At 37.7% G+C, this 144179-nt stretch overlaps 7 protein-coding genes across 10 annotated transcripts; 1 reads left to right on the forward strand and 6 right to left on the reverse strand.

Moving 5' to 3' along the window:
• Positions 1-402: 402 nt before the first annotated feature.
• On the reverse strand, positions 403-9116 carry LOC134302777 (RNA-binding protein MEX3B). The gene is made up of 3 exons (XM_062987983.1): positions 8813-9116; positions 7269-7776; positions 403-4823 (listed from the first exon to the last, which is right to left on the reverse strand). The coding sequence occupies exons 2-3, from the start codon at positions 7729-7731 to the stop codon at positions 3445-3447; spliced, it is 1842 nt and encodes a 613-aa protein (XP_062844053.1). The 5' UTR covers positions 7732-7776; positions 8813-9116; the 3' UTR covers positions 403-3444.
• A 2127-nt stretch (positions 9117-11243) lies between these two features.
• On the reverse strand, positions 11244-19063 carry mbd3a (methyl-CpG binding domain protein 3a). 2 transcript variants are annotated; one of them, XM_062987493.1, is made up of 7 exons: positions 18966-19063; positions 17393-17552; positions 16993-17130; positions 16794-16884; positions 16508-16685; positions 13664-13816; positions 11244-13329 (listed from the first exon to the last, which is right to left on the reverse strand). In XM_062987493.1, the coding sequence occupies exons 1-6, from the start codon at positions 18977-18979 to the stop codon at positions 13669-13671; spliced, it is 729 nt and encodes a 242-aa protein (XP_062843563.1). In that variant the 5' UTR covers positions 18980-19063; the 3' UTR covers positions 11244-13329; positions 13664-13668. The 2 variants fall into 2 exon arrangements, with proteins under 2 accessions (XP_062843563.1, XP_062843562.1); XM_062987492.1 differs by having other exon boundaries at positions 18870-19063.
• A 1446-nt stretch (positions 19064-20509) lies between these two features.
• Positions 20510-22876, reverse strand: LOC134302563 (cytochrome b-c1 complex subunit 10). Its single transcript, XM_062987704.1, has 3 exons — positions 22768-22876; positions 21307-21442; positions 20510-20905 (listed from the first exon to the last, which is right to left on the reverse strand). The coding sequence occupies exons 1-2, from the start codon at positions 22815-22817 to the stop codon at positions 21322-21324; spliced, it is 171 nt and encodes a 56-aa protein (XP_062843774.1). The 5' UTR covers positions 22818-22876; the 3' UTR covers positions 20510-20905; positions 21307-21321.
• A 2339-nt stretch (positions 22877-25215) lies between these two features.
• tcf3a (transcription factor 3a) lies at positions 25216-58033 on the reverse strand. 3 transcript variants are annotated; one of them, XM_062987613.1, is made up of 18 exons: positions 57657-58033; positions 51544-51652; positions 51306-51390; positions 44658-44728; positions 44177-44252; positions 42769-42806; positions 41767-41845; positions 41493-41542; positions 38371-38470; positions 37280-37474; positions 37076-37134; positions 35518-35596; positions 35277-35350; positions 34067-34349; positions 32600-32735; positions 31522-31769; positions 27821-27964; positions 25216-27236 (listed from the first exon to the last, which is right to left on the reverse strand). In XM_062987613.1, exons 2-17 carry the CDS (start codon positions 51610-51612, stop codon positions 27828-27830), a joined length of 1779 nt encoding a protein of 592 aa, XP_062843683.1. In that variant the 5' UTR covers positions 51613-51652; positions 57657-58033; the 3' UTR covers positions 25216-27236; positions 27821-27827. The 3 variants fall into 3 exon arrangements, with proteins under 3 accessions (XP_062843683.1, XP_062843682.1, XP_062843681.1); XM_062987612.1 differs by having other exon boundaries at positions 34067-34346; positions 41722-41845; XM_062987611.1 differs by having other exon boundaries at positions 41722-41845.
• An 11891-nt stretch (positions 58034-69924) lies between these two features.
• On the reverse strand, positions 69925-76022 carry map2k2b (mitogen-activated protein kinase kinase 2b). The gene is made up of 11 exons (XM_062987371.1): positions 75615-76022; positions 75234-75444; positions 74564-74710; positions 74002-74079; positions 73500-73551; positions 73251-73375; positions 72860-73064; positions 72063-72115; positions 71899-71960; positions 71754-71799; positions 69925-71185 (listed from the first exon to the last, which is right to left on the reverse strand). Exons 1-11 carry the CDS (start codon positions 75701-75703, stop codon positions 71075-71077), a joined length of 1179 nt encoding a protein of 392 aa, XP_062843441.1. The 5' UTR covers positions 75704-76022; the 3' UTR covers positions 69925-71074.
• A 1338-nt stretch (positions 76023-77360) lies between these two features.
• On the reverse strand, positions 77361-83379 carry pias4b (protein inhibitor of activated STAT, 4b). Its single transcript, XM_062987937.1, has 11 exons — positions 83276-83379; positions 81758-82115; positions 81352-81436; positions 80834-80875; positions 80623-80713; positions 80271-80396; positions 80074-80179; positions 79761-79834; positions 79240-79400; positions 78043-78173; positions 77361-77645 (listed from the first exon to the last, which is right to left on the reverse strand). The coding sequence occupies exons 1-11, from the start codon at positions 83300-83302 to the stop codon at positions 77497-77499; spliced, it is 1350 nt and encodes a 449-aa protein (XP_062844007.1). The 5' UTR covers positions 83303-83379; the 3' UTR covers positions 77361-77496.
• Positions 83380-108885: 25506 nt separating this feature from the next.
• On the forward strand, positions 108886-136268 carry onecut3b (one cut homeobox 3b). Its single transcript, XM_062987850.1, has 2 exons — positions 108886-109939; positions 135976-136268. The coding sequence occupies exons 1-2, from the start codon at positions 108886-108888 to the stop codon at positions 136266-136268; spliced, it is 1347 nt and encodes a 448-aa protein (XP_062843920.1).
• The last annotated feature ends 7911 nt before the right edge of the window (positions 136269-144179 follow it).

Consider the following 144179-nt stretch of genomic DNA (forward strand, 5'->3'; position numbering starts at 1 on the left):
CTATGTCAAGTGGCAACTTTTAGAGTTAAGTTACACTCTAGCGGATAATACTGATACTTACAGTCTGTACTTTCCCGTTTTTGTTAATAAATGACACAGTACTGTTACTAATACTCATTATAAAATCATTAGCTCTTTTATTGGGTTTAATACACCAATAAAATTCACATTAGATAATTGTGTTCTTTGGACTTTCACTCCCTCCCACTGAAACCATAACAGATGACAATCCTAAACACTGCAGTGACTCTAAACAATAAAAATAGGTGTGTGTGTAGTTTTAATCCTCTAAATAGAGCAATCATCCGACTACAGCAGCACCCTCTGGTCCCTAATGGATTGTGTATTAAATATGTTTGTATTCTCCATAAGTGAGCTAAATAAAGAGCAGACACACACATGTTTATTGTTTTACAGTAAAAAAATGAAAACAAAACGAGATTTTATTAAAGAAGCATAAAAAATAAAACTCTTGATACATTTCTTATAACTGACAAGTCAGTTCAAATTATAACATGTATACAATTGTTCCGACTCGCAGCTAAAAGGTCCATAGACTTTCAAATAAAATATATTTCAATTTTAAATTTCTTCAATAATTTTTTTTCATTTTGCTATAAATTGCCTATATGTTGTACACAGGAAACAAAAATATGGAAAATAAACATTAAATTTGCAGTAATAAAAGGGTCACATTATAATCTGGGATATTTAGGTCAAGGTAAGCAAATAAATTGTAAAAATAAAATGTGTAAAAAGTTTTGTTGTTAATTGCTTTTTTTAGCTTTAGAAAATTATTAGCTAACGCCTGATGGCTTCAAGACATGCAGATACTTAACTTACAAATAATGATAATGTTTTTAAAAACTACATAAACCTTATCAGTACTGGAAAACAAATCCCAATGATTGTATCTCAGGATATTTACAGTCAGGCCTGAAACCTTGTTATTGAAACGATTTTGGTTCTGCATATAAAACAATTAAAGCAAAAATCAACAAAGGCTAGAAAGGAGAGCAGAGTTACAGGGCTAAGTAATCCATGGAAGCTTGGCAGATTGGTGCCAGTCCAATGCGTAACTGTGCCCGAGATCAGGTCTCCTCTAAGAGCTTTCCTCAGTAAACCCTGTTTATAAACCTTAGGAGGGTAAATGGGGAACAATAGTAACACACTTCCTAATATCCGTCTGGACTGCGTGCTGTCGGCTAGTTTGGGTTTGGAGTGACGTTTGTGGAGGAGTTTTGTCCTCACTAGGCTGATGTTTCACAGAGATGCCCAGAACACTGACAGCACACCCTCAGAGGGATTTACATACAGTAAACTACAGAGAAAATGGAGCAAACATTTGTACCTTTTAAACCTGTTATGCTACTGTACAAACAAACCTGTTTCAAAAAAAAATATTCCTTACTAAGAACACCTAACCTCAATGGACAGTCTCCCGAAAAGCTGAGATTTAAAAAATGATCCAAAGCTGAGACATACTGTGTCATACTGAACAAATACTTTAAAAAGTCGCATTAATAAATCATTCTGCGTTTGAAGTAACAGCAGGGAGGAAAAAAGTAAAAGCATGAAGTGTGGATCCCTGGTACGATTCACCAACAGACTTGAACCAACACAAAATCGATCTCTCTATAAACAGGGAATCCACGAATTAAACTGAACTTCAGCAACGATCTGGACCACCAAGGCACCGAACTCAAACATCTGCGGTGGCACTACTGAGCAACATTCCACATCTGTAATTAAAAGCCAGAAGAAATATGGGCCAACGATGAGGATTTGTTCAGAAACGGATGATACACAGGGTTCATGCAACAAGAACTATTAATAAGAAGCCTCGAACTTTTAACAAATCATAAAATCTACAAGGATGTGGCTTATAGCTACTTCAACCCTAAACCTGACCTCGTATCTGCGGCTCTTGGTCGTGTAGTACAAAGTGAATGGAAGCCCTGGGTGAACATAGCTGCCAGGTTCTGATTGATTGGTTCTCAATCCTGGTTATTGTAAGTAAAGGAGACCTGAATAGCACTCAGAGGAAGCCCTTGTAAACGGTATGGTGTCATGGCTTGTCGAACGCTGCTTCTGAGGGCTTACCGGTGTGACAGCTAACCAAAATGTGCAGTCTAGGAGGCAGTCTGGGGTGAAGAAGAATCTCAAGAGCGCTAGTGTGATAGGAACGATAGAGCTTTTAAAATCAGAGCGAGAGCTCGAGAAGGGCGGAAGACCGACGTTTCGTAACGCCCGTTTGGCCTGATGCAGCCTCGAACCAAAAGGAGACTGAAAGAACATTGCAATGTGTCGCAGTGCACAAAGTGGGATGGATCTACAACAGTCATCTAAATTCGAGAAGAAAAATCCCATTGTTGAACTTTTTCTCCTCTGTAATGCACACACACACACACACACACACACACACACTTGTTTAATCACTCATACACAAACACACTGGTCGAGAGTAAGAAGAAACATTCTTGTAATTATGACTATCCTATTGAGCAAATTCAGAAAAATGTAGTTGCTTGGTGAAGAGCAGGGCGTGACCTTTCACCAAGCAGATGCTAATCTTAAAATAATCTCTCTATATAAGAACAATAAAAGTGTAACAGACAAGGTCATGGAGTAAAAATCGACTTCACTATATTCGTAAAATAAACAAAGCATAGCAGTAAATACAGAACTGTAATTAAGTGTATATGTAAAAAAGCTCCACAGGACGAAGCATTTGAAGGGTCTGACCGCACCCCCTGTACTGTAGTATGAGTGTTGTAAGGTAATAAGCAAAACACCGATCTCTTAACATTGTAATTATTCCTTATGCAACGTTAACTATTTCATCTACCTACATTATATTAAACATTAACCATTATGGATATTGATTCTTAACATGAATAAATATTAAGTGTTTCATTCTTCATTGATAAAAAAAAAAAAAACTGTAATATTTTGGTCTGACGAGTGTGCAGGCTCCACAACATGTTCCCATCTCAAAAGTTCTCAAAATGAACCATTAGAAAAAAGTGCAGACCTATGCAGCTTAAATCGAAAAATATCTGCAAGTAGAAAAAAGTCTCAAGCAAAAAAATAACCTGCGGGTAACCAGGCCGAGCTCGAAAGCCAGAATGGCGAGGACGGGCAAATAATACGTGGACAGATTCATCGGTGGTACTAATTAATGCCTAAACGAAGATAAGACACTGGTTTCCGTCCTCCTCACAACCTGCTGATTCCACAGCCTGCGATAAGTACATGAGTCAGTAATAGTTATAATAGACATTACCATAGTTATTATTATTAATAATAATAATAATAATAGATCAACATCAGTATAGTGTCATATTTAATAAGTAAATATTGTCAATCCTATGTAGGCAGGTATCTTTGTAGACTTTCTAAATAGCAGGATATATTGATGTTTGGGGGAAGGAGTAACGCTACCTAGGAGAAGATGCGGATGCACTGCGTGGCAGGGGTGTGGCACACCGGGCATTCAGGCTCTTGAGACTGGCAGATTTGACCAGCACAGTCCATGCAGAACAGGTTGTGACCACAGGGAACCAGCGCTGCCGTCACCTCGCTCTCGAAGCACACAAAACAGTCCCTGTTGCCACTTCCGGGCACCATGCTGCTTAAGGTGCCTGCCTTTAGACGGCTCAGCATGCCGGCGCTAGCTCCCACGCTGCCGCCACCCTCCGAGTCGGTTGGTGAGCCACCGGGCAGCGAGGACGCTGAGCAGGACGAGTATCCGGTGGTGCTGCCGCCACTGCTGCTGCTGCTGCCGCCTGAGAACGAGGAGCCTGTGTGCAACCAGGAAAGTGCACTTAACGGATCGCTCTGTGCCCGCCTCGCCAGCGGGTGCTCCAGCGTTGAGCTGTCGCCTGGTAGTGTCGGTGAAAGGCGAGGTGTGACTGTGCCCCCGCTCAGGCCACTGCTGTTGCGTCGGAGAGGCTGCGTCTGCTTGGTCCCGTTAGCCAGTGGTGCCCAGATGTTGCTGCTGCCAAATTCGAAGCTGAGCTCTTCAGAAGCAGGAGCTGCTAAGCCGGGTGCAGAATCGCCACTAAACGTGAAGGTGCCACTGGCACTACCCGTGCTGAAGGGGCTAGTGGGACTGGCACTATCAGTGGGTCTGCGCCCGTTTGGGTAGGCATCTGATCCCAGACTTCCATTGTGATAAGAGGCTGCGGAGAGCTTGCGGTCGGAGTGGTGGATGGACGGAGGTATCTGAGATGATGTGGCAGGGGGTGCTGTATGGTGCCCAGTGGTGGCCCCACGTGACCACAGGGCACCGCCAAGCCCGAGCGAGCTGAGACCTTCCAGGCTGACATCGGTGCCGTTGGTGTGAAAGTCATTGTGACCCTGCAAATCAACAAAGGCGCCCGTGCGCAGAGTGATGTGCGTCTCGATCTCCTCCCGGGCCCGGTCCACGTTCTCAGGCATGCCGGTCACTTCAAACACTGGATCCTTCTCACGACTCGGCGTCACAATGTACGTGTGAGTCTGCTGCTGAATGCGCTTGATCGTGGCTCCTTTAGGTCCCACCACCAGCCCCACGACACGGTACGGCACCCGGACCTGAATGGTAGTCTGGCCCGGTAGGTGTGGCGGACCGGGCAGGGAACCTCCGCCTCCTCCGGCTGCTCCGGCTTTGCAGCGTGACGCACGGATCATGGAGAAGTGCTCGGCTGCAGAGATGATCTCACGCTTGGCCATTTCAACATCCTCACGCCTGCCTGTTACAATGAACACAGGTTCCTCGCCTCTCACCGGTGTTTTGATGTAAGTGTTGGTCTTTGCTCGCAGGGCTTTGATCTTACAACCTACAAACAAAAACATACACAAAACATTTAAACAGACAGAAAATTTTAAAACAGAACTTCATTTCCAAACTTAAAATTCTTAAAATGTTTGTTATATTAATTTTATCATCCCATTTACTGCTTTGGTTAATTTTGCTTATAAAGCTAATAAATATGATACAAAATCAAAGGCTAGAATGTATTTTTTGAGCCTTGTGGACAGCTTTGCATGTGAAGGAAACTTCAGTACCCCAAAATAATGTATGCAGACATGAGAGGAACATGCTAAATTCCTTTCAGACAGTGGTGTGTTGTATGTGGAGACAGGGAAGGATTCCTGAACCCACTCTGACCTGTAGGTACCATCAACTTTTGTATATATTGCTGCTATTTATATTGTATTATAAATTATATTTAAGTTATTTGGTTCATTGTTTTTACGATGATAATATTTATTAGCATTAAGTGATACCCATTGCATAGCCAGCTTGTTTTCTGCTTCAATATTTTGGAATACTGTTCACCAATCTAAACATGACCAATCCTTTGTGTCTTCTTTTAAACATATATGACTAAAAATTATTAAGATGCGTCTGTGATGTAAACACAGAGGTTTTTGGTGCATTAGAGGTACTGAGCTGAGCAACATGTTTAGTATAAAGCTAAATATATGGATATAGTTTTTAAAAAGTACATTTTATACTGTAGTCTAATAAATATTATAAAAATAAATCCAAAAATGTGTTTTTATTCGTTTTAATCATGTCTATTATAGGCACTGGGCTGCAGATAAAGTTTTGTTTATTTGTTTGTTTATTAGGATTTTAACGTCATGTTTTACACTTTGGTTACATTCATGACAGAAACGGTAGTTACTCATTACACACAAGGTTCATCAGTTCACAAGGTTATATCAAACACAGTCATGGACAATTTATTGTCTCCAATTCACCTCACTTGCATGTCTTTGGACTGTGGGAGGAAACCGGAGCACCCGGAGGAAACCCACGCAGACACGGGGAGAACATGCAAACTCCACACAGAAAGGACCCGGACCGCCCCACCTGGGGATCGAACCCAGGACCTTCAGGTAAAGTGAATTAAAGTTAATTCATTTGAGGATTTTATACAGTATATTAAGGTTAAATTTATTTATTCACTGTTTTGTGTTTTCATTAAAATCAGAGCCGCTGCTGCTGTTGTGATTGATTTATGTTGTACTGTAGCTTTAAGTGCGGCTGCCCTCTCAGCCAATCAGAAGCGCGCTGTGTGATGTCACCGGCGGAGCAGAAAGCATGGCACTTTCAAACAAAGAGAACAAAGCGCCGCGCTGCTACACGTGTTACAGAGCTGCTTTCTGCTCCGATTATATATCAAAAATAAATATAAACTAATAATACATGCTCGGTTATAGTTATCGTAACGTTTCTGAGAGGCTCGTGTTCAGAACGGAGCGCAAAAAGCAGATAACCGCCCACCCAGCCCAGCCCGGTGCGCGCCCGGCCCTGTTTAGCATACACAAGAAAAACAACAAAACTGTTTCACTACAAACCCGCACATAGTGCAAACTAATTCACTTTATAATAATAAATAAGACTCTATACGGTTAGAGACACGTGGTCTTGACCGACCGAGTGCCTTAACAGAGCCGGTCGAAGCATTTCTTTTGTTTGTTCTTAGCCAGCACGTCTCGCAGTCTGTCCCCCATCTGCTGCTTTGTCTGACCCCATCTACCCACCCATCCCCCCCTAAACCGCCTCCGTCAACCCAGACAATACAAAAAACTATACTGATCGAATCTGATCCATGTCTGGGGTAAACAATACATTGTTCTCAAGTATAAATACACTAGTGGCTGTGTACAGTAGAATGGTATGCATGCTATTAAAACATGTTCAGACTTTGTGTTACAATCCTGCAACTGTTACAAACAAAACAAAGTGTGTGTGTGTGTGCACAATATACTTTAAAGTAAATAATTATACCAGCAAAACGTAATTTAGATCTTGTTATTTTTACTACAATAACAGACTAAATTGTCCCTTATATGTATATATTGTTCCCTAAACCTTACAGATATGCAATAATCTGGTTTTGTCTAACATACAAATAAGAACAAAACATCTTTGTGGTTCTCTAATCACATTCAAGCTAAGGACGCTCGTGTTAGTCAAACATTTGTACAGTAGTAAGACAGGTAAATAATTACATGGGAACATGTTTCAAAACGAGATGCATGTCAAATTTGGTAATCAGTTTTCTCACTATTTTCCTTTTTTACTTACTGTCGTCTACTTGATTGATCACTAAATACGTGCACTCCCATTATTTTAAGACATCTTACTCAACAACATACATGACAAAGTAACAAATTCTCCATTTAATGTACTATAAATATATTCACACTGCATTATATAAAGTACACATAACTACTAAAATAAGTACTTCCATCTGGATTGAAATTACCTTGTCTGCCGACAATCTCAGCCACATGCTCGGAGCTGGGCACGGGCACACATTCGGTCATGTTAACACTCCTTTTTCGGTTGCACATGACACTCTGCTCGTTCAGTACTGAGTGCGAGTGCGAAGAAGCCATGTGGTATCCACCCGTGCCATAGTACTCTGGAGACGGAGAGCAGGAGGTGGGCGAGCCCCGGGATCCACCCGTATGCTCAAGCATCAGATCAACATAGCCACTTCCACCGTTGCAGTTTTCAGACACGGTGCCCGGCGGTGTCCCATCCAGGGAATCGACTTTCTCCAGAGCCATGAGCGAGAGCTGATCGAGAGCGAAGCGCAGCACCTCATGGTGCTCCTCATCCCGGGTCTCCGGTTCTGGTTCGCCAGGTAACGCGACTCCGGTCTGCTGGCTGCTCACTACCGAGTCGTGCTCCATGATTTCAGGGTGAAACAGGGGGCTAGGCATGGTGCCCTCGGATGAGCATCAGACAAAGTTGCAAACTTTGGTTTTCTGTATGTGAAAAAGCACATTGATTTGTAGTAAGCATTTGTAACACTGAATAATAATGTATTGCACAAGGAGGACCCAATATCAAGTCATTCCCCAAAAACGCTGGACACTCTTGCTTTGTCCTCATTGTTGTTCACTGACTCAAGCTAGTATTGTGTGGTTACTTGCATGATAAACATGTCAGTCAATGTAGTATCCTATTTAGACCCAACCACATCTTTCTGGATAATTACACACGGACTGACAGAGCAACAAACTCTGGACTCTTTGTATGTAAAAAGCAAATGGTGTGTCCATATAAGCCTTTACATTAAAAACAATAATTGCAGGTGGGACTCCATAACAATTGACACTGCAAATACACCACTGATTAATCAGAATTAATCAGTTTCCCTGATTTATTGTTTCTTTGTCAGTTGTTAGAAAGCATAAGCGTCATGATGCCAAAGTGCCCACCAAAACATTAGTGACTCCTTCATGCTTTGTCCTCCTGTTTTCACTGACAATAAGCTTGGCATACAAGTGGCAAATTATAGTTTCGTGTATATAAAAACGTCTAATGATATAAAACGCATACATAAAAAGCCAATGCTGTTATTAAAACGCACAAAAGTGCCACAATGTCAGTTTACAACCCAGAAAACCTGTAGTGACTCCCACTTGCTTTGTCCTCTTTATTGTTTCAGTTGTTAGCAAGTTAGCTTAGCATAACCAGCATGAGTTGGTAACTTGGACGTGAAAACAAAAACAAATGTTCCCAACACATATCAGCGGTTTCGCAAAACAGTCAATACACGCCGTTTACAGACGTGTGTGTGTGTGTTTTTCAAGACAATTACAGTGTGGCACAAAACGGAATCATAAACACGGCATGCATTCTGTTGTTAGCATATTAGCTTTAGCCGGTTAGCACGGTCAAGTCACGTTGTCCGCTGCCTTTGTTTGTGGGCAACAGTCTAACCAGCAGCACTGAACAAAGTAGAACCAGCAAAACTCTACAGAAATAACACATGCACACAAACAACACGATCCTTACCTCTTCAGATCGCTCTCGGCTTGTAGATCCGTCCTAAAATCCAGGAGGAACAATAATGAGCCGGTGGCCACCAGTTTGGCTAAACAGATTAGCAGACTTGGCTAACTTGGAGGGCGGTTAGAAAGAAAATTACAGAAACAAAGTAATGAAAGCAGTTCGCGGTCAAATACACCGGATTGTCTACTCTCTCATGCCTGGAGCTGGTGCTCACATGTCCGTGATGGTGTCGGTGGTGTAGAGTATAGTGTGAGCAGCAGTAGTGTTAGTGTCTCTGTGTGTTTCTCTCTCTCTCTCTCTCTCTCTCTCTTTGTCTCGGCTGTGGCAGCAGTGGCAGCAGCAGCAGCGGCAGCAGTGGCAGCAGCAGCAGCAGCAGCAGCAACACGCGACGCCGCTCCGCCAGCCTCTCGCGCACAAGTCGCTGACGTCACCCGCGACACAACAATGAAGTTCAAAGGCCACGCGATAAACGGCGCATCGCCACCGAAAAGCGCGCGCGCGTCCCAACCGTGCGGTGTAAACAACGTCCAGGAAATACATCCATATCATTCATATCACCATTTATATCATTCATATCACATCTCTAATACTGCTGAATTACTTCTGTTATTCACGCCCAGTCAGCTTCACATCAGTACTGCTATACTACTACAACTACTATTAATATTATTATTATTACTATTATGTTTATTAGTAATATTTAATCTACACCCAGTCAGCTTTACATCAGTACTGCTATACTACTACTGTTATTATTATTACTATTATGTTTATTAGTAATATTTAATCTACACCCAGTCAGGTTTACATCAGTACTGCTATACTACTACTGTTATTATTATTACTATTATGTTTATTAGTAATATTTAATCTACACCCAATCAGGTTTACATCAGTACTGCTAAACTACTACTGTTATTATTATTACTATTATGTTTATTAGTACTATTTAATCTACACCCAGTCAGCTTTACATCAGTACTGCTATACTACTACTGTTATTATTATTACTATTATGTTTATTAGTAATATTTAATCTACACCCAGTCAGCTTTACATCAGTACTGCTAAACTACTACTGTTATTATAATGATTACTATTAATTCTATTAGTAATATTTAATCTACACTCAGTCAGGTTCACTTTAGTACTGCTATACTACTACTGTTATTATTATTATTACTATTATTTCTATTAGTAATATTTAATCTACACCGTCAGGTTTACTTTAGTACTACTATACTACTACTATTATTACTATTATTATTATTATTATTTTTATGTTTATTAGTACTATTTAATCTACACCCAGTCTAGTTTACATCACCAGCACTGCTTATTTATTATTATTATTATTATTATTATTATTATGTTTATTATTATGTTTATTAGTACTATTTAATCTACAGTACACCCAGTCTAGTTTACATCACCAGCACTGCTTATTTATTATTATTATTATTATTATTATTATTATTATTATTATTATGTTTATTAGTACTATTTAATCTACACCCAGTCTTGTTTACATCAACAGCACTGCTAATTTATTATAATAATAATAATAATTATTATTATTATTATGTTTATTAGTACTATTTAATCTACACCCAGTCTAGTTTACATCACCAGCACTGCTTATTTATTATTATTATTATGTTTATTATTATGTTTATTAGTACTATTTAATCTACACCCAGTCTAGTTTACATCACCAGCACTGCTTATTTATTATTATTATTATTATTATGTTTATTATTATGTTTATTAGTACTATTTAATCTACACCCAGTCTAGTTTACATCAACAGCACTGCTAATTTATAATAATAATAATAATAATTATTATTATTATTATGTTTATTAGTACTATTTAATCTACACCCAGTCTAGTTTACATCACCAGCACTGCTAATTTATTATTATTATTATTATTATTGAATCTACACCCAATCAGGTTTACACCATCAGTACTGCTATACTACTACTACTACTATTAGTATTATTCTGTTTACACACAATCAGGTTCACATCATCATTACTGATGTACTATTACAATTATTATTGCTATTTAATCAACACCGTCAGGTTCACATCAGTACTGCTATACTACTACTATTATTATAATTATTACTATTATTTTTATAAGTACTATTTATTCTATACCCAGTCAGGTTCACATCAGTACTGCTATACTACTACTACTACACTATTATTACTATTACTACTACTATTTACTACTACTATTCTGCACCTTTTGCATTACAAATAACAGAGTATTCTGAGAAGGTAAAGATAGTTACCTATTAAGGTGCAATCATTTAAGATTCTGTATTAACTGTATTAAGCAAGTTTAATAACCAAACATGAACATTTGGGAAGTGAAAGTCAAACAATTTGTTTTAAGAGTTTATTATACTTTTATTAATTCATGTACAAAATGAAGTCAATTTGCAATTATGCACCCAAAACTGTATAAAATTTTCTCTTCTGTAAACTGTATTTATTACAAATAAAAACACACAATAAGACAATTCATCCTCTTGGCAAAATACAAAATATGGTTTACAGCATAAATGTAATGTAACTGTACTCCCAAACAAAAGGTAAAAATACACAGTCGAAAATGTGTAGAGGTGTCACTAGTTTTATTAGATGTATATTCTATGCTGAAGTTAATTATGTGGTTTAAGTTTTATTATAAATATTTAATAAAAAAATCATTTACAAAGGCAGTTCAGCACTCTTAACAGAGCTTTACACATTTGGCCACACAAGTAGAAACATATATTCATATTACATTTTATCTTTAGCTCTGTTTAGAAAAACGGTTCTGTTAAACACCAGCAATTATTTGATTTCAGCTTGGCCAAAAATGTACAGGCCTACAATGATATTGCTTAGCAATGCTAAATTTAGCTTTTTAGACACAACTGTTACACATTCATTTTGTTTATAATGATACACCTGCAGTGGAGTGTGCATTTCAAAAAAGTAATTCGTTTTCTGATGGTATTTATGGTATTTCTGTTACACACAAACAAAACAAAGTGAAGTTTGGCAGTTAGATCGTGAACACAGAGCAAAAGCCTCATCTATATTTTTTGTGCAACATTATATTAATATTAAATCCAAAAGAAAAAGTATTGGAGAGTATGATGACTTGAAAGTTCCACAAAACACATTAATACAGTTTATATAAATGAAAGGGAATGGAATTTAACCGAATTGCAAAAATACAAATTCTTTGATTGGTTGACCGAGGAACAAGAAAGCCAAATAGTCAATAACATCCAAATAAAATAAGCACCATATTTAATTAAACATTGTTTATTAATCACAGGAAAAGGAAATGATTCATAATTTTAAGTTTAATGTAAAACACGCATCTCCAATTCACCTCACTTGCATGTCTTTGGACTGTGGAAGAGAAACCAGAGCTTCTGGAGGAAACCCACGCTGACATGAGGAGAACATGCAAACTCCACTCAGAAAGGGACAGGATCGCTCCACCTGGGAAACAAACCCAGGACCTATTTGCTAAATTATTTTGGGCTGTGATAAATACAGCACTAAAAGCATTCAACCAAAGTTTATCAAATTTTATTGCTGGTCTTTATAAGTGCAACAATTATAAGAACTATTGTAATAACAGTCTTATCACTAAAAAGGCAATATAATCTGTCCACTGAATAAGAAATGGCTTTAAATCATTTTAGAGCTTGCAGAGCTTTTTTCTTAATGGTTGTTTGACTGTAAGTGTTTAAAAATATTTCTACAACAATAATACAAATTGTGTTCATGTTAACTACTGTATAATAACTGTATAAGTGTAAACTCTTATCACTGAAACAAAGCTGCCAGTGATGCACAATAACTGCCTACATAGTCATAATCTAGCTAAAGCACCAGTAATTCAAAAGGTCCGTTATAGAAATGTCGAGCTTTAACAGTTTGACTGCCTCAATCACCTCTTTAATTTAAGCCTGAAGTTGCCTATACTCCTATACTCCCTAGCTTCTAGCTACCTAGATTCGTCAAAAAGCACTCGAGAAAATCAACTTGAACATACTTAACAGAAAGCCCATGTACAAAATTGTAAATCCTCATATATGCACCAGATGTGGCAAGATACCAATATTAAACACGCCTGAAAGACAACCAATGCTGAAAATTGTTCTTATTTTGTCCATATTTGGTTTGCTAGTCTTAACTGGTTTAGACTGATTTAGCTCATTGGGTATAGCTGGCTATCTCTCCTGCAGCCTAACCAGTCTGACCAACTATAAGCAGTCTAACCAAATGTGTCTGGTTACCAGATAAAACCTTTTCAACCAAGTTGTTTTATAGCAGGGCAGGTGAACTGTAAAGATGTTCAAGATATTACATTTAAAAGGATCAGAAAAAGTGTAGTAAAATGTTACTGTTCAATTGTGAGAAAACCAAAGGAATCAAGTTCTGGTGAATATTCTGTGTGGAGCGAAAGTATGAGGATCCATGATGCTGCTCCCTCCAGCCTCACTGAACACAGAAAAATCAATAATCAGAAAGTGTAATACAATAAAACTGTAAACATGGCAACTATACCGGATTTAGAGACTTTAAAATACCTACAGTTAAAACAGACAGTTTAAATGATGTTATATAATATCTTTTCATTCGTAAACAATTGTGTTCTCATTTATTTTTAAATAAACATTTCATCATTCTACACTGGTTCCTTGAATATGACTAAGTAACGGTTTCAATGTTTACATTCAAGCCACACAAAAGAGGCTGTTTTAGGAGAGGTGGGCAAAAAACTCCAGCAATAAAAACAACAACAAAACAAGAAATCATACCCAATATATCTTACCCAAACTATACAGTCTCCATCTCTTCACTGCTGTTGGTCTCGTCCTTTGGAGACTTGGCATCAATTGGCAAGTCTTCTACTTGAGCTAGCATGTCTGCCATAAGAGCGTCTTCCAGCCTCTTTCTCACGCTGTACACCAGGTCCTCCTGCTTTCTGTCACAAAGACAGAGTGGCACTTACTACAGGACTGTGCTGTGTGCAGATGAACTAAAACTGTACAAAAGAAAGTGTACTCCTCTGCATACTTTGGAGGTAGTGCACACACATTTGGTAGAGAATTACGACATATAAATATGTACTAATTAATAATAATATTAATATATATTATATATGAATATCAATACATGAGTCAATAAAGTATTTAGGCTTTTTATAAGGCTAAGAACTGGTTAACAATAAATGGTTTTCCATTTATTATTATTATTATTATTCCTTTATTAAAAGGTAAATAAGTAATAAGTGGGTTAATGTAGACACACCCACGTTTAATCACGGACAGCCTTCTTGAATCCAAAAATCACTCGAATAAAATAAATGTAAAGCAGACAAACAATCTCAACAATCTATTCAGAAGTAACTGGCCAACCAAAACCTATGGAAGTAAATCTGTCTCATCAGATTTTGAAATTTAAAAGCCTTTGAATTTTGATTACTGAACTTTAAGCCTTTGAATTTTGATTACTGAACTTTTTTTGCCTTAGAATTCAACCCACACATTTTACAATAACTCATTTTCACTTTCATTTTTCGATGTTAACAAATTCAAAATCAAAAATTCAAGTTTATAAAATTCAAATAATATATTCAGGTTGCTCAAATTCGATAGGTCAAATTCAGATCACAAAATTCAGATTAAAAAATTCAGACTAAACATCCGGGACACGCAGGATGAGCAATCGATTCCAGAGCCGTAGAGAGAACAGATGCAATTATATGTTATTTTCTATATATAATATTAATATAGTTGTAATTTTGTTTCACTTTTATAATTTGTCTTATTTTTAATATTCTGATTATTATTATTATTTTTATACTTGCTGCAATTATCTTAATAAAATACTTTCTGCTGCACAATCTGAAGTTAATCTGTAGAATAAATGTATTATTTTATCTATGAGGATGTGAAAGGAGAAGAAAACGGGAAATAAATGGTATCGTAGTGTTTTGGGGGCAATTCTGGCCCAGCTGCGCCGGAAGTGGGCCACAATTACAAGGCTAGCTGGGATGGGACAAGCAGCAGTGAATGAAATATTAAACGCTAAATAATAAACATTTGTACAATTTCTGGGTATTTTCAAGTACCTTTACATTTACTGCATCTGCTTTAATGTCAGTTTGGTATATGAAGTGGAAGATTGATGTATAATGACGTGTTATTAGGTCGTTCTTGTTAACACAGTACATTATATTAGCATACATTACATAATGCCATATCATTAAGTAGTAGAGACAATATACAGTACAGAGATTTTATTTATTTTTTTTTTTTTTTTGCATAAACTATAATCTCCCTTCACTTTCCTGAGGATTCATAATAATAATAATCATTTTGGTTAAACACTAAGCCATGTGGCTGGATTCATAAGGTTTTTACCTGCACTGAATGAACAGATTCATAAACACACTACCGTATCTTTAACATTATAGTGCAGGTACATGACATAGCTTCATTCATGTCTTATTTCATGAGTGATTAATAATTAATTCCTACATGTAATACATTAATGAATTCATTATGAATATGCACAAGTTCATTTTGTCTAATGTAAGTGGTGGACAAAGTACACAAACCATGTAGGTCAGTTAAAGTAGAGATAGCCAAGGTAAAATATTACTCCAGTAAAAGTAGTAGTAAAAGTAAAATACTCTTTACCTCCACTTCACTGAGTACAAGTACTAAAGTATTTACCTTCAAATGTACTTAAGTATGAAAGTAAAAATATAATGATTTATTATGGCTCTGATGTTTTATGATCATTTCTGTAACAAGACTCTTGATTAATCAACTCATTTAAGGTGAAAAGACTCTAGTGTCATTAATTTAGCTTAACTGACTAAGCTAAATTCAGTTATACCTATTAATTAAGATAAACATGTAACATTTAGTGCTGAGCAAATGCTAAACAATAACAGGATTAAGTATATTAATGACATCAAATTCATTATTTTTTTAAAACAAAGCAACATACAGCTGAAAAAGCTGCTCAGTAGTGGAAATGAACAGAGCTCCACCCGGAGCTGTGCAGAGAAATACACAGCGGCTCTCTATGGGAGTGTCGCTGCTCTGTTCTCTCTACGGCTCTGGAATCGATTGCTCATCCTGCGTGTCCCGGATGTTTAGTCTGAATTTTTTAATCTGAATTTTGTGATCTGAATTTGACCTATCGAATTTGAGCAACCTGAATATATTATTTGAATTTTATAAACTTGAATTTTTGATTTTGAATTTGTTAACATCGAAAAATGAAAGTGAAAATGAGTTATTGTAAAATGTGTGGGTTGAATTCTAAGGCAAAAAAAGTTCAGTAATCAAAATTCAAAGGCTTAAAGTTCAGTAATCAAAATTCAAAGGCTTTTAAATTTCAAAATCTGATGAGACAGATTTACTTCCATAAAAACCCTTCCAACCATCATTGATGGGCCAACCTTTATTCTTTAATAAATGAAATAATTTAAGAACTGTATTGTGTGTTTACTCAGCCTGTCATCTTGAATACTGTTGTACAATTAAAAAATGTGTGTGACAAATATACAGACATAAAGAATCAGGTTAGAGGTTGAAATACAGTAAGCCTACCAATAAACTAATTCCGTAACCCACATGTTGGGTTTAAGTTTTTATACCTGATGTCTTCATCTGTAACCATAAAGGCTTTGCAGAGGGGCTGTGTAGTGTTGAGCCAAACCCCAGGGTTTTTCTCCACAGCAGCAGACATCTGACCCGTGATGGGGGCGCTGCTGGTGTGCAGAGCGCTGGCAATGGCAGACAGGAGTGTTTTATCTGTGTAGCCTGGTCCAACCCCTACAAATTGAAGCAAGAAACGTATTTGAAAGCCATGTTTATTACTTTTCACTATGTTGGCCCTAAAATTCTATTCTATCATTGGTCTGATGCCAGTCAGCTACTTACCTTGAAGGCCTTTAGGAAAATCCATACTCTTCAACAGCTCATCAGCTATATCATACGCACACAGTCCACTAAGCTTCTTTTCCCAAAAAAGCTTTAGCAAAATTATAAACATGTTAACAGTTATTATTCTAATTTAGACTTAAAACAATTTTGTAATTAGTTTACTATGCGTGTAAGGAACTGGACTCTGTATGGCTACCTGTCTTGGCTGCTCAACAGCTTTTTGCAGATCTGTCTTTACTTTGTTATTTGGATGGTTCGTGACTTTTGTAACAGGCTGTTTAAAGATGGATGCCGTCTGCCGGACTGGTAGGGAAGTGTTCAAATCTGGCTTACCCTAAATAGACAAAACCATAAACACAGAAACATTTAATGAAGACATTTATAAACTTGATAAAATTAGTGTCAGTATAAAGACTTCTTTTAAATGTTTATTTGATTATTTATGGTGATAAAACCTTGTACAAACTGGTGTAGAATTTTATACTGCGATCTGTTCATGCAATTACAACCGTATAAGAGTTTCACACATAATAAAATACATACTTTTAAGCGTCGTCACATACACATATATTCCAACGTATGCGTCCACAACCCACCTTGTTCTGACCGCTCTGGTCATACCGTAACCGCTGCCTGTTCTTGTTTAATTTGCTCATAATCATTTTTCCAGTTCGAAAATCAAAAGAGCTCAGATCCATGGATTTACCAAGATAACGAGCCAGCTGTGGTTTACTTCTGAATTTTTTTCCTGTGGGGCTGTGAAGGCAAAAGAGAGGTGGTCAAACAAGAGCCCGTATTATAAATGCAATCATAAAATTGTACTACTAGAACTAAAACGTAAAGATTTGAGATTAGAATTTTTTTTTATATTTGTGGTTGTTAGGACAGTTTAATAAAGCTAACACAATCCCAAACTTATAGGACAACAATGAACCGAACCGTATCATATGAGCATAAAAACAATGTCTAACTTTTGAACATGCAGTGCACAGCATATAATTTCCATGTCAAAAAAGACTTCATTTATACATATTTCACCTGAACAGGATAAGAATTTGTGATTTAAAATTATTATATTAATTAGATCGTCACTGTTTCCAGACAACAGTGTGGAAATTTGAATTAATTCAGCAAATGTTCCTTTTCTGTGACTGAATGAGTGAAACACTTTGTTAATTTTTTAATTAGTTTATTAGATTATTGTGTGGTGCTGTAACAAGTTCTACAATGTTATGCAATATATACATAACTATATTTTATTATTATAGAATATATTACAGCATATATTCTTTCTGAGGGGAATCAGGAGATGAAGCTGCTCATTCTTTTTTTGCATTGCACGTTTAAAATGTAAAGGTAACAGACAAAATGTTATATCAGTTAGTCATTGAACTAATCAATTCAGAGCAATATTGACAGTTCTTATAAGCATTTATACAGCAAAATAATCTATTTATACTTTGGTTGCATGATCAAATGTTATTAAAGTGACATTATTCAAAAGTTCTATTAAATCTCTGTAAACAATCTATACTGGCAAGTTGATAGGACGTATAAAGGACTTTTATTGCCATGTTTAGTCTGATTGGAGAGCTGTGTGAATGAAATCTTACTCTCCTGTCATGAGCCCTTATTTCTTGTGCAAAAACTTACAAACTGCTTTGAACACTGAATTAGAAATGAAGCGAGTTCATGAATCGAGTTATTTAAACTTTAAATATCGCGATATAATCAGAAGAGCAAGTTATAATCTATCAACAGCAAGTTATAAAGCTCTTAAAACTACTTTACATCAGAAACTATCGGAACAGAAGACAGCGTTAGCAACAATGCTAACAACAGTGGGTCGGTTGGCAGCTAGCTAAGTTAGCTAACAATGTGTGCTGAGTAACAACAGTATCAGATGCGCCGGACCAAAAAGTCCCAAGTAACTTAAAGCGTAAATAAAAGTAGATTCACTCTCTGAGACTGTCCGATAATTCACAATTACACTTATTAACAAGTTAGTTTGTGTTTAGTGTCTGATCTAAGCTAGCACGCGTCTCTCCACACTGGCTAATCCATTAACAGTACCTAAAATAATAGACATCGCATTTCCCCGCGGACAAGCCCGACTTTCTGGTCACTTCTTCCCTTTTCCAACCATTTGGGAGAGCCGAGCACTCCCACCTTTTCTTCTCCATGCTTCTTCCAGAACTTGTGCTCGAAGAACTGGACCGAAAACGAATTTAGAAGAGGATGTTGGTTTATCACCCCTTCAGTATAGTTTCACACTCCGCTCCGCTCACCTTCTGACCTCCTACCAGCTTTTCACTCTGAGCTCCGAGCGCCCGGAGTCGGTTCCTAGTTCACTGATTCGGCACACCAAATTGAACTAAACCAAATTGAGTCATTTAGTCCTCGCCTTGAGAATTGTCAGTTTGAGTTTTCTCCAGGTGCTCTGGTTTCCTACATCCCAAACATGCCAGTACTACTCTTAAGCCGTAGCCTAGTGGTTAAGGCACAGGACTAGTAATCCAAAGGTTGCTGGTTCAAGCCCCACCACTGCTAGGTTGCTGCTGTTGGGCCCTCGAGCAAGGCCCTTAACCCTCAGTTGCTCAGACTGTATACTGTAACTGTAATGTAAGTCGCTTTGAATAAAGGCGTCTGCTAAATGCTGAAAATGTACTCTTAATTAGGTGTAAATGGAAAAGGCCTGACCCAAGACAGCTACAAAAAAATCTACAAAACCATCTTCAGTAACATGTATATCCTTATCAGGCTTGTGCTGTTCACACCTATGGATAATATAGTGTATATTAAGTACTTCAATTTTAAGTAAACCTGATAGTTGCCACCATTTTTTTTTCATTTAGAGTAAAAAAGGGGATGCTCTTGGGAGATGTGAGGAAATTTGAGTACTTAAAGCAGCAGATAAATATTAGATCGTAGAAAATCCTTTTAAGCTGGAATTTCCCACGGCTGTGGTCCACTCTAAAGTGATCATCTCTATGTAAGGCACTTTGGATTGGAATCACTCGCAGCATCCATTTGTAGAATTGTTTTTAAAGTTTACATGTTTCCTCAACATGACCATTAGAATGAGTCTTTCTTGAATCTAATATACAGTTTTTTTACTTTAAACAAATGTTGTTCGATCTGGTACATTTGCAAGGATTTGTAATGTGATGCTATAGCACACTTTGCCACAACTAGTTTCTTCTTTAATTTGTTGGCACAATACAATGGAACAGTTGAGTGTTCATAAGATAAAGCCACAAAAACAATATTTAAGAAAACCAACAGGGAGATAAAGAGATTTTAAAAATAGTAGAAAACTTTCACTGCAACATTTCCTATTCCCATTTGTTTTGCATGAAGGTTGGAGTGACAAATCGATAAAGAGAGCCGAAACTGGACCATCAATTATATTACTCTTTAAATAAAAGAAATATAAACATTACTAGCACATTACTAGCTCTAATACTGCTACTACCTCTAGTTATTGAAAAAAAGCTTTAAACAGATGACAGTGATTCAAATTGGCAAGTTTCAGAGCAATGGCCATGCATAACAGAATTATTTTTATTATTATGAACGTTATCAGCTGTGCTTTATTTTGCTCATAGTAAATATTTTTATTTATGATTACTGAGCCCCTTCGATTCATGAAAGTTTTTCAGATATTCATAATAAACTACTCAGCAGTTCACCACTTAACACTCCAGTCCAAGTTTTGTTCTTTAAGTTTATTAACAAGCACCATCAGTCAACCTGCAAGCAAGCAGGTGACATGGTGGTGGGCAGTTAAACAAAAACAAATCCAGAACAAAGTAAATACTCCATTCACTGAAGGAATTGCACCTTTTCGGCAAGAAACAAACCCATTAACAATTCACACCGACATGTCTGTAGTAATTCATGGTGGATTGGAATTAATCATCACATGGGAAACAGCTTGGTTTTAAATTCCGAATTAAAAATAAATATAAAATTAGCACTGAAACAGTAGATGACACGATGATTCACTAGTCCATTTTATGCAGCAGAGCTGTGGTCATGTCTCTTCAGGTAACATTGACTGTGACAACCATCTCAATTATCCCCAAACCATTCCCAGTATGTTGGATCTGCAAGAAATAAGTCATGTACAAATGTCAGTTTCCACTCAGGACCACCAAAGAAATGACATGACCATCGTAAGTTATGCAGAAAAAACTAAGCAAACCAAAAAATAAACATGGTCAGATATCCATATTATTTTTACCATATAGTATATTTAATCTTAAACATAAAGTAAATTAAAAAGAACTTTTTAGACTTGAAAACGATGCTGAAAGCATGTAACAAATAGCTGTCTGATTCAAACGAATCAATTCAAACTTCAGGATCTGAATACTCAAACTGATTACAAATTTTATTTGGTAATTTAATGAGCGCTGGTTCCAAAACCTAAAAAGAACCCCAACTTATTCACAAACACCACTATTTTGCTCACCACTGGAAAGGTCAAAACACAATTGAAACGTACCGAGTTCACACTAATCTAATCGTTTTTCTTGAATTTGCCGTTGATGTAGGGCACATAATCCAGGATCAATCGCCAGTCTGTAAAGTGGACCAGTGCAACACCTCCAACACCTCCCCATACAGCCAGTGTGGGAATCCTGCAGGGAAGTGACAGAGTGAATCTACAGAGAAGCTGGAACTGCCATTTTGAAAGGTAGAAACTGTTCTAACTGAATTAAGAATTATGTAAACACACACAGTTATCAGTCTTTACGTTGACTTTTATATGTTAACAGTATATCAAACATTAAACTATTTGGAAGAAAAGTAATTCCCTTGGCGTGTAATCATGTATGTATCTTGTCAAGAAAATTTCTTAGTAAATATCTAATGTTTTAGACTTTACATGCAGTTGGACAACAGCAATTTAAAACGACATTATTAAACCTCAAACACTAAGCTTTCCTATAGTGTTCAAGAGTCTTAGAACAGTTAAAGCAATAGCATCAAGGACCAGGTTTTACCTCGAAATATGCCTGTGTAAAAAGAAAGCATAAATATTCTTCTCAAACGGTCACTTACTGCTGTGTGAGTCATTTCATTTGACTATACTAATGCTAATAATAAATTTAAGAATATTACACACAATATTCATGTTCTATAAGTTAGTAAGTTACTTTTTGGTGATGGGACTTCATGCACACAAATATAGGTGCACTTTTTATGAGTTATACCTTTAATTTGCAAAAAAGTATTTATTTTCTATACTGTTCAACCTGTAATAATACAGCCCTATTTTCATCTGTATTAAATACTCACTGCATTAAACAAATATCTTTCTTTATCCCCACCAACACTTACTGTTTCAGATTCATTTGGCTGTTTTTTTACTCTGTACAAAATGAAAAACATCCCCTTTGCTTTAAAAACATTTTTAATTATTTATTGACGTTTAATTATAAAGGATGATTCTCGTCTGAGTGGTACAAATTAAGTACATAGATGAAATAGTATTTATTTTATATATATATATATATATATATATATATATATATATATATATAAATAACGTATAATAAATACTAGTAGCCCGAGATAGTAAGAGTGTGCGGAACACTGTGAGCTTGCATTATTAATATACTAGCTGTAATGTGGATTTGAACACAGCCACTTTACTGAACCAGCTTCTACAGTAAAGCATTCAATGGTTTTGTGATCAGTTAGATGCAATAAAAGTTCACGAATAACTATAGAAAATAACTATATAATGTCAGGCTGATATATAAATGTATTTAGTTTATAATGTACACGCATATTTATCTTTAATCTTCATCGTTTCTGTCCTGTGTGACCCAAACACACTGCTAACGGCTAACAGGTCAACCAGGACATGACTGTATTACGCACGCACTGAATTTCCCTCAAACTCTAAGTATCTCATCTAAATGTGTATAAAACGTTTATAAAATCTGTTAAGTCTTACCAGGCTTTACCCATGGAGACGTACTTCTGTCCGACTATTTTGGAGAGCATTTCTGAGCTTTCTCTGCTAAACCTCACAGCAAATCTGCTACAGAGGAACCAATATGGCGCTGAGAGTGACGGTTAAATATACGCGACCCAACCGGAACGCAAACTTCACTTTAATAATAAAAGTTTGTCATAAAAAAGGGTGTCAATAAAACTACAGTTATAAAAACAATCTAAACATGTTAAATAAAATCATTTTAAACCAACATTTTGTTATGTAGACTATATTGGTGTATGTGCAGTAGACAGTTTAAGTGCCTAGTAGACTGACTATAGCTAACTATGCTAACTGTACTATTAAGTTCATCTTATTGGTGGCAAATATTTTTGCTTATGTATTCGTTTATTTGTTTACTTTGTTATTTATAGTTGTTATTGTTCTCAAATATTCTATTCTTTTAAATGTTATGCCCTCATTTTGTATATGATATTTCCTTTTCTTTTATTATCCCTGAGCAGGATTAAACAGTAAGTGAAAATGTGAGAAAAAAATGAGGCTTATTACTTTTAGAAAGGCTTTTTCAAGTAGGAGACTTTTTGGCAATAATGTAATTAATTAAGTTTTCAGTTGTGCAACTATTCAGGGCTTACAGTGCAATACTATTTACATAAAATAAACAGGAGACTGGTCCGCACTGCAGACAGACCAGTCTAGCACCCACACACTCTCTGTATAATATATAGCTTTAATATTGTATCATGTACAGAATGTGGCTTGGGGTTGTCATGATAAAACTAGCATGAAGGTCCAGTTAATTAGGGGGGATCATGCGTGACGTTTCTGGACATCACATGATTCTCACTGTTCATAGTAGTCTTACCTTGCACTTCTGGACACAACAAACAATGGTAAGTAACAATGGTTTGTCAAAGTATTCTCAATCATTAATGATGTGATATCCATCACAGAAGCTCAGCAAACAAATTGATATATTGATTATTAATTGATTATATAGATTTTTATCAAAATCTTTTACAGTCTGTATACAAAGCTCAGTTGGAAAAAAAGATTTTTTTAATTGTAGAAGGAATCAATATTTTTAATGAAAACAAATTATGAATGTTGGCCTGTTATGGAAAAATGCATTGATTTTTTTTGTGCACGTTATAAAAAGTACATAAAAAATTCTAAATTAATATTAAAATGACTCCTTCTGTTTTATGTACACAAGTTCTGAATAGCTACTTTTTATTTACAATAGGAAAGTGGAGACATTTAGAATTCAAGACAATTTTGCAAATAAATATAAAACAGGATTTCAGCCAAATGTCCCACCCAAGTAAATAAGTGCACATTACACGTGACTTCAAAGCCAGTTACAGCCTAAAACTATACTAGATTTGATGCACTATTATTAACGTGCATGCATGTTTAATGGTTTGAACATTCGAGAGGAACCAGTAAGATTGAGCACCAGTAAGAGCAGCAAAAATCATCGGTGCTCCTTTGCCTACCCTCCAGGACTTATACACAACAAGGACCAGAAACCGGGCAGAAAAAATTATCACAGACTCTGCACACCCTGGACACGAACTCTTTAACCTCCTACCCTCTGGCAGGCGCTACAGAGCCCTGAACACTAAATCAAACAGACACTGTAACAGTTTCTTTCCAAATGCCATCAAACTCATTAATAACAAAAACTGAACTACTGTTTACTGTTGTTTACATGCCACACTGCACTTTATACATGCTGTATAATACCGTAACTGCATCTTACCTTACTCAACTATTTATCTTACACTATTTTTATATTTTCTGTACATATGCAAATTCTGCTGAACATGTAAATTTGTACATTGTCTACATAGTCTTGTCTGTATATTGTATTGTTGTAAATTGTAGAGAGCTAACAACAGCCGGAAACAAATTACTTGTGTGTGTAAACATACTTGGCGAATAAAGCTGATTCTGATTCTGATTAAAAGTGGTTTGATTCCGTAACTTTTAAAACTGTAAAATTCTAAATGACTTTTCCAACATCATTGATTAAACTAGCGTGTTTGTCAGTCATGTTAGCTTATCTAGCTTGTTTATCAAGTCATGATTAACATCCCTACCAAAATTACTCTGTATTTCACAAAACATAAAAATCAAAATGTCCATTGAAACATTCTGCAATAATTAACCTGTGATAACCGACTTCTAACCTTATAACCTCCACTAGCCAAAACATCCGTATGAAATCTTGCAGGCTGTGGACTGATTTAAACTGGTTAAAAAAATAAAGTTTGATCAATGTTACTAAACTATCTTTGTACAATAAATGTTAAAATGTATCTGACGTGGGTTTTCAAAATAAAAATGAAAACTAAAAACAGGTGAATTTAGATTTTATACCTCGTAACAAAGCTAAGCAACACAAAGCTTTAACCACAAAAAAAAAAGACAGAACACACATTTACAAAGAAAGTACTTTATTTGCTCAAAAGAGCAAAAGTTTATGTAAGATCCACTAAAAATCCCCCATGCCCCCCTCTTCATGTGAATTTATAAAATATTTAATTAGAGCCACTAAAACATGTGACATTTCAATTAAAACCTGACTTCAGGATTGAAATGAAAACAATATGCAGGCACTAGTACGGTTTCACTCTCCTAGAATGACATGGATGTCATCGAGAAGAACGAAGAAGGCCACCCTAATCGCTCCTTTACACACTTGCTCCTCCATCACAATCCAGCTTCAAAATACACAAACCAATACAGAGTATGTACTGATTGAAAGAAAAACACTGTTCAAATGACAAATCAATACTGTGTTTCCTTTCAGTTAACCCAAAACACAGCTTTTATGAAAAGAGTTTATAACAGTGGTGAAACCACAATACTACAATGACTTTTTTGATTCTGAGAGGGCAATAAAACATTTCATCCCTTTAGACAAAGACGCAACAAGGACAGGGAATAAGTTTTTCATAAAAATGAAAGAACAGGCATTCATAACCATCTTTTTATAAAGAAAGAATGCTGGTTATCATTCAATGCCCAGCAATTAAAATACAAAATTGAAAAAAATTAAAGAAATATGAATTACATTTGTTCCTGGCATTACTGAACGCTAGGTTTATCATACTTAAAATAGTAAAACATTAAAAACAAAGAACATTTAGAACATTTTATATAAAAAACAGAAACAAAATGTAAAGTCATCAGTCCAATATGATCTTTTCTTACAGACACAAATTAATTGATCAACTTAGTTTATTTTCAGTCTTTTTTTAAAGAAAAGAATTGTCCCGATTTGGCAGCAGACGCAGTTTTAGTTTGACACGATGCCATCAATGCACAAACATCCCAGTCATGATTTAAGCTTTAAACCACTGACCTCACACAAGCCTTCATTTTCTATCCTTTTTTCACTTTAGACAGGTGTTCAATGTAATGATCATTTAAAAAATAGATATCTGCTCTTCAAATTTGCAGTAGTCCTATCTGGACCCTGATTCTTAATCTGGACCTGGACTTTCTAATTGCTGGTAGTTAACTGGACAGTTCACATAACTGGTTGTCATCACACAAATCTCCAGGGTACACACAGGACTCTCTTACATTTCATCAAGCCCAGCAGGAAGAAGAATCCAGGATCAAAGATGTGGCAGAATATTGAAATGCTGAAACCTTGATGAGACTAAAATAATCCTATTCATGTGGATACCAAGGATATCAAGGAGGTGATGCATTGCTCCTTACAACAAACAAATCAAGTAAATAAAAAAGTTGATGCCCTGGCTGGGTGGCAGATTTACAACAATTCCAGTCAGACAGGAAATCGAGATCGGACTCTCGATATTAATGCAATTAAAACAAACTGAATCTGCCGTGTTCAGCAGTTGTTCTTCTCGCTTCTGCATTGATAGTATGAAACAGTGATAATCCAAAGGGTCGTTTCAGTTCCCTTATATGAGCCCTTTCTGCCCGGAGGATATTTATTCATGTGCTATTGTACTAGCACAATATCTGATTAACAAATTAACAGTGTAGTTTGTAATCAACATGAGCCTGTCTGTACTAGGAGTACACATTTAATAAAGGCCGTACATCGTGAGGACTCCTTCACTGCTTATGAACACAGACAGAGTGTTTGGGAATGTTCATCAGTCCTGAAGAAAACGTAGCTCCAAACTGTCATTGCTCCCGAGAATTGATATAAAAAAGCATAATAATCCTTGTTCGTTGTGCTCATAGTAAGTCTCTCTCTCTCTCTCTCTCTCTCATCAGTGTTCCGTAGAAGGCTTCAATGGTCCATGAGTATATCAATGCAAAGTGTGGCAGCATTCACCCAAATAGGCGTGTGCACATCTGCACAAGTTCTATCTATTCAAACGATTGCTCACAAAGTCAGGATGCGTGTGTGTGTGTGTGCACACTGAGTCGGTAGACAGAATAAGGCCACATCTAAACTGAAAAGCACTCAGAATCTGTGGGGAGGAAACAGAAATAAATAATCTGTTAATGAGGAAAAAGGATGGATGTAAAACACCATACATGTTCATACATCTTGTTCATAGCCATGTCCCCCCAGTTACTGGTAGTTACTGGTTACACAAGATTCATCAGTTCAAGTTTAAGGTCAAACACAGTCATGGACAATCTTGTATCTCCAATTCACCTGACTGCATGTCTTTGTATCGTGGAAGGAAACCGGAGCTCCCAGAGGAAACCCACACAGACGCAGAGAACATGCAAACTCCACACAGAAGAGACCCGGACTGCTCCACCTGGGAATCGAACCCAGGACCTCCTCGCTGCGAGGCGACAGTGCTACCCACCGAGCCACCAGGTCAAATAAAATGAATCGAATTAATTTACAGAACTAAGCTCGCTATTAAATGTTTTGAATACATTAACATATACCTAATTCCAAGTATGGTAGACACAGTGATGACAAACAGAATTGCAGAATTATGAAATACATACAAGCACAGAATCTGGAGACTTGGTCGAGGTGTGTTTTTCTTTTAGTGCCCGCTATTTCATATATACATGACAGTACAAAACTTACATAAATATTACATATGACTGTGCCCATCACTTCCCAGCCCGGGGTGGCCTCCGCCCAGCTGCATCTGTGGATCTCCTCCGATGCCCGTCGCCTTCTCCTCCTCTCTCCTTTTCAGACATGCAGCCTTTGGGTTCAGGTTACGCTCTACACAAAGTAAATCACATTAGTGACCGCTATGGCATTACAATTCACACTTGAACCAACACACATTACCAGGGACAAAAAAGGAAGATATAGATTGCAACACATTGGCAGTAGGTGCAGGTATTATGGGTTTGATTGAATGAAGGGAGAGAAGCTGCAGTTTAGAGTTATTGATTTAAAAAAAAAAGCACAGGGGAATGGCATGGCACAGACAGAGTGGACAGAAAAGAAAGGCAAGTCCAGTTTTTAATAAAGCGCAACCAAGCGCCTAATGGCAGCAGTAACTGTGGAAGTTCTTTTCCAGGAAAGCTGGTTTTGGACCCACATGAGGCGCAGGAGCGAGGGATGAACATGGACGTGGAACCCTACCTCGCACCTGCCTCTGAAGGCTCAGGATGACCTGCACGGCCTGCTGTAGGATGATCAGTTTGGTCTGTGCCTTGTCGCTCTTCAGGTGCAGCTGGCACATGCGCCCGAGCTCGCGGAAGGCCTCGTTGATGTCGCGGACACGAACTCGCTCGCGAGCGTTGTTGGCCAGGCGGCGCTCTTTGTCATGCAGCTCCTTCTCCTCCACGGTCAAGCACTCCTCTGATATGCTGCTGCCGAGGGCAACCGGGCACTCGTTAATCACCGTGTTAAGCAATCTACCTCTTCATTGATTAGCGTTTAACAGTCAGACAAGTACGGCATGAGTCAAGACCAAACAATTAGGTTGCCCTCGTACTGCACTATGCACAAATGACTATACAGGTGTGCAAACTGCCTTGCACCTACCTGACAGCTTATCCTTGATGATGTTGGCTATAGAACCACCAAATCTCTGATTAGATCAATTGGATCCTAATTAGATCCTACTTTACAGTCGCCTTTTACATGGTTATCACATATTACACAAACAAAGACTCACTAATGTACTGAATTACTAATGTAGGGCTGCGATCTTGCACAAATGTGTAACACCAGCTTTACAAATTGAAACCCGGTTCTGATCTGGATTCATTCATGAGGGTGAAGGGCATCCGAAGACGAGATCAATGGCAGAGCATAGAGAAAGAGCAACTTGACTGGTGTGCTTGGCCTTCACTTCCTTTTTCACTGATCAGATTTTCAGAGAATCCTCATTTCTTCTTATCACAACAAACTGTCAGTTTGTCCATCCAAAAAAACACCCGAAACATTTGTACCAAATGATCACTGCCTGTTTTCTGTGCCAGTGGAGAATAGGGGTCTGTGGGGTTGCTGCCATGGAGCAAAGAATGAAAGGGAGTGAAAGGGAGGTGTATTTAATAAACCAAATAAAAAGGAAAAGAGCACTGCATCTACTGCCAAGGGCTGCACAAACACACACACAGCGATTGTAAAAGCTAACAGAATAGCAGTAGCAAAAAAGAGCTGCCCGACACCTCATCTTAAACCCATCCCACTGCACAGAGATGTGTTTATTGGTGACTGGACAGTGACCTGCTGTAGTCTGTGAGAAGGGGAGAAAGGAAGAGAAGCATGAACAGAGATGACTGGGGAAAGAAAAAAAACAAAACAAAAAAAAAAACAGAATGGCAACCTGGCAAAAAGGGGGGTTAACCATGACAGATCAGAATGTGCAAAGAAACACTGCAAACAGAAACATTATAAAGCATGTTAATATAACAGAGAGTGGAAGCAGGACAAAATGGACCAGACGTTATGCAGTAAACTCATGTATGCTGTAAGGTCAGTTCATTCGAACTGCTTGACAGAATACAGTAAAAAAGCAAAGCAATAAAGAGCGGGATAGTAAAAATTAGACATCAATATAACAGCAGGCTTATACGAAAAAGCACAAGGTGGAGGTGTAGAGATTGTTCAGATATCCTCAGGTAAACTAGGAGTATTATGACACACTAATTTTAGAATAAAAAGTAATTTTGAATGATTGTAAGTTTGGGACCACAAGTGTGACCTTAATAAGAATGCAAGAATGTAAAGGTAAATAAATACTGGGCGATTTTTAAACCACAGAACTGCAGGGTTTCTCTGGAGAATGCACTGAAAGAACGTCAGTGTAAGTCATTTCGTTCATTTTTTTATATTTTTTGTATTTTTTACCCACTTTTCCCCCCAATATTTCTCCCCTAATCTAGTCGTGTCCAATTACCCTGACTGCGTCCTCTATACTGATTCGACCCTTCACCACTGACTGAGGACGCCTCTCAACTGACGTATGCCCCCTCCAGCACGTACAGTCAGTACAGACTGCATTTTTCACCTGCACGAGTCGAGTTCATACACTTGACAGGCACTAAGCACGGAGGGACACACCCCCATCAGCATTATTGTGCAGGCGCCATCAGTCAGCCAGCAGGGGCCGCAGTCACACCAGTTATGAGGACCTATGATCCGACTTTTTTACCCTCTAACCCTTGTTCATGCTGCCGCCCAGCCCAGTCGGAAAGGCAGAGCTGAGATTCGATACGATGTATTCAAAACCCCAACTCTGGTGCGCTAGCATACTTTACCGCTGCGCCACCTGAGCGGCCATTTTGTTCATTTGTTCACACTCAGACTAGTGGGTATTTTGTTTTTCATTTTAAACTACATATTATATGTATTTCCTCTGGCAAGCAAGAATTATACATTTCAAGTTCTAACTTCAAACATGTATCATTAGCTGCACAAGGGTGAAAACTGTGAATTAAGTTTGTGTTTGGCTACTAAGCAGCATCATGCAGAAGTGTGTAAAACTTGCACGATTTAATCCCAAAGCTCAAATCCAATTAGGAACTCCTGGTCCATTTACCAGTTCAGTTATAAGTTTTAATGATTTAGAATTATCAGCATTGTCAGTACATTGGTCAGACACACAGTCGCCGCCAAACATCTACAGGAAACCTGCAGGACACAATAAACTAAACACATGTGCTGACTAAACACCAGATCCAGAAGCAGAGAAGTGACAAGAAAATGAAATGCGTGAACGAAGGGCAAAGAAACAAATGAATGAAATAAATGAAAATGCACGAATAAAATAAAGAGAGAGAGAGAGAGTGAGAGCCATGCAGGAGATCCCAAACATATGAAGAGATACAGCAGAAAGCATCATGCTGTCAGCTACCAGTCCCACTTTGAGCAGCAAAGTCAGCTTGTGTATTTTAATAAATTAGCAGATGGTTACATTTATGTGAAAACATCTGCAGAAACTAAAACCTTGATCATGTATGCAGCTGTTAGGAGTTCTGCATTGTTTTTTTGTTTTTTTATAAACCAAAACAGAATCTAATAAATCTGCCAATTTTTTTTAAATTCATGAGTTACCAGTGGAGTGACTAATCAGACCCCACAAAACCGAAGTGGAAACATCAGGATTACTTTCACTCTACTGCTTGAGTACAATAAATACTTTTCTATGTAGAAAAAAAAGCTGTTTCTGGTAATCAGAAGATGCATGGCTGTAGATAAGGTCATTGTATAAAAACCAAGCTGGACATTTCATTTCTAAGCAGGACTGGCAGCCCACCCCACAGCTACATCTCCACTGTGTGTGTCAGGTCTGGTTTAGCAGACATGGAGGCCCCACTGACCTCGCACTTGCTGTTCCAGGCTGAGAATAACGTTAACGGCCTGGTGCAGGATCAGCAGTTTGGTCTGAGGTTTCTCATTGTTCATATGAAGCTGGCACATGCGGCCAAGCTCCTTGAAGGCCTCGTTGATGTCGCGTACGCGCAGACGCTCTCGCGCGTTATTGGCCACGCGCCGCTCTTTCTCCCGCTCTGCCTTCATCTCCGGCGGCAAGTCCTCATCATCCTCATCATCATCATCATCATCGAGGCTTTAAAGACAATCGGTGAGGGGACAGAAGGGGGTTAAGAGGGGTTTACAGACATAATATACAGTAGGCTCATGATGTAGGTCAAGATGTAAAGCTGAAAGGACCGGTGTGGGGTTATGGCTTTTTGGTGTTGCCCGATACTCTGGTATGAACGTGTGATTGTTAACGTGCGATTATCTATCATCTCAGACTCTAAACTTAGACAGTTTTACTTGGCAAATGGTTTTATTTCCATCATACAAAGCTGTATTGCTTTGTGTTTGAATAGTCCTAGATAACACAGGGGCTTCTTCCCCATGAGTTTCCCCTAAATCAGACTAATACAGCCAAACAGGAAACTACAAAAATGACAACAACATACAACTGTGACCACATATAATGAATGCAACTGAGGATTAAGGGCCTTGCTCAGGGGCCAAAGAGTGGCAACTGCGCTTTTAAACTGTGACCTTCTGATCAATAGTCCAGTAACATAATCACTGAGCTCTGCCCACCATCGACCACCAAAAAAATTCTGTAAAATATTATTCTGCAGTATGTGGTTCTGTCTATACAAAAGCTACACACACATCTATGTTGCTGTGCTATACATGCTGAAATAGCTTCTTTATAAACTAGACAGCAGCAAAAACTTCTCATAACTTACTTATTTCATTTTCTCCACCACAAAACCACAAGCACCAAACCTCTTAAAGTAAAGAATTGCTGTTCATTAATGAAATGCTTTGATCTCAGATGTAAAGAAACTATAGTATCAACCTAGACCGTCTAAAATAGTAAATCCCCCCACTGGCCGATTGACCACACTGTGTGTATGAGCAGACAGGTACCTCGTCCTTGTGCGGCTCATTTTGCCGTCCTTCTTATCGTCCTCCGACTTGTCATTGACCAAACTGTTCTCATCGTCTTCCTTCTCCTCACGCTTTATATCAACACTGGAAGAGCGGGTCAGACTGCCAGGTAGACCTGAAAGGGTTAAAAGGTTTAGAAAGGTCTACCGTGGAGTACATAATTTTTTTTTTTTTTTTTTTTTATTAAATAAATTTGTACCCCTTTTTCTCCCCTTTTTTTAGCGCATCCAATTGTTCAATTAGCATCGTGCTTCCTCTCTGTCTATGCCGAACCCTGCCCTGACGGAGGTGATTGAAGCTAACCCGTATCCCCTCCGAAACACGAGCAGCAGCCAGATGCATCTTTGCCACCCACACATTGACGAGTTTGGCGCCACCTAGCGTTGCATGCGGAGAGACACACCCTAAGGGCACCCTCTCCCATCTCTGTGTAAGCGCCTCCAATCAGCCGGCAGAGAACGCAATCGCATTCTGACAGAGAGAGACCCACATCCGGTTCTTTGTCCCACCCCCCACATGAGCAACCGGCCAATCGTTGCTCATATAGCCACTCAGCTTCGAACCGGTAAAGCAAGGCTGGATTCGATACCACGCTCTTAGAATCCAGCCCTGGTTGCAGCGCGTTTCTTTTTACCGCTGCGCCACCTGAGCGGCCTGAGTACATAACTTTTTACACACAAACAGAAATGTCTATTCTGTACTAAAAACTGAACATAATACTGTTTGTTTTTACAATGCCATAACGTTTAAAGTTTAAAGAAACAGGGATGAGTACCCACGTTTTAAAAGAAAATCTAAATGACACTGTGTAATGCTTTCTACATTATTAGACTAATATATTAATAAACAATAATAATAATGTGACCACATGTGAACATTGGTTTACATTTAAATACTTTTCTTAAGTACAGAATTTACATTTTGTTTGTTTATTAGGATTTTAACATAATGTTTTACACTTTGGTCACATTCATGACAGTAATGGTAATTACTCATTACACAATATTCATCAGTTCACAAGGTTATATCGAACACAGTCTTGGTATCTCTAATTCACCTCACTTGCATGTCTGGACTGTGGGAGGAAACCGGAGCCCAGGAGGAAACCCACGCAGACACAGGGAGAACATGCAAACTCCACATAGAAAGGACCCGGACCGCCCCACCTGGGAATCGAACCCAGGACCTTCTTGCTGTGAGGCGACAGTGCTACCCATCTAGCCACCATGCCACCCCTTACATTTTGTTCCCAAGTTATGTAAAACTTTGCCATCGCAATAAAAGTTTTTTTTATAGGTTGGTAAACAAACATTAAAAGATCTTGTGTTAATTTGCCAGTTTGTGAAATAAGCACAATAGTTTTAGGTTCTGCCCAAGACTCAACATTAACACTGATTTTAAGCAGCTGTCTGAGTTCTTGTTGCAGTGCTGAAACATGTAACTCACTGGTAAAAGCCTCAGGCTGTGAGCTGGCAGGTGCCTGTGATGAGGTGTGGTGCCCTTGCAGAAGGGCATTCGGGCTTGTCCCGCTTGCAGATTCCTCGTGGTGGTTGGGCACCATGCTGGATGGTCGACCGTGCAGAGAAAAACTCTGGCTGAGGGCACCCAGGCCTGCAGCTCCTCCGGCAGCGTTCAGCAAGCTGTGTATGTCCGTGTTCAGGCCCGAGCCCACGGCGTGGTTCCGTAACACACGCAGAGCTTCACCCAGACAGTCCTCCATCTTATTCTGCTGTGAAATTAAAACATTCAGAGCACAGCAGGAGTTCACAGGTTATTCCGAGCTTACAGAAACATCAGCAAAATTCAAAGTGAATGAATTCTATAAAGAGAACTTCACACTGCAAACTTTAATTCTAATACCCTGCAACCTCTGGCATCTAGAACTTTTCAAGTATCTACCGTGTTTAAACATCTGCACTAGTCACTTATTTTAAAGCATACGTTTACATATGGATGTTCTATCAATAGAACAATAAATATTTGTCAGGAGGTGTCAGAATACCAGGCCTCTATTACAAAGATGTGCATTACGTTGAGCATAAAATCTAAAAATGATTTGTTCCATATATTAAGTCTTATTTAGGACACATTTGTGATCAGACTTGGTTTAATTTACACAAACAAACATCCTCAAATGTAATCCAGGTTTTACAGCACTATAGAAAAGTAAAAAAAACATTTGCTTTGCTGTAAACAAAGGTAATATTAAAAGCTTTAATTCTTCTGAAAATCATTTTTAATAAGCCCTCTGTAATCAATCAGCCCTTTAAACTGGTTTGTAGGTCGATTTTAATAAGATGAAGACAGTCAAGTGATTTTTTCCTTGATGATTTAAAATCTTTGGTGTTTGGTGCAGCAGACTAATGTCTAAGCAACAGGCACCTACAGAGTAGGTGAAAATCTTCTGTAAACGTCATGTGGATCTCAGGAGACCTCAGAAGGCATCGTGCCTCCACAAGCAGAGAAGCCAAAGAGGCTAAAATGATTCTTGATTACATTAAAACCAATTTGGCATGCTAACAATAGAAGTACCTCACCTGATATTCAGGTGTTTTCAGCTGCATTTGACCTTTCCTTTGTAAATATGAACCAAAATCCTCGAAAGGAATATTTGTGGGAACACACGTGCATATTTCAAACATACAGACAAACATACCAGTGATTGCAGTCCTCCCTCAAAGCTGGGTGATGGTGCAGACTGGGTGGATCTGGCCCACTGGGGAGCAGAGGCTGCAGGAAATAATATAATAATTTATAGTAAACATATGGTATGGATTTTTTTTTTTAGGTTTTTTAGACCCTCAATAGAATGAATAACATTTATACACCACCAGATGGCGCCACAGGACTTTTACCAAACTATCTGACACACTATAGAAACATGAACTCACACAAACCTGCCATGTTCTGTGGGGAGCCCACTGGAGTGGGAGGAGTGGAGGAGAAGTTGCTCCCGTTGCTGTCTGAAGGGTAAAGCTAATCAACACGAAAAATAAAAACGAATGTTTAAAAGGAACTGCAATGACATCAAACAGAAATAAAGATCAATTGTACACACTTAATATTTAACAAACAGTGTTTAACAAACATGACATTTAGACACATGTAGTGTAATAAAATATTGTAGTATTGCTTCTAACATTAGTTTGGATAGTTCTTCACCCCAGAATCACTCCTACTGGTATGAGGTGGACATGAAACGTCTACAAATTTTTGTAGACACTTCGTACCCAGTGCCACATATCAAATATGCACTGAACATAGTAGTGTACGAGAGCTGCTTAAATTAAAATAGCTAATTACAATAGCTTAGTTCTCTTCACTTTCTAAACAGTAGGTGGACTCAGTGAAGTACACAAGCAGGTAGTTATGCCCTGCAATAAACTATGAAAAATGACGAACAGCCTTTGTTGTTGTATTTTCAGATCAAATCTGGCTCAAGCGAGGTTTACACTGCATTCTCAGAGCTCTTATAAGATCAATACATCACACTATATGAATGATTTAAAAATAAAGTTTAAGTCTGTGTATTTACAAGACAACACACAGTAGGAAGGATATTCTCCCACCTAATTCCATCTGTAGAAGCTGCTGTCATTGTAAAAAGGGTCAGATTCCAATTTACACTGGTATGAAATAATGTAATCAATCTGCTATTTCAAGTGAATGCTTGGTTAAACAATATGAAATATGTTATTGTTTCTTTTGTTTTTGTTTTCAATATCTGATACTAGCCTGAACACATCACTCTCTTAAAAACTGACCAGAGGACAATCCTCCACCTAAGATCTGTCTGGTGTAGAAACGGGATTGAATAAAAGTCATATACATTTTGAATTTTACTGTTTGTTTTATTTGCACTATTAACTATGACACAGCTTCCCAAACAGTAAATAAAAAGACTTATAATACTTTAAAATTCTAATTAACAAAAACAATTAATGTCACGTTTTACATTTATGACAGGACAGGTAGTTACAGATTACACATGATTTATCAGCTTATCATCAAACACTGACATGAGCAAATTCATATCTGTGGACTGTGGGAGGAACCTGGAGCTCTCGGAGGAAACCCACCCAGACACGGGGAGAACATGCAAACTTCACACAGAAAGGACCCAGATTGCCCCACCTGGAAACTGAACCCAGGACCTTCATTCTGTGAGGTGACAGTGCTACCCACCAAGCCACCCCATTTTACTTTAATGAACCAAGCTCAACTGAGATTTGGAAACCTTTTTCAGAAAAGTGGAAGCTGTTACAGCCTCAAACGTTTTGGAAGTATGGTTTATAAACAGAAAATCAATTTGGGTTGCTTTTACCAGCAGTATAAATATACCATTACTCAGTTTTATTCATGAAGCTTACCAAATATTCTATACATCATGCTTTTGAAGTCGTCCTGGATTATTTATGACACTAAATATAAAAAATATTGCTTAGCGTGACTTACGGAAGCGAGAGCTTTTGCAATTTCATCTCCGGAACTTCCTGCTGCGTTGGCTCGGTTGCCTAAAAGAGCGAGGAAAATATCAACCTTAACACACGCATGCACATGTGGGTTACTGGGTTTTTCCAATCCAGGATGTAGAGGCTGGTGGGCGGAAAAACACGTGTCACGAGTCACTGATATTTAGTTTGCGGCTTGGACTCTTACCTATGATGCTCTCTGCTCCGTTAATGGGTGGCGTGAACGCGGACTGGAAGCTACCGTTGACCTCACTGGCGTGGTGAGGGTAAGATGGAGGTGACAGGGGCAGGGGCTGCCTCTTCTGCACAGCAAACGGAACGGACTGGCCAAGATGAGGCATGGAGGGGTAACTCGACTGAATCCAGGAATCCTGCAGATCATCTACAAAGTACAACAAGACTTCAGTCGTCTTAATTTAAAATAAAAAAACACCATAACCTGCTTGTCTTTATATTGGTTAAGATATTTTGGTCAACCTCAGTGAATAATTTCACCATGCTGTTTAATTCTTGATTATAATTCGACTAATTTAAGTTTTAACCTACGAGTTGCAAGTTTGATTATATAAATATAGTATATTGCATTCTTAAAGCATTCTTAGAGGTTATATATCATTTCCATAACAACTCGTGGTGTAGTTAAGGTCTTAAGGCTGCTATATGCTTCCCTAGTCACACATTTGAGAGCTACAGTGGTTTAAAAAAAGTAGGAGGCATGTAGACTTTCTTAATACCCAATTTAAAAAAAGTCTTAACGTAACAAAACCACAAGTAAAAAAATATCCAGATTTGTAATCTATTTAACTACCAACAGTGTTGGGCTGGCATACTAGACCGCTGCACAACTTAAGCACCTGTATGTAAAATTTATATACAGATATTATTTTAACAGTAAAAAGTAGTTGTAATGAACTGTTTTTATAATTAAAATATTGTTTTATGCTGTTTTTGTACATTAAAAAAATTCAAATTGTGGTGAATATCAAAGCTGATGTAACTAAATCAATTTAATTAAGAACAAAGGAGCATAATGACCAGAGCATTTAGTTGAGTTTTACTATTAATCAATGCTGCAATTCATTCAGTTACCACTAGAGTAACTCTTATTTACACTATTTAGTAGTAAACCATTTGGGACGAAGCCCTATGAAACATAGTGCTGAGCTACATTTGCTGGTGGTTGCCGTTTAGTTTTTCTTGTCGTCTTTTCCCCAGACTCCAGATTTTTAGATGCTGAATGCATGTCATACATGCTGTAGTTTAATGAGCAGTGCACACCTTGCATGTAGAAAGAGCTTGGATAAACACTGCCGGTTTTTGAGCTCGGGTAGCCTGCGTTCTCCTGGTTGTAGTCATCACTGGGAGCTGATGGATAGACCTGCACACAAGCAACAAAGTTTTTCAGCAATATAGAACAATGTAATTACACAGGTACTAATTTATTTATTAGTATTTATTGGTTACATTCATGACAGGACAGGTAGTTACACAAGATTCATCAGTTCAAGTCAGTTTTGTATCTCCAATTCATCTCATTTGCACGTCTTTAAACTATGGGAGGAAACCGGAGCTCCACACAGAACTTAAGGACCCGGACTGCTTCAGCTGGGAATCAAACCCTGGACCCAGGCTGTGATGCAACAGTGCTACCCACCGAGCTGTGCTCATTTGCAAGGTACTTCTAGCTTTTTAAGATTCAATCTCAAGAAGGTTTTGGATTTTTATGTAATTAAACAAATGCATTATATAAAAATAGGCTACGTCATTGTGACGTACTGTTCCTGAGACAGCCCGCTGTTACATCAGGAAACATTTACCACAGAACACAAAACACTCAACGCATGCCGTCCCAAAGGAAACATTTTAGATAGATGTGTGGGCTACTACAGCCACTCCTTCACAGAAAGAAACTTGCTTACACAATACAACCAGACATACGAATTGTGTTTGGCCTTGACAGCCTTCAAACTACAAATCCTTTACTAAATATAAAGTTAAAGGTCCAGGTACACATCCTGTCTGAATTCATGCTTCTAAACTGGTTCCAAGGATTAAGCATAAATAAACAGTTAAAGCTACACTAAAGCTAGATAGAGAATCCAGGGCTTAAGGGCTGGTTGTGTGATTTGATTGAACAATATGATGTGAGAAACTGCAAATAAATAAAGGAAAGTGAAGGTGTGGGGGAAAAGAAACCGAGTCAAAGATTGTGTATGGGAGAGAGAAAGGGCGAAAAAGAGAGAGAAAGAGCACCGCATTCCCAATTACAGAGCCATCTGCCCATTCCTGGAGGCCAGCCAGCACCACAGGCAGCTGGGAAGAAAGGGGGGCGAGCAACGAGTGCAGAGGAAGGAGAGAGATGGAGAGGGGGGCAGGGAAAAGGACAAGCGAAAGAAAAAATAATGATTAAAAAATGGACAGTAGAGGAGTAAAAATGTTTGAGAGGGGGGTAAAAATAAAAACAGAACAGATAGCAGAAGGCATTACAAATAAACCCCCGTTTTCTGGTTTAAAATGGGGTGCTGACCGCACTCACACATACTGACATCTGCTAGCAATTGTTAAAGGGCAGAATGGCTGAATTGTTGAAATGAAGACAAAGCTAAACAGGAAGCCCTGCCATCCCAATTCCCCAGAGCCCGACTAAAAGGCTAGGTATTAAAACACGGGTCTTGGTATGGGCTGGAATTTAGCTTAGACCAGGCCAAGATCCTGCGCACTGTGTGTTTTTAAAGATGGAGTAAGGTGACGGTTTATTATTCGGAGAAAAAAAAAGGTGCATGCATGAACGCTTAACAACAAGTTGCATGAGTAAGCACACGTCTAAAATAGGAATAGTTGCTTAAAGCGGTTATCAGTGCATGTCTGGAGGTATTATTTGTACAAGATCAGGCAACACAATGTTTAGGAATGTGACTGCAACAGTGCAATTCGATTCATTTAAAATTACATTTAAATTTAAACTGGCCACTGTAAAAATACATATATAAACACTTTGTATTTACAAAGTAAGGTGGGCAGTAATACAAAACCTAAACTCGAACAAGTGCAATACATTAAAAAAGCTACTTAAATATTAAATATTTATTTGTTTGATTTTACATTCGATTTTTACTTGTGTACATTTGTAAAGACCAATATAATTGTTTTATTTGTTTTTCATTTGGGGCATAATGCACTCTACACCATTCCAATAATCATGTTAAACCCTAACGAGAACATTATTTTATTTATTTATTGATTGATTTATTAGGATTTTAACGTCATGTTTTACACTTTGGTTACAGTCATGACAGAAACGGTAGTTACTCGTTACACAACATTCACCAGTTCACAAGTTTAATGCTAAACACAGTCACGGACAATTTTGTATCTTCAATTCACCTCACTTGCACGTCTTTGGACTGTGGGAGGAAACTGGAGCTCCCGGAGGAAACCTACGACACCGGGAGAACATGCAAACTCCACACAGAAAGGACCCGGACCGCCACACCTGGGAATCGAACTCAGGACCTTAATTCATGTGTGATTTTATTAGCTAAAGAAAGAAGCATTTCAACTTCTGTGTTTTTGGTGATGCCCATAGTGCAGCATTACTGTTTGCATCAGTCAAAAATTAATCACAAGCTTAATATTATGTAAAATAATATTAACCCTTTAAATAAAAATGTACCTGGTCACCACTGTCCATATAAATGCTAACCACTAACAAGGACATATCCCCTAGATAGCACGCTGTATATGCTTTTACACATTAAGGTTTACCCTCAAATGTCATGCAGATACGTGCATTTAAATATTGTGTCAATATATTCGTCACTGTGAATTGCTTATATCATTTAATCTTGTGTAACAAGAAACAGTTCTGTACATTTTCACAAGTCTCTTTTCTTGATAGGTGTAAACCTCAGATAGTAAAAGGTAAAAGACTACTTGTTTTTCAAGGTACAATAGACACACATTGAAAACAACAAACCTACAACTCACACTGTTCACCCAAATGTTCAGTCAAATAAAAATATGACTGCAATCACTTCCTGGCTTATGTCACTTCATAAATGTTCAGCCCTGTAGTATAAATCCTGATGAAATTATTAGAGAGACATTTTAAAGATTTTTTAAATACTGTCATGTGGAACATCTTAGCTTTGTAGATCCTGCATAGCGCTCAACATCCCAGTGAAACCAGAGAAAAGTGTAACTGAAAGGGTCTATTACAAACTGCTGGCAGTGTGTTGTACTTTAGAACACATATTTAGTTTTACATTCAATAAAACTAGTTAACATACAAATTAATTAGACTCGCATGTCGGCTGCCCTTCAAACACTACGGTTAACTAACGAGGTCACAGACGTGTTGAAACATCAGACACCCACAGACCACGCACATATGTGCTTACCGAGGACGGGAGACCAGGTGGTACTTTCCTGATCTTTTTCGGTGGTGTATCTAAACGAGGGGAAAAAACACAAACACACATCAGTAACAGGCACAAATGTTTCAGCGATAAAGCAAAGCTGTTTTATAAAAGCAGGCCTTTTGCAGTGCTGTTTTTTTTTTTTTTGCAGGGAGGGGTTCTGAATCCTCCGTGAGCTTTCACGGAGCCCCTCGCTATCTAGCTATCTTACCCAGCACTGCGTCCTGAGACCTCCTACGAGTGGCCGGGTACAAACCATAGAATTGGGATGGGGCTTTAGCGCCGGAGGGGGAGAGGCCATCGGGGCTGGATACTGACATGTCTCCTGGCAGGAACTGCAGAAGGAAGATGAGTTAACAAAATTAAAACAAAAAAACAGCCAAATAAAACAGCAAGATCAATTGAGACACATGTAGGCAATAGCCGAGCTTCTACGCACAATATAAGCACACAGCAATAATGACAACATGGTTAAAAAATGTGCACATTTTGCAGTCAGCTTTTTCCAAGTCATCAAATTGACTGTTCTAAAGGAAGTTGTGTCACCATTTTTGGAGCAAAAATCTGCTGTTACACAGACTAGTGCTAAAGTTAGGATTTTACTGCTCAAACGTCATGTTTCGTTATTAGTCTAGGTAAGAAGTTGCTACAAGAAGCATTTTGTTCACATTTTGTTTATTTATTTGGGTTTTAACACTGTGTTTAACATATACGTGTCACTTAATGGTTATTTTATCTTGTCTTTATGGCTTGTATATTATATTTACAATTACTCTTAATTTGCTGAATTTACCACAGAAACAGGGACATCAGGGGCAGCGGTAGCCTAATAGGTAGAGCTTTGGGCTTCAAATCAAAAGGTTGAGGGTTCGAAACCCAGCTCTTCCGTGTAGCCACTGTTGGGCACTTGAGCAAGGCTCTTAACCCTCTCGGCTCGAGGGGCGCCGTACAATGGCTAAATCAGAATCTTTATTTTCGCCCGATGTACCAGATGTACAAGGTATTTCTCTTGGTGCAGATGTCAACATATACAGTATACATTAAATAGTAGTAAAATAAACACTATATATATATATATATATATATATATATATAACACAGAATAAACAACACAACAAGACAAGTGTGCAATGGAGATGTACAGTAGAGTTCACTGACAAACTTCAAGTAAAAAATAGTGTGATAAAGTTTATTAAGTAAATAAGATGTGTATGTGTGTATTTATCTTAAAAACTAAATTAATTCTGTATGATGGTACCTGTGCGCCAAAGGGGTAGGGTCCTCTCTCCGATTTACCTGAAACACAGATCACATGCTTTTATATTACTAACAGACACTGAACACGTTTCCTTTTATATATTAAGACCATGGGTACCATTACACTTTCTTAAATGTTCCTGAAATCATTTTGCTTTGAATCTACACCCAATAAATGCCCAAATTACTAATCTATGGATACAAAAAGGTTATGTAAATATACATTATAAAGATCACACACTTTCATAGCCTGCACACGTTAAACAGCACCGAAGGATCGGCACACTGTAGTAATGGGTTATTCATTGCGAGAGGGTGCTGGATGGAGGGCTACTCTCTGAGTTTGGCAGGCCTCCATCTGGCTCAGCGAGGCTGCCAGAGTAGATGAGGTGTAGTGTTTACGGCCTCAGACTGTGCGCCCAACAACAAACCGGCCCATTATAAATTCTCCAGTGCTAATTAAGCAACCCCCTTTGCAAGCGGAGCTCACGAGAGGCAGCCGCCCCGTCGTTTAAGTCCCGGTGGAAGGGGCTGCGCTCCAGTGGACTTAACCCTACTCCGAACACTCTGTCCCCCTACACCCTCCCCCAAGCATGTAAGCTTTCACTGAGGGAATTCCGGTGTGACCCCATTCGCAGTGTGGATGCCATTTAATGTTGAGCTCCTGTGGGGAAGCCCGAGTATGTGGGTACGACTGCACAGTGCCAATACTGAGTCTATTCATGTAACAAGTATTATACACCAAAAGTGTATTTTAAGTCTGTTTAATATGCCTTTAGTGGTGGGTTTTAATATGCCTAGCAATTAGGAGGTGCACTTGTCAGCACGCTCTCAGTGCTGACCCCAAATCCGGATAAGAAATGAAGAAAAATAACAAGGGTTGTGTCAGGAAGGGCATCTGCCATAAAAAACTGTGCCAAAGCAGGTACTCAGACCAAAGTGATCCACTGTGAGGACCCAAAATATGGAAGCAGATTAAAGAAACAAGATCTTTATCTAGTGATCTGTTGATGTAAGCCAGACTGCACTATATGCTGAAATCTATAGGAAGACACTGATTCACATGTTACACAGCGAAACAGCATTTTATAGAGTGATGCAGCGCTGCTTACCCTGCCACTGCGCTACCTTGAGCACCATGCACCACACAGATTCCCCTCTTTGATGTTCAGTTTTTACCGCTTACCGCTTAATCAGATTAAACTTTGACCCATTTCGCTACTGACCATTACTCAGTGCCACCAATAAGACAAATTGTTTATATGACGTAGTCAAAAGTAAAGCACAGCCAGCAGAAAGCGGTTTTGTCACGTATCTTGTGAAAGGTGTATACACGGCGATAAGTGGCAGCACGCGCTCAGCCTCGCAGTGAACATTCATCAGTTAACCTATTGGATGAGTAGAAATACCTCCAATTCCTGAGCTGCAGAGCGATGAAGGAGACATGCTTTCATGCTCACTGAAATGAGCCCCATCAGGAAATGCCTGCACAAATAAACACACACACAAAGGAATCAACATGACATATTGTTCATTATACAGTTTTATCACCTGTATACCAAAACACTTAAAAGATACCCTCACTACCCCAAAGCACCCCACTTATAAAGAAGCTTCTGTGAAACTAGGACAAAGCTGGCATCACTGAAAACGTGGCTTTGTATGTTTATTAAGCTGTGTATTTACTACTTATTGCACTTACAATATAATGATGCTTTTGCCTTCATTTTATTGAACAAGATCTACAAGGCATAAGGTTCTGAGAAACTTCCATGTCTTTGTATCTGGTTAGCTTGCTAAAATGGAGCTGTTCTAACACACTACACGATCTCAACTAACATCAAAGCGCTTTATGATCTGACAGATTCAGAGGATCGTTTCATTTCTTACCCGTGAAATGAAGGACGGACTGTTCTGCTCTGCTGAGCCCCAGGAGCTTGATCCACCGCCGTCATTCAAACCTGCAGCACAAAACACACGTTGTTGTTTACAGAAGGTTTAAGTTAATAAACCTGTTAGAGCTTAACCATCAAAGAAATTACTTAAAGCAATTATTATTATGTTTAGAAGCAAGTCGTGTCACGTCTAGTTTTCTGGTGCTGACACGACAATGTAAGTGCTTAGCGAATCATTCCAGAAGATTCCGTCAGCTATTAATAAAAGCCGTGAAAACCCGACCAAAATAAAAATACACAGGCTGCGTGGTGCATAAGCGCTGAGCTCACCTCCAGCTATTTTTAAATCAGCCTGTGTAGCCTAACATTAAGAACGGATTTTATATAATCCATCCATTACAAAATGGATTAATTTAATATTCCAGTCACTAAATGCAGTCAATGAAAATGGAGACTAGGCAAGGTACTTTCATTCACCCTGCGAGAACATTAACAATGTGATCAGCATTTAAAAATAAAGAGTAGGTCAAAGAGCCGGTAAAAAAAAAAAAAAAAGACTAGGCTGTATGATGGAGCTCCAACAAACACATTAGCAGCACCAGAAACCTGTTTGATTGTGTGGACATACACAATTTGTTTGCACTGGCCACTGGTCATTTAAACTCTACAGTAGTGTTGGTTTAGGAAAACTGGTATCCAATAAGTAATGTGTAACACACACATGGAAACATAAAGACTATTAAAATACATCATATAGATAGAACCCAAAACCATGAATATACTTTAGTTAGAATTATGTTATCTAGCGTTGCCATACACAATTATTCCAGAACAAACAAACACACACAAATGTTAAAATTTGTCACTTGGACGACCTAGATAGTGCAGCAGTCTAGATTTCAAGCTCTTCGGTTCAAATCCCAGGCGGTACCATCAACCTGACCTGAGGGAGGGAGTTTGACAGTGCTCCAATGACACTCTTGTCATGAACTATTTGCTGCCAGCTTTGTTTACATTTAAATTCAGCTGAACAAGTCATGCTTACAATGTTTGTTTGTCTCACTGTTCTACATTACAGGCACTTTAACTACAATATGCTCTTTTTATTTTGTAAAGCATAAAGACTTGTTGAAAATATTTCAGTTAATGGTGAACTGTGGACTAGTATCACATTTCCATCATGTTGGCACACATCAGAGCCTGAATGACTGAATGAAAGAAGTTGGTTTGTCGAGTGGGATGTACTAAACTTGCGCTCAGCAACCTTCCCAAAATTACTCAGCATCTTTTAAATCTGTGATAAAAATCACATATCGCGCACTATGCAGTCATAAAGTTAGAATGTAAAATAGGTACATAAAAATGAAACTACATACATGAGTAACGTTACTGTCTGACATTGAGATCATGATGAATTATAGAAGCAAACTAGCACATGGCATGCCGATCTAATGTAATCTAAATGCACTATACTAACAAGTGTGTGTATGTGTCTGTGTCTGTACACACACACACTTACATTTTCAGCATTTAGCAGACGCCTTTATCCTAAGCGACTTACACTAGTTACAGTATACAGTCTGAGCAACTGAGGGTTAAGGGCCTTGCTCAAGGGCCCAACAGCTTCTGATTACTAGTCCAGTTCCCTAACCACTAGGCTACGGCTTGCCCACACACACACACACACACACACACACAGACACAGACACTCTTACGCTATTAAACAGACACTTTTATCCAAAGCGACTTACAATTATACAGGTTGAGCAAATGAGGATTAAGGGCCTTGGCAACTTTGCAATGTTGAGGTTTGAGCTTGATTACTAGACCAGTACCTTAACCACTGAGGTATCACTGTCCCTGTATATAGAGAGCGCAGAAATTTCCAGAACCCCCCCCCATGCAGTAATGCTGGCGAGGATCTCTGGAGAGAAGAGCCTAATTGCGAGCCTATTTGCATAAGTGTGCATATTAATGAACTCAACATTTATGAATATTCATAGTTTTGTTGTCTAATTAAAACTGAGGAAAGGGAGAGGAGAGATTCGTGACGGCGTCGGCAGCCGAGCAGAACCGGAGCGAAACGCGGGGCCGGCATCATTGCCGTGACAACCGTAATCTGCAGGCAGAGTTCCAGGGGTGTCGTGGAGTGGAGAGACGTGGGCTCGTGTCAGAAAATTCAATCAACTCATACGGTGCAGCGCGCACACACACACACACACACACACACACCTACCTCATCTGTGTTGGTGCACTGTGAGCTGTAGAGCTATCTGACCGAATTGGCTCTCTCTCTCGCTCTCACACACACTTACCTACCTACACACGTACACCATTGACGGACCATATGAAAAATAACAGGAAAAATGATGGAGGGTGTTACGTTTCACTATGCCTCACTACCTGCTTTTAGACAACGCCGGTGGAAATCTCATTAAGAGTCGTTTGTTTACTTATGCTCCTTAACAATATTGGAACTTCCTGCAAACAAGGAACACTTCACATGAAGAATGGCACCCTTTAAAAGAACAGGGTGCTTGCTATTAACAGCTATTCATGAAGCGAGGGGGAAGAGAGTGAGAACGAGACATCTAATAGTGTGGAATGTGAAAGGCACCAGGAGGGTGATGAAACGTGGGGGTGTATGTTAAAAAAAACCCTCAAAATAGCTGTAATCCATATTCATAAGCATGGCAGACATTCAGTATTATTAACAGAGGAAAAATGTGGATTAGACATAATACGTATTACAATGGCCATGCTTTATGCTGTACAGTCTACAGCTCGGAGCAGAAAATGTCCTGGGGTTAAAAACAGCACCCAGAAGTAAGCCGTTCTCCCAGCACCTGAATAAACAAAACCTTGCTCCGCAGGACTAATAAAACCTGGAAAGCACTTTTTCAGTCTCACTAAGACTCTCCAGCTGATCCACTCAAAGCTACACATAAGCAAGGAGTCATACAAGAGACCCATGGGGCAAAATCAAGACTTTAAACAAGCCGAACTATACATACAAGCTCTCCGTTCTTGTTTGTGTGTGTGTGCATGCCACTCGTTCATCCATCATTCCTCACCCTCTTTATGAGCCGGTGAGTCATTAGCGTCTGGAGATCCAGCGCGCCATTCAGAGACTCGTAGCGCGCTCGCACGCTACCTGTTTGTGCAGACACGCTGATTACGGAGGACAATAGAGATGCAAGCTGCGAGTCGTAAAGCATTATCTCTACACCACTCTCTGCCCTGAAGGCATGACTGAGACCATGAAGGTGTGTGTGTTTGTGTGTGTGGAAGCACACGGTATAGTTCTGAGTGAGTCAGGATGAACAAATCTGAACAACTGTACAACAACAGCAAGAGCGCACGTCGTCGTCGTCATCCCCCCCTCCCCCCGGCTCAATAAACAAAGGCCTATAATTATGGGGAAATGTGTCAGAATCGGTCTAGTCACACCTGAGTCATGAGCTGAGTGAAGCTGACACGTACACTTACAAGATCAATACAAAGAAAGCCAAAACCACACTCACAACACACACCCACGCATTCATAAATAATACTACAATGTCTAGTGTGCTACCACCACAGACTAATCAATATATATGGACCAGGCTGGTTTATTTATTTATTTAGATGCCTTATGTCGTGTTTACACAGTAAATATATTCACAGCAGGAAACGAAGGTGATTCAAATATTTCGGTTTATAGTCCTCGTCAGGTGTTGTTCCTTAGATCCGCTCTTTTAGACCAATTTTTCCCTAAAACTTAAGGACTGTTTTCATTTCGATTTAATTAGAGCTTTGCAATAGATTGTCGCTGCTCTAAGTTTGTTTGTTTGTTTATTGGGATTTTAACGTCATGTTTCACACTTTGGTTACATTCATGACAGGAACTGTAGTTACTCATTACACAAGGTTCATCAGTTCACAAGGTTATATCAAACACGGAAATTCACAATTCACTTGCACGTCTTTGGACTGTGGGAGGAAACCGGAGCTCCCGGAGGAAACCCACGCAGACACGGGGAGAACATGCAAACTTCACACCAAGCAAGGACCCGGACCGCCCCACCTGAGGATCGAACCCAGGACCTTCTTGCTGTGAGGCGACAGTGCTACCCACTGAGCCACCATGCCCCCCGCTGCTGAAAGTATTTAGAACATTCAGTATATGTATTCAGTATGTTTGATTGAAATGGGTATATGGCGGGTATCACAAAGAGGAGGAGCTTCCCCCTTACAGGATGTGTGTGTGTTAATCGTGTGTGTCTAATGCGGCATCTGGTATAAACCAGCTGATCAATACGTTTTTCTGGCTGTGTTTTTATTTTGAGGGAAAATGTCCCTTTGTGTGTTCCATTCTATTTGCCTGAAGTGACTTATGATTGTGACTAAACACAGTACAAGCAATTGAGGAATAATTAATAATCACCAGATAAAAAAATTAGGTGGCCTAATGTTGTGTCCCCCTGTGTTCTGACAGCACAAAGTGTTTTCTGCCAGTTAGGCACTTTGTCTTCAGACATGCGCTGAAATATCTCTGTTTATGATTAATCAATCTGGAAGAGCAAGTCATGTGAGAACTAGACTTTTACGCTTACAACATTTAGCAGACACTTTTATTTAAAGCGACTTAAAACTGCAATGCAAGAAATTGAAGGTTATGTGATTATCAGACCTACATTAATACGATACCTACATTAATACGATAAGACATTAATATAAACATGTTACTCTGCTTCAGGAAATACCTTCACTGGATGTCCAACTTTGTAAAATAATGCATAGCTTTATACTGTATGCATATAAAGAGGCTTAAGCCAAGTGAGTCAGAAATCAGCTATGGTTGTATTTATTGCTCTTTTTTTTTTCTCAGCCAAAAGGCCTTTGGCCGTCTGCAGGGATGGAAAACTCTGCTTCATGCAAACCCCAGTGCTCCTCTGTGCTTTAAGCAGAACTTTGCTGTTATATTTACCCCAGTTATTCTCACTTTCATATACTCAGTAAATGAAACTTGCTGGCCAGCAACACCTCAGGGAGTTCGTTCTTCCTCATCACGAACGGCACAGCTGATAAACAGCTAACAAACGACTGTCAGTGAATCCGCATTTCTAACCGAACGCAGACGACTTCACAAAAGAGCTCAATTTATGTGCAAATCCATCGTACTTAACGACTTAACGACAACGTCCGGCTACATTTCTATTGTTTTTAACATGCCCAGTTAAATCACTATCAGCAAACAGCTATAAATAGTAAATATAACAACATTCATAAATATTAATTTAATTTCAGTTTCTTGGTTTCTTCTTCAGAAGGCTTGGGTTTGGAATAAAAAAAATATACAGTACAGTACAATACAGTAGAAGGTCATCATGCACAGACAGCTCTGGTGGTTTTGCGGGTGCTAACGCTTGTGAAAGACTGCGACCTTCACCTGCTCCGAAAGGTGTGAACACGCAGCAAAGCTGTGTGTTCACGCACATTCGCCGGTTTTAGGACCAGTTATAACAGTCGAAAGCAACTGACTGATTTCGCACTGAATATTAGCACCCAATTCACCATGTCCACAAAACCCAATAATACTGTATATTACACCCCAGCACTACCAGCTTTCTACAGAAGTCGGTAAATGTCTCAGTACGCAAACTGCTCATACCGAAACCGAAAACTTAACCACATGTGCTTCCTTGCTTGGTCTCATACAATTCCTTAAGACTGTTCATGCCTGGAACCATGAGTGTTGCAGAGGTCTGCATCTCAAAAGCCAGCCTCCCATTATTTTTCACTATATCCCTCTTTAAATTGGCACCGCAAATAAAGAATTCTCATATCTTACTGACATTATTTACCAGAGTTTACCAGAGAGAATCGAGTTTCACCCTAGTGAAAAACAGAGTAAACCCCCAACATTCAGACATAGCAAATCATGACTGAGTGGACACTCATCTGGCTGATGGCACAGCTGAGATTCAAACCCAGACACTCTGTGTTTACATGCAAGCTTCATCTGTACCACACGTGTTGCTGCGGTCAAACCAGAGACTGTTTAACTGTACACTCACAACATGTGCCAACAGGGTGAACCAAATAACAAGGCCAGTAAGTCTAAACATCATTAAATAACCCCAGATATACTGCTGCACCAGATACACCAGATACAAATACCAGGAAGGGGGATTTCCTATTTCAGTGAGAGATCATGAAGCAGAGGGAAATGACCAAATGCAAAAAGCAACAGACAGACTACAATCAGTAACTGTATATACACAACGTACATATGGTAGATGTAGTATATAGGATGGCCAATGAATGTACATGCATAGAAGCAAATTCATGAATATTCAGGTTTATCATCATGCCATCTGGGAGGCATTTGTAAAAGGTTTCCACTTGTCCAGCGCAAGTTTATTTATTTATTTGGATTTCTAACGTCTCGTACTCGTTACACAAGACTCATCAGTTCAGGTTTATTGCCAAACAGTCCATATCTCCAGTTCACCTCACTTGCACGTCTTTGGACCGCAGGAGGAAACCAGAGCTCCGGGAGGAAACCCACACAGACATGGGGAGAACATGCAAACTCCACACAGAAAGGACCCGGACCACACCATCTGGGGAGCAAAGGTTAGACAGAAACATGACTTACCTGATCCTCCAAACTGACCACTGACTTGACCATTGGCTTGACCATTGGCTCTGTTTTTTCCATTCTGGACTTGAAGAGGATACATCTACAGAAAAGCAGACAGAGTTAAAGCAAAATGATATTGCTCTATGTCAAAATAAAGCCGTGTGAGTGCACATAAGCATGCAAGAATGCCTGATAATACACTATGGTGATAATTTCTAAACAAAGTGAGAACACGAAGAATATCTGCACTTACAACACTGAAGTCCAGCAGATCACTGAGCTCCCGGTCTGTTGCTGCAGCGCCCATTCTGATATCACTCATATTTTGTCAGTGTGCACACAAACCCAGTGACTTTGCAACCCTGCAGAAAAAAAAGACAGAAAAATAAGTGGTGCTCATACATGCTCTGCTTTTAAAGACCTTTACCTGCTTTACCTTACCTCCGTATGCCCTATTGTGGGTTAAAGAAAACAAACCATTAAATTTGGCTCAGAAATCTTAAACCATTTCAATTATTAGAAGGCATGTCCCAGTTTCATCATTCAAAGCTTATATTAATAGCAATTTGACTGATAGAGATCCAACACCAAAATCCTTACAGTATCAGAGCTGCCGCTCTTAAGTTATGGAAAACTTACAAAAATAAACCCTTGGTGGTATGTTTAAAGAAATCTGCAGAATAAGACATCACAAAACAAAGCACAAAAGATTAGAAAATCTTTTTGAATCTAATCTATTAAGAATACAGTGAGGCTTGTTTGTGAGGTTGGTTTACATTGGTAATCTTTGGCTACTGAGAGGTGTATCATGTATAGAGAGTCACACTATGCTCTATGTGAAATGACCCCCCCCCCTCGCCCAAGTCATGTTGGCACCTTAACCAGTCCCGGGGGTCACATACAACAGCAGGATAAAAACCCCGACATTTCCTCCAACCAAGAGCACCTTCAGCCTTTAATTCTGACCTAGGTACAACATAACACAAACAACCGCTGAATAATTGCTGCTAAATAATACTCAAAGGTTTCTTTAAACTGTGCTGTATAACTTTTGTAAAATAACATTTGTACTTAAATTTTAGATGTATCAGAGACACAAAATTACCAACTTTCATGAACATAAAAAAAATCCAGCTTCGTATCGACAACAAAAATAAAATGTTACACATGATCCAACACATCTAACTTATGTTCTCATACTAATGACAACAACTGCAAAGACAGAATCCAGCTTAATAGTTATATTCTCTACATACAAGGCAAAAAATAACCAGGGTTTGTTTTCATAAAGAAAGAATAGGGGAAACATTAAAAATTAGGTCAATATTCAAATTGTGGTTTAGACTGCTGACATCATCTTGGCTTACAGAAAGACTCATGTGTTATCAATCAAGACTAGACACTAGTCAGGAACCATCAGCAGCTTTCTGACTAATAACTGAACAGCCCATGTGACCAGACTACAACTGGAAGAAAAACATTAGGTTTGTATAAAAGTAGGGAAAGAGCTGATGACACTGGTGCTACATTAGGTATAGGTGTACAAATGGCACATACATCTAGTATCAACAACAACAAAAAAATCACATCATGTCAACTTCCTATAAATCCACAACCGTCCAGTCAGAGTTAAAAACACATATTCGACATTGCTCTTTGGGTGTGAAGGACTGTTTCTTTAAGAGCAACTGAGCCAACAATAAATGAATTTTCTAAGAAGTAGAAAGTATGTTAACAATTTGGACATCGTTTAATTTGGCTTGCGTTTAAAACTCCACTGAGGTCTGTGCAGTGTAATTCTGAGACCACACACTTAAAATCAGGACAACCGTGCAAATGTGACCCACATGAAATTCAGTTACCTCACTAGTTACAAAACAACAATCTGGTGGTGAATCTGGTGGTATTTTCCAAGGAAAATAAATGTACCATGTTTGAATGTATCATTATTGTACAAAATAGGGCACGTGGTGGCATTGCAGTGAAGTTTAATACGTATAAAATATACATTTACCCAAGACTAACTGATGCAAATAAGAAAACATCTGAATGCTTCCATGTTTAGTTAGAGGATGAAACTGAGTTAAAGCGATCAGGCTTAATTTAAAAAGCAGAGCAGTAAGGTGATTTGACAGCACTTCTCCTCCACATCACAGAAAAACTTTAACTTGGTATTTAAATATGCACCACATCACATGAAGCTCTTGGTTAACCAGACATGAGCACTAGCAGTGAGTCTCTAGTCCAGAGGTCGACATCAACAAACCACATCTAAAAGAATATTCAAACTGTATTATAATTACTGGCCCAAACAGATTGACCAAAATAGCTTAATAAAGAATATTACATTACCCAACGCAATGAAGGAAGATCAAAACACAGCCCATGATATTCAACTAACTGGCCGTTATAACCACAAGGTTATAATTAATAAACCATGCAGTGCTGTGAAGTATTTTTTCCTGATTTCCTCAATATTTGCATATTTCACACTTAACAGTTTCACATTTGACTCATCAGTCTAAAGAACATTATCCCACAAGGCTCGGAGGACTTGATGTTTTTGAAAACTATAATACAAGCCATTATGTTCCACTTCACTGCTTGACTTGTACCTAATATTTAATTTTCATATTCAAACTTTAAACCTTACAGCATTACAATGTTGTGTTACACTAATAAAAGCTGTTCTTGCCCATTGTTATATGCCAGAGTACATTTGGACCATGTCAGGTATACTTTGACATGTATAAAATCATGAACCACGCCATATGTCAACGTGAATTGCTTCAGGGCCCTGGCATTATACACTATGATTTGTCAAACATATCAGGTTACTTTCTATTTCAGGATTTACGACGGTTAGAAAAAGAAAGCACTAATCAAACAAACACATACACATACTTAAATAAAATAAATAAAAATAAAATAAATGAAGATTCTCTGCATATTTAAACATGCTGATTGGATCACAAATTGAGTCGGACATCAGAAAGATCCTTCTTAAAAAAAAGAAGCCAAAAATTTGTCATGTACACACTCACGTATTAAAAAGAAGGGTGACAACAACCCAGTAAAATGAAGGCTATAAAAGACTTTTATTTGTTCTATGATTTACAGACACTTAAGTAATCATCTCTCACTAAACAGAGATTAAAAACACAGCTGAATCTCACAGGATGTACAGCTTATGCGTCATCACCCTCTTTGTGAAAGGACAGGAAACATGGACCAAGTCGACTTCCTTGGACAAAAGTGTACAAGCAAATAATAATTTATAAACATGATCCACAAATCCAGGTCTACAAAATCTCTCGTTTTATCAAAAGGGATCAGAATTATGTAACTGTGAGCTAATAGAGAAGCGAGCCTGCTCAAGAACATATACTATATCCATCAGAGCTTAATGAAATGCAGACAGAACTGACTAAATTATCAATTACTGACACCAAACATTGGCTGAAAGATGTGGCACGCTTTCTCAGCTTTGTATATGAGAGAGAAGCAAATGTCTGAAATCCTAAAGCTCTTTTTGACACAACAGTAAACGGTTCTTGGCCACACATCAAACAAGACCGCTGGTAATAAACACACCAGTGTGTGAGGAACTAAAGCACATCTTTTTTGAGACCCTACTAAACACTTAATTTAAATAAAATGAGATTAACGTAGTGTAAAACACACAAAACTAACACTACAAATCATGTTTAAGGCTAAATGTTTAACATGTAAACTACTGTGTAACTGTTTTATAAATAAGGTTGCATTTACTTGTAATGTAATGCTTAATATGGAATTCAATAGAATACAATAGTAGTAAAAACAATAAACAAAGTTGAAAAGCTTGTTTTATTTCGGCACATTAAATCAGTTGTTTACGTTGTTGGTTTCCTGCTGCGTCTGCTGCAACACGCAGTATGATAGAACAGTTAAATATTGCTGGTGTGCAACTAAAATATATATTAAAGTTGCACTGCTGCTCTAAAGACGTTTTAATATCCAACTGCTGATATTTTAATTATAAGTCAATTAAATTAAGACCCACATCGCTGTGCAGCTCACATTAACAACTGCCCTACTGAGTTAAAATAATCTTTGAAATATAAACAATACAATTTATAAATGCTGCGGTGACACGATTTAAACATGTTTACAGACAACCAGTGTAGTAAAATCTTTTATATGTACTTTTATTCTAAACATTTCTTGCGCATACAAATGTGGTGTAAAAATTGGTTCACAATGTAAACAGCAGCAGACTACGTTTTCCACCACAGCAGTAATTTCATAAAGTAATATCCATTCACCAAGGTCTGTGATGGAGTGGATGGCTCTTGGGGTAAAATCTATGATGAGATCATCATACGACTGGGAAGTGTAAAGTAAAAGCCCCCCAACCCGGACTTCTCATATTGAGCCTTATTCGCAATAGCAGCAACAAGACTGACCACATATGTAAACTGTGTGCATGTAAACCTCTTCAAAACATTTTTATATGTGGTGCAGAGGCAGCTCAGTGGTTAAGCACTAGGCAATCAGCAGGTGGTGTGTTCAAACCCCTACTTTGCCAAGCAGTCACCATTGGACACTTAAGCAAGGCCCTTAAGAGCATCTGGCTGTATAATGGCTGACCATGAGCTCTGACCACAGCTTTGAAACAAACTGGGATGGGTGTATGTACATATGTACATACAATAATAAATATTCTACATATCGTACAATATAGAAAACCACACGATTGCTCACATTTAAGGTAGATCGAAGGAAATGGGCGACAGTATTTGTATCACTTGGTGAAGAGACTTAATTGAGGATTGGGACGCGGCCTTAGTGACCCAGAGAAACTGCTAGAAAAACGGACTGTGTGAGAATTTGGGGGTCACTTTTATTTTGAGAGGATGAACAGACACATTGAATTCGCTCTTTCTTCCCTTCTCATTGTTTGTGGACTCAAATAAATCCTTATCGATCGATCTGAGGGGAAAACTCGCCGCCATCGTCACCACATCGACTGGGGAGAAAGGGAAGATTTAACGGAAACGGTTCCTGACTGAAAAGTGTTAGTGTGTTAAGTGTTCAAGAAACACAGAAACAGTGTCTGGGACTAAAATGAATGTAATACGGTCACCACATGGGCTACAAATACGCTTTAACTCAGAGGGTTTTAAATAGAAACTTAAATAACCAGCGCCGGTGAACGCAGCACAATAAACCGAGTCCCGTTGATATACTCTATGAACATGAGGTGCGTTCAATTTACCCGAGCGACTAACATAAACAAACTCGCCTATTAGTTACACGAAATGAATATGCTGCATTGTTCCGTGTGCACAGTAAAGTACTTTATATATTCTTTAAATAAAAGCCTCATTAAAAGTGCTTTGTAAGAAAAACTTTGAGACTTGACGTTGGTGCCTAAAGTGAACAAAGAAGTTTCCTACGGCCATGCGCGCGCGCGCGCACACACACACACACACGCGCGCGCGCGCGCACACGCATTGCTTTTACGATCTTTGTGAGGTTTATCCTATTGACTTGTGTATTGATGTACATGAAGGACCTCAGTAAACAAATATCATGATTAGGTTTCTGTGCATGGAAATCGACAATGAACTTATTACATTATCAAAACTAGTTTATACTTCTATAAATATTTGGACATGTGGCCTTAGCTAGAACTACTAGTGGTGATCTATGTGATCCTTGCCTTTTTACATTTTTATTTATTGTATAAAAGACATTTTATTTAATGGAATTCGCAAAGCACACTGTGAACCTTTAAATAAACCTGTGCTAAATGAAAAAAAACCTATAACAATCTACAACAAGCAGTGCTTTAGTGAAATATGATCGTATTTATTACCTAATATCTATCTATCTATCTATCTATAGTAACCTAAAACATGTACATATAAAAAGGTATCCACAACCAAAAAACACGTATTAAACAGATTTTAATTCTACATGAATAAATTCTCTAAATTCTCTGATGATTGAGAGAGACATGGAGACTTATTGATAAAGTTACACATATTCTGTGAGTTATATCTTTTATATTTCCTATCCATTATTTCATTAATGTTTACATATATGACTCACTTGTAAGTGTGTTATTGTAAATAAAAAGGTTATTAAGTCGTAATATAAACAATTTCACATTATTCGGTCCCCACAAGGGCCTAAAAACCTGCTAACACCCCAAATACACACGAGTGGAGACGAACAAAAACTTAGGACCCCCTTTAACTAAAAAAAAGTTGCTTGCAAGCACATCGAATTCTTCGCATAACCTTATTTTATCACATTTAATCAAATACAAAACAAATGCACATGAAGCTTTTAATAAAACAAGAGAAAAATGTTTACCTTTTGTCGGCTCGCGCGTGCAGCATCCAATAGGAGCGCGTTCAGGAGAGAAAACATAAAAGTTGGGGGAGAAAATCCCCCGTCCCCGCGTTTCACACCCCAAAAACAAGCGAATAACTCACGATACGACTGTAATGTATCCGAACTGGTTCTAAAACACGAACTACGAACTATCTCAGGAAGCTTCTGCGAGTTATTTTTTAGTATTTACGATCGCTGGACTGCCGACCGTTTCATCTTACGAGTAGACATTTTACTCCTCCACATTGTCATCCCCAACACTGTATCACTCCGCGCAAACCGAAGACCCAAGATGAAGCGGTGTCCTATTTCAAGCGCCTAAAAACGAACCACAGTAGCACGCTTAACAGCTTTGAAACAACGTATTTACGAGTTTAAGCAACACTCATTGTGAGAAATAATATATTTCTCACTTTAAGAGAAACTTGCTGTTTTTCTGTCGCTGACTGCACAGCACTATGCCACTGCGCGGAGTCAGACGATACAAACTGAGGAGAAGAGTAGGACTCGGGCGATAGCGCGATAACCAACCAGAATTGACCAATAGAAAGCCTTAAAGCGTTTGATTGACATATGAATGAACAAATAGTAAACCGAGAGAAGTATTGACCCCACCTCTTTTCCCTGCCACCCTACCCTGAGTTTAAAGAATGGCAACAGGAAGCCAGGGAGTCCAGCGCTTAATTTTTGTTTAACATCTCACACTTCTAATTCAGCTCTTTACTGCCTACAGAATGTTAAGCACACAGTCACACAGTTCTGATTACTTTAGTATATACATAATGAACGACAAAAAGCGCATAACATCCATTTTTTCTTTAGTCAGTTGGAAAATAAACAACAGTGGACTTGAGACTCGGTTACTCTGTGTGATTCGTTTTGTATGTGTATCTACTGTCTGATTGAATCTTGATACAGTGGTAACAAATTAATACAACTTGTTTACAATCGTATGTTCAACAAGCTCATGGTCATGTGTTTAAATACTTTTGGCCATGTAGTGTATTTCTGTATCAACATTGTTTAAGTGGGTCTTTTGCTAAAGTCTAAATAAGCCTAAAATGTCTTATTTGTCTGACTAAATGTAATCCAAGATCCAAAACATTGGTCAAGCCAGAAGCATATGTGAAGCTGTCTACAGTGAAGCGAGTATTAAATTGCCATAAATGCTACTACAGAGCAAGCGCTTTTATGATTCTGACTTTTTTTCTTGCGTTGTGGCCGTTAAGCCCACGATGTAAAGCTTGCTTGACTTTGGACAGCGTCACCCACATTCCAACAGCTTCTTATATGTGTCCTTTTTTGGTGGTTCTTAAGCATAAAGTGACATTTTATCCTATCACTTACCATGTGCAGTCAAATCGGTCCTATTTATATGGACACATGCTATGTTTAATCATTACTGCTAACAACACATTAGAAGGCCATGGCACAAAGTTAGCTGACAGTTTAGAACATAGATAGATAGATAGATAGATAGATAGATAGATAGATAGATAGATAGATAGATAGATAGATAGATAGATAGATAGATAGATAGATAGATAGATAGATAGATAGATAGATAGATAGATAGATAGATAGATAGATAGATAGACAGACAGACAGACAGACAGACAGACAGACAGACAGACCACTTTATTAATCCCATAAGGAAAGTCATTTATTACAGCAGCTTAAAATACATTAAAGCAAAAAGTATTTAAGTATACACGTATTAAAGTACACAAGTATTATGTATAGGCATTCCATTTATCCTAAATTATTATTAATAAAATAAGAAACACATATTTATTGTATATGTGGTCAGTAACTTAAGTGGAGCTTTAGAATGCTGCTTTTGGAGGAATGGGTAATTTCTTTTGCAGCAGTCCCTGGTAATGTAAAGCTTTTTGTTCGTCTGACTACCAAACACCCCCCAGTATTACATCATAACACCTGAGCTCCAGAAATGCAGTAATGGCACCTTAAGTAGCATTACTGACTTTGCTTTCTAAGACGTGTACAAACATTTCTGACTTTCCCATAATTACTATAATAATTACCAACAAGTCATTAAAATGTCATGCCACAAAGGTAATATATGCATTCTACAACTTTCTACACCACCAAACTAAAGGTAAAAAAAAGCTAAAAGTAAAAAAAAAACAGTCACATTTCCTTTACAAGCGTGGGTAAACGTTTGATTTCAACAGGACTTGCAGTCATTCACAATACTCTTGGTGTTAAACAACTCTGGCACACCCTCCACCCATCACAGATACCAATACCCTTAACACCTTACTGATTTAGGATTGAAGGATCTGTTATTAGGAGAGCAGGGCAAATGGCTTTCGCCTTAAGGTGTAAACACGCCTCTTTAAAAAGAGGAGGAAGCACGAACATTTGGTGTTTGCCAGTGAAAACAGAAGCCGTGTGAGGCTGTATCTCAGAGCCCTGTTATTGGCCTTTTATGAGGTCGTTGTGGTTTAAAGGGTGCAGGGCTTAAAACTGGTATATCCCCTATGACTCAAGTCTGTATAAACACCTTGCCTCAGGTGCTGGACCTGAATTTGTTTAGGAAGCCAAACCATTCTAATGAATTATAAAAAAATCAAAAGAAACAAACAACTCTGACATACAGGGGGGAATGCCCACGGCCGGCCTCATTCTGGTGAATATTTCAAGAATTGTTATTTTGCAGGTCATATTTGGACCTCTAAAGTTTGTCATAATTGCAAGCTAAAAATATTCAACATTATGTAGAAAGATCAACAGGTCTTGAATTGTGGCTCATATTAGAGTTTTGGAATGAGTAGGAATGATGGTAACATGGTTTTAAATTAGGGCAAACAGAAGTCAAGAGAAGGTTATGTGAGGTCAGGCTGATGTTAAATGAGAAGGCCTGGCTCACGGTCAGTGTTCAAGTTATCCATGAGATGTTTCACTGGGTTTAGTTCAATAAGGTTAAGTGCAAGTCGCTGGACACACCAGCTCCTCACTAAAATCAGCAATGCTTTTATGGACCTTGTGTTGTGTCATGTTGAAACAGTAACAGGCCTACCTCAAACTGTTAGCAATTGGTGTACCAACACTTAATTAGGAGTAGGGTCCATATATTTTTGGCTATATACTATAAAAGAATTGACAAATCAGGAGAAGGTGTTAATTGACTTTGTGTTCCACTCACCCATAATACTACCACACTTAGTTCAATTTCATGGTCTTTTGGTGGTTGGCGAGGTTTTAATACTGATGATTTAGTACTGATGAGTTCTGTGCCCAAATAAACTTGCCTGTAAACAACATGACTGAGCTGGTCGTTGGAAATGTGGTGTACTCAGCTTACTGCCTCACCAGTGCCTGGAAGTAAAATCAGGAGCATCTGCATCTGACATGAAGTGCATTCAGTGCAGGGGTTGGAGAGCTTTGGGCTGGATTAGCTAACTGAAAGCATCCGCCAGGGCTGCCGCAGCCATGGAAACCACCAGCCCTCGGTCGGCGTGCATTAAGGACGAAGAGCATAACAAAAGACAAGTGCAAATAACACACAATCCATAATGAATAAGGCCTACAGGGCAGCAGACATTAACCTTTGAGTTAACATCCAGTCTGATTAATGCAGAGTTTAAGACGCTCAATGGGAAGCTTGAGAAACTTAAATGGTGTCTGATCTAGACTTTTCTGTTTTGGATAAATTCCAAGAATAAAGTGTTGTGGCATGAATGTTTTCCAACCAGCAACACAAGGAGCAAAAATGTTGCTTTTAAGACTTACAATGATACAGCTTGTTTTCGGGTCAAAACTCTAATTTTAAATGAAAGACTTTTATTCATTTCATCATTTTTAAACTGTTTTACCTTTGAAATGTTTTTGCCGAAGGGATGAAATCAGAATCCTAGAATCCTAGAAGAAATCCACTCGGACACCCTCTCTACCAGCTGCGCCACTGTGCCACTCAGCTTCAGACTTTCAGAATTTAAAAGCGAATGTTGGGTGTGCCATTAATTTTGAGAAACATAAAACAATATTTTGTTTTTCTGACTGATGCACCTGAAATTCAGGCACACACTATTTTGTCTCTGGAATTGTGTTGGTTTCCTCACGTTCCTTTAAAGTCTCAGTTTTTTTAATCTAAAATACCTAAATCATGCAGGTAAACATGCAGGTAATGCATGCACGTAAAGCTTCATTTATGTCCTCTCATGTATAAGCAAATGCAAAAGCAGTTTTAGATTAGACACTGATGAACATACAATCATACTTTGATACCATACTTCACCCATACTTCACCCATACTTCACCATTACGGTGGTTCACCTGTGGTCAAGAACATGTCATGATATGACGATTCTGTGCACCTGTTTCTAGCTAAGTACACTTTGCGATGGCACCATGGCTTAGTGGTTTACAGTTCTCATGAAAAGTCATGCAGGGGATGGCGTTACATACACAGACATGAAGCCCACCACACACACAGCATCAAAGATTTTCTTCCCTCGCTCTCACACATGCACCATTTCCTCTGAGCCGTGCAACCCGTTTGCTAACTCATCACTCATCATTTCACCAAAATAACGTACAGTTCAATACAGTTCAGTTCTACAGTGCTATCATGCTCTCGATGAACTGCAGTACCTCACATTTAAGCATGTTTCGGCAAACACAGCTTCAAAACAACAAAATGAAATGTGTGTTTTTGGGGAGGCCCGACAAAAACCTGTACAAAACGAAGGATTTTGGGGAGGCCCTGTCTAAACGCCCACGCTTTTGCAAAGATACAGGCAACACACACTTCCTGAAAGCATACACCTCTACAAACCGAGCACCATGCTACTGTGCTGCGCTGTGGTTGCAGCGGTGCAGGTAAATAGAGGAAGTGTGTGTGATGCACAAAGATCTTACACATCCACAAACACACTTCAGATTCATGTATTTAAATTACCTCAGAACATGTCAAATATACCAGAAAGATGCACAAAATATATAATAACAGCCGTTTTGGCTGGAGGGTTGGGTAATAATGAAATGTAAGTATTTAGGATACATATTTATAATGCTAGAAACAGGAATTTGTGTAGTTCAAGATACATTTTGATTATATTAACATTAAACAGGACTGCTTTGCTCATAAACTGCTGATAAGCCAGTTTTTGAGTTTACGGACACCTCATCATCCAATCAATTTTAAATCTGCTTTACAAGTGACGTGGCTCTTTAGCTAAATCTTTCTGCACCACAATAGTAAAATAGTGCTTGAGTGATCGAGACTATCACATGCCCTTTCTGACATGCATATAGTCGCCAAGTCTCATAGAGAGCCGTATCACGTACTGAGAGCCAAGATATGGTGTTCTGTTAATCATCCATCATTAGTGCAGGCATCTCGTCCAGCCAGCAGATGTTGCATTTGCAGGAGCAAAGAGGAACCCCATCGACTAACCTCCCTCAGACACAGCCAGTTGTTCCTGTTGGACGTCCAGACAGGTCATTAGCATGAGAACAAATAATTTGACTTAAAGCTATCCTGTATAATTACAATACAACAAATCTTTAAAAAGCAGTTAACCATTTTAAATCATGTATTTAAATCCAAAAGTCATTTATTTGGTGTTAAAATTGGGCGTTTAACTGGTCAGTTTGTTAAATAAGGGGTAATGCAAGCCTTTTAAATCTAAAGAGTTGATTCTCCAAACATGCTAACATGTATATTGTCCACAGTTAAAAACAGGCTTATTTGGCTTTTTGCTCAAATAAAGTACTCAGTATGAAAAAATTGACTTTTACCATGAATAACCGTGATAATCTACAGATTATCCAGGCTGATGTATGTAAAAAAGCAACTACCCAATAATAAATCATGTTTTTGGGTTTTGGGTTGAGTGATACTTTACCATGGTAAGAATCAGACTGCACTGGGTGACTGAATGATCAGACTGTTCTTTCACAGTGAATCACATTAGACTCTCAAATCCGTTGAGTTGGAAATTCTCCAAGCGTGCTGGATACGACACAAATCTTAACTTGCCCACAGTTACACATTATGTAATGAAGCAGAAACACATAAAGTGGGATTTCAGTAGCAGAGAATCCATAAGACAACAGTTTATTAATCCCTGAAGGGAAGTTAGAGTGTTTCAGTGGCTTACACACACATAACACGAGCACATATAGAAGTAAGCTTAATAAAATAAAATAAAACTAAAAATAGATTGTATTTAGAAGGAATATAATACAATAACAATAGAGAAACATGTGGTATGTATGTATGTACATATACAAATGCAGTTATCAATTCTTTATTGTCTTTATGGTGTTACTGTTTTTTTTCACCCAATTCAGTCATGACCAGTTGGAGTTTTTCTTTCTCGACGTGACCCCCCACCCCCAGTCAGAAGGGTTAAGGGTGTCATGAGCCCTCTCTGACACCCGCACAACTGCCAATCACTTCTTTTTACCTGCCAGCAGTGGGGTCTCAAGCCTGTGCCGGCTTAACCGCTCAGCAAACATTGGACAGGACACCAATCTGACTGGCCATGAGACAAATTCCAGACAACATCCAATTCGCGATTACAATTATTTGTCATATATACATATAGACATGTACAGTACAGTACAACGAAATTCTTTTTCCGCGTATCCCAGCTCGTTTGGAAGCCATTGTACGGTGCCCATGGAGCAGAGAGGGTTAAGGGCTATGCTCAAGGGCCCATGGCAGAGCCAGGATTTGAACTCTCAACCTTTTGATTGACAGCCCAAAGCTCCACCCACTAGGCTACTACTGTCCCATCATCTACATCAGGACAACAAAAACAACAAAACACACTACTACAAAAGACTTGATGACATGATGAAGGCTCGGACAAATGTGTCAGTGGTCACCATAACAGGATCTCTTAAAACCATGATTTCATGGCCAGAAGTCCAGATGCACGCCACTCTTGCAATTTGGACACAGTTTTGAGTTGAACTGTTTGGCTTCATGGATTAGCAGTTTATTTAGTGCAAGAAAGGCCAGGCTTATGACCAGAAGAATACGATTCTCATGATTAAGCATGGAGGGGGATCAGTGATGATATGGGGATGTCCTTCTACTGCAGGAACTGGCAATCTTGACCATGTGACTGGCAAAATGGATTCACATATATATATTTAAAAGCAATATATTTACACTATTATTGCACTATTATTGATAAGAGATGCTTTAAGTGGCTGTTCTTTTAGAGGATATCATGTTTGCCTGTGAAATCCGGTGAATTCTCCAAGCGTGCTGCATTTGGCACAAATCTCCAAGTTGCCTACAGTTAGGCTTTATGTAATGAATTGAGAAGATAAACAGGAGTATTGAGAGCGCAGGGCACAGATGCACATTAGAAAGTTTATGATCAGAAGAACATGGGCGTGTGAGAGTGAAAGGAGTATCCGGGGAGCACTAAACAGCAATAACGGCTCTGTTGTGCGAGGATGAGAAGTCAGAGCTTGCCAAAACGACAACATGACATCATTTGCGCTTCGCAACACATATGCTGCCATTGTTCGAGCGGTGCCGAGACACCTAACCCCGATCTCTCACTCAGGTTCTCAACAGGGGGGTCAGATGGCGACTCAGCATACATGCCGAGTCATGCCAAAAAAACCCACACACACACAAACATGTCAGAGTCTATGGGAAAATATTTATGAAGCCTCTCGGCCAGCCACACCCTCTCAACACGGGCCAAAAAGTGTGGCCCTAATTTGCAGCTGGTCCATCAGCCAGAGCGACATCGTGTTTGGGGTGTTAAATTATAGTTCTACATGAAGCAGTGTGCCCTGTATTTTGTAGTGTGCCAGCTTAAGCATGTTCTTTATTGTGGAGGACAAATCAACTATTTATCAGCAGCCACAGTGAAGGTTTGTTCCCCCACTCCGACTCGCTTTCTTTCACACAGCGCCAGTACATCAAGTTCACTGCGCTTTCTCTCCGCCGTCATTCTTCTTTCATCAACCCATCCCCCTTTCTTGCGGATTAGAATTCATTAGCAATCAAAGAGCCTCTGTAGAACTCCCGCTCTTAATTACCCGCTCATTTGCATTTGTGCATATTAATGACTGCAGAGTTTGCCGCAGCGATGCAGAGGACTTAAAGCCACCTCGGCATGTTTGTGTGTCTCGAGACGGCCGCAGGTCAAAATACCCAGAATGGCTCCGAAATGCAGCGGCCCTTATTTACAGGGGCCAAAGTGTGGACCAATCTGGTATCTGGTGGGAGCTTATAGACACATGAACAGATCAGAGTAAAGTAATTTGATTGAGAAAAGAGAGGGGGGGGGGGGGGGGGGGGTGTTCATTAAAAATGCAATTAGAAAACAATGATGTCTGAATGCATACAACTGCACCAATGGACTAACAATATCACTAAGGATATTATATAATAATACAAATTCTATATAATATAATATCTATTATATATATTATATTATGTAACATATGAAACAAAACAGGAGATGATTTTTATAAAAGAATAAAATTACATTGGGTCGTTAATCAATCACTGGGCTTTGGTTAACCACCCCTCAGACACAGCCAGTCATGTCTGTCTAGATGCCTGGCCAGTCGACAGCACCACTGAGATTCCAACCAGGGTCTCAGCAGTTATAGAAGGGCTAGCATGACAGACCGCTGTACCATCTGAAAGCCCTGTACGTTTGGTATAAAGAGCAAAAGTAAATAAACAATTTTTAAATGTACATCCTCACATTACAATGGTTTTTTAAGACTGTTTCATTAAAAGCCTCTGCTCCAAAATCAGCACTCAAGCTTGAACTGCTTATAGTTCATTATAATAGCCAACGACAAGTTAAAGGCTCTCGCCAGAAAGTTAAATGACAATATTTCTATAACATTTAATTTATGACATACATTTTGCAGTCAGTTTGTGTCATTTTAAAGACACCAATGAACACAATAGAATACCAACGTGTTTCTCCAGACTCTAATTCTTGATTCTAATTTCTTATTAAAATGTATCCACCTCTTGGACTACCTCTACGCTGGCCGAGAGCTGGAGACAAGTTGATTTTACACTTTAGTTACCGGTTACTTTTTTTACTCTAACCAGTGGTGAATTCTTTCAGAGAGCAGTACCGCATACTTAAGGCCACACTTTACCCTATGTGTACCCCCACTTTATGTCGACACCTGAAACAGGCAGTGAACATTACAATTGAAGCAATGAGAAACCCTATCAAACCTCCCCTCCCTCAAATGCAGCCACTTGTGTCTGTTGAGCACACTGCCTGACCCGCAACACCACTAACAATCAAACTCGGGACCTCGAACTCTCTATAAATGGAAACAAATGGCACGTTGCTGTTTTTATTTCCAGTGACAACAAAATTAGCTTAATGTGTATAATAATTTCTATAGAGGTCCTTTATGATTCGGTATTTGAAAAGCTGAAAGGAATTGTACATAAGTAAATGGTCACATGATATGTTTTGCATGTCGGTGATCAGATTGCCGTCTCTGCGCAGTGACGCACAATAATCATGTCTGTTATTTACAAAGTGACTCAGAGCAGGATTAGTGAAACTGGATCAGATTTCTGCTGGCCATGCTGATGTCAATCACAATATATATAAATAAATACTTGCAGCACAAAAAGAGGTGGGTACATAACAGGTATACTTCACTTTTCCCACTTTTATGAAAGACCTGGAACACTATCATATCTTTTAAGAATCAGCATTGATCATTCAGTGGTCACTTTATTGGGAAGCCCTGTTCACATGCTTTTTCCTGTGAGTATCCAAATAAAAACAAGTGTGATCAGAGTGGCTCACATTTCTAATATAGACAGACATGGCAGCTCTAAAGAAAGTCCAAAGATGTCAGGCAAGCTGGGAAAATGCTTCTTTCACTGATTTCAGAGGAAACTGTGTATGCTTAATTGGTCAGAAAGGTGGAGTGTAATAATGTTCCCATTAGTTTTGTTTTTTTCTGGTAAGCAAAATTTTAGTTATAAGGTTTTAATCAATCAAATAAAAAAAATGTGTCATTAATAGTAATTAACTAGGCCTAATTTTTATGTCTGTGGCCCATTATTGCACTTTTTTTTCTCTATTTGGCCCCCAACATGAGAAGTTTGGACCCCTGTTCTAATGACCACCTTCAGTATGATACTGCATCATGTCACAGAGCACAAATCAGCTTAAACTAGTTCCATAAACATAATGAGTGCAGTGTACTTCAATGACTTCTTAGTCACCAGATCTAAATTTGCTACAGTACTTTGGGACGGGAGATTTGCCGAATGAATGAGCAGCTGACAAATCTGCTGAAATTACATTATGCAATCATGTAAACAAGAACCAACGCAATGTTAATGTTTCTAACAACTTGTGGAATCCATGACAAATAACTGTGCCCACTACCACTGAGATCTGGGGTTCTGCGTTTACACAGACATGACTGGCAGTGTGTCTTTGAGAAGTGGGGCACTAGGTGGAGCTTGAGGGTTGAACAGCCTAGTCATTAAGAACTGCACTTGTCAGCGTGCTCTTGGTGCCGGTCCCAAGCCCAGATAAAATTAGGAGGGTCGTGTCAGGAAGGGCATACAGTGCAAAATCAGGTATGCAGACCAAAACGATCTGTTGTGGTGACCCCTAAATACAGGAACATCCGAAAGGGAAAAAATTCTGAGAGCAAAGGGGACAACTGTCTTTTTCATGTTTGCTGTTGTTTAGAGCCAGTAAATTCATAGACACCTGCACAAAGAAAAAGTCCCTCTACAGTTTATCCTACATAAATAACCAACTAGAAATTCTAAAAGTGGCCCTCTAACTACAGTAAAATAATTACAAGGTTTAAATAAACCAGCACATGGTCAGCCCACAGGCCATAAACTTAAAGTGGAATCCGAGCCTTCACAGTACTGTAGCTGAAACTGACACTCAGTGAATCAAAATGTAGAGATGTATCTTCTGCCCCCTGCTGGTTGAAGAGAGACACTGCAGTATAACTATCGCTTTATAATGCACAGTGCTACAACCCCTGGCAAAAATGATGGAATCACCACTCTTGGAAGATGTTCTTTCAATTGTTTAATTTTGTAGAAAAAAAATAAATCACAGACATGCCACAAAACTATCATTTCTCAAACTGTCAACCCTCTGGCATTAAGAAACAATAAAAAAAGAAACAAATATAATAGTTGTGGTCAGTCACAATTGCTTTTTTTTTAGATCAGGTAGAGGAAAAAAATATGGAATCACTCAAATCTGAGGAAAAAATTATGGAATCATTAGAAAACACTGCACCATTATTACTTTGTTACTGGTGGCTTTTGTTTGGCTTTTCTGTATGTAAATCCCATTTCTTTTAGGTGATTTCTTACAGTTCAGTCACAGACATTGACTCCACTTTCCGGCCACTTGTTTCTCATTTGTTTTGTTGTGCATTTTCTGTTTTCAAGACATATTGCTTTGTTTTCTATCTTGATGCTTTGATGTCTTACTTGGTCTACCAGTATGCTTCCCTTTTACAACCTTCCCATTTTGTTTGTACTTGGTCCAGATTTTAAACACAGCTTACTGGGAACAACCAACATCTTTTGCGACATTCCACAATGATTTATCTTCTTGAAGGAGTTTTATAATCCTCTCATTTGTTTCAACTGACATATCTTGTGTTGGAACCATGATTCATGACAATCTGCTTTGTGCAACAGCTCTCCGAGGTGTGAGCACTCTTTTTAAACTGAAGAATAATTAGCAAATCTAATCTGCTGCAGATGTTTTGTTTTTAAACTGCAAATTACAGAGTGATTCCATATTTTTTTCCTCAGATTTGAGTGATTCCATATTTTTTTCCTCTACTTGATCTAAAAAAAGCAATTGTGACTGACCACAACTATTATATTTGTTTCTTTTTTTTATTGTTTCTTAATGCCAGAAGGTTGACATTTTGAAAAATGATAGTTTTGTGGCATGTCTGTGATTTATTTTTTTTTCTACAAAATTAAACAATTGACAGAACATCTTCCAAGAGTGGTGATTCCATAATTTTTGCCAGGGGTTGTATAAAACAGTAACTAACGTTTTCTAAGGACCTGTTATAACGTTTATCACACTAAATGATTACAGATAGTTTAACCAAACTTGAAGTGAAAAGACAGTATAAATGCAGACTTCTTTAAAAACAGGATGGCTTTTAGTCATGGACAATCATTTCCTATGTAAATCAAATGCCTAAAGAAGGACTTAAATCATGACTGCCAGACAAGTGCTTAAGGGGAACATTTAATATTTTACTGCATATATTAACTGTAGCATATAATGTAGGTCCAGATAAAGATTGTTTATATCTATACAAGTATTTCCTTATGCAAGATTCACCTGAGACGCCTTAATTTGATTCGTGCATGCATGTGTGGATGCAAAAGTACAGTTAATTTGTGATATTTCAACGAGCAAGATACTCTATAAAACAGGATGTAGAATGATTGCAATGTACAGGTGAAGTCAAACGTTTACATACATATGTATTTTTAAAAAATGTATGCTTTTTCTGTGACAAAGTCATTGAAACATTTACACAATTGTCCAAAGATGTCCTTTTTATAAATTCAACGTATGTATTTTATTAAGTTAAATGTTACTGAGCCTTTCGCCCATTGAAAAGCTGGAATAGGCTCCAGCACCGCAACCCTAATTGGATAAGTGGTTAAGAAAGTGAGTTTCTTTTTAAAATAATAGCAAAACCAGCTGGATTAAAAGAATACATACAGCTACAGTATAAGCATTTAACACAGACGAGCATGCTTGACATTGCCATGGGCTTAAAGGCTGCAGTACAAAACAGCCCCTGCTCCAAAAAAGCACATTAAAGCATGATTGAAGTTCGTAGCTAATCACATAAACAATAGAAAAGCAGAAGCAGGGGCTTTTTTTTACTTGCACAACAGCCTTTAAAGCCCATGATGATGTAAAGCTAACTTGACTGTAGACAGTAGCATCTCAAATCCAGCAGATTCCTAAGTATGGTGGGCCTGTTTTTCCCACCCCGAAATTTCCGTTGCATTTGTAATGGGTGCAGTCAGACGAGCTCTATTTATATGGGCTGAAGCCTCCTGCAAGAGTCAATTAATCACTAGACAGGAATTCGTTCAGGCTATTTTTTTTATCACACACTGAATAATCTTAGATGCTGTATGTAAATTCAGAGCTGACAAATTGTGTCACTTGTGGAAATGTCAAAATAATGTGTTTAAAATATTTATGCTCCTGAAAATGCCAAAACTGCCATGATATACGCCACACAGGCGTATAAAGTGTATCTAAACGTTTGACTTCAACTAAAAGTTGGTTCAGTGTGTCCCAGTGAAGCAGAGAGACTGAAGGTGAGCGAGTGAGACTGAAAGTGCTTCCGTCACTCAGTTATTCTGACGTCCGGGTGGGTGTGCTGGGTTGGTTAAGCCCCATTGTTTTACACAGCCAGCCTGCAAAGTCGACCTCCTCCACTTCAGCGCGCTTAATGAACGTGTGGTTCTGTGAACAAACATAACCCCATAACACTGTATGAAACATGTCCACACTGGCTGGATGTTCATCTACAGCACTTTCAGCTCAAAACGGAACTTTTACTGTGTACAAAGGTAAGCAAAAAATTACAATGTAAGACCCTCTGTGATAGGCTGTTACCTTTGTGTTTCATCTAAAAGGTTCTCAAACGGGTCCAACCATGGGATTATTAAAACGTACATTGTATGTTTTTACAGGGTGACCAACTGAACAAGATAAGGGACATTTCTGATGATTAGTGTGAATATAAACGCAGGGCGCTCGGGTGGCGCTGGGTAAAATATGCTATCCCACTCTTGGCTGTCAGGTGTCTACGCAGACATGAGCGGCTATGTCCGTAAGGGCGGTGTTCTGGCCAAACAGCCTAGCCATTGAGATTGTCAGTGTGCACTCACTGCCAGTCCCAAGCCAGGATAGAATAAAAATGAAAGGCAATTGTCATAAAACCGTACCAAATTAGGAATGTGGACCAGAATGTTTACTGAGATGGGACCTGGGTGCCTGTTTGATTATAGGTACTGCAAAGAATACTCACCATTAGCATCTTCAGGTCTGCTCTATCTGCAGGGTTTTTGATAAGACTAGAAAACACAACGACATTACATTAGCAACTGTATACATCATCAAACATACGATAAATAGAACAGGTTCTTATGGGCTGGTAGATACTAGCTATTTACCATTTGGTCACAAAGTCGTGGAAATCTGCAGTGAAGACTCCTTGAGGCAGTTTAGGAGGAGGCTGTGGAAGTAAAACACACAGGCACAAAATATGAAAAACAGAAAACAAAAATTAGCTGTGTATTTAGGAGGAATTAAAAAGACTAAATACAGCCTTCTTTACCTCATTGACTATGTACTCCAGCAGTTCAAATATAGCCATGACAGGGCCATGACCTAAAGAAAGAAGAGAGGCAAAAAAAACCAAACAATTAGTCACAAATTTAGGTGTAAGGAAAAGGACAGAGAAATGATGCTCATGATTCTTTCAGCTGTATGATGCTCATGGACAAACAGAAAGGTGCTCTGTATGAAGGGTAGGCAAGGTTGCAAGAAAGAACCATGCGCTAGCCCACCCTGCTAAGATCCCAAGCTCTCAGGTCTGAATCTTAGCTATGCTATTGACCTGGCTGGAGTTCCAACAGCTTGGGATGAAGCCACTTGGCTTGAGCAAAAGCTGTGAGAAGTTTTGATGAGTAGTAAAACTTAACTTTTTGGTATAAGGGTGCTCACACTGCTCATTGGCTATTTTCAAAAATATTTTTTGGCTGTTGATTTGGGTACGTCTCACATTAATTGTATAATGCAGCGCACCTGAAAGCATCTGCATTTTTGTCTCACTACTTATTTATTATATTTTTCTTTTAACTCGTCACCCACCTTTATTGTCATTCCCCCAAAGATGGATGAACTCTGGCCAGAAGCACTGATTATTACTGAGGTTTTTAATCTTATGTTTTATTTGTCTGTGACCCATTATTGCATGTTTTTTGGCCCTCAACATGAAGTTTGGACACCGCTGTTCTAATGACCACCTTCAGTATGCTACTGCGTCATGTCACAAAGCACAAGTCAGCTTAAACTGACTTTAATGTCAGCCCCAAGTTTAACTGGTGAGCAAAAACACATTTAGGATCCTACCGCTGACGGGTCTTCCTGGAGGTCTGGGTCGTGGGGAAGTACTCTGCATTTCTCCGTCGGCTATGGGGCGACCAAAAATAGCCTCCAGCTCCTTTGCGTCAGGGGAGGGGATAGGGTAGCGTCCAATAGCCAGTTCCACTAGAGACAGTCCCATACTCCAAACATCCGACTGCACTGAGTAATGAGTCCCCTGCAGTCGCTCCGGCTTTAACACACACAACATATATACATTTTATTTAAAAATTAAATGCTATTCGAGCATTAGCTCACAGCTTGACTAGATTCAAAATTACAAAGCAATATCACAATAATGTGATCACCTCCTTTTATTGCTTTAAAAGAGCATTGTTATAAAAATATTAATTTTGCAAGAACATTTTATCACACTTACAGACATGTACGACCTTGTGCCTACGAAAGAATTGGCCATGGAGTCAATGAGCTGGCCACTCACTCCAAAATCACACAGCTTGATTTCCCCTCTAGAGTTTACCAATATGTTTGATGGCTTGACATCTGCAAATAATAAAACATTTAAAAATGCTAATTAATATAAAACAGGCTAATTCAACATGTAGATAGAAAGGAGTTGAAATAAACCTTTCATTTACAGTGCTGCTTTAACAGATAGAGCTGTTACCTCTATGCATGATCTGATGTTTTTCTCTGAGATATGCAAGACCTCTTAAAACCTGGAGGACAAAAAAGTATCTTTTTTAATAAATAATAAAGTGATTTTAAAATGTTAACTAAGTTTTAAAATTGCCAGTTTAAACAAAAGTAAAATGTCTTAAAAAGCCCAAAAGTTTGCTCCTTTGGTTTTGTTTTGCAGCTGAACAGTAAGAAAATCTTAAAGCTATCAAATTAGAAGCATTAAAGCTAGATATCAAAATCACTACACAAACCTTCTAAAACCTCAAAGAAAACTTGGATTATCTATGATTTGATGGATTGGATTAACACAATACTACCTAGATTAAGCATTAGCAACAGTAATTACAAAGCAAGCCACTTTTCTTTTCCTAACAATTTCCTAACAATCCAAATGACTGCATGTTGTGGAGAAGCAAGAACTGTTGTGTATGTATGTAAGACAAACTAAGAGTGAATCAAAAGTGTATCTACATAAATATGGTACTTACAGCTATACTGACTTTTCCTAGGATTTCTTCAGGAATTCTCCGAGCCTCTTTGAGTACTTGATCCAGAGAGCCTCCATCCTGTGCCCAACAAGACAGAAAATCATCATTAATAGGTCTTATTTCATCCATTGTCCTTCATAATCCACAATTTGACACTGTAACACGTTATACAGTATAACACTTTTGTAATTTACATCACTACTCAATGTTTTTGGAAATGACTGCAGGCCCTGTGAACAAGTTTAAATAAAAACATGATTAGATTGGTTTATGTATTGTAGTGTGAAATCTCAGTCATTACACAACTGGGTGTCTTCCCCTGTAGTTAGTACATTTATACTTCCTGCCTGTGCTTCCACAATTTAACATTTTAAGTAATGACAATAAGCAATGTATTATAAGCATTATACGTAAGCATAAACGTATGAATTTGTGCCCGTATCTAGGCAAGATAACCCAAAACACACTTCACTGCTTTTTTATGCATTTTAATCTCTACCAAATTAAATATCTGGGGTTTTCAGAGGTTGTACTGTGTACGATTACTCTCATGCAAACTCACCATGTGCTCCATACAGACGCTGATCTCTCCATCATTGTAGAAAGCTCCATAAAAGCCCACTATATAAGGAGAGTTGCACTCATGTAGGACCTGCAACTCTCTAATGATCTGGTTCCTGATTGCTTGCTTGATCTCAAGATGAATCATCTAAATGTAACACACACACACACACACACAAAAACACAACTCTCATTAACCATTCAACAACCGGAAAAGATTATTAGTTATTAATCAAATAAGTAAAGAAAATCTAAACAATGTGACATGAAAACAAAAACACATTTAATGGTCACTACTGGTTCAATTAAGTTACATTTGCTTGGTTCTATGATTTAAAAAAAATATCATCACACAATCAATAAACCAAGCCATGACTGACTGTAATGGACGTTTATTTGACTCAAAATATTTTGTAAAAATGTCTCCAGAAATCTGCATATTTTCACTATTTGTTTATTTTCCCCTTTTTCATCCAATCCAAGGTCACTTCCCCAACACCCATCAATGACAATGACAAAATTATTATCATAATTTTAGCCAACCCAACTCCTAAGAATATCTGATTTTACTTCATAAAACTTTAGCTTCAGTGGCCTTGACGTTTCAGTGCGAAAAAAAAATTATTGGCTGACAGTAAATCATGCAAATTCTTCTGTCAACCGTGTCTTACCTTTCTGGCCATGATCAGTCCTGAGGGTTTGTGGCAGACTTTATTAACCACACCTCCGTTTCCTGCACCGAGCTCACAAATGCGCTGAAAGTCATCATCCTTCAGCTCTCCTACTTTGGCTTTTTGTGTGAGGAAGGCTTCTAAACGCTTCTTCTGCTGTTCATCCAGGTCCAACTCCTCTAGTTTCTTCTGCAGGGCCTCAAGGTTTGCTCTGACAAAATATAAAGGCAAAAGTTTTAACATACTCTTACCTACACAAACCTGATGGTACACTTCTCCACACAACATTACATGAATGAACCTATTGCAATATATTTTTGTAATACCATCAGTCTGAACAACTAAATTCTACTTAAAAAGTGCTCAAGTGTGAAGACTTACTCTGAGGCAGCTCCTATATTTAAGGCTGTGTTCTTTGCTCCTTCACTGCCACCTATTTTTAAGGGGTCTGGTTTCTTTTTGGGAGCCATGACTCGACAACAAGTTCTGTTAAACTGGCAGGAAGATCAGCTGAAGATGAGGGGCTTCATTAGAAATATATCTGCTTAATCAGAGACTTTGGCTTACTCAGTTCTGAGCAGATCACTGTTAATTCTGTATTATATAAAATTATGAAATCAAGCTGATTCAAAACTGATTAAAACAACAGGCCTACAGTTCAAGACTCATGAAGTGAACAGCAGGTTAACAGGTGCTCGAGCAAAAAGCTTTGGTAAACTATGTACTAGAAAGCTTAGCCTACATAAATCCTTCTCAAATGAATTTATCTGGTCTACAAATAGCACATTTACTGTGTAAGACACCCAAATAAAAATCTACAAACATATATAGAAAACTAACCTAAGAAGACACTAGCATGCTAACAAGCTTACTAACACAAACACACATCGTTTATCTCCTTTAACGTCAACTCTTCGGCTAAACCTAAAACAATAACATTACCCTGATTAAGCGAAACGCTTAAAGTGTCCATTTAAAGGTTAGTTAACTAACTAACAAAACATAACAATATATGTTCAGCTGGTTGTTAGCTAATAGCCAAATTTAACCTAGCTAACGCTGCAGGAGAGTTTATAGGGGTGTGAGTCGATTCTCAGATTCAAGGTCTCAAAAACAGAGTCGACTCCAAAGCTTTGGAATCGATTAAACGCAGGTAGATAAATTGGGTACATGTTGAAGTGTTCAGCTATATTTTCACCTGTCAGACTCATTTTGAGGGCAATCAGGTAGCTGCACAACTTTTATTTAATTTTTATTAAACGCTCCATCCGGGTCAGGATCGCGGCGGGTCCGATTGTAACACACCCTGGACGAGGGACACTCACATTCAGAAACGCAAAACATGCAAAACTCAAACACTTTTAACAAAACTTGGTTCGAACTTAAGATCCAGGGACATGTAACTAAAAGATGTAGAACTAATTCCTTTTTGTCTTATCAGAGTAAATATGCAAATTCTGTTAAGCAATCTGCCACAGGGGTCGTTTCAGCATTGGGGAATATTTACATAATTTTGTTCTTTATTTGGGACCAAATGGGACCTAAATGCGTGTTGATAAGTGTAATCAATTGTGTATTATTAACATATATTATGATTGCAATATTAAAAAATCTAAAGCAGTTATGACTGCAACATTTACAATGTATAAACTAGGGCAGTACATTAGTACATTGGTATTCACACAGCACTGTGGGTACTCGGGTTTGATCCTTTCCTTGGCTCAGTATCTGTTGGAAGTTTAGTTAAAAATCCCAACAACTCTGCTGCACCTAACACACTTAACAGAACAACACTCACTATCATGCTTTTACCATCTTAATGTCACTGCAGTGTTGAGAATGGTTCACCCCAAAAATCATCTGATCAGTAGGGGTCATTTCTACATAATATTTATTATTTGTTAATATCATATTCATATATAAATCAAATTAAGTGTGCCACTCTACTTGCTCAAATAGACCTGAAGACATTTATATAGGTGTAATGCTCTAAAATGGATTGGCATCCCCTTCAGCGTTTTCCCACATTTATATATATCTATAAACTATATATCTATATGGCGATTATATATCTATAAACAGAGGGAGGAAAAGACACACACAAGACCAATACATGTCAGACACAAAAACAAACGTTTATTTACCATCAAAACATCAGCGACTGACAGAAAAAATACATACGTAAAAAAACATTCACAATCAAGAAACTGAAAAATACAATTTAAGAAATAAAATACACTGTAGGAATTCTTAATAGGACAAATTACTTCATATACTTTCCACCTTTGGTGAAGCACACTCTTTCAGTTCTTACGTGTGTCAAAACAATCTCCTCCCTGTGTACACCATCATCATCATCGTCAGATGAGCACTCGGTCAGATCCACAATATCTAGCACCACAGCATTGTTTTCTATAGTGCAAATGTTAAAAAGAAAGACCAAACCAGTGAATTTAGGAATAGACTTACATTGTGTAGCTGAGACTGACTGTTACTAAAGCTAATTTTTAAGGGGCCTAAAATCCACTGCTGCACCCCGGCCATTTTTACTATGCAAGACTGGTAAACAAAAGCAATACTCCAGCATTGTTACTCTAATCTCTATTTACCACATCTGCAGCAACTGTGCCATTACTGCATACAAGAAATTCAATGCATTTAAGCAGGTTTTTTGTTCATTTCTAAAGTCTACAGAATCAAGTCAAAATGCCTCTTTATGGTAATTCTTCAAATCCTGCAGATGTGGTAAAATAGACTGGGTTTAAAATGCTGAAGTATTTCAGGTACTTCAAGTTAAAGCAGGTCTTACTGTGGCCGGGTGGAACATGGTCTAAGGTTTTGCTGCACTCCTCCTTCCTCACTGCTTTCCAGGAGCCATTAGACAAGTACTCAATCTCTTGCACGGCCTCCTCAGCACACTGGATTATGCCACTCAGCAAACTGCACAACAATAACAATCCTCATCAGTCTTTATCACCACCATCAACCACAACAAAGAGTACAAACTCTCAACTTTATTTAGCTTTTGTGGTAGGAAAGTCTGTACAAGTCATAATGTACACATATACACAGTATAAACAAGGTTAATCATGTAGCTGAATGCTATAAAGTAGTAAATGGTAACTAATGGTATCTAGTAAAAGTAGACTTTTATGTTTCGAAAATTACTGAACTACTGAGGATGAAGTTGCCAAAATCTGTTTAAATTCTGGATGACCACTTTTGTTTTCGTTCCTAATATTCACAATGTTTTGACTTTTTATTTGTACAACATACCTGAGGATATCAGATAGTGAAAATAAGGCTTCAGATTAAGGTTCACAAATGAATGACTTCCCAACTTTGTTGTAAAGCTGCTATTGGCAATTAGAGCTTCGAGACATGTTTAATAAAAAATACATTTTTACAGCATTTTGGTTTATTTTTGTTTGATCTGTGTGTGTAACTGTTGTTCCTGTTGCTTTTTGGTCATCCTGTACTTTACAAGTGACTGCTGAATTCCTACCGTCCATATCATACATCTGAGATCATGTTGTAAAATCTTGTATAATGCACCTGTCCATGGACAATTTGTGGTTTCATTAAGAAGTCATTGAATAACTATTTCCTCCTATTTGTAAATATCCCAAAATGTACTCGAGTACACCAACAAAGTATTTCTACTTTATTAACTGAACACACCTGAGAGTCACAGAGTTTTAGAAGTAAACTGAAGTGGAAAAAGAATAATGTAGATTTTACACTTTAGGGATGTAGAAAATGATCCTTTATTGCTATAACTAATATTTTCCCTAGGCAACAGACATTTGATCTATTTATTGGATTTGTCTGCTGACATGCTTTCCAGCCCTCGCACTACCCACTTTTATAGATGTGGAGGAAGACACCTTGACTCAACTCCATTTTTTTCTCTTTAAACACTGCTGTCAACACAAACAAATACCTGTACAATGCTCTCCTGAATGGACCACCACAACAAAGCAGGGGTCTGTGGCGAGGACATTACCTATCGATCCGCAGAGCTTCGAACAGGGCAGGTTTGTGGCAGACAGGACATGTCCACCTTGGCCTTGTCTCGTTCATCTGAAGGTAAAAGGTGGCATCAAAGCACTGCAGGTGGGCACATGTCTGCGCTCGACAAGGGGTCGACATGCGCATTTTCGCCAGCTTTTAAAAGAGACACACGACAGATATCCACACTGATGATACACCAATAAAATTTACATGATTGTATTACTAGTCTAACCAATAATGGTGGAATCTTTAATCACTCCAACACCACACATCAGTGAAGCTCAGTCCCAGATTCTTTTGCATTAACAAACAATATAATAACATGCACATCTCAGATCCCCATTTTGGATGCCCAGACTATTTTATTTTCATGTTTTACCCCAGCTTTATCCTGGTCAGGGATGTGGTGAGTCAGGTGCAGTAACACACCCCGGATGCCAGTCCTTGAGCTGAAATTTAAACTCTACATCTCAAGATCTCAACAGTGTTTCTCTACCTGTTTTTAATACTTACCGGACAGATAAGAGAAACTTGTAGCCCAGTTGTTGTGATCTCATTCTCAGTATTACAGTGCAGCTTTTCACAAACTGTAACACACAGATTAAAGAACAGTGTTGTATATCAGGCTGATAGGATTCTGTGTGGTTCATCCATGAAATAATAATAATTATAAAAAAAAGGGTGGTCTAATAATTTAAGTCCTGTCTTGTTTACACATTTTATAAGAAGGAAGAAAGGGGTTTGCATTATTTTAGTGAGGTTTGCTTACTGGTGCTGATTTGATTTGGACACTTAATGTTAAGCCTGAAAGTAACAAACCACTCACTTCTCTGTCTGCAGCACTCCACACTTTCTGCTCCGCTTTTCTTCAGCTGCTCCAGCAGCTCTGACGATGAGAACACCCTCACCAGATATATCGCAGCAGAGTAGTGCTACACACACAAACACACGAGAGACGGTGAGCAAATGAATTTTTTTCCCCACAGTGTTAAAGCAAAAAAGTGATAAAAAGAATTGTTGTACCTTGCCGAAATTCTCCCAGATGATTGAGACATAGTTGTCAGCTAACTGATTTACCAGTGAAGTGAGATTTATTGGACAACATGGACGAGATGGTTCCAGCCCTTTTTTATTGGAGGAATATCGAGTCTGATCATAAAAGAAAACATAACCCATAAAGATTTAAGAAGAAGACAAAAAAAAACCTTAAAATTATTAAACAACTAGTCAGGGTCTGTGTGTCTGGTGGCTTTATGAAACACTGGGCATGAAGCAGGAATACAATTTTGACAGAGCGCCAATTCAGGCAACATGATTTTAATTATATTCACATCTAAGTTACAATTTACTCTCTCTCTCTCTCTCACACACACACCTGTACAGGACAGTCCATGCCGTTAACCAGAACTGAAATTTTTGTAGGATACTGATCATCTTCAACACCGATGCTCTCTGTGTAGCAAATTCTAAATGGCACAACAGGATTTATTGACACCAAGACCAATCAAATCTGCACTTTATGTGCTATTTACAATCTATAGGTATATATGTAAGAACAAAACATATGATTTATAGAAATACCTTACCTTAGCACCACCTGAACAGACTTAACTCCAGCCCTGATCTCTCTGTGGAGTGAAAGATCACCAGGAATCATTAAAATATTTGAGGTTATTTACAGTTTACAACATTTTTGAATATTTAAGTTACACTGTCTGAAACATTACACAATAAGGAGGTGAACTGGTAACAGCTGAGGGTATCAGGATTGGGTACAAAAAAGGATCCACCAAAAACTCAAGCAAAGATGAGACATGGTTTACCACTAGACTAGAAACCACAGTTGAATGTGTGAGACTTTCCAGCCCTTGGTCCCAAGCTCATCTCAGATAAACCAAAAGACAATGGAAATGTGTTCTGTGGTCAGATACAATAGTCAGTAAAACACTGGATCGTTTTTTTGTACTTTTGTCAGTTAACATTTCAAAAATTGTCCCAACTTCCTTGTTTTGTACTTAAATCGAGATGGCTGAAAGGATAAAACACAAATCTGTAATTAAAACTATAGCAGTTTTCTTATTGTCTGACGAGGTGCTTGACTTACTGACAGTTCTTGATCTGAGACCACTGTCTTGAAGTCAGGCTAAATGAGACGTAACTGGTCTGAAGAATATTTGCTGATAATGGCACTAAGAAAGAAGTTAGCAAGAATAAATGTGTACATTAAAAATAACAATGATAATCATAATAAAATATAATGCAAATCTGAAGTTTAGAAATCATAATTTGATTTCTATGATGCAGCTTCACTTGAGTTCCCAATTCTCAACCATACATGAAATCTAGCAAACATATATTGTATTTGAGTAATTAACCAAATGTACAAATAATATGAGGGAAAATGATCATTCAAGGAATGCTTGGGAGCTTGTTTTGGGTATCCTAAGACAGGTAAATATAGTAATTATATTTATCCGTAAAAGTAATACTAACAAATATTTACTGTGTACCTAATGATACTGGAGCAATGACAGTTTCCAGTGTTTGATAGAACGGGAGCTTGATCATCTGCCTCTCAGGTTTATAAACAGGTCTTTGGGCTGAAGGGTCAGATTTCCTGGGGTGTTTGACTGAGACATCAGAGGCAATCGGGATAGTGATGACCTGTGAGCGTCTGCTGCTGTCATTGCCAGTGGAATGGCGGCGGTTGTAAAGCTCACGGATGGTGGAGAGAAGCTCAGGATGCAACTCTTTATGGAGGAGATCCGTGGCTCTCTGTACCAATTCCTTCTTCAGTCCCTTCTTGTCCTTTCCCATAGTAGAAAGGAGGGACCGCAGCTCAGCCACTCGCAACCTCTCCACCATTATCTGCACAAAGAACAGTGTCAGAAACAGCAGGATGGGTTAAAAGTAGATAAGCACGCTAATATTTTTATTCTCTCATTTAATTTGTGCCTTGTTTTATTTTGATGAATAACAAAGTAAATGTGGCTTCCATCACCTCATAGTTATACCCCAGTATGGCAGGTTAAAAAAATAAGAACATGCTTCAGTAAAATTTGGCTTGGAACGATTTCTAGGACAGTTAAAGCATCATTGTGCAAAGTCATTTATATAATATTCCATTCAGTGCTCAATACATGACTGCATTCTATACAGTTGGTGGTCTTCATGGAGTTTTGTATTAAAGCTGCAGTTTATACATTTTACATACATGTATAAGTAATATAACATTACGATAGAACTTAATACTTCAAATTGTTTGTACAGATTAACTTTCCTCAAAATGTGACTTAGAAATGGCTCCAAGGGACACTAGACTCTTTAACTGTAATGCCAATCTAAAGTCCAACGTGTACAATCAAACTAGCCATATTTAAATAACCACAGAAGTCACCAGCTGTAGTAAATCATAGCTAATGAGGAATAAAGACACCATGCCAAAATAGGATAAATGACGTTACAGAATATTCTACACCACCAAATTAATCATTTAAATTGATGTATGTAAAATTGTATACAAAGGTTTGTGCACCACTGGCCAAAATGCATCTGTATTTCTGATGTTAAATGTAGTAAATACAACCTCTACAGCACACTAAATTAAATCTGGAGACTCTGGTGTTAGGTTATATTTGATTAAATCAAACAATAGATAAATAAAAAGTAAGTTAAGGTCATTAAACAATAATCTAGTCTAGTCATTTTCTAGTCTAGTATTTTCTGCTTTAGCACAGGTTTGTTGATTGGGTGTAAAATGAAGTTAATCCATATAAATGTTTAATATCAGTAATATTACATTTTGATTAATCTCGTAAGAAAACAAATATAGTTATTAAACATTTTAATTAAGCAGAACTGTATGGAACATCAGCTGTGACTGCTGTACGGAACACCGTGATTGTAAGTTAGTAGTACTGCTGCTTTACACTTAGCATTGACCCTGAGCTAAAACCTCAGAAGAAAAGCTGCTAGGAGCAAAAGTACAAAATAGAAAACACTATTTTAGACAACATATGGAGACATACCGTCGCTTCGAGCAGCTCTGTGGACATTTTTTACTTTGTTGTAGCGTGAAAGGTTACAATTTACAAACAAAACGCCAATAACAGACCGGCTGAGCAACACTGATCTATCTATAACACTGAGCTAGCGTGAGTAATTGGCTAAATCCCAAATTAGTCTTTATTTTATATTTAGTGCACTAGGTTGGGTGTAAAGACATTTATTTTTATACCAAACCTAGTTTACAAGTATAGAAAGTAAGAGCTATTTGGAACACACCCAAGGTCGCATGCTTTAAACACCTAGACCTGTAGAATCGGTTGGATTCAGGTGGGTGCAGAATCCATTGTAGATGCTAATAAGTAAAACATTCGCCAGAAGGAATAAACTTAAAAAATTGGGAAATATAAACAAAAAAGGTGTCATGAAAAGAAAAATCTTGTCAGATTGTGCATTAGAATGTGGAAATAAATGTAAAGTATGTTAACTTATTTTTCCACCAAAAAAGCCTGCCATTTGATAAGGAGAGTACACACTGTTGTATACTGCTGTAGAAGTCAGAAAGTAGTCTTGTTGCAACTTCTTTTCATTAATCGATGGCAAATTTACCTTCTTTCATAAATTGAATGTGGGTTCTTAAAGACCTGGTCATATCTTTAAAAATACACATACAAAATCTGAATTAATTATTGTCCAGATTGTCAAATGTGATTTTAGAAGCACCAAAACAGACCACCCAAATTGCTTTTGGCTTGGCTTAAAGTGAAGCACTTATTAAATGAGATTAATAAATAAATTACTGAATTAATAAATGCATCATTAATTTAAACAAGCTGAAATACTCAGGTGACCCAGCCACATAATAATAAAAAATACAGTTTGAAAAAAGTATTTTATTAGGAAATGTTTTTATTAGGAAAAAATAATAAAGAAAAACCTGAAACCATTCACCCTGATGTGTTTTCACAGCTATTACATCCACAGTATTTAGCAAAGCGATGTACAGTTATGCATGAATTCCATGCAAGATATTGAGTGTTAAGGGCCCTGCTCAGGGGCCCAAATAATACTACAGCTGTTATACCACCACAACAGTAACTACCACCATCTGTACCACTACTATCACCACCACTACTTCTCTGTTTATCTTCTTCTACTACTAATACTACCACAACAGCTAACACGACCACAGTCAATACTATTACTACTCCTAGTACCACCACCATGCTACTACTACCTTTACTTTTTCTACTACAACTGCTGCTACTTGCACTTTTACCACAACTACCATTACTTCTGTCACCACTACCACCACCATTACTATTACTACCGCTCCAATAACTACTACTACTTCCAACAGCAATGGTAACTTGGCAGTAGTACCAACAAGATTCTGATCACTAGTCCAGTACCTTAACCACTGAGCTACCACACTGCCCTATTTTTTATCAAAAAAATTTTTTTATCCAAAACCTCTTTGTGTTGTGCACTATTAATTTCCCCACCAATCCTGACAAACCTAGACACTGGTTTAAAAAGCATTTAAAAACAATAGTCGTTTTTTAGAAAATAATTTGTGTTTATGCGTCACTAATGCAGTCGTTTGGATCGTATTGTTCATCACAGATGTTCCAGATGTTGGTAAAAAAGACAGTAGGTCGAGTTCGGGTATCACCAGCAGGGTGCGCTGAAGCTCTGTAGAAAATCCCTAACACTTTACAGATTGGCGCTTCCAGGGATCGTTGCCATGACTCCCAGTGCCTCCTGGGACTGGGGTGTATCCATGGCGACAGGTCTGTCCAGCGCAGTGTCCAGCGATTGTTGACCTTAGAAGGTGACCCTTGGCCTGGGGGTCAGCAAAAAGGGGTCAGGGGGTCAGCAGTGGCCAGAGGGCAGCGAGCACTTGGCTGATTGGCTGATCTTCTTAACTCGGTGAAGCCTCATCTAGATGATTAGAGCATTGACCAATTTGCTAAGCGTGCACGCTGCTGAAAGTGGGTGTGTGCAGATGAATGACATACAGCTGGACATATCTACATCCCAAACTACGTTATTTGTGATTTTCAAACATGAAAACACACATTTTGTGTGTTAATGTGGAGTTGGGTAAATTTTTGCTGCAATAACAGCATATACTCTTCCGGAAAGGCTATTTACAGAATTTGCAAAATGACTGTAAGGATTTATGCTTTGTTTTAACCACGAAATCTCAGGACAGGCGCTGATGTTGAGAGTAAAGGCCCTGCTCCAATTTTTCACAAAGATGTTGGTTGGGGAGGCACGGCTTGCTTTGTGTGTTTGCCGTGTTGCAAAATGAAAGGGCAATTATATATATATATATATATATATATATATATATATATATATATATATAAAGATATTTCCACATACTTTTACTTATGTAGTGTAGATGTTTTCCATTAGCATTACAGGCTTGTATAGAACTGTATAGAAATAATTTCATATTACTACTCCAACCACTTCTACTAGCCTACTTACAATACTAATAATACTGCCACTACTATGACTACTATCACCTATGAATACTAATAATAACTAATACAGCAACTATTATTACTCTTACTACTACTACAACGATTACTACTGTTACTATTGCCACCACCACTATTAGTACTTCACTGCCAGTACCACTACTATTACTACCACTGCTATTAAAATTACAACTAGCATTAATATATTACAGTTATTATTACTACTAATGTTATTGTAACTATAACCACTACTACTATTACTACTAAAACTATTATCAATTGTGTTACTCATACCACAGTACTACAATACAACCACAGTAATGGTGACTTAATCTTATACACACTACTACAATAGGCCTGCTAATTTTACCACTTCTAATACACATACTGACATTATTACTACCATAACAACTGCTCATACTACTACCACAGTTATACCGCTACAATAATTACTACCACCATCTACTACCACCACAATACTACTACTACTACTACCCTCTACTACAACTGCTGCTACTCACACTTTTACCACAACTACCTTTTCTTCTGTCACCACTACCACCACCATTACTATTACTACCGCTCCAATAACTACTACTACTACCAACACCACCGTTTCTATAACACTTCTTTTCTACCCTCACACTTACCACTACAGCTATTACTACTACTAACTTCACTTTTATCATTATTTTTATTAATACCACTACTACTACTACTACTACTACTACTACTAGCACTTCCACATCTACCACTTCAACTGGTACCACCACTACCACCTCCATTTCTGATATAATTCCTTTCTTTAATTGAAGGGTCTTTACTCATGATTCTACATAGACATAAATAAATAAAATGTGTAAATGGTAGGTGTAATGAATTCCAGTGAGTTTAGTGCTGATTGCTAATGTTACTTTAAACATACATCCATGAGCCTTATTTTTAACAGAAGAACCAACAAATACCCGTTCAAACCTCTGTCTGCCAAACGCGTTGCAAAATGGCACCTACAGTGGAGTGTCCATCCCTGAGGGGGTGTGTATATCATCATGGATGGTAAGAGTCACGTGACCAAAGCCTTCTTCCTTCCAATAATTTATGCCTGTGGCAGATGGCTTGTCAATATCAATATATTAATTTGAAGGCGGCCGTGTGGCGGAGAGGGACGTGTGTTAGAGCTCAGAAATAAGACAAGGACGAGGGCAAAGCAAGGAGAGGTTACCTACGGAGGAAGGGAAGGAAATCTAAAGAAAAATGTCCAGTAGATAGTGACAATAAGAATGAATAAAAGGTATATAAGTGGTAGGATTAAGCAGAGATGCAGGCCAAGATGAGGTAATATGATCAATAACACTGTCCATGTTTAATGCCTATCAACGTTCAAGAATACTGAACATTGTTTAGTCTAATCCATATCTACAGCATCTGAACGTAGCATGTAAGTGATTTCAATAGACAATAGTTTCAACAAAATACAAGAACAATCTTGTTTATAACTTTAACAAAAAACGATAAATAATAAATGTATAAGAGCAGTTATATAATAGATAATAGATAAACATTAATGTAAAATAACAACGTAAAATATCATCTTCTTCGTACAAGTCAATGTTAGATGTTTCGAGATTGAAATCATATGTTTCATTGGCAGTCTACATAAATCCTTCCACTTTTCAGTTATTTAAAAAAATATTTTAATGTTTTACTTACGTGAATAATAATAATAATAATTGTAATAATAAAAACATTTTCATGATTTTTTAAACACTCTCATACCGTTACTTTACTAACAGCTTCATCGTGGTCAGGAGTCATACACCCTGAGCATGGCACATCCTGTATTCATCAAAAGTCAATTTACAATCATGCATTTTTAACCCACACCCATGGGCAAATTGGAGCAACATCCTGCATGTTTTAAGGGGGGCAAAAACCCAGAAAAATCCACACAAACATGCGCCGAGCATGCACACCCTCTCACAGTCAATGACTTGAGGCTAGAATCAAACCCAGGATTCTGGGACGTCATCATACAACCTGATTACAAAATGTAATTGTGGGCCCTACACAGATTTTAAGAGATTTCACTTCACACAGTGCATTAAGGATTTTTTCAAGGTCATTGCTCATACCATCTGAGGTGTTTAGTGTATCAGCAGTGCTACTCAAACCACAGTTTCACAATCACAGGTTTAAATCATTTTATTGACAGAATTGAACAACTGCTTATATTTTATTTTTGTTGTTATCATTCATTAGCATGGCTCCCAGGATCTTTGGTTTGATCCTTGCTTCAGTAACTGTTTGAACGATTGTTACATGTCTTTACCATGTTTGTGAGGGTGTCCTCTTAGAGCCAATATGACTAATAATCAAGATGGTCAGTGCTAGTCAATAAATAAAGTTCAATTGATCAAAAAAAGAGTGGAATTAATAAGAAATATGATTAACTATGCTGGCCAAGAGGAAGTGAATATAGTCAGTACCAACATTATTTAAAGTAAACTTTAGCATGCTTCAACAAAATCTGTATGTACCACCTATGAAGCACATACGTTATTACAGCACACAATACACAATTTATCATAATATCAGAACAATTTTTAGAAACAATCAAACACAGACTGGAGGTCTTAGAGACAATGTTAAGCTTTTAATAAACCTTTATGCTTAATGTTATTCGATGGAAAAACCTGTGGTTGTTCTACTAAGTCTTGTGGTTCTACTTCTGTTGGAAATTTAGTTAAAGCTACATTAGAACATCTTTATCAAAGGTTTAATTATATTAATTTTGCAATGTATTTTAAATGTTTTTTTCTTCCTTTTTTGCTTAATTCAACAACCGGTCATAGACTTCCAAAATATTACAGCTACTCTTTTAGGAAAATTATTCTGGGTATGTTGATCCATGTAGAATTCACTGTGCTGCAGGGTAGAGAACTGCTCTGTTTAGAGGTCATGTCAGCAAATCAGTTCTGCGATTGATTGTCCTCTACAAAATAAAGAGAAAATCAACATGTTCAAATTTCACATTAAGATTTTATGTGCACTGAAAATTAAAGATGTAAAACTGCTGAATGCAGTGACTGCTAATTTTGCTTGTATTTTATTTTATATTCTTGCTGCAAGGAAACTTGACCAAATGAAAGTCCCTGGTTTTATCTGTGTGCTGCAGAAGTGGTAAAAACATTATTGTTAATGACTAAAATGTAGTATATGTACACTACACCCAGAAAGCTCATGCTGTTTTTGCAGTTCATGATTTAATTCTTGATCTTTCCAGCGTTGGGCCACATCGATAGGATTCATATATTATGAACAGGCCGGTGCACTTGAGTGGACTCTCGCTGCTTTTATGATGCACTTCTTCGAAACATGGAAGAATTAAGCAATACTGATTTGTCAGTAAAATTTTAGAGCCATGGGTTGAGTATTGTGATTTACAGGTAAGCACCCTGTTATTTAAAATAAGGGTTAATACTCCCTGAACCCTTTTGACCCTTCACTAAAACGCTTCCTTTGAAGCGCTGATAAACCATTTCCTACTTCTGACAGATCATAAACATGGCCGTGCAGCTCAATATAGCCGGCGCTTATGTAATCTTCTACTTGGAGAATTTTACACAAGCCGTGCACCTTTGACTCTTCTATTCTACTCCTGACCTCTGAACCCCTGGTTTACTGGTTTATTTGGGAAGTGACAGTGAAAGTGAGAGGGTTAGCATCTCCTGAAGAGGATATCTCCAGACCTGTGAATGTGATTGATTTTACAAAGTGGATCCTTACCGTTTTACAGAGTCCGACTGATTCTGGCATCTTCACAGTAAATGTCCTTTGATTTTAGTTTCTGTTGCTATATCATGCAAAATTCCATCTGTGTACTGTTCTGTGCATCATGCATCATGTATGCTTCATCACATGCACATCACATGCAATTACAGCCTTAAATTTGTGTATCAGGTTAAATACTTCACCAAAACTGATCCAGTACCGAACAATTGTACCAGCTCCTATACAGTATTTAATAAGCGCATCATTATGCTTTGTTTTTCAAATATGAAATATTTAAAAGATTCCAATTATTGCAACAATAGAGCCTTTAACCTTCGGTCTTCCTTTTTACTTTAGACTAATAAAATAAAGCCACAGACTTGTAGAGTTGCATTATTGGAAACAAAATAAAAACACTATTAGCCATAAAGGTTGAACATAGGAAAGGTCTACTCGTAACAGCACAGGTTTGAGTGCTTTTAACATCAGTGCATGTGTTTCTTACCCCTCAGAGAAATGACCAGTGGGATGAGAACACAAAAGTCTCTTTCTTCTGACCCGTGACCTCTGACATATGGCCAGGACGTTCACGAGAAAGGGAAACAGTAAAATTTGATATGAAATTGTAGAACATTCGATACTTAGAGCCCACACATGTTGTAATGACACAACACAGCCAAAATGGCACGACCTTCTAATTATTTATCTGCTTGTTAACATAAATGTGCTCATTTATATGCACAGTAACACACGTGTACGTGTTTGCTTAACAATACACTGTATGCTGGTGGTTGTGATGTTGTGATGATGTAAATATTGTCCTTATACATCTTGAAGGTGTGGACTGGATTTTGTTTACATAGCTGTAAAGAAGGGCAGGTGGCTCAATATAATTCTCATTCTCTGTTGACTCTAACATCGATGCATTTAGTCCACCCACAAAAAACACTTACTATATATATAAAGTAGTATATATATATATATATATATATATATATATATATAAAGTACTATATATATAAAGTAGACTATATCTATTTTATAGAGTTAGTGATATGGTTTATATGTTATCGTAGCCTAGAGTACACTCCAATCACAATGTTTTGCTAAGATAGCTGAGCAACATCATAAACATTCATTATAATTTTATTCAACATGATAAATATGAACAGAATCATGGACCCTGTGGATCTTGGTTTTATACCCACTGTTGGTCTGTGAGGAGTTTCTGTGGGTTTTCTTTAAATATTTTAAATAGAATGTCAAGCATGTCAAACTCCTTACAGACATTAACAAAAGCAATTTTTAAGTCTAGAACCGAGGACCTTGGTGTGACACACATTCTGCCAGCTGCGCCACCGTGCTGCCCATTTTGTTGAGTAGAAATAATCAATGCAATAGCAAATCCGCCTATTCATTAATGATAGATCAGTTGTTTGGTGGTCAATACATAAGTGCAGCTCAAGAGGATTCTGTAGCCTGAGATGGAGAAGTGAAGTACAGAAAAGCAGACTGACCACATTAAACCCACTCTCTAATTATTATTGACTGCTATTTTACTGCAATTTTGTTCTGATGGCAATTTTTTTGAAGACACCTTAATAGCTGTGAATTCTTTTTTACTTCTTAATGAGTCCGGTTATTTTAAATCCTGTGATTCTGTTGTTTACAGATAAGCGCAGTGTGAATAAAGCAGCTGAAGCTTTAAAACATTATTCATCAGGTTACTATTGGCTCCTGCATCCTGGGGAGACATTGTTCCAGATACATTGCTCTATAAAATCAGAAAAGATAAATGCACAGGTGGAACAGCAGGTAGGCTATGCAATTTAAACTGATCACTTTCGGGTGTGAAAAGCTAACCGACTCCTTCCTGATTGCTTCTGTTATTACATACTTGTCACACTGAATTATTACAACACATTTGGTAAAACCTAATGTTATTTATTTAAGAAACAAATTATCAGTCATGCATATCACCCAATTGGTTTACAATATTCAACCCGCAGGACAATTTATCAAACAAAACACGGTCAGGCTTCATTTCCTCGAGAGCTGATAAAAAAAAGTTTAAATATATCAGTTTGGAAAAGTTATACAGTTTTTTTTTTACAGCTCTAGGACTTCACCAAACCACAGTGAAAACCTTCAAATGAAGTCTTTAAATAAAAAACATGGTAATTCTAACCAGGAGTCACCGGCATGTACAAATGCCCCTAAGGTCAGTGTTCATGAAAAGAGACATGGTGGTATTGGGTTTCTTGGTATGGAAGCTAACCAAGAACAACACAAGTCATTTGACATATAACCCAAAATAAAACAAAAACAAACAAACAAATCAACCAATCAAAATATGGGAATATGGGATAGTGAACTACGGACGGTTAATTTAAATTTGAAACTAGTTGGACAACAAAAGTCCCATTAACACTGTCAAAAATCCAACACGGCATTTTATTCTACTCCATTTGACACCACACCAATAGTCGAAAACAGCAGTAGTAGTGTGATGATGTGGGGATGCTTTGCTGCATTAGGACCTAGCTTGCCATTTAAAGAGAAGAATGAGTTCCACTGTATCAGAAAGTTGTTGTTTGTTTGTTTATTACGATTTTACCATCATGTTTTACACTTTTGGTTACATTCATGACAAGAAACGGTAGTTACTCATTACACAAGGTTCATCAGTTCACAAGGTTATATCAAACACAGCCATGGACAATTTTGTATCTCCAATTCACCTCACGTCTTTGGACTGTGGGAGGAAACCGGAGCACCCGGAGTAAACCCACGCAGACACAGGGAGAACATGCAAACTCCACACAGAAAGAACCCGACCACCCCACCAGGGGACTGAACCCAGGACCTTCTTGCTGTGAGGCGACAGTGCTACCCACTTAGCCACCGTGCCGCCCCAGAAAGTTATTGATGAGTATGTAAAGTCATCTTCCTACAAGCTAAAGTTGAGGGATTTTTGGGTTTTGCGGCAGACAATCCAAAATACAAAAGTCAGTTTACAGCCAAATGTCTGAATAGAGACTAAAAAGTCTCTATTAAAAGTTTAGCTACTATGGTGGGACCTGTATATGACTAAATCTGAATTATAGAAAGTGTTAAGTTGCTTTTACTGTGGCTAAATGTGGTGCAACCATTTCTATGGTAATATGAATGTTGGATAACTTTGTTCCTTAAATAAATGAAATTACTGTATGTTTTACTGAATAATTTATGATTTTACTCAAGTTGCCTTATTAAAATGTTTTTAATGATCTGAATTCATTTATCTTGACAAACAGGAAAATAAAAAAGCACAGCACTGTAGCTACACAAACACACATTAAACGAGTGAAATTATACAGCCTTTATATCCAGAGCCAGGCTGGATCCTTTGCACTCAAAGCTTTTGTAGTGCAAATTGTAGACACTTGGTGTAGGTCTAATCAAGGACAAGAGATCTCACACATAGAAACAACACACACTGGTTTTATAACAGGAGACGTTTTCACACCCAAGTCAAGGATTTAGATCAATAATATTAACCATGCCTGCGCGGTCCTCAGGAGGCTTCTCTTCATTGTTAGGCAAGCTTCCTCTTGGCATTCTGGCCTCCTGTTGTGAACAAGAGCTCTTCAATCAGTTTAGAAAACCATCATCCAGTGCAAAGGCCTGATTACTGACAGCATTTTACTTAAGAGCACAGGCCAGAAGTTCATCGGTAAAGAAAACAAACATATTTTGCAAGCCAAGGACCTTTGGAGGGCTCTCTTTATAAATGTTATGTCAAATGGATCAACAATTATGGATCATCATTCTTATTGGGTTAAAACAGGCATTATATTGATTGAAGGTTGGGCTTGGCGTGTCAAGGCAGCGTGTCTGGCTTTGCGCGAGCCAGAACCGCTTATTTTCTTTTGTGGATGGTGAAAATAACATGTCTGAGACTAAATAAAGTGGCTATTGTATGTGACCGGTGTGCTGTTGATTTTGCACAATGCAAAGCCTATAAACCCCCGTCAGGAGGAGAAGGCTGCGGACCACAGCCGCGCCGTTTCATCGCCATCAGAGGCGGTCAGAAGTATGAGTGTTTTCCTGCTCCTTCTAATTCCAAAGATTATTTGTCATCTACAGAGTAAAGGATTTTTAAAAGTCAACCTGCAGCCCACTGCCTCCCTCTCCTCCTCCCTCCCTCTGCCGCCCCCAATCCCCCTGACGCTACCGGGCTACGATCAATACCATATTGATCAACTCTCTCTATCGCTGGCCAACCAGACTAATCACCTACACACAGGCTCAACACTCTCACTCTCACTTTCATACAGTAAGAAAATAATAACCACAAATACACACTAAAACAGAGTTACAGCTATTCATGCATGCAAACATCACCACGACATGACTGGATTCCCCTGCTTCTTTACATGCTTTAAATAATAATGCATTACAAAACTGTATAATTTCTTACAGAATTTTTAAATAAATATACAGAAGTGTGTTGAGTAAATTAAGTATTTACTTAAAAGTTGCAATTGCTTGCTTATTTCAAACAGCAAAGCTTGACTTAATAGCATGCTTTGTCCATTCCGCATTTCTGCTACTCTCCATCTTCCTTTGTTCCCCCCACAAAATCAATATGCCTGTGGAAAAAAGGCAGCCATATTTCTCTTCCGGTTATGAGTGGAGAGTTGAAAAGATACAGATGCAGCAGGATTAGAATCGGACCATCTTTAAATCCAGTTGGGAAGCATGTGAAAGTTGTGTGTCGGTGTTCTGCTTTCTGGAAGTGAGTTTGTTAGTCAACTGGGTGGTAAATCACACCAGAACAGGTTGTTTTAAACCATCAACCTCTTGAGGTCTCTGCATGATGTTGACACTTCCACCTGAAATTGAACAAAATTTAAGCTTTTTTCTTCAGGCAGGAAACAGAAGCAAGGCATAACAGTTTTGTAATAAAACATTATAAGGAACCTTTAAATGACATGAAAAATCTGTAGGAAATCTTATAATAAATACAGAAAGTCAGACAGGTCAGTGTTTACGCTCAGCTGCTTTTTCTACCTGGTCTGTTTTTCCCCTGTAGAATGAGGAGTTAATTTCTTGTGCATGTCTATAGTTAATAGACAATCACTCGAACATTTATTGTACTAACAAATTCTAAAAGAAATGATATTAATTATATTATATATACCATAGGTTCTACATGATACATCAACATTGTGTTGTGCATTTATATCATCTGAACGCTTTACTGTGCCTTTAAAAGCCTGAGCATCCTGTTTGTTTACATCCGTCCACATTTCAAATGAAGTTTCTACGTGTCTGATTGTTGTAAATACTTTTATTGATTTTGTCTCATTTGCAGCAACCTTTAGACGATCTTGGCACATTAGATAAAAATTAAGAGTTTATATTGACTGGAGAAATGCAAAGCAGGAACGGCAGCAGAAATGAGATATTAAGGGCCGATTTCTGAATTGTGTCAGGACCTGGGAAACGTGCTGTTATTGAGGGGATGATTTTACTCTGTCAGAGAATTTTTGACGAGGTCGTTCAGTTCATGATACATCTATACAAGCTATACATCTGAATAGTTAAAATAAACAGAATTAAAACTTTGAAGTGGCCTATTGAAAAGTCCAGCAGTGTGAAGTGAATGGCTGAGTTTAACTTATAAAGTTGCAGTTTTGGCTTCTAAATGTGACGCAACCTGTTATTAAGGGTCAAATACTTTTTCACAAGGGCGATATGACAGTTGCATCTTTTCCCATCAAATAAATATCATTATATTTTATGTGTTGCTTTTTAACTTAGGTTTCATTATTAATATCATATTTTGTTTAATAAAATCATAAATAACATTATAACAGAGGCAATTACTTTCCACAGCAGTGTACAACATGATGTACACGACATGTGACATGATGTTAATTCTTACATCCACCGTGTCCTCTTGGACATAAGTTTTGTACTTTTTTTGTTTTTGTTTAGTGTAGATTAATTAGATATTCAGTCATTAAAAAAGTTCATTGACTGCACCAACAACTGTCTTCAGGCCTCCATTATAAGTAGATTTTAAGGAAACAAGTTTTCTGTGCAGGTAAACAGATTGCTATTGATGTATAATTACACATATGTAGTAGATTAACATTAAAAAACTGAATTTGAAATATTGCTTTAAGAATGCAGATTGTGTTCTTATTATCTGGCTGAGAAGAAGAACAAGTGTGCTCAGTTCAATTCCCATTTTCTTTGATTACTCCAAACCAATGTATTTCTAATTGACTCACCACAGTAAACAGCGCTCGCCTTGGCTGTGCTGTCGGTCATTCTCTGCTCTCCTTTCATTCGGCCAGTTACATACCTACATGTCTTTCACTGGTCTGGGATGCCTGGACGGTGGACCTATAGTGTTTTATCTACCGGCATTAGCGGATCTATTAATCCCCATTGTGAATGCCAGAAGTGAGGGGCCGGCATGTCTGATTGCACACGGCGTGTTCCTGGAGATAAGAGTTAACCTGCTCCCTGCACTGACCAGCCAGGCAAAATCAAATAAACCTTGGGACCTTGCTGGACATGCGATGACCTCGTCAGGTGCCCGAAGCCAAAGGGCACAAGCTGTACGTGTTTACAACCCGGACTCAGAGGTCATTTAAAAACACACTCATACATACATGTCAGCTTTGTGGAGGTTCAGTGGACACTGATGGCTTCGCTGCATGCATTTGTATAAAAATGCAATAGAGCTGGTTAATGCACAACCTACAGCAGCCATTCTGCACTCCTACAGATACATCTACTGGACATGTGTTTCACATATTTCCATAATGGATGTAAGCATGTGGTAATGCTTATGGTCGTTTATGTCACTTTTATTAATTAGGATTATAGAACGGTGTTGTTGACCAAATATTTATGAGTAACATTTTAAGTGGGGCAAACGTAGGGTTGCTCAATTCTCTGTTTCCATAGAGATGTGGTTATTTCTGGCCTTTTATGAATTTTGCACTCCCTCTACTTTAGTAAGTCAGCTCTAGACTGAATGACACCCTTGGTAAAAAAGTCATAAAAATATCATAAAAAAGCTTCACAATATTTTACAATAATCATTAAATTAAAGGAATAAGAAAAAAATCCGAATTGTTAAACAAAAACATAAAGCGTGTTAGGATTTATTTCAATATATTATTTATTTATTAGGATTTTTAACGTCGTGTTTTACACTTTTGGTTACATTCATGACAGGAACGGTAGTTACTCTTCAAACAAGATTCATCAGTTCACGTTTTAATGTCAAACACAGTCATGGACAATTTTGTATCTTCAGTTCACCTCACTTGCATGTCTTTGAACTGTGGGAGGAATCCGGAGCTCCTGGAAGAAACCCACACAGACACAGGGAGAACATGCAAACTCCACACAGAAAGGACCCGGACTGCTCCACCTGGGAATCGAACCCAGGACCTGCTTGCTTTGAGGCGACAGTGCTACCCTTCGAGTCACCGTGCCGCCCCACACACATTTAAACAAAATTTTTAGGAGCTCCATTTGTTGTGACTGCACGTCTTTAGACTTGTGGGAGGAAACAAGAGCACCCAAAGAAAAACCACATGGACACAGGGAGAACATGCAAACTCCACATAGAAAGAACCCTCGCCACCCCACTGGGGAATCAATCCCAGACCCTTCTTGCTGTGAGGCAACAGTGCTACCCACTGTGCCACTGTGCCACCCCATCATTATCAAATCTTCCATACTATTATTAAAAGCCACCTCTGTTTCTATTCTCTAAGTAAATTAAATTAAATGCCAGTAACTTTTATTTATGACAAACACAATCTTCTTAGTTTCTAAACTTTTTTTAAAGCTCATTGAAAACATGCGGTGTAAGCCAAAAAAAGACAACAACAGAGAGCCTATAGCCAAAAGCATTCTGTATTGAGATGTGCTCTCTGACATTTTACCCCCTTTTTATCAAACACTATAGGACAAGGCTCAGCACTGTTACAGTATTTTGGCAGTTGCACAAAGTGCTAAGTACTGCTGTGCATGCAGGATGGCTCATAAATATCTTAGAACTCGAAGCATTTTTGCTGGAATATTGGATAAAAATACCCACAAGTAGAATAGAAAGACTCCCAGCCACATAGAAAAAGCATCTGCAAGCTGTGATGTCTGTCAAAAGCGTTGCAACAAAGTACTTACTCAGTAGTGTCCATATTTTTATGTGCATAAAAACAATGTAAAGTTTAAAATAGTTTGTGCTGTAGTTATATTTACTTCTTTTAATTTTAAAATCTAGAAGAAATATTATCACCACTTTCAATCTTTTATACAACTTTCATACAAGCCTCATTTTAATTCAACCACAAACATAAAGCCTTGAGATTCTGCTAGATGCTGCAGGAACAAGGTTTTATTGTACTGGAAAGGACAACAAGAAACCGTTTTAGCAACAATTACTGAAGTGGATTTGTCATAAAAAGACAGATTAAAGCTCGGGTTTTTTTCATATGTAACCACAAAGACATTTGTAATCGGCTTTTTAGCCATCTTTACCAAGAATGTCAATACTACTGAAGCTGACTGTGAGTGTAAACAAAGAAAAAGACTGCCAAGAGAAAGACAGGAAAAGGGAAGGAGAGAGGAGGGTATAGAAGGTAGGAGTTTGACATTTAGTGTTACTGTAGCTCAGATATACTATTGTGTGTGAAGAATAGAGATCAGATACAGCAGGCTATGAAAGACTGGAGCTGACTCCTAGCACAGATCAATACTCATTCTCCATATGCACAAGCATAACGCTATGCAGGAGTGTGTGTGTGCGCGCTTATGGACCTGCATGTATGTTTCTGTATGTTGGAATTTTTTAAGATAGGCATTTTAATATAGAGGATTCTACTATTTAATCCCCTTTTTACTCAGCAAGTGAGTTTGTTGATGCATAGCCCACAGACAGAGATTTACATCAACAAAATGCATTTCTGAATAAGATACACAATTGTAGTGTTTGAAAGCTAGTGTGTGTGAACAGACTGTCTTCAGGTCACATCTCCAGTTACTACAGAGATACTAATGCATAATACATTTAAATTATTTCTTAATGCACAACTTGCAGTCTAGAGCATTTTAGCAAAGAATCTGGCTCATACAACACAACATAGAAACACACACACACACACACACACACACACACACATACACACACACACACACACACACACACACACGCACACACAAACGAACACCTCCCTGCAGAATTGATCGACTATTCCTTCTTAATCCATCTCTCCCTCTGTTTCTTAGCAACCAGTGCTCCAGTGAATTTAAAGGGTGGGCTGTTTTATTATTTTTGTTTTCTTTTTTACATTAAGATGCTCCTGCCAGCATCGTTTGTGCCCAATGTAATTTGGATATTAATGTGAATTCCGAGTGAGACACTGCGCAGAATTTCAAATGCAGTGTGGTTTAGTCTGAGGGAGGACTGAGATGTCAGTTGTGGTTTTTAATGCATAACTATAATTGATAGAAATACAATGTAAAAAAAAACAAAAAAACATTTGGAACAGAAACATTAACAATATTAAAGAACACGTCTAACCACTTATTTAACTATAGAAGAAAATTTAAGGTGACCATTACGTCAAATGATGCTTTACTTTCAGTAAAGCCAGTGATAGCTCAGTGGTTAAGGTACTGGACTAGTAAACAGAAAGTTCCCGGTTCAAGCCCCGCCACCACCAAGTTGCCACTGTTGGGTCCCTGAGCAAGGCCCTTAACCCTCAATTGCTCATTGTGTAAGTCGCTTTGGATAAAAGCGTCTGCTAAATGCTGAAAATGTAAAATGTAAATGTACTTTCCATAAACAAGTAGATAGTCATTAGGTAGAGGTCATTAGGTTCATATGAATAATGTGGTTTTACTTTGTCAGTTTTTTCAGTCCTAAACGCTTAGGGTTTTACTTTTTAATCACCCATATTCTAAGAATTACAGAGAAATTGATATAAGTAAACCTTTACCTCAACTTTATGTGTTTTCCTAACGCCATTTATGCGTATAGTATGCATATAAAACGTTTATTGAAAATATTTCTCTATTTTCTTTTATTCATTTTATTTCTTTTGGTTCTGGAAATGCAAACACATATCCTCTTTATAGTTTATTATAAGTACAGCAAAGATACCCTACAGTACATATTAAACCCCAGCACCAGCAAACAGTAACAATAAGCCAAATTAAATTATACATACAGATCAGTGATATTTAAACTTTTTGAGGAGGCCCCAAGAACACATTTAAACATTGCTGACATTAACAGTGGTCTATGTGTGTGTATGTAAAAGTAGGAAAATATATATTTGCTGTACATTACCTATTACTCATATCATATACCATTAATATAGACGATTCACTGTGCAAGTCGCCTACAATGATACCTGTTATGCGCATTAGTACATAGACACATACAGCGCATGTACACAAAGTTTTACCATTTACACAGATCACATATTTCACTGATTCTATAAATAAATGAAAACAAAAGTAATTATGATTAGATTATATGTTATACATATACGTTAAATAAACGCGCATGGTGCAGCTCGACGGCACTGTAAGTAGTGTTGGTGTCACACGGATTTGCGCTCCAGGTTTGATCCCTTGTCTTCGTCGTGTCCTATGGGCTGGTATTTATTTTCACGCTTTTAATCTAGTGTTATCAGGACCAACCGCGACTCTCATCAGGATATATCAGTAACATTTGTAAGTATAAATGAATAAATGCTTGTTTATGGAATAATAAACAAGGTATGAAATCAATAACTACTGCGTAAAGTGGAGATTTGGAATAAAGTTAGTATCTAATAGTCAATATTAGATACTTATATTTAATGCTTGTAATAGTTACTCTGTTAAAACTGCTGACGTCCCCAGCAATCTACTGTTTATAAACCCAAAAATATATAAGCAAGCGTGAAATGTATTGTGTATTTTGTAAATCTGAGCATCATATCGGATTATTGCGTAATCACTAAAGCCAGACTTGGACTGACTTTAAAAGAGGACACAATCTTGGTATTGGCCTGTTTGAGTCAGACATGGCTGGTCCAATAATGGATGTAGGTGGGTGTTTCAGTCTGATCAGTCGGTGCTCACTGGGGACAAATGCATTTTATTTCTACAGCTCAGTTCAGTCTAAGCTTATTTCAGCATAATAGAAGGAGTCAGTATTTAAGGTAAAGTGAACTTTAATGAACATAAACCAGTAACCCCAACACTGTTCTGCATCTGTTTTAATCAGTAAAGTTTAGTTATATAAGTTTCTAATGCTGTCACGTTGTATTGCACTAGCTTTCATCAGTATTATAGTGATTAACAACCGTACTGCCTGTTTTTACAATGAGACTTTCACTGCAACTACGAAAAAACATGCATTCATAAACAAATAAATCTTACAAGAACCTGTAAGAAATCAAATAAATCAAATAGTACATAAAACATTCGGTCACAAAATGTATATATGCACAGATTACATAAAAATAAAAGCTATATTCAGACAGTAATCTTGTAAATAATAAAAAAGCCCTCATGCAACTTGCACCATTTTTATTATAAAAGATGTTTCCTTTACCATTGATTGTAAAGATATTACGCATCATGCTGAAAGTGAATGAGCTTCCTAAAATTCTTATGGACAAAATGATTAAACAACACTTGAATGAAAAGGCTACCGTGCCATTGTAAAGACTTTACACACTACTTTCATTACAAGTGGTAAAGTTTATGGAACCACAAATCAACCCCCTGACACAATAGTTTACACCGTGCTCTCTAATTATAAGAAAGGGAAAGAAAAGCCTGTTGCAGGACTACCTGAAAACTACAGGAGCAACAGTAACATACATTATAGTACACAATAAGTACTAAACAGTAAACTGCACCTCAGTGGTTTTAATTCCTTCACCTAATGCAGAAATCCTCTGTTAAAAGAGCAGCTCAGAGATTTACCTCTATAATTTACACAAAAGCATTTAACCAAATGACAACTATGGTCAGGTTAAACACGAAGCCAAAAACAGGACAGAACAGAATAAGGTGCATATTTTTTATGCTTTCTAAAATGTATACATTAATAAATAAAGCATTTCTTTTTTTATTGACTGCAGCAAATGTTCCAAGGTCTTGTGGTGTTTTGATTTCCATCAGTGTTGCTCGCATCACAGTTTAAGAACAGCTGTGTAATTTTCCTTATAGAAACAGTGACCCGTTAAGCTTTATGTAACATCATATAACATCAGAAATAAGATCATCCTTTTATTTTACTGGAGAAATAGTTCATGCTCTCATAGACATTTGATTAGAAGTGTGGTCCAGCAACCACATATATAATGTGAGACTTGTATAATATACATCTTGTATCTTTAATAATCAATTTAATCAATAATCAATCTTGTTTGTTTCTTTTAGTTTAAAAGGTGTTTAAATTAATTTGTAACCACTATAACCCAGAAAACGTTAGAAGGCGCATTTTTCCACTGTACGTGTTTAAAGAATAATAATAATTAACATTGCATAAGACATGGACTCTTTTAAGATCACTTTACGTTTTCTTTATGATTCAATACACTGTCATAATTTATCAAAAACGCAATTAAACAAAATTTATTTTTACCGTTTAGGGATGAGCTTTTAAATAACTGAAATATTACAGATATATCCTAATTTAATTAGGATATATTGTTGAATATGCTGATACTTGTCATATATTTATTACAATATTTTAGAGAGTTATTTTCATACGCAAAATACATGCAGTGTTAATCACACTCAAGTCTGATGTGTTTTAGAAATTAAAAAAGACAATTCATTTTTTACTGTTAAGTTTTTGTCTTAGACAAAAGGTCCTTAACCAACCAGTTGTAGGTAAAATATACTTAGTTTAGCCTTATTTACACCAAACTTGCTGTTGACAACAGTGTTCTAGTGTAAAATACAGTAAAAATACAGTAGCTTTACATGTATATTTATTTGTGTGATATTACATGTCACTGCAGAAGGGTAAGAAAATGCTAAATTAAATTGTAGTGACTCAGTTGTTAGATACGGAGGTCATTATTTAGTATCTTTGACATTTTATCCAACACAAATGTTCAATATTTTTGACACACATTTAGGTGATCCTTTCTGAGGTAATTAAGCTCATACTTTCTAAACATCTGATATATAGAGGGGAAAAACAATAAATTAAAGACAATACGATTTATTGAATTAATTTTTAATAGAATGCTTAATGCCGGTGTGCTTGATCTGTGGTTATTTTCTGTTTGCTAATTGTTAAAGAGCACTTATTAAAGCACTTATTAAAGCACTTATTACAGCACTTATTAAAGCACTTATTGAACTTCCACTGTTAAGACTGAACGCAGAGACAGGTTGTAATATATTAGTGGTGATAAGACGCTGTTTAATCCGTCCTGCTCAACTTTAGGACTCGTACGTTTGTCTCTCTGTGTAACTGCACAGTTTGCTTTAGATCCGCACAGTTCCATCGACTTAAAGAATATCGATTTCCGATCATATCGAGAACCGCTCCTCTTCATCCAATCACTCCCACACCATGATTTTCCTCTCCATTTCATCACTGACACTTACTACTCAAAACAGCTTTGTATTATTAAAGAAAAAAAATGCTAAGTGCTTAAATTAAACATTATTATTATTAAAGAGAAAAGACCAAGTATTTTAATAAAACATTAATGTAAAAATTCCTCGTGTTCACTGTTTTTCTGGAAAAAATAAAACAAAAACTGCGCTACAAACTTTGATGATCTCTTGAAAAGGAAAACAAAAATTTAATTGATCAATATATTAATAAAGAACATCCTTAATAACTTTCGCTAATAATAAATAATCACGCATGTGCCTTTGGTGACATTTAACTCTTTATTGAGTCAAATGAAAATCAGAGAATACAATTTTTTTTTACAACTAATTTCAACAATTATTACCTTTTTATAAAAGACAGTGGTATACTAATGTAAGCATAATAATAATAATAATAATAATAATAATAATAATAATAATAATAATAATAATAATAATTGTTTTACCAAATAACTCAAATATAAATAATAATAAGTAAGTAAAGTAAGTGAAAAACATCCCTAAAATAAAAACTGTAATGGCATCATAATTAAAAAATATATTCTGAGTTCATTAATATAAATAAAAATTCAATAATTTTATAACATACAAATGTAATATTCCAGATAAACATCACAGTAAATCATTTTAAATTAAAATAAGGTAAATGAAATATGTAAAGCCCGGCATTGTTTCCTAGTGCATCAGTTTAGCACTGATCTTCCTATAGGCCTTAATCAATAGTTCATCAATGCAACAGCTGCTCCACATCTCATCAATTCAGAAAAAAACACGAACAAATAAAATATCGTGCTGGATGTAGATTTAATAGCCGTGAAAGTGGACAGAGTGCAAATGCTTTCGGCATGGCCAAGATTCTCTTAATTATAATGCATTTAATTCACACTTTTCAAGCATGGCTTTTTTCCTCCACTTTGCAGATTGGTCTGAATAAAGGTCCTAACGAAATTACAGGCCAAAGTCAAGAATTGATTAAAGGGGATTTTCCAAACCCTTGAAGTTTGAAGAAGAATCAGATAAAACCTGGAGTCAGTAAGCCCTTAAAGTCTAAATAAAATATTTTAATTAATTAATATTAGAAATAAATAATATCTTTCTGGATTATATGAGTTTTTATAAACATGCCTATGGATTTATGCATTATAATATTCAATGTCCTCATGTAATAATTATTTACAATGATATTTGTTTATATTTATATAATAAATAAGTAGCAATAAAGACGAAAAATACTGAAAATCCAAACCGACTTAAAAAATTTGTGAAAAACTACATTGTGGAATTCGGTACAAATACAAAGTAAATTAATAAATTAATTATTTACTCAGTTTTATTTTATCCAGTGACTTTGAGTGTACAGGACAATAAATATAATCATTTTATCTTAAACTTTAGGTTATGTAAAGGTAATAAATATTGATAAAATAATTACATTGGTTGTCCTATCGGATTAACCTGTAAAAAATATATATATTTTTATAAAATCTGAAAAGTTTAGCAAAGTCTTGAATTAAAACGTACAGTAAATAATTAATTTACACTATTTAGGTTCGGCCTGGTTTGAATACTAATAATAATTGATCAAAATTAAATTTGCCTGCTCAAGACACATGCATATTAAACATGCATATTAAACAAGAAGTAATAATATATAATTTTGTCTGCATGTGTCTTGAGCAGGCTAGATGCTCGGCATTATAGTGGAATTATTAAACATAATTTCAACAATATATTTCATTCATTTACTGTAGTGTGTTTAGTATTTGCCCAGCTGTAATTTGGGCTATGGGAACAATAGTTATATCATTAAATATCATTAAATATGTACTGACAAACTACACATACAGGGTATGGGCACTACATGCATGGAAAAATCATTTAAAACCCCAATAAAGGTTTGTGCATAAAACCTGAAAACTTAAATTATACTACTACTACTACTACTACTACTACTACTACTAATAATAATAATAATACAATAATAATAACAACAACAATAATAATGACAATAATACTACTACTACTACTACTAATAATTTGAGTAGTATACGGTTCACCCACAGGTCTGGAACAGGCTAAACTCCCAAAGCTACAAAATGACGTTGGGTTGATGGGTATGAGCACGTGTGTGTGTGTGTGTGTGTGTGTATGTGTGTGTGTGTGTGTGTGTGTGTGTGTGTGTGTGTGTGTGTGTGTGTGTGTGTGTGAATTATTTTGGCCTTAAAAGGGGCCAAAGAAGAAAACTTTCCAACATTCCAGCATCCAACACCCCACCTTCCCACCCCGAAATCTTGAAAAGAGAAAGTTGTGTGTGTGTGTGTGTGTGTATGTGTGTGTGTGTGTGTGTGTGTGTGTGTGTGTGTGTGTATGTGTGTGTGTGTGTGTGTGTGTTTAAGTGCAGGTGAATTAAAGGCATCGCTCAGTAACATCCATCACCCGCTGTAGTCAGTCCGCCGATACCGGAGCTCGAGCTTTTGCGTGGCGCGCGGATTTAACGGGAAGCGTAATTTATTTCCGATAGAAGGCGCTCATCGATAGAGGAACATTAAAGCGAAGAGACGCGCTCATTTGTGCACAGCGTTCACTAAAGCATGCCCATTAAGAGATTTCTGCAGCCGGTCACCAACTTTAAACACTTTTAAAGTTTCCTCCTGCTGGACTTCTTAAATGCTTACTCTGAGTATATATTAAATAATGTATATATGTGGCACATACGCATCTTTCTGTACATCTATCTGCACATTATTTTATATTTGCACTGTAGTTCACTTCATAATTTATACTTTACAATTGTTACTTACAATCTATACCAGCCTTACGATGTATATCGAAAAAACACCTCCATATGTACCCTCAGGCCCTGTTGTAGTGTGTTGTTGTGATTATACAGATACTTGTTTGTATAATGTGAATCCTTGTAGTGTGTATATACTATATATATATATATATATATACACACACACACACACACACACACACACATACACACACACACACGCATGCAAAAACGTGTCACATGTTCAGAACACAGATATTATTACAAAACCTCACTGCGTTTTAAACCCCAGTCTGTTCTGCAGGTTGCCTTACCTTGGTTTGCCAAATCTGGTCCGTTTTACTGAGCACCTTCACCGCTTCCTGCTCCCAACTTTCTGGCCTACACGATTGCTTCTCACCCCGGGTCAAAAAACATCATTAATCAGTGTCAGTCGATATATCGATTGTATTTATCGATGAGCACCGAAAGCGAGAGCGTGATCTCTCGCGCCAGCAGGCCGGCAAAATCTCGCAGTTAAAACTCTGGGTGCGTTTCTAAAATCACAAAAGCACCAATTTTAGAAACAATCGCCTTTGTAGAATCGTAGGTTTGTATCTTTATGATTAATGGCTGTAATTTTGTATTGTAAGGTGTGTATGATGGGTGTGGATGTAAGTCGAGATAGTTAATGATGCTGTTAATTTTTTACATTAATTAATTTGCGTTTTATTTGAACTGAAACTCTTTAGAATGAGACTCTTAGGATAGTTGTTGTTGTTGTCAATAGCGTTTAATATGTGCAACTACACTGTATCGATTAAATCTTATGGATTGTCATTTAACTTTTGAACATTAGAGCAATATAGTTAAATATAGATCAAATATAAATATAGTCAAATATAGTTTTAGTCTACGTTAGTTTTTTCTTAGGTTTTTCCTATAATTGATGCGAGATAAAACAAGCACATTATTACCTGTTAAAAAAAGTTCCATCTTTAAATGGTTTAACATTTTAAGCTCGTTTTGTCAAAGAAGGGGTTTGGACAAAATGTGGTTAAAGCTTTCGAGAACACTATTCGTTTCTATGGGTAAAATCTGGCAACCCTAGTCGGAGTCGTATTTGTATTTACTATATGACGTCAGGTATTCTGTTCCCAGTCAAACGTTTAAAATTTTTGCTTTTTAAAACTAGACATTGGCTACTTTTTGAGCAATGCATGTTCCTTATACACATACGTTATTATAAATGCATCAAACTATGTAATCTTTTCCTTCCACAAACATTGTCTTGATTTTGCTTCTGCAGCACAAGTTTACTCACAATGTTTATCACATCAGTAATGAAACGTCAGTTTCTGGTACAGTTGGCTTTAAATTACATGTTGGCTTGCTGACAGCTGACAGTCACACTCCCTTCTGCAAGAGCTAAACTGTTAAACTAGAGCTGTTAATATGTTGGATTTCACAGTGTATTTATTTTTCAAACTTGAAACACAAATTATATAAGCAATTCAATCTTTATGCAACAGCTATTAACTAGGGTTAAGCCACTTTTGTCAAATCTTTAAATATTTTATTGGTCCTTGTAAAATCAGCTGCGCACCCCTTTTAATGGTCATTTCATTAATCTTGCTAGTCTTTATGATTTCATGATAAAGATAATAAGTATGCATATTTTTATTACTGCCTAATAATCAGTATCATAAACAATGTCAATGGGCCACCTGATCAAATAAAATCGAATTTTTTTTTTTTTATAAAAATGGCATATAAGCTGTTGAGTAGAACTGTGTGTGTACATGTGTGTAAACATACCTGCATACAACAGTGTTTATGGGTGTATTAAATTGTGGACACCTTTGGTGTTCTTTCTGTGCTATCTAAACAGGATTTAAACTTTTAGACATTTTATAAGATTTTCAGTGATAGGACATGTCTATATATTTTAAAAATCTGAAAGTGGTCAATCAAGCTGTAATAAGTGTCCTATTTTATATACTACATATATATTTGATGTTCTGTATATAACATAGCATATAATTCAATATACATTGAACTGTTTAGAATTGTATGTGGAACTGCCTGTGTATCATTTAAGATTTATTACAGCAATAAAAAAAAACCAAATATTTTAAAAATATATATATTTTTAAAAAACAGTATAAAATACATCGCAATACATCCAATGTCTTAATACATTGAATTTCAAAATAGCATTAAATAAATACAGTTTAAGTACACAAACTTAAAATGTTGCTTATACGATCCCTTATAATGCAAGCTGTCTGACCAGTTTTCAAAAAAAGAACTGCAATGGCTTCAACCTGAGATAAATTAAACCAGGATTTGCAGATATTAACATATATTATTTTAGCAATTGTCGACAATTAAATATTTGGGAACCTTCGACCATAAATGGTTCAGTATATCTTAATCCACTTTATATTTAATACATAACCGTGATATCAGATAGCAGATGCTAGGTGATTTATGACCACTACATGTCCCCACACAAAGGATGCAATTAATTAGAAGCTGATGTATGTAAACACTGGATTGGTGTAAGGTGCGACTTCAGGACCCCGGACAGCGCGCGCGTGCCCGTGAGAGTTGCGCGCGCCCAATCAGCCAGCTTTAGTCTCTCAGCAGAAGCTCTATTGCGCGCAGAATGAAGTGCACACGCACATCGTCCACTCACACAGCGACCACGGCGCGCGTTTACAGCATCATGCTCGACTGACTGATCGCTTGCAAATCAATGGATTGGTTTTGAAATCGTTTCCTCGAGAAGAAGTAAAGGCAGAAAACAAAAGAATAAATCTGTGGGAGGTTTGTGGAGAGAGCGCGCTGTGTAGTGAACGAGTGACCGAGCGAAGAGGAGGAAAAGAGAGCGAGATATAGAGGGAGACAGTGAGGGAGGGAGGAGGCGGAAAAACAGCGTTTCCACACCGACATGGAACTTACAATGGAGAACATCGGGAACATGCACGGCGTCTCGCACTCACAGGTGGGAGAATTAATGAACGCCTCGCACGGGAGACCCTCATCCTCGGCGTCGCACCGAAATCTAGTGTCACACGGGCGCTCCGCGATGGTCTCCAGCATGGCTTCGATTTTGGAAGGCGCCGCTGGAGAGTACCGGCCCGACCCCGCTCTGTCGGGTCACCTGCACCCAGCGATGAGCATGTGCGAGTCGGGCATGAGCCTGTCCAATACGTACACGACTCTTACTCCGCTCCAGCATCTCCCTCCGATCTCTACAGTATCCGATAAGTTTCACCACCCGCATCCGCACGCCGCGCATCACCACGCCGCGCACCAGCGCCTTGCCACGGGCAACGTAAGCGGCAGCTTCACGCTGATGAGAGATGACCGTGGCCTGGCTTCCGTCAGCAACCTGTACGGACACTATCCCAAAGAAATGTCGGCTATGGCGCCTCCCCTGTCGCCACTTTCCAATGGCCTGGGTTCGCTGCACAACTCACAGCAAGCGCTTTCTGCCTACGGTCCGAGCGCACACCTGGCAAACGACAAGATGCTCTCGGCCGGCGGCTTCGACTCCCATGCAGCCATGCTGTCCCGGAGCGAGGAGCACATCGCCCGTAGTTTAGGTGGCCACGGGCATGGTATGATATCTAATCTGAACGGCATGCACCCACACGGGCACTTGCACTCGCAGGCCAACGGGGGGATGCTGTCCGATCGTGAGAGGCACGCAGCGGCTGGCGGTCACGGCGTCGGAGGCAACGGAGGAGGTTCGAGTCAAGTTGAAGAGATCAACACGAAGGAAGTGGCTCAGAGGATCACGGCCGAGCTCAAACGTTACAGCATTCCTCAAGCCATTTTCGCGCAAAGGATCTTGTGTCGCTCGCAGGGCACCCTGTCGGACCTGCTGCGCAACCCCAAGCCGTGGAGTAAGCTGAAGTCCGGCCGGGAGACCTTCCGCAGGATGTGGAAGTGGTTGCAGGAGCCAGAGTTCCAGAGGATGTCCGCGCTCAGACTGGCCGGTGAGTGCGCCCTCACGTTTGTAAGTTTGAAAATTGTTTCATGACCGCATGTGACTAAATTCATGCTTCCATTAAAGCAAATGCTTACACGATTAGAAAAAAAGGTTCCAGATATTTGTTATTTGATGTGTGCGGAGGAATCACAATAGAGTCTTTGTATTTTTGTATCTAGATAAACAAATCATTTAAAGAACCCTTTAGGAACCTGTTTTTCTAATATTACATTCTCCAGGTTGCCAGATTGTATTCCTGAATTCATGTTTAAAACCTACCAGAAATTATTGTAAATATCACAAACAATAATTTCAGCCAAAATGCTTTGTTTGCTATTGTAATGTGACTAAAGCTTACAACAAATGGTCAACACAAATCTGGCAACACAATCTATCTGCTCGTCATTTTAACGTTTTGGCCTAAATCTTCCTCTATGCTAAAGTGCACTAGTTAGGGAGAACTGCCATCCAGTAGTCATGTCCGAAAGCATCATGGAGAATATCCAGACAGTGCACTCATAAAATCAATGCACTACAAAAGGTTAGTGTAGGCCTAAAAAGTTGCAGGCCAGTTAAATGAGAATGCAAATAGAGCATTGCCATCAATACCATTTGTGGAGATGCTTTGTAATCAATAATGACCGGTTTCTTAAAATAAATTAAACAAATAATTAAAAACGACATCTAAATAAATATCACTATACATACCGCTTTATTTTCCCACAGCAGGATTTCAGAATTATAAAAAGATTAAAAAATACACAGTAGCTTATATAACTGGCATATAATGCATATAATTACATTGCATATAATTTTTTACAGGTCTGAATCCAGCTATTTAAATTTAAAATCATTTCAGTTTTCTGTGTATGCAACACTATAAGGGACGAAAATATAACAGTCTGAAGACGTTGGTGTTTTCACTTGTTTACATAATTTAATGTTTACTTAACAAACATACATTGCACAAAATTATTAAATTATTATTTAAAAAATTGTGTTTTTGCTTGTACACATTGTTTGGTATACGTGGTACACGTGGTTTAAAATAATGTATAGTCCATTATGTTCAGTTTTGCACCTTAAATCAATGTTAACAGTACATTCACAAAAATATTAAACATTTATTTAACTAAAATGCTGCATTAAATGTACCTGATACAAAGGTGTGTGTGCAAATCTTAATTAATCTTAATCTTAAAAGTAGATTAAATACAACCCTTTATTGTGAAATTACCATGCATAAGCCCTGGTGTAATTCTATCTAGGTTAAAGAGTTCGTGTTTAAATTTCTTTGTATAAATAAAACATATAAATAATATTTTGCTGTTGGAAGCAGGGTTGCTGTTGATTTGAGGAGATTTGAGGGAATGAGTGACCAAAGCATCCATCAATGAAAAAAACGCAAAAAAACAAAGATTAAAGATTCATTTTGGACTGATTTATTCTTTATTAGAGCTGGTGTTTGGAAATGCTCTGATGACAATTTCTATTTTTAATATAATATAAAATATTAAATCTAATACATACATATGACTCTTTAGTTTAGCCTTTAGTTTAACCCCAATTTTGATCACCTCATTGTCAAAACGACACTGACCATTTAAGTTGATGCGTCTCATTTTTAGGGTTGTGAGTTCTTTACCATCCTTGCATTCATTCATCTATCCAATTTCACTAAATGTAACACTGGATGCTGTTTTTTCATCATGAGGATTGTGCTGAGTGTGTAATTAAGCAGTTCCACACGGTTAAAACCTTTTGGCGCTTTAAGATTGAGGAGAGAAAAAGCGAGGCTCAGAATGAGTGTTAAACTGGATGGCCATCAGACATTTAAGGAACGATTAGCTGTCAGCGCGTGATGAGTGTGTACTAACCCCCCCCCCCCCACCCCAAAACCCCTTTTCCCGAACTCCCCCCTCCCCTCCCACAGCAGATGGAGAATCTCTGCACACACCGGGCTTTTCCTGCAAAGGTCATTTTTTGTGTTTTCGGCCATGTTAACTCTCGTTCACCCCCTCCAGTCAACCGGAAATTAATCCTCTCGAGGCTCTGTGTACCGTAAACGACTTCAGTTCATTAAACGATAAAATACAAAAATCACCGGCCATGCGCAATAGGGCACAAGTGCGCCCACATCCACCCATCCACCCATCCACCCATCTATCTATCTATCTATCTATCTATCTATCTATCTATCTATCTATCTATCTATCTATCTATCTATCTATCTATCTATCTATCTATCTATCTATCTATCTATCTATCTATCATCTATCGCCAATGCTATGTTTCATTGATTTGTCTACTATACACTTTGCTTCCAATGTTCCCTTCCTGCGATAAAGAAAATGTATTTATCAGCTTTAATAATTAATTATCTGTTTCTACATTAAAATATTTGTTTAACAACTAAGTTTAATAGGCTAGATATTTTGAGAGGTTGCAGTTGTCTTTTCATTCTAAACATTGCTACTGAGTTTTGCATATAAAACAAAAATGTTGCTGGATGAACCGCGATTGTAAGTATTTCAATGATGGAAATAAGTCTTTAACCGGCCTCCAATAATTTATGAATGGATATTTACTTCTTTAACCTAAATGTTTGGTCAATATAAGCACATTCATGTCTAAACAAGTCTTCCCATGTTGAAATGGAATGGTCCAGTCGACGGTAGGGAGCAGGGTGACCTCCAGCTGATCAGTAAAGCCGCGTCTCTTTAAATGGAGCAACAAATCAATACTCGATTTGGAACCAAAATGTGCAGATATAACCGCACTGCTGCTAATTTAGTCCTCTATGGTTTTAACGCTGTGGGTCAGGCTGGCTTCTGTTCATGCTGATGAGGACAAATGTGAGCTTTTGATATCTTTACCACCCCTTAATAAAAACACGCCAAACCATCATATTAAATAAATATAAATCACAAAGGATAAAATATTGTAGCCTATTTAATGGTTATATTGTGCATATGTGCACTTTAGTTGATGTCAAGAGTTCACACAACCTTATAGACAGTGTTATGTGTATAGAATTAAATTAAAATATACAACAAGAAGACAAATATTTAGGTATTAGGTTAAATGAGCTCTTCTGCTTATTTCAGTTCATTGACTTTTAATGGTTTTTATTCTGCAACTGCTTTCTTTAAATCCCATCAGATATGTTTTCTGTAATTTAAATCTGAAGAATGAGGAGCATATTCCAGGACTGATTCTTTACCCAAGCATTGGTTGACTTGGAAGTGTGTTTACCACACATGGCATGAAATTCTTCCTCAGAATGTCTTATTATTTCTGTGAATCCATGCCACCAGTCACATGGTCAAGATTGTCGGTTCAAGTAGCAAACACATTGCCACATTATTAATGACCCACCTCCATGCTTGACCACACCAGACTAACCACTGATCCATGTGGCCAAACAGTTCCAGTTTGGATTTGCCACTTCATAGAACTGTTCTAAAAAACAGCACCTCTCAGTGCTTCCTGGTCAAGAGTAGATTGTGTTGTGAAGTCTAACCATAAAATCCTTGGTTTTTAAGGGAACTTATGGTTGTTACTGATATACAGTACTTTAAACTAACGTTTAAAGCAAATAAACAAACAAGAAAACCTTCAAAAATATTACTGTAAATGCATTTATCAAGCATTTTACTAGTTTAATTACCAATATATGCTTTACTCCTTAAATAGACATTGGTCAGCAGCTGTCAGCTGTCAGTTTTGTTAGAGATAAATCCCAAAGAAAATCTTAATAGAAATACTGTGCTGTGAAACCACATGGAAATATTGTTTTCCAATAGACCAATGGGAAATTCAATGACTGTTTAGACATCTGGACATCCCTTTATAGAGTGAACATTGAATTCTGGAACTGCTGTACAGTTAAAGAAAAATAAAAACAACACGCTCATCGTGTAACTGGAGATGCTGAAATGCATCAATATAAAATGATGTTAAAAGGTTTGACATTTTCAAAACGATCAGGGCAGGTTTATTGTAATGTGTGTCAATTGCCTTCTTAAAGAAGACGATGGTCTTAATAAAAGGACACATTGGTCTGTGTACTTTTAATCTCTAGGTGGTCAAATTGGATTGGCCAGTGATCAGTTTAACAAAACCTGAACTAACCTAGTGATAAAACTAAGGTAGGGATTGGAACAATCTAGAAAAGCATCTAAAATTATACAAAAAATGAATGGTACAGATGCATGTTGTTTTTACATAGGTATAAACTGTGTAACATATAGTAAACTCTGCTGGGTGCTTTAATAATAGTCCGCAAAAGCTATGCACTTTTAACTACGAGCAGGTAAACAATACAATAGTGTTATCAGTTTACTTACACGCAGTTAGTATATAAAACCTGGTTTAATACACTAAGCATTAAAACAGTTTACAGTATGATTAAAAGACAAACCCTATCTATTCTATATCCCACCATTCAACTATTCCTTACTTCTAATTTATTGTTCATACTGTGGACAAAATTACTTCCTATTGATCAATACAAATTGTTCCTCAAAAGTAAAGTGTGGGAGTTCAATAAAATGTATCTCCATAGACTTTTACACAAGACAACAGCCAAAGAGACTATGTCATTTTGGGCAAAACATATTAGATTATCTATTTGCAGAGCATTTGTGGGTTAAAGACTTAAAATAAATCAGATTAAATTATAACTGCACAGCGGAAAATTATGTAGTACATTAATAAGCAATCAGGAAAACATCACAAATATAATGTACTGTGAATCTTTTGTTTGCCATTGGAGCACAATTGTACTAAAGTGAAATTATAAACACACATGATGTTAGTGTACAGCTATACACCTTTTACAAAAACAAAACAAAACAAAACGAAAGATCTTCCAAGCATTTATGACTTCAGTCCAGCACAGTTTGATGATTACATAACACACTTGCTTCATCTCAGAGGTTAATAACCAGGTTAAGTAGATGTGTTAAAGCTAAGGATTCACCAAACTGCCGGACTCTTGCCAGCAATTTAGTTAAAAGGGAAGCCCAGTCCAGTGTACATCCAACAACCCTATTCTTCTAGCTTTCTTACATTGATCTTCGAGTCTCCATTTCTATAAACTCAAAATAATCAATGTAGAGCATATACAAAAGCTTCAACAATACTTAATCTAATTTAGTTAATTTAGAAGTGAAGCCTGGACTCATTGCAATGTCTCCGAATTGCTTAAATAGTAATAATAATAATAATTTTGGACCTACATTTATCTGAGGTTTTCATTTTAAATTAATTCAATTTACCAGCAGCTTGGTATTCCTCAAAGGCATAGATAAGGTAATTGATCTCTCACTTGAATAATGATCCTGTACTGTTATGTTCCTCTAATTAAAAGCACCCCAGTGACAAACTATTTTTCTTTTTGTCTTTCTAGTTTAGATTATTTTATGACCATGTTTTTTCTATTCCAGAATTATTTTAATAGGTATAGTACAATTGGATCTGGCTGACCTTTGTCCATATGGCTATAAAACAGCATGCCAGCACATCTACAGTTTACAATAGGTTTGATAGACAAACCACATCTGCTCTAAGATCCTCCCTCCTATTCACAGATGCACAGAAAATTCTATATTTTGAGGTTTTACATTCACATAAACTGAAAGTTATTAATCCACTGCGCACACTGTGGTAAAATACTTTGCTCAATAGAATTCAGGTTATCATATTAAATTTATTATGATCCCAATCGATGCAAGATTGGAATCTCTTTCTCTTAGGCTTGTGGAGGCGGTATGGATTGACTGTTCTTCTGACCCTTGAGACAGGGTCTTGCGGTTAGGGAGGGCAGCATTAGTGACCTGCACGCAAACACACGTCCAATCTGGGCACGTTTGAATGCCTAATGGATAGCTGTGATTAATTGCTCCTCAGCACAGTCAAGACACTCTCTCTTGGTGTCCTCTTCTCCGCAATGATTAAATTATTCATTAACAGATATAACAAACGTCCTAAGGTCTGTGAAATGACCAAAGTATGTGTTTAACAAACCTTGCTGTACACATGTTCGGCTTATGACCAACATGCAGTGAAAAACTGATAAAACATAAAATACAAAAATAAAATTCAGAAATAATCAAAAGCAGCATTACAAATTAGACTATGTATATGTGCACAGGGCTTTGAGCAGGGCACTACAGAGCCTCCATGGCAAATTAATCAAACCCAAACCACCTAATTTGGACCTTGTATTTGTGCACATGGGCCCAGTTGTGGTAAAAGAGAAAAGAATGAAACTAGAAAACATTCCCCAAACCGCTGCAACAAAGTTTGAAGCAAATAATTTATTTTATAGCATTAATTTTATACACCTGTTAACACCTGGTCTAGTACCCAGAGAAAATTCATGTGCACCCAAATAATTCAATATTTATATAAATATGTGAGCATTTATAACAAGACAGATGAAAATCTGAGCCAGACTGAGATCTCACTTTAAGCTGTATTTACTGGCTTCAGTGGTTTTCCCCTGACTGCAAGCTCACCAGGCCACAAACCTAAAGAGGTCGGTGTGTGATTGTGTAAAGTAGTGAAATCCTGTTTGTGGTAGACCTCATGCAGGATCTCAGTGGGTTTATTACAGTGTTGTTAGCACTCTCTAGCCTCAAGGTTAAAACCTGACAGTGATCTGCCATTTAGAGAGGAACCAGTGGAAAAGTCGCTGGTTGTCCTGTTGTGAAGGTGTGACATTTCCCACAGCAAATGGTTTCCATTTATAGTATTTATCATGGGATTTATTCCAGACCATTTTTAATAATTTGGGTCTTTTCATGTGATTTAATCCAAACCATTTCACATATAAATATTTTTTAATGCTTTCTTCCACACCATTGGCTTGTCAGATGCTTTACTTGATATTTTGCTATTTTAAAAGGTTTAATCAAAACTATTTACATAATTCTGGGCTTATTTGAAAAAGTCCAGACAATTTTATCATTTGGCTTTAATCTGCTTATTCGATTTTGATCAGTTATTGTTCATAAGCTTAAATTTGCATTTTGGAACCCTGATCATAAATTAGTTTGCATATATGCAGAAAATGCTGCTATTGTTTAAACTGTAAATAAGGGATTGGCAACATTTGGTGAGTCTGATGTATTTCACTAGCCCAAGTGATAACAAGTGAAACAGTGTATAACTGATTATGGTTTCCTAATAAACAATGATATTCTAGCAGTGATATATACATATATAAATTTTTCCTAGTTACATTCTGCTTTAAGTCAGACTACTCTATACAGCTTATTGAGGACTTTACCATCTTCTCCCAAAATAAAGGCCTCTACAAGCTTCCACACAGTTGAAGTCAAGTTTATACCTGTATATTATGGTAGTTTGAGTATTTTAATGATTTCCACAGTTTGTTATACTGTGGTTAACATGTTTTCATGAACATAAACATGAGGTTTTATCAATTTAATGTCAATATACATATAAGTGGTTTAGCAAATTTAGTGTTGTGAGTGGCTATGTTTCTACAATAAAGACCAATTAAGAACTGTGATGGGATATAAGTGAGCTTGGCTTTGTAGAAGAACCCTCATGTGAAATCCAGCACTTCTTTAGAAGAGGCCATAGCTCAGAGTCTAGAGCACACAAACACACACACACACACACACACACACACACACACACACACACACACACACACACACACACACACACACACACACACACACACACAATAGTTCAAATTCAAGTACTGTACAAGATTTAATTTAAAAAGCCTCAGTTGTACCTCTAGTTCTCTAGTCTCACAACCATGTAGGTGTGAATCAGAGCTGTTGTATTCTTACAAGGGTTAATCAAATATTTCTGATGATCCAAACAAACCTGAGTTTATTTTTATAAACCCTGAATTGCTTTTCACAAGATTTTAGAGTTTGTCTGTTGGAATTTGTGCTCTTTGTACAATTTGTAAACATTGTGAGGTACTGATGTTGGCCGAGAAGGCCTGGCTCACAATCAGCATTCCAGTTCATCACAACGATGTTCAGTGGGGTTGAGTTGAGGGCTTTGTGCAGGCCACTGGATTTCATTCATTCATTCATTGTCTGTAATCATACTTTTGTTTCCAGCTTTTATGTGTTTTGTATGTCCTTCACCACTCTTTTACATTAATGTTGGGTGACTTTAGGGTACTCCTGATGGAAAATGTCAAGCAGCTCGGCTTTGTTTGATCATTTATGACCATCCATTTTTCTCTTGATCATGTTTCATATGTTTTAAACAGGCCTCTGCTTCAAGTGAATATAAGAACAGCATTTATTAAAAATCTTGCATATTATGTAGAAAGAACGATGACCTTTGTTCTGAGCTGGCATTTTGCACACTGGGTTTTAATTACGCAGCTACATTCAGACACGTTATTCTCTCCACGCAGGCTGAGCACAAAGTACATGCCAGCAATTGAATTTAACATGTAACATTAGTAAAGTCGCCATTCCCTGTGAATAACAAGTAGTAAGATAATAGCTTTAGTAAAGCAAATCCATAAAATTGCTAATCTCAGGAAATATCATAATTAAATAAGTGAAATGCTAAAGTGAAAGTCCGCAGTTGGTCAGAATCGCTGGCTGTGACAGAACCTCTGACTCCTCTGTTCCAGTTCTGCTCGTCCATCGAGCGCCATTACAGGTTCTGTTGCTGCTGCGGCTTTGTCATTCTCATATGTTTGCCTGGCTTTGCACGTATATGAGGGATCAATAACACGGCTTCCCATCCCCCTTCTCATCTCTCGCTTCTTTCTCTTTGCAGCGCATTACGAACGAAAAAAAAATTGACCTACCATCCATTATGACTGCCACAGCATCACTGAATTAGATCTGTAGGTGCAGTAGATTTAGCAAAGCAAAAGAAATCACCGTGTTCCTGGAAGAGCGTCGGCCTCAGTGGAATGATATAAGATAGCTGATGCTATTTGAGGATGAGGATGAGAGAAATCTAGTCAGCAACCAAAAAAAAATCCAGTGAACAAGAATAGTTTGCCCTGCTTTGATAAAATGTGATGCTCATCCTAGTTGTGTGGGCTGAACTGTGTATAAAAGCCATTTACAAATGTGTGGGCAAATGTGTGAGGTGTGCCAGACATGAGGGTGTACAGCAGCGTCAAAGTGTCAGACTAAATATATAGTTTTAGTAACCAACACTGAGTATACAGATATCCTAAAATATACTTTTGCTTTTTACCTCACATTTTAATCTAACACATACACATATCACTTACACTATATGGCCAAAAGTATTTGGACACCTGAACATTGTCTTTTTGGACGCCCTGGTCTAAAACCACAGACATTATGGTTTGTTTACTCTCTTTGGGAAATACATTTTTCACTTGATTTTGGAGTGTTTCTGTGAGAATTTAAGCCCAATTAGTCAAAAGAGCAGTTGACAGTGATGTTGGACAAGAAAGAAGTGATGTTGCAAGAAACAGTTTAATTTATTCGAAAGCTGTTCAGTGTGGGTATGGTTAGGGTTCTGTGCAGGCCACTTTCTTCAAACCAAACTGGTCAATGCATGTTTTATGTGCTATCCTAGCACACAAAGGCACAATCATGCTGGAACTGGAACGTAATTGACTAAATACAATGCAAGCATATGAGGGTGGAAGGCCTTGTTCAGGAGCCCAACACTGGAAGCTTGGCAGTGGTGGGGTGTGAACCAACAGGCTAGTACTTGAACTGCTGAGCTACCACTGCCTCAATTAAAAGTGGTGCCCACATATTTTTGGCCATATTGTGTATTTAATAGACAACAGCATATTTTTAATGGTGTTTGATTGACAATGTCAGTTATGTGAAGCACCAATTTAAGTACCTCTTATATAGACACTTACATATTGTTACAAGCCAGGTCCATTTGAAACGAGACTAGTGTGAAAGATGAATCTGCATTATTGTGTAACAGAAACGCTTTTACCATTTGTTGTGACATTATGAAGTTAAGCCCCAGTTATGGCATAGCTGTTATTGTTCAGAAGTTCAATAGTCCTGTTTTTGAGGGATGGATGTGATTCCATTGCCAAACTGATACTAACAAATCTTGGGCATCTGTGAGATTAAACAGTTATTAATGTCACTTAACTTTATGGCAGGGCCTCTGACTTTCTTGCTAGAAATCATGATTAACTACCGTTGGCGAATTTTTCTTGCATCTAATTTGGGCTTGTTTGTCTGAGCCACAATACCATTACAAAAGCTAATTCTAAAAAGCCTCATAAACACCTTACAAGTCTATTAGAGCCACTAATAAGCAACTTTAGATTTCATAACATCTGTACAAACAGTTGTCTAGATATACAAAGTATGTGGAACAGTGGTCTTTTTGCCCAGGTCGAGAATAAAACACACACACACACACACACACGTTCAGATGTATTCCAAAAATCCCCAAGAGTTAGATGCTGCTGGATAACAATTGGCACTAACAACAGTCAAGCAAGCTTCAATACAGTGAGCTTCCAAAACATCTCTGAATAAATTTAGAAGAGTGTATCCATCACTACTCTGAAAAAGTATCATGCTCAATAATTTATCAAAAACATACTAAAAGAAACTAAACTTAAATAAAAGTTCCTGATGCTTCTTTTCAAAAGCACCTTTGTGTGATGAGCCAGAGTCAGATATAAACCCACACACAGTCTCAGCTTCCTCCAGTTCAAATGAATTTTTCAAAAAAAGCTGCTGCTCTTATTTCATCCAAACTGGGGAAATGAATGTAAATATGCTTCAAAACTCCTCAAAACGTCGAACAGTACGCTAAGAACTGTGTGCTCAGTGAGATAAAAGCAGACGACGGGGTGCAGCGATTGATTGAGGGTGGGAGAGATTTGACTTTGTGAAAAGCAGCGGATCGAGGCGAGCTGCTGAAATGATCGATTCGGGCGTTAATAATTGATAAGCGTGAGGGGAAAGTGGGGAGGGAGTCGAGGCCTGTGGCTGCTCTAGCCGAGTCTGTTCTTGGTAAGCAAAGTAGAACGTGCGGTGAATGTTTAGAGACAACATTAACATTGGAATGATATATAGTAGTGTGGGTCAAATAAGAAACTGGAGCAAGGAAAAGCCCTTCGACCTGAGCTGTAGGAGATTTCAGCCTGTGGTCGGCTGGTGGAGGAGGGGAAGGTCCTCGATCTCATTTACATGCTCGGCTGATTATCATTTTGTACTTGTCAGCAAATACGATGCGAGGTTGTGATCACTTGATATTTGAAGGTTGAACAGAGGCATAGGTCACAGGGCGCATGGTCATTTATTAATGTAAACATTTTTTAGAAGCACTTCATCCTGATCAGGTTCACAGTGGCTACACTGAGAGCAAGGTGGAAATACACCTTGGACCGGGTCCCAATCCATTTGCTCACTCATGCCTAGGTTTGATTTAGAACAGCCAATCCACCGTGTGCATGTTATGGAAGGTAGAAGGAACCCAGAGTAGCCAGACAAAATCCAAAGAGACACACCAAACTCCTCACAGACAAGGACAGGGAAAAGGTTTGAGAGCCCACACTACATGATGCATTACCACGCCGTGTCTATTTCTAGCATTCGTTCAATTAATATTTGTGTATGAATGTGCTGGTGTGTTTGCACACATGGCGCTTCTGTAGCCTTATTGTCCATCCATGTACAGTATGTGTGAAGGCAAGTAGAAATGCTCATGGGAAAAAGTGTGTCTGAATGGGTGTTACACACAATATTAGTGTGAAAGTGTGTGTGTGGGCATGTCTGTGTGTTACATGTGTGTATGCGTATGTGATTGGGTTATAGAGTGTGTCTGTGCTATATATTGTTAAGGCTTATCTGACTTGAATCTCTGACTCTGAATTTGTATTGATTTCCTTTCCCCTGCTTTCTCCCTCCATCTCCGGGGCTCCCAGCAGCAGCAGCTAGCCAAGCACACACACACACACACACACACACACACACACACCAGCCAGACACACACACACACACACACACACACACCAGCCAGACTTACACACACACACACAAACACACACTCACAACAGCCAGAAGCCAGTCAAGCAGGGGCCTCGGCTCGGTTCACAGTATTTTCCCACCGACAGATTTACTGGTATTGTAACACACACACAAACACACACACACACACACACACACACACACACACACACACACACACTCAAACTCAAATACAGACAATGGAACAGATTCCGTTTAAAGAAGCCCAAACCATTCCCCTGCTTGAAAACATAGACATCCTGGTAAACACAATAAAAGCTCCCATTAAACATTAAGCACTCCAGATGAACGCTCGAGTATAACTGTGTTTACGAAGAGAAAAAAATCAGATGTGCTTACCTACAGCCAGACAGTGAGTCTTTATTACCTGTGCTGGCTTTTACTGTCATCATGGCTGTGTGTGGTTGCAGTAAACAATATGTTAATTATAGTCAACATATAAAAGTCATTATAAGTAATTACAGAACACAGATTTGAAAAGAGACCTTTTCTAACAATATAGGCAACAATAATAGCCATATATAGATATGCATTATGATTAACACATTCAATCATAATCAGTGGTACTTTCATTTATAACATGTTTTACTGACATAAAAGTCTGAAGTAAATCAAATTAATGACAAAGAATGCTTTTATTATTAGATACTTAAATACATTAAAGCCTCAATAATTAGCTGAATTTTAGGACAACTTTCTTTTGACACTTTGACTTTTAACTTAAAGTTTCCTGATCATCTAATTCGTCTGCATTACTTTTTCACTATATATGTTGTAATAACTTTTTATCATTACTTTATATATTGTATTAGTTAAATATTTTTTCATAAATAAACAATTGGCCTCTGTATCTTGTACAGACTCAGGGTCATTAATTATCATTAAAAATAGTAAAACTGATTTATTTATTTAACTAATGTACCACAGAAAGTAAATACTGCTGTATGTATAGAATACTAGTGTATTATTCCAGCCAAAAGGATTTGATAAGAAGTGAAGATTAACAGAAAGTGTCTTGTTTGGAAGGAAAAAAATACCTTACAAGTAACATTTAAGGCAAAAATGTTTATTTTATTTAAAAACTCTTATTAAACCACGCAAAGTAAGCAGATGTTAAATATCCAATTATCTACTCTTAGAAAGTGAGATTTCTGAACAGATCAGATGAGATTTGATTCTCTTGTGTTACAGAGAGATGATGTAAATGACTCTATCAGTGTAATGTTGGATTAATATAAGATCTGTTATAGATATTTCACTCCTTGGCTTACAGATCAATCCATCTGTCTATGAATGGCATTTAATTGAGCTGCTCGCCATAGATCTGGCTCGTCAGATGTTTGTCCACTGAGCAATTGATTTTGGAGAGCAGTTAGGAAACGATGTGCACACAGAGGAACTGCCCCTGACCTGAAATATAGGAATGCCCGGCTTGTATTACACCTCTTTGTAAAGGCCACACTCACTATGAACGGTTCCCACACCGTCTCTTATCCAATTACAGCCTGGAGATGCTGAGGAGATGCCATGATACTAGGAAATGATGTAACAGGTGATAGAAGACGCATAGAAGACGCATTAACTCTAACCAAACCAAGAGAGTAAAAGATAATATGCAATTATTAATTTCACTGACAAATGGTCCAACAGGGATTTACTTACAGAAGCATTTAAAACGAAAACAAAACAAACACATGAAGCCAATTATGTTCAATATACATAGTTTGTTAGACTTTATTATGATCTTTAGATTCTGTTCCTGTGTAATAATAATAATAATAATAATAATAATAATAATAATAATAGTGGACAGCATGGTTCCTCTGGTCTGCTTTTTCAAAATGATCTCAGTGTCTGTGTGAATTTCCTTTGCACACTCCAGTTTCGTCCTATCTCCCAAAAACATAAGAAAAACATGAGAAGGGTTGGCTACTTCATTCACCCTGAGGTGTAATTGGTTAAGATATAGAGTAAAATTGAATAATTTAACCGGACCTAACGCAACCCTGGTAAAAATGAAGCGGTTAGGAACATTAAGAGAACCTTAATACACGGAGCATTTTGGTAAGACTTTACAGTAGCACAGGGTGACACCGCACCGCCTTGGAGAACCAGGATTTTCCTTAGTTTATTCTCTTATTTTCTTTTATTTCAGAAACATAAAGGACCGAACAAATTCAATAACAATAAAGAATAAAAGCTTTTATATGTACAGCACGTAAAACAGCATCAGTGTTGATGTTTGGTAATTACTTCAGCAAAAAACACTAAAAAGCTTAGACTTATTTATCCTGCTGTTTATTTTAAACCTGTTTTCATTATGATCTTGGTCTTTTCCTTATTGTTTCCTCTGAAATTATCACATCATCTAAATCCTAAAATTTGCTTACAAATAAGAATATGAATATTTGGTTTTGGTTTTACAATGAAATGTAGAGCATTGTGAGTAAACTGACACACAGTCTCTACTGGAAATGGAAATGAAAATATATTTGGAAATGAAAATATTTATTCAACTAGTTCAGCTTCAGAATAAAATGAAAAAAAATTTAAATGATAAGACATTAAGAAATAATTACATTAAAACAAAAAGTGATTGCATGAGGTATCTATCCATCTAGGTCAGGTGTATTTTGAACAAACAAACAAAAATAATATAGCTTTCTGTCAGTGTTGTTCATAATTGTTCATAAGTAATAATACAAATCCTTGTCACTTTCTGTAACTCTTAATAATAATTGTAATCGAAAGCAATTTCTCGCCTCTTTCTGTGTTATTTTATATTATTTTTGTTGTGCTGTGTGAGATGACGCTTGGTTAAATTCAGCCCTTGATAAAAATGTCGGAATCGAACGGAAACGACTTCTTCCATGTTGTGTCCGAAGATCTTGACAGTATATTGATGGAGACAATTGACTTAACGCTTAAATCACCATAAAGCGCCAGTTAGTGGTGCATGTCCATGTAAAATCCAATCCAACATGCAAATCTCTCTCATCCAGTGTCATCACATCAACACGGTAAAAATCTTCAGTTTGGTGATATTATGTATCTTTTAATCAAACAAACGAAGCCTGATGAGCCCGAGTAAATGTTTCACAAAGGAGACTGAGACCTATCAATAAACAGCTCTGTCTGGTTTAATAGACCGTTTGTTTGTGCCTCTGATAAATGGCTTCCGATCAAAACCTCGTGTGTCACATGAAACTTTTCCAATTTTGCCAGCCTCCAGATTCATTACTGAAGTTACACTGCAGTTACTCTTTCGATAGCCACGTTTCACCGCACCCCAAAAAACAAAAGATCGGTCCTGTGCATCGATCTGGGCCGAGCGCTTCTAGCTGCATGCTGCGGTTAGTTATTGATCGCGGCCTTGTTCTCCCTCACCCCGACCAACCAGCACTGAGGGTCCGACACCGACAACCCTGCCTCTGTATAGTTACAAGCTCCTGTTCTCGTGGTTTACCTATTAGATTGGTTTATTGCAGTAAATGTGGACAACATGCTACAAGATGCTCAAACCACTTTATAACAATTATCTTATAGCATTTTGCCTGTTAATGTAAAATCATCTGACGTTTTATAAAAGATAAGGGAAGTCCTGCATCTCATACGTGCGTATTTACCGACTTTTTAATTCGTTTCAATGCTGCTTTGAACAAATTTACTTTTTGGATGACAAATTAATGTTTTTTTGAAGCACTATAAGGTCGACATGCTTTGGACAAATTAAGTCATAATTTCGTTCACTTGACAGCTTTCTATAACAGCACAGTTTAGTTCTAAATACGATCTCTTAAAAATCTAATCCATTATTTCTATTGTGTCGGTTTTAGTTACAGAATTCCTAGGTTTTTTTTTTGAAGAATTTAGGTCTATTATATAATAAAAAAAACACAGCAACAAACCGTACAATGTCTATTACGTGCCTATTACGTCATACTTTGGTTTGTTTATAGAAATATTTCTATATCCATAATATGTCTATTGCGAAATTGTAGAACATTGCAAAATTAAAATGACGTAAAAAGTGGATTTTAAAAATAAAATAAAAAACTACAAATAAATAAATACAACGATCTTGAGTTTGGTTTTTTTTCTACGTAGAGTATTTCTTCTAAGCAGTTACTGCATACATGTTTAAACAATAAAAATACATTTTAGTGCACAGAAATAAACGAAAAAAACTATGTCAACTACATTTAAGTATTTAATTAAAACATTTATTTAAGCTAGGCACAATTTAACTACAGCAAAGTCGTTTGCTTTACATCATTATAGAAATTGACCGCCAGTATTTTTAGGGTGTAAAATTCTGTCGTTTTGACCAATTTTACTTTGCTAAAGTGCATAAACGACATTCATTAATTTTGCACTATTTAAACAGGCCAGATTTTCCCAATTAAGCATGCATTAGACATCTCTTACTAAATCCATTAACAATTATCCTGCAGTCATTTGTTGGCTATAAAATTGTTTTGTCCCAGTCGGTGATATAATTTAATTAAATGGCTGAAATAAGCGCGCCTTCACATTTAAAATGCTTAAGAGGACTATAACTCAGTTCATGGATAAGTACTTAAAATGTATGTGAAGAGTTAAATTAATGGTAGATTTTAAGACTTGAAGGGTCTGTTTATAATAAAAGCCTGTATTTGTATTTATTGTGAAATGTACAAAGCAAGAACTCTAATCATTAAAATATCAGTGTAACAGCTACGAGCTTTTGTTGTGTAACATGACCAGGTCTAATCACTGCTCATACAAATTGAAAAGCATTTAATTTCTGCTCTTTCAGATGTTTGTTTGTACTGTCTGTGTTTAGTATAATGATCAATACATGAAAATGCTCTTACAGCAATCAAGCAGCCTGAAAGTACAGCACGGGTTTAAGAGAACAGAATAAAATAATTGCTCTCAGCCACAAGCATCGAGAACTTCATCCATCTTTGTGATAACATACCAATAACTGTGATTACTGCTGGATTACAAAACAGAATTTTCTCTGGCAATTAAAATGTAGTTTAAAAACAGTCAAAGAACAAAGTAGCATTTCATTTGTGAATGTCTCAGCAAACAGTTCTAAATTAAAATAGCATACAGCTTTTTCATTTTTTCTTTCGATAATAACTTTGGTTAAACCGCGCAGTTTAATATATTTAATGAACAACAACAACTATACTATCACATTCAGTGTCCTGACGCATCGATTACTGTGTAATGTATTTAGGTGAACATGCTAAAGACATTCCACATGTTGTGGTCTGTTTGGGAACTTGTTTGCACGCATATCCGGAGTGTATTTTTATTTTAAAACTAAATAAATCAAAAATCAAAACAGTGCTGCGGCTTTATTAATTAGTATTTTAAATATTAGCCCCGTTTTATATTCACCTTTGTACTTACATCATTACTGTTTAGTTATGTAATTGTACAATTCAATGCAATATCATTAAGAGTATAAGACTATAAAATATCAAATTAAACGTAATGTTATGATATTCAAGTACGGCAGGTATACAGAAAGTAATCATCAGTAAACTCATTAACTTGGTAATTTAAATACTTTTATAGAAGAGTAACACATATGCAGACGACAGATGTCTAGATTCAGTCAGGAATTAAACAAAATCATTACACGAAAATCGTATAAAGAATAAAAACAACAGAGCAGAGTTATATCCTGACTGTTTTTATATTTAACAAATACAAGGACACCACAAAGAGCTTGTAAACCTGATGTTTGTTGAAGCCAGGTAATTACAGCAAGGTCTCATGGATCTGAAATAAACGCCCCCCCCCCCTTCCTGTTCCTTTAAATATTTAATAGAACAGAATACATTTACATGGTAACTTTGATCTCAGAAACACTAGAGATAAAGGGGGAAATCTTAATATTGAGGACTGTCATGTTTCTTTGTTTTTTGGATGTGTATAGCATACTATAGCTAGAATGATAAATTAATAGGTGTTTTACACACACACACACACACACACACACACACACACACACACACACACACATTATACCTATTACATTTTATCAATCTATGCACTGTTATATTAAATCTAGACTAAAACAAAGACATTTTGAAAGCATCGTGAAAAACGTTTGGGAGTAAATGATTGGGTAAGGAAAACAGACATTATATATTAAATTATCAGTATATTAGTGCCAACACTCACTTATTACATTATAGAGTATTGAGTCGGTAGAACTCAGAGCCAGAGAAAGCTTGGCATGGCCTCGAGTGGGTGCCGACTGAATTAAAGAAATGCTTCATGAAATGGTCTTAAAGCGCAGGTCAATCGATATTACGGACTATTAGTCTGTGTGGAAACTCGAACCATGGACCGCGGCACGAATTTTTTCGCGTTGGGCAAACATCCATCACCATCCTTGTATAAAATCCAGATCTATTCTAATCTTAATATGAATTCATTATCCTGCACATTCTGCTGTATAAAAATAGCCCGAAGACGTTTAACCTAATTTATGCTGGTTCAATTCCTGCCAGAGCAACGGAAAGAAAATCAACTTTCACTCCGAGTTCCTTATGGCTGATAAGGTTAGTGTTTGCACATGGACTTACCTCCTTCTTCTCATCAGGGCAAATCAAATAGGGGACAATCAGCACTGGCGGACCCAAAGGAGTTCAATATTGAAACTGGCTTAATGTGTCCACCCAATAAAATAACTCCAATAATGTTTAAATGAATTACTCATGTGGGTTGTTGCTAGAATATTCTTATTATGTTACTCATGGATTTGGATTCAAATGTGGCTGAAGCTGTTTAATGTTACATATCGACAGTAATAAAATAGTAATAAAAACTTATGTTATAGCATTTACCAATTTGCTATTTAGTATTACAACAATACTGTTAAATAAATACTATTTAGACTAAGAGAAAAACCCTGCATATTTCATAGCAAACAGTTACAAGAAAAGCACGAAATTCTTTTTATTTTAATATTCTTGCATTTAGGCTTTTGTTCTGGAGCTGATTACCATTTATTTTAGGGTTTCTTGATGAAATATTTAATAGGCGTTTTCAAGTTATTTGATTTTACTTACAGTATATGTCCTTTATCTCTTTTTTTTAAAGATGTTACGATAACTAGGACTATTGTTTTTATACACACTTTAATGCTACTAAAATTAAGTTTAATTATGTAAATTAAATTAACACACACAAGGACTAAAACAAATAGCATAAACAGACACTGTTTGGTGACAAAAACAGTCTTTATACCTGCTGTTACAGGTGCTGAAAATGACCCCTCACCACCCCTTTATGGTGCACTTGCATTACAACTTGGTGTGCCAACATGTTCTGCATCTTTTTACTTCAATCGAGTTTGAGTTTTTGAGTCTTTGTAGAACCTGTCTGGGTTGTAGATGCAACAACAAATCTACCAATAACAACAAGTAAAATAAAAATAAAACAAAAAGGAGATGTTAAGGAGATGAAGGGAGCAGAAAAGACAGACTGTTTGATACTGTGCATGATCTGAGCAGCAGTGTAAAGGTGCTGTCAATAAAAATTAAAGCTAAGATACATAGTGCACGCAAAAATGTATGTAAATATTACATTAAAATAATAGGCTGCACACAGAACAGCGAGACCACTACTGTAGCCCCAAACAGGAGGGCTGTGTATCAATTTGCACACATTAACCTATACAGTGTACCCAAAGTAGTAGCCTTGCTACGGGTTGAAATCTAATTGAACGCACTGTAGGATGGTATAGGAAACACAACAGCTTTCCTCTGCTCATACAGTAAGTTACAAGCTGATCATGGAAATGTGATGCTCCTCATCCATTTCATTGGATATATAATCCTATTTTACATCTCTGCTCTATCAAATTTCAGTTTTTTTGGTGATGGTGGTGGATGTGGTGAGAGGGGGGAGTGCAGCCCCAGGAGCACCCCACTTCCGGCACCTATGAAAAATGCCATTAAAGAAACATTAATGGATGGCTATTTAAGGGGTTTGGGTAATCAATAATTCATAATCGCAACACAATGATTAAAGAGCCATTCATCAAATGTTCTTTAGGGAAGCAAAATTGAACTTCTATGCCAACAAGTTAAAGAACAGGCTTTATTTCTAGGAGGGCGAACACATGACTAACTGGTACAAACAGAGGATGAAATTTGATGTTGCCACCAGCTGGGCTATTTTTTAATCATATTGCACATTGGTTTGTTTCATTTGGGGTGTATTTTTGGATTGGTTTACAAACAACAAAATCCACTGTTGAGTTACCACATGCTGTGTTGAATGTACAGCCGCACTGTCTATCTGGATTTGTTGAAACACCACAGGTGTTCGGTCAATACTGAGGGATTTTAAATGTGCAGTGAATTTAGAGCTGGGTTTAAACCGTGTTTGGACTGAAACAGTCAATCCTCTCTGCACATGGTGCCGCAGGCTAGTATTTTGACAAACCCTTTGATACTGCAATAGAAAATTGTGGTAGTTCTGGGTTTTGGATGTAACCCTGGCTAAGAGTATTTGCGGTAATTATGCTTTGTGCACATTACGCTTTGCAACTGCATCACATCCCTTTTACGATGTGTGACCCAAGAGAATAGACTAGGTTATGCGTGAAATTGGACTATGGGGAGAGCTTTATTGATAGGTAGGCTTAATGTTATTTTGTATCGGCCTACACAGCGTACATCCCCAGGGCTTTATTTTGCATTCTCAAAAACAAAGTAGAAAATGTTCTGATCGTGCCATTAAATGAACATTTTGGACGTAATTTTGTTTATGCCACATTTTAAACAAAAGAAAATCTTTCCACACAGTGCCAACATGGTGAGGAATACGTCTCTTACTTACAGCTTCAACAAAAGAGTGAAAACTCGTCAAAAATGATTTAGAAACATATTTTATGGCATTGCACCGAGACCTTTTTATGGCTTCATATCCAGCCATGCCATGTAGCCTTAAAGAAAAAGTCATAAAAGGTTATAAGAAATAAAAGCCCCTTTATGCCCTGGATGTAGGCTCGAGCCGCCGGTTGCAGTCTCGTGTGCTAAGTTTGAGCACATTTTACATGGATTTTTATATAGAACACACTGCGCGCTTCAGCCTCGGCTTTAATGCACAAGGCACAAATGCGCGTTTTTGCTGCTTTCTGTCTGCACGGCTGTGGCCCTAAAAGCTGCAGTGATCGATTTTCCCCCGGTTTCTCCTGCACACGTGGTGCAGCAATCAGGGCCCCTTCCCGCGCCATCGACCCGTATTGATCCCCCCCGAGCCCCAGCGCGCGCCCGCTCTCGGTGAGGCGCGAGAACAGAACCGCACCGGTACAGTTGACGTCACGTGCTGGAAACGTGGGAACGAACTGGCGAGATGGCACAACACACACACACACACACACAAACGATGGTGAACCCAAGAGACAGCAAAAGGTCTCTGCAAACCCAGTGGTTTTAATATCCTGCATTGTACATTTACAATATAGGTCTACATCTATATGTATGTAACAAACAGAGATATATATGTTTGATTTTAACGTCACGTTTTACACACTTTGGTTACATTTATGACAGAAACAGTAGTTATTCATTACACAAGAGTAATCAGTTCACAAGTTTAATGTCAAACACAGTCATGGACAATTTTGTATCTCCAATTCACCTCACTTGCATGTCTTTGGACTGTGGGAGGAAACCGGAGCACCCGGAGGAAACCCACACAGACACGGGGAGAACATGCAAACTCCACACAGTAAGGACCCGGACCTCCCCACCTGGGGATCAAACCCAGGACCTTCTTGCTGTGAGGCAAGGGCTACCCACTGAGCCGCACAAATTGCATAAATAAAGTATAAATATATATATACTACAATGCACAGCTATATTTCACCCACATCACTATTTGGTTTAACAAATCTAAATCATGTTCTCTCAACCATTGTTGTATTTACTTACATTTAACGAGGCTACAGTTTCTCTTCAACTGATTTAATTTAATTAAATTTTCATCAACGGCTTTATTTATCAACTGTTGGGCAGCTGTAGCCTAGCGGTTAAGGTACTGGACTAGTAAGCAGAAAATTGCTGGTTCAATCCTCACCACTGCCAGGTTGCCACTGTTGGGCCTTTGAGCAAGACCTTTAACCCTTATTTGCTTAGACTGTAGTGTATACTATCACAGTACTGTAAGTCGCTTTGGATAAAGGCGTCTGCTAAATGACAAAAATGTAAATGTATTGTATTCAGAATTGAGGTGGGTACGATTTCGCCAGAAACACTGGGTGAAGGGCAGGAATACCAATCCATTACAGGGCTTTAACCAAAAATCTGGCATTAATTAGAAGCTGCTCCAACACAGTTGTCATTATCCACAGTCAAGAGAGCTTTACAGATTCCATGGGCTTGGTGGTTGTCAAGCAAGAAAACCCTAAAGTGCTAAACTGTAGTTTAACACTGATCACATGGACAAACAATATTCAGCAATGTGGACTCATGGTGATGTCAAGCTTGCTTGACTGTGGACAGTGTCACCTGCATTCTATCTGCCACTCATCCACGTCCCTCCCATTTCTTATAAGCATAAACCCCAAATAAATCTTAAAAATGCAAACAATTGTTCAAATTGTAGCATGAATTGGACTACCTAAGATCAATTTCAAACTGTTATTAAGTGTGTTTAGAAAATGGTAGTATTGTGGGTAAAGCAGTGGCCCAATGATTGGAAGGTTGCTGGTTCAAGCCCTACTACCATCCAACTGCCAGTGTTGGCAAGGCCCTAAACCCTCAGTTGCTTGCATTGTATACAGTCACAATTGTAAGTCACTTTGAATAGAAGCGCCTGGTAAATAATGTAAATGTTAAGAGGTTTAATCCAATGGGTTCTCAAGTAAATTTCTACCACTGATAAAAATACAATGGTTTGCAATTTAATATTTTGCCCACCACTAACATATCCTTACAGATGAAGTATACACTATGAACAATAGATAAAGACAGTACAGTCTGTGTATGCGTCAGACAGAGGCGGTAGAATTGTATTCACTGGTGCGTAATTAAGTTTGCATGATAAAAGCATGTATGCATTAGTTTAAACGTGGAGTGGGATGTGATGCTCTGGTCAATAATGAATTTTGCTGTGTGTTATGTAGGTGGTTTGAGTGCATGCTTGCACACTTAAGTGCATGTCTTTCACATGACATGTCCTGAGTGTGTGTGTGTGTGTGTGTGATGTGCAGCGGTATATGAAAATGATGGATGAGTGTGCTGTTGGTTTAGATGGCAGCAGTAAACAGATTTGACTGTGTAGGGGAGATCGATCGGCTCATGGCTCTCTGTAATTAGACATACAGTGCTAGGGCCTAGCTTTTCCATTCTCAGCACAATCTCACTGGGGGAACCCTCACTGCAACACACACACACACACACACACACACACACACAATGTGTTTGTGTGTGTGTGTGTGTGTGAGAGAGAGAGAGAGAGAGCGAGGACAGACAGAACGTAAGAGGGAGGGAGAGAGAGGACGAGTGATGGTGATGGATGTTTGTAAGAAAGAGATGAAATTATACACTCAGAAAATCCGAGCACCACACAGGATCAGACCTGGTTTTACATAATGATGCATAAAAGCCACACAGACTGTTTAAATAAATGCAAGCACATCAAAATGCGTGGACATGTTTAAAATAGTACACATTTTAGACCTGCCGCATGATCTTTTAGTGATGCCTGAGAATACAGACGACAGAAAATACTTAATTAAATGTGCATCAGCAGATTGTGTTTCCCTGCATACACAGTCTGCTAAGATGTCCGGCTTTAACAGTGGAGTCTGTCATGTTTTTATTTGTGAGCAGTATGGCACTTGTGGCGTAAAACTCAGGAACATGACGAATGGAAGGAATATAATCAAGCAAGCCTAGCTTTGTCTTTTACAGATGCAGTTTTCTCAGACTCTGTCACTTGCTTTAATCACTTTGCAGCCCCAAATTTTGTTTGCAATTATTATATTGTTTGTAATTGGATTTAAATCTGTGCTGCTTCGTTTACATGTTTATTTAAGATAAGATTCCTTTATTTATCCCCATGGGGGAAATTCGAATGTTACAGCAGCTCCAGTACAGTGTAAGTACAGTAAATAGAATAAATAAAAAGGGTAGAATAAAAAATATTTTATATATATATATATATATATATATATATATATATATATATATATATATATATATATATATATATATATATTTATAAACTATGAAATGCAATTACTGTTAAACAGCAGTATGACAATTACAACTATATGATAAAACACTATATTCTATATGTAAATACTATATATACATATGTGTAGTTACAGATACAGAGTCCAGTGCTGGGAAATGGATGGGGGGAGGGGGGGGTTAATTGAGTAATTTAATAACATTTAATTACATGATTTTGTAAATAATTGGATATGTAACTAGATCTGATAATATGATGGTATTAAATCTGAAAACATATTCTCTTTAAATCATTTATATTTATTAGGTTATTTAATCATTGTGATTGAGGATGTGCTTATGTTCTATGCATTTCATAAAATACAGTAACAAAGACAAAAAAACAACCAAACGTTTTTCATTGAACATACAAATAAATACAAAAAAAAAAATAATACAGTGTGGGTGTGTGACCAGTCAAAAATGTAGAATATATATGCTGCTATATTCCAAGAATGATCAGTTTCACAATATATATATATATATATATATATATATATATATATATATATATAAAATGAACTAATTTAATGAAATATTCCAACATCTTTGTATGTATAAATGCTTTTTTAAATCGTATAACTGACTTTATTGTCTGGCTTTTTCACCTGTCCGTGTATTTTTTATGCAGTCAGGTTTCATCTTCAGCCATTTGGTCTCATATGTAGAGGTTGAAAGGAAGCACCAGCACATAAATGTAATTCCTCTGAATGAGTCCAAACAGCATGGAGTGGTAGTGGATTTTGCTCCAGGGTTCTCAAACATAAGTCCCTGAGGATGCCCTCATCCTATTTAAAACACACACACACACACACACACACACACACACACACACACACACACACACACACACACACACACACACACACACACACACACACAGCCAGTGTTTTTAAGAAAGCTGTTTTTTTAAATTACAGTTAAACCCAATATTTTTGTATATAAATGTTAATGCCAGACAAGTAAAAAATGCTTCTCAGTGCTTGGGGCAACAAAAAGGCATTTCAGCTGCCAGAATGTTCAGAGAACTTTACAATTTAAAAACTATGTAATATGTAATTGAAAATTTCTATCCCCTTTTATCTAATTATGGATTAAAGTATAATGTTTTTTTTTTTTTTAAATATGTTCTCACAATAAGCAAGAAGCAAGCCATTCAGTATGGAGGGAGAGGTTATGGTAGGTAGAACCAACTGCTTTGCTAATAAAAGGCTGGATCATGGTAGATGGTGGATTTAAACAGATCACTGCACTAGCTGATTTGGAATGGTAGAGTTAAAGTCACAGTAATAGCTGACCCTAAAATACATCTGGAAAGTGCAAATAGAAAAACACTGGCTCACATCCTAACAAATCGATGACAGGCCAGCATTATACAAACAAATTATGCTTTCACTACTGTAGTATAAAATACACTTCCTACAGCTTAACCTCACAGATACACAAAATTCATAAAAAGTGATCTATTCAGAATATCAGCAGCTGTCTTTGGGTTTCTTTTCTCACTACAGGAAAACATTTCTTTAAATTATTTTCCAGAATAATTCCCCAGATGCTACAGATGTGTTAGACAGAGATCAGGGGTAAACATTCAAATTTACTGTCCATTTCTGCCTTGCTGGCCTCACTCTGCAGTACTGTTTTCATTTCATTTCTTTCTTCTCATCAGCACTATGCAAAAATCTATATTTTTATTGTAGTTTTATTGATATTTCCATTCTGTCTGTGACTGTCTGGCTCTCATTCTTTCTTTTGTCTGTATGTAGCCTGCAAAAGGAAGGAGCAAGAACAACACAAAGACCGCAACCTGGCACCAAAGAAGCAGCGGCTGGTCTTCACCGACCTGCAGCGGCGTACGCTCATCGCCATCTTCAAAGAGAACAAGCGACCCAGCAAGGAGATGCAGATCACCATTTCGCAACAGCTCGGACTTGAGCTATCGACCGTAAGCAACTTCTTCATGAATGCCCGCCGTCGATGCGTGGACCGGTGGCACGAAGAGCCCAATGCAAGTCCTGGGCAGCCGGGCACCTCGGCCACCACTTTTTCTAAAGCCTGAGCACCTATCCAAAGTCTCAAAACAAATCCTGCTTGGGTGGGCATGGCTGATACTGGATGCCCTGCTTGGACACCAGACGTCCCGTGACTGATTATAAGTGGGTCAGCGGACATAATGACTTTTAGCCTGTGATTTTGTTTAGTAGATTCTGAAATACACTGTAGGATGCAATTTTTATTTTCAATGACATTTCGAGTTTACATGTCATGTTCCCAAAGAAGGCCTAAGGCCTGGTCCTGAGGGATGGCTTGATATTTAAGCTTTAGACCCTTAGTAATTTGGTGTGTCGTGGTAAATCAGGATCTTCGTCTCTGACTGGCTAGGAACAAACAGGGGATAGATGGCAATAAGTGTCCTGGCACATGCTCCTATTGTTCTCTACAATCAGTAAGCTAAATCCACCAGGCCTGCCCACGAAGGCTTGTGATGACGCACCAGTGAAGTCACAACAATTACAAAATTTGCAATCATTCATTAAAAGAAAAATACAATCTTTGATACAATCTTTGGCAACTGGCCTTGAGACTTTGGACGAATTTGGAGAGCACGTCTCAATCATGCCTCAGACGCGCCAGTCGTCTAAATTCTCGGGTCACGTCTCATGTCCCGATTTTCTCGATCCTGTCTTGGTTTTTTCACTGCCAGTGTGGCGCCGTGTTCTTGCTTCAGCACAAAGGGATAGGAAGAATCAATCAGTCCTCTGGGCCGGCGCCTACAGAATCATTTTTCATGCCACAGGGCCCATCGGACAGCTCTCCCTATGCACAGAGCAATGGTGCCACCTCCTGGACTACACTCAACCCTTCCTTCTGAGTTTTATGTTACAGTCTTGAGTGTGACAGGGGCTTAACCAAAGTCTCACAACGTCCAGCGTTTAAACTGAAATGCCAATAACATTTGTTATTTTTTGCATGAGGTTTGACATTTGTATCCAAAGACGTTTTAATTTACCAAAGATAAAAAGATGAAACAATCATGAACCAAAGGGAGTCGGGTCGAGTTCAGCTGCTGCTTGCTTTCTCCGGCGTGTGGAGCAAGGCAGTGTCTAGTGGCCAAACGTGAAGGTAAAATGTCACTGTATGATTGAGTGCCAATGACAAATGCCTTAATGATAATCATAGAGGATGGTGTGGCTCCGAGTCACTCCACCTTCTTCAAACCCCTCTCTTCCCTCTCTTCAGTTTCATAGGAACCGACAAATCATGCAAAACCACCCTAGACATCAAATGTGTTGAAATAACTTAACAAGGTTAGAAAGCTCTAAAACATACCAAATATGAATGTAAATATTTTCTTTCTTCTTCGTATTTCATCTTTTTTCCTTCCCTCTCCTATCCTGACCCTTACCCTTTTTTACCCCACTTCTTCCCTTTCTTTCTTCTATAATAATGATGCGGGTATTTAGTACCATAGACACAAAGTTTCTATTTAATGTAACTCTTTGTGCTCTGTCGTGCATAAACTACAAGTGTAGAAGCACCTTGTTAACAAAGTTGCGCAAAACTAAGTGAAGCGATCTCTCTGAAAAGGAAACCAAAGGAAACGGAGACAGAAAAAATGCTGATGTATTCTGGAAAGTGTGTGGAAAAATGGACTCCCATCTGGAGCACCTCTGAACTTTAACCTCTCTGATGTATGAACTGGACATTGTTTTTACACATGGCTCCTGTTCAGATCTCAAAAATGCCCAAACCTCTTCAGAACTGAAGGGATTCCGGTGGCATTAAAAATCTCACCCAGAACTGCATGTAAACTGTCAACTGAACTGAAGTCATCAAGCTGGATGTGTGAGCATAGCTGGGTCTCCCAGCAGTCATCATCGTCGTACATGGGACTTCAGGTGTGTGAAAAGGTCAGACTTATATTTGTAGCATCAACCAAGAGGAACGACAGACCCACATCAATGATCGGTAATCAGCGATCGTCTGATAGTCAGGCGGTCGATTCTAGAGTCAGAGAGGTTCAGAGGTTTCCCTTTTTTAAAGCAAGGTTCTTAAACTATGTTGTTTCAAAGTCAAAATGTGAAAAAAAATCTGAAAACATTCTTCATTTGTAGTGAGAACCAGTGCGGCTACCTCACCAAAAATAGTGGCACATGGGACACAGCCACTGATACCAAAGATATTTCAGCCTGCCAGTTCTACCAAACCATACTCAACCATCAACCCTTTCATCTCCATGTGTTATCACACACACACACACACACACACACACACACACACACACACACACACACCCTTACACACATTGAGTTTTCACTTGTTATTGAAGTGTGAACACAGACAGAATTAAAACACTGCGGCGGTTTACTGATACCAGACGTAGCACAATTCTCTGGTAATTACGGGTCAGCTCATGTAAACCAAAGCCATTCATTTTCTGGAAAAAGATGTGCTGGTACTATTAGTTTACACAGATCTTTGGGCAGTAATGGATGACCACTGTGGTTCAGCTTTAAAGCTACACGCAGAATTTATTTATGCATTCATTCCATTTTTGCAGGCTTTATAAATGCAATCGATTGGTCCTACATGCACACAAAGTTATACACATTAGAGGTTTGTTGTAAATGTAGATGTAGACGCCTGTCGAGAGTTGCTGTTAGCCAGCTATGCTAAAATGGCCACTGTAAACAATCAAAAAGATGAGCATAAGCATTTAATTTACTTGCACCAAAAAGTGCTTCACATGAATAAAAACTAGCCATAATCCATCACAGCCATCGTACACACGGCTGCAGCCTGATAAATTACAGATTGAACCTACAAGTGTGAATTATGCAAAGCTAGAACAAGTAATGCTAAAGCACTTCAGTCTTGTGTTGATAATAAAAGGGGGCAACTCATACAAACATGGAATATTACTGTAGCTACAAGAACACACACACACACACACACACACACACACAGAGCAGTCAGACTGCATTATGCCACGGTGAAGGAGGTGGCTCCTATGCAGTATACGTTGAGTGCCTTTTTCCTTCAACCACGGGTGGGATTGCTCTGGAGGCATAAACATACACATGAATACACACTCATACACACACACTGAACGTATTCATCTGTTCATGAATCTGTACTAAATCCATAATGGCATTCTTCATGTGTGCTCACATTAGGGGCATCACTTTCCATTCTGATAAAGAAGCACTTTGTTTTTGTAGAAATTGTTAATCTGTCTGTATTTATTTATTTATGTATGTATTTATTTATTTATATATTTATGTCTTCAGTCAGCAGGGAGCGATTTGCTGACGTGCAGTGCAATTTTGCTCCCAATGCACTGATTCAGTTACACACACATATACACTCCCAACAGAGCTATTTTTGTGTGACAGTATTACAGGAGTGTGTTTGTGTGTGTACGCCCAATGATCGACCAATCATATACTAACCATGACCTCTTTTTCTTTTCTCGCTTTATTTACAATCATGAGCCAATCCCATTAAATTACCAACGAATCCTCCACTAATCACGTGTCCTTCGGCTAGTGGTATGTCCTGGCAGGCATGTGTTGACAATGAAAATTCTGATATACCTCAAAAACTTTCATGTAAAGGCTATGTAACGAAACAATAACAAGGATAGTACTGATACCTAACAATGAATATTGCTAAATAATAGTTGAAAATATTTGTGACTTGAAACTTTATACTGTTCTGTATTCTTTCTTTTTTCACTTCACCATCTTTGATTTGTATATCAGTAGCATGCTCCCTGAACGTCGACACGTTTGCTTTTTTGTATTTAGGACTTCCTGAATGTTGGTAGAGTTGGATAGGGATAAAAAAGAGTTGTTACAGAGGTGCCCATTCCAGTGAGAAAAGATCAGTCTATACTGTAAACTTCCAGTATTTAAGACAGCTTAAGATTCTAAGTATTGAATTTAATCTGATTTAGTAGAAAGAACTGAGTTAAATCTAATTTAAAGAATCAAAGGCATTTATTAATAGCATTTTTCTACTCAAGTGTTTGAGACATTCCTGAATGTAAGCACACTGAGTAGAAAAGAAAACAGTTAAATATGTCACTGAAATCACTGTTTACTCATATAAAACCTAGACAAGCTCACTGATTGCTTTAGGTCCGTTGATTAGGGACAAAAATGTATTTGTTATTGAAGTACTTGATTTTTTTTCTCACTGAAGCCAGAAAATTTCAGTGTTCGAGAAATTTTTTGCAGTTAGATCTGATTCAAAATTATTTGATTTCAATTCAATTCAGTGTTTATACCAGCAGCACCCCCCTAAACATCAAGCTGTTTATATAATTAAGGATCTTCTGGATGTTTTGGCCTACAAATGGGAAGAAAACTATGAAACTGTACTCTTACCTTTACCTTTATCTACCGTCCAGCATTTAAACCTGCACCAGACGAATTCAGTTCAAAGTCGTTTTTCATTCCATTTGATTTAGTTCATGTGGATTTAATTCAAAATCAATCTAATTCAATTAAATCAAATTTTATTCTTTTTGATTGAATTCAAATCAATTGAATTGAATGATTTGAAACACTTATTGATTTTTTGTAATAAGAGTAGCATGCTCCCTGAATATCTGCCCATGTTTTTTTAATTGAGGACATCTTGAATGTTGACACAGACGTGTCACCTGGAAAATGGAAATGTGTTAAAAGTAGGTTTTTAAAAAAAAATAGGATCTTTAAAAGGAAAAGTCCAGTGTTTTAGGCCACTTCATTAAGATTTTAATTTAATTCATTCAGCTTTTGTACTAGATACATTTTATTAATTTTAGCTTAATTATTCCAGAAACAAGTTTATAGGGAACAAAATGAAGATGTATAAAAATAGACTGTGAATGATTCATGGAGCAAACCATCACTGATTTCTTTTGTTTGTTTGTAAGTTGTATTTCTTTTTATTTCATTTACACCGATGCATTTTTGTTCTGATGTTACTTGTGTGTTGTTCAAGTGATTCTGATATTTAAGAAAAAAAAGAAAAAAAAAAGAAATCCAGAAACAGCAGCTCTGTTGTTAGGGAGATGCAGACCATTCTTTTATGCATGGATATTAAACTAAGTGTTTAGAAACTGCAGGATTTACTCGTCTGTCTAGGCCAAGGAGAGGGCGAGGAACGAAGATGTCCGACAAAATTGACACAGAGGTCATCTGGTTTCATTTCTTGTGCTTTGTTTTTCTTTCGTATGCTTTGCTTTGCATTTTTTCGAACTAAAACGCATGCACTGTATTCTTTCCTCTCTTCTTCTCCACCTCTCCTTATGTTGCATCTGATCTGTATATACGAATTCGAGACACAAAAGGCTGTGGAGGGCGTCGGCCGCCCGACTCATCAATGTTCATCATGGCATTGTGTTTGCTTTCCAGTCTGCATTCCTGGTTTACGTTGTTGTCTTTTTACTGGTACCACAGTTCTGTGCTCTCGGTGGCCGACCCCTCTTAACCGCCTGGTCATCTTCTTGTTCCGCAGCTTTCCATGTTGTTTTGAGTCGGAGTGGTGAGTTTGAGGGTGTTCGAAGCCCCCGGTGGCCATGTTCTCTCCCTCCTCTGGTCCCCGAGAATCAATCAGAAAACAAGTGTCTTTGTGATGGTAGAAGACAATCAATTTCCAATGAGGAGGAGAGATAAACACAGGAACAGAGAAATAAAAGAAAGAAAGCTTGAAAGGTTGAGCTGCTGTCGAGCGGCCGAGATTCAAAGACAAAGAAAGACCCTCAGAGAGATGACCATGCTTTACTTTAATTACTGACCTTACAAAACAGTATCATTATATTCAGAGGAACAAATTACCTTCACTGATTTAAGGCTTCAGATTTACATTTACTGGGTCAGACATCACCATTATTACTTTTATTTATTAAGTTAGAGTGCTGGTTAATATTTAACTTCGCCATTTTTTCAAACCTACTGCAGCCAAACAAAGTTCTTTCTCTGCCCTTTTACCCAAAATTTCAATTGATTTACTCTTCATTTTATTTATGCTTCATTAGACATGAGCCACCACTTTTTTAAACTGCTGCTTTAGGGTGCAAAGACTTTAAGGAGATCCGGCTCTTCTGTAAAACATGATCTTACCTGTTTAGATTCCTGCTAAAATAAGTCTTTAGATTGATAGAAACATGTGGAATGCCATCTAACCCAAGTATGCTTTGTTGGACCCTGACCTTGGATGGCTATGTTCTCCTCAACTCCTCAAGCCTGAACTTACAACCTTTAGACAAGAGAGTGGATGATTATCTGTTCTGCCACTCAAGAATCACACAAATTAAATTTTTATTGACCAAACAATCCTCACACAGATGTCGACAAAGCACATTAATTTCCCTATAAGAGCTGTTTATGTGTTTATGCTCTTATTTGTGACCTAAATCCTGCTTTGCTTCCTGAATTTTTGGTAGATGAGTAATATTTTATCAAATTACCAATCGTTTATCCAGAACCCTCTAATTCGAGCGGTGTCTGGAGAGTCTACAGATTGAGGAGTGAATAATTCTTGCACAGAGAGCTATGCAAACACTCCCGCTGTCACCTCTCACTCTCTCTGTCCACCCCATTATCCCCCCACACTCCATCTGCTGGGTTCCTCAACATCACCTCTCACTCAGGGTATTGGGATTGAATGCCTGGAGAAACAATCACAGCACAGAACTTTCATAATGTTTCCATATCTGATAGATTATCAGTTTTAATCTCAAACAAGTGCCTATACGCCGAAACTCACCAATCTTTCCATGTTTCTCTCTCTCCTGAGGGTGTTAGGCTACACCAAACATCATAGAGCACTGCAGATCACTGTGGGACCCCATTATATGATCAGAACAAAAACAAATTAGACTAATATTCATGTCACAAAATATGTTTTGTCATTCAAATGGACTGTAACTAAAACCACATCATAGTGCACCAGCCGTGTTCATTTATTTATGTTCAGTATCGGCTTTAGTCTGGTCAGGGTAGCAGTAGGTTCAGCGTTACCTAAAAACAATAAGTGCAATGCAGAAACACATCCTGAAGAGGGCAAAAAATCCACTGTGGGGCCTCACACACTAACACATGATGTCATTTATGCACAGCTAAGTTAAATTTAGGCTAAAAACATACTTAATGGAATGGAACGTAAATGGAAATATAGTGCAAGAACAGTGAACAGTGAACTATTCTGATTTATTCTGAACTATTCTTACAAACCTACGTCAATAGTTTCTGTTGTACACTGCACCGCTGAGAAAAACAGTCCTTGTTAGTGTGTAAGGATAAGGTGCTAATGGGAAACACCCACTTAGAAGTCACCCACTGACTTCACCAATACAGCAAAATTTCAACGTTTGCTTTGTCACATGCCCTCACCGCTGATATAAACACTGGGTAACAGCTACTAGTGTAGCATATTGTATTGGTAGCGACATACGTTTTAGGGTTGTAACATCTGCTGTTCCAACAAATGTGGTTTGGTGAGAGAGAAACAGGCAGAGAGACAGGTGAGGTGTAAGACAGTCAGACACATGATCTTTGCACACATGATCTGCACTACAGAGTGCCTGTGGGGAACCAAAGATTATAGGGCTGACAATCTAAAATCACACCATACAACTCATTTCTTCATTCCTGCTCTGACCCAGCGGTCTGACCACACACAACACAGCACACTTGCAGATGTTTTGAAACGTATGGAGCGCCGTCATTTCTCTGAGCGTCTGTTCTCTCTGTCTTTATCCCACTGGTTCAGAGGGCCTGTACAGTTCCTTATGTTCATGTGTCGCATCCTTTAAAGAAGGCAAAAAACAAGTAATAACTGTTACAGAACATAAATGAACTAAAACGACTAGTATTGATACATAAATTGTGTGTTTTTGGTTAATTAAATAAAGAAGCAATTGGAAAACGTGTCTGTTAATTAACATGTGTCATTTAATTAACAGTGCATTATGAGA

The sequence above is a fragment of the Trichomycterus rosablanca genome, chromosome 25 (genome assembly GCF_030014385.1).
Source record: "Trichomycterus rosablanca isolate fTriRos1 chromosome 25, fTriRos1.hap1, whole genome shotgun sequence".
Classification (NCBI taxonomy): domain Eukaryota; kingdom Metazoa; phylum Chordata; class Actinopteri; order Siluriformes; family Trichomycteridae; genus Trichomycterus; species Trichomycterus rosablanca.

Bases quoted from the DNA above. Each gene is read 5' to 3' on its own strand.
- LOC134302777 (XM_062987983.1), bottom strand. From the start codon at position 7,731: ATGCCTAGCCCCCTGTTTCACCCTGAAATCATGGAGCACGACTCGGTA. The intron at 4,824-7,268 runs GTAATTTCAATC...TTTTGTTTGTAG, and splicing joins TGAGATTGTCGGCAGACAAG to GTTGTAAGATCAAAGCCCTG.
- mbd3a (XM_062987492.1), bottom strand. From the start codon at position 18,979: ATGGAGAAGAAAAGGTGGGAGTGCTCGGCTCTCCCAAATGGTTGGAAA. The intron at 16,885-16,992 runs GTAGCCATACAG...ATTTTGCTAAAG, and splicing joins CTGTTGAGCAGCCAAGACAG to CTTTTTTGGGAAAAGAAGCT. The intron at 13,817-16,507 runs GTATAAAAACTT...TCTTTGTGACAG, and splicing joins GTTACAGATGAAGACATCAG to AAAGCAGGAGGACCTGGTGT.
- LOC134302563 (XM_062987704.1), bottom strand. From the start codon at position 22,817: ATGCTCTCCAAAATAGTCGGACAGAAGTACGTCTCCATGGGTAAAGCC. The intron at 21,443-22,767 runs GTAAGACTTAAC...ACTTCCCTGCAG, and splicing joins GTCTCCATGGGTAAAGCCTG to GATTCCCACACTGGCTGTAT.
- tcf3a (XM_062987611.1), bottom strand. From the start codon at position 51,612: ATGAGTGATATCAGAATGGGCGCTGCAGCAACAGACCGGGAGCTCAGT. The intron at 41,846-42,768 runs GTACCATCATAC...TTCCTTCTGCAG, and splicing joins CCTACCCCTTTGGCGCACAG to TTCCTGCCAGGAGACATGTC. The intron at 37,475-38,370 runs GTGTGCACTGCT...TGTACTTTGTAG, and splicing joins AAGCTCTTTCTACATGCAAG to ATGATCTGCAGGATTCCTGG.
- map2k2b (XM_062987371.1), bottom strand. From the start codon at position 75,703: ATGGCTCCCAAAAAGAAACCAGACCCCTTAAAAATAGGTGGCAGTGAA. The intron at 73,376-73,499 runs GTAACAGCTCTA...TATTATTTGCAG, and splicing joins ACATCAGATCATGCATAGAG to ATGTCAAGCCATCAAACATA. The intron at 71,800-71,898 runs GTAAATAGCTAG...TGTGTTTTCTAG, and splicing joins CACGACTTTGTGACCAAATG to TCTTATCAAAAACCCTGCAG.
- pias4b (XM_062987937.1), bottom strand. From the start codon at position 83,302: ATGTCCACAGAGCTGCTCGAAGCGACG. The intron at 80,180-80,270 runs GTACAACAATTC...TTGTGTGTGTAG, and splicing joins TCTGGGAGAATTTCGGCAAG to CACTACTCTGCTGCGATATA. The intron at 77,646-78,042 runs GTAAGACCTGCT...TTTGCACTATAG, and splicing joins CCATGTTCCACCCGGCCACA to AAAACAATGCTGTGGTGCTA.
- onecut3b (XM_062987850.1), top strand. From the start codon at position 108,886: ATGGAACTTACAATGGAGAACATCGGGAACATGCACGGCGTCTCGCAC. The intron at 109,940-135,975 runs GTGAGTGCGCCC...GTCTGTATGTAG, and splicing joins GTCCGCGCTCAGACTGGCCG to CCTGCAAAAGGAAGGAGCAA.